The following is a 144,179-nucleotide window of genomic DNA, read 5'->3' as shown; positions in this document are numbered from 1 at the left end:
CGAGAAATTGAAAAATCGGGAAATCGAGAAATCGGGAAATAGAGAAATAGAGAAAGCAAAAACGCAAAATGGAGAATTCATTTTATCTTTCGTGTTTTGGCGTTTTTGCTTTTTTGATTTCTCGATTTCCCGATCTTATCTATTTCCCAATTTCTCGATTTCCCGTTTTCCTGATTTCTCAATTTCTCGATTTTGCTAACTTGATTTCTCGAATTCCCAATTTTGCGTTTGCCAAATGAAAGGAGGAGTCACGAAATCGCTAAAAGGAGAAATAAATGGCCGCATCCGGCCACCATGGTCCGTGTTTATCTGCGTCCATTCGTTTTTCGTTTTGAAATATCAAAAACAAAAAACGAAAAACGAAAGTGTTATTTATTAAAAACCAAAATGAAAAACAAAAGTCACCATACATATATTTATAAATTTATTTATTTGGTTGATATATATTCTTAAACTATATAGTCAAAACAGTATAAAACCGCCAATCCAATGTGTTACGTAATGATAATCACGGTGGTTTATGTCTTTGAGACGACCCATCCATTTTACCTGTAAACTGTAGGTGTCATAAGTCGGTGTCGATAGATATTGAAAAGGTCTTATATAAGTAAACTGAGATTTGATAACGGTATGAAAATTAGTTATGTTGGGCTACTAGTATATTGTTTTTGCAAAGGACATTTTCACAGAGATTAACAAACATATCGAAACTTTTATACGAAACTTGTTTTTGAAATACTTAGGCTTTTCAAACATCAGAATAGATTACCTAATCTGTAATTTGCAAAACTTTAAGGATTTTTTTGGTCCTGTATGCTTTTCAACTTTGTTATCCGAGCGTCACTGATGATTTTTTTTGTAGACGTAACGCGCGTCTTGCCAAAATAGAATTTTTCAATCCTGGTATCTATGCTGAGTATATCTATAACCTCTGGGTCGATTCCACTGCTGGTGAATTTTTATTCCCCGAGGGTATCCTCAACCCAGTAGTCAGCTCTTATTTGTTAACATGAATAAACCATGATAATATCATATTTATAAGGTAACTGTTTACCAAACTTTGAATGTTTGAAATATACTGAGCCAAAAAAGTTTAGCATCACTTATTTTTAAATTTTTTGTTGTTGTTTCTGCAAAAATAAATATTTAAACATCATTAATATAATCTTAAGGTCTACTTGTAATTTTAAACAGTCGAACTCTTTTTTGGTCGATTAATTTCGCGCCATTTAAGCGTTGCACGTGTAATTGGTGATTTACCTTCTGTGCTTGTACTTTGAAAACAAAATTTGAAATTTATTTTTCATTAACGTTCAGAGACACACCATTGGTAAGAAAACCACATAGAGGATGGCAAAAAATGCATTGGGCGTCATTCATGCCTCCCCGAAAATGCCCGTCACAAAGCTCTTTCGATCTCATGGAATGGTTGATGCCGGCATAAGTGTTGCTTACGTTGCAGCACGATCAAATGTGCATAAGTCAACTGTTTAGAGACTAACAAACAGATATCGACAACTTACAACTGCACAGGATAGGTCGAGTTCTCGTATACCCCCAAAAAAGACTTACGCCAAGAGAGTAGCGCATCCTTCGCTTTACGTCAACACACGACAGATTTATTCCGACCTTTTTCTGCATTTTGACCCTACTGCGCTCCATACAATGAAATTCCTTGTGAATTGGAGTAAAAAACATGCATGTTTCTTCTGACATATCATAATTCAGTTTTGTTTTTATTAAAATTATATGTTGTCAGGATTTTGTAACAAACCTACTTTTTATATTTTTGTTGCTAAACTTTCTTAGCTCAGTATACTAAGGCTTTTCTATCTTATGAATAGATGTTCTTACCTGCATTTATCTAAACTTTTGGGATTTTTTTTATAATCAATGCTCTTCAACTTCGTCTTTTATTTGGCTTTTTTTTACATTTTATTTTTTATTCGTGCTTCACTGCTGAGCCTTTTGAAGACGAAACGCGCTTAAGGCCCAAAATGCAAAATTTCAATCCGGGTATCTATATTGAGTTTATTTCGATGCGAATTTCATGGGGTGTATACTTTCAATTACCAGATTAAACTGACTTTTATTGTATTCAACACATTCGTTTAACAAGCCGATTCGTATTTTGTAATGATTAGACAAAAAACAAACACCATCAGTTGTGTATTCCATAAACACTATGTATGAATAATTAGATACGTTTGGAATTAGTGTTTTTTAAATAGTCAATATCTGCATACATACAGAAAATAATTCTTCCCCTCTTCTTGTGGACTTGTTATTTTGTTCAAAAGGAAGAATTTAAAAAGCACTTATCCACGGCCGACACTCGGCTAACTGAGAGATTGGTCGGTTAATCTAGCCTGTATGAAACAATCTGTGTGGAATGTACACGGAATATAGTAGGAATATTGGTCTGAATTACTACCAGAAAAGAGTGATATTCTAGTCAGACAGTAGTAGGAATCCACACGGAAAATAGCCGAAAAATTTAAATTAGCAGGAATTTCTAAGTAGGAACATTGTATATTCCTACCAAGAATATGCAAATAAGCAGGAATAATTTGGTAGGAAAATAAAATTCCTACTGGAAAACCTGGTAGGAATTTTTCAAAATTCCACCCAGAAAAAAAAAATTCTGGTAGGAATCTAAAAATATACAAAATGTAAGTGTATATTCAAAAATACACAACTGGGTCAATGATAAGTTTGAATCTCAATAACAAAGAACAAAGGAAATTCATGGAACCAATTCCTTTTTACAAAAATGGACTTTTGAAATTTTTAAGGAAACTGCATGCAATATATGCAAGCCATAGAAAGTGCTATACATAAACATGTAGATCTAAACTAGTTTAAAGAACAAATAACGAGTAAGATTGTGCACTTTTATTGAATTATTGATTGATTACTAAATTTTTTTGGCAGGCAGATAAAAAAAAATCATCTTGAATGTATAAGAAATACCTTTAGTCTTGATAAGCCATATGTTCTTACATTTCTATATTGTTACGTTGTGTGACCCTATAGCTTGCGGCATTGTATTCCAACACAACTTTTCAATCTTTCCCCTCCAACTTTTGAATTTGTGAACTGGAACTTGCTTGCATTTAACATTGCAAAATGAGTGTCATTAGCAAACAGGAATCCAGTTCAAGATAACTTTCCAGGTTGAATGATTTTCTGGTAGGAATTTATAAATTAATTCTGGTAGGAATCTTATACATGTAGTAGGAAAATATTCAAAATAATCAAATCAGATTTTCAAAACAAAGAAAATCTATACAGACTTTAACAATTCCACCTAAGTAGTAGGATTTTTGAAGAAGGAATATTGAAAAATCCAGTCAGACTTTTGTTCATTTTCCATGTCCGTCTACTTTCTATATGGAATCTTTGAATCTAGGTGGATTCCTACTTCATTCCTACTAGTGTCTAGGTGGAATCCTACTACTTATTTCGTACGGGATACTGAGCCAAAAAAGTTAAGCAACAAAAATATGAAATTTTATTTTATTAAAAAATTGTAACAACATATGATTTTAATATTCAAAAAATGAAATTATGACATGTCAGAAGCAGCATGAATGTTTATCACTCACATTCATAAGAATTCTCTTTGTATGGAGCGCGGGAGGGTCAAAATGCGAAAATGAGTATAGTGTTATTCAAAATCAATTTCTCGGCCATGCCCTAAGTGCATCAATGAAGGATTTGCAGGCACACCAGCAGCTGCCCTTAGTCAATTCACTACTCTTGTGGCCGGAAATAACTTGTCACGTGTTGATGTAAAGCGAAAGTAGCGCTCCTCCCTTGACGATAGTTTTTCTTGGTCTACGACATATCGACCTATCCCGTGCAGTTGCAATTTGTCGATATATGTTTGTTAGTCTCTAAACTGTTGACTTCTGCACATTTAATCAAGCATCGACATCAGAAACACTCATTCTGGCATCAACCATTCCAATAGCCTTCTGACGGTCTTTTTTGGGGAGGCCAGGTTGACGCCACATGCAAATTTTTCTAACTTTTTTTGTGTTTTTCTTACCAATGGTGTGTTTTTGAACGCTAGTGAAAAAACAATTAAATTTTGTTTTAAAAGTACAGAAACAGAAGGTAAATCATCAATTACACGTGGAAAGCTAAAATGGTGTGGAATCAATCATACAGAAAAAAAATTAAAACTGTTAAAAATTACAGGTAAAACTAAGGATTATATCAACAACAAAAAATTGAAAAAAAAAGGGTTGCTATACTTTTTTGGCTCAGTATATATTGAGTATGCGGCTATATCGGCGGTTAGTCTGTTAATCGGGTTGGCTAAAGTCTGTTTATCAGGTGTTATCGAGAAAATCATTGAAAGTTCAGCATGTTTCATTGTATATCTTTTTAAATATATTTTTATCATAAAAATTATTCATGTCTCACAAAACATTTCAATTTACTGAATCAAGTGGTGTAATTATTATTTTTCTCGCTTCGATGTATAGACTTACTCATCAATAAATTTATACACACACAAAATGTACACAAAATGACACGTTGGTCGAATTTACTTGTATGCAATATTTTGAACATCGAAAAAAGACAGGCATTTTGTTTGTTTACCATATTGATATCATTGTGTAAAAAGCAACACAAAAAACTGTATTTTGGTGACGTACATCAACCTTTATTTTAAACCTGGTCTGTTTATGGGTCGGATGATTAAAACCCGCTCTGTTAATTGGCCTGTTAAGAGTTATGAATAGCAATAAAAGTATAATTTTATTGCTATATGGGGTGTTGTCGGATCAAATGGGTAGGCTCAAGGCGAGCGGCCAAAATATACGGAAACAACACATGAGCAATGATACGTAAAATATACGGAAACACCACATGAAAAATGAACAATTTAGACAATTGAAATTAACAACAACTAATAGTAGATATAGGAAGATGTGGTGTGAGTGTCAATGAGACAACTCTCCATCCAAATAACAATTTATAAAAGTAAACCTTTATAGGTCAATGTACGTCCTTCAACACGGAACCTTGGCTCACACCGAACAACAAGCTATAAACGGCCCCACAATTACGTGTGTAAAACCATTCAAACGGGAAAACCAACGGTCTAATCCAAAAATAAAACCGAGAAACGAGAAATACGTATAAATTACATAAACAAACGACAACTACAGTACATTAGATTCCTGACTTAGGATAGGTGCAAACATTTATAGCTGGATTAAACGTTTTAATGGTACCCAACCTTCCCCTATTCACAAAATAGATAAACACACGATAAAATATCAATTGGAAGGTTTAACTCAATAACATAAAAATGATTTTAAAAAGTTTTTAGAATACAGACATGAAACACCCCGGGGTGTTGAAACAGTAACGGATTGCGATGTACTCGTATTGGTGACAAATGCTAGAATTTTACATGCAGACAACGGCAGGTATCCTCTACGATTATGTAGAAAGGAACTAAACGGAATAAAAAGAACAAAAACTATAAACGATAACCAAATGTAGCTGCATTCCATTTAGTTCTTTAGAATGATTTGTAAACAACATATGATTAAGTAATAGAAGAAAAGAGTCAATTGAATGATGGTGACGAATTAGGGTTTAACGTCTAATGACAAATATCATAAGCGTATGAGAACGACAACACGTTATATGTACCCTGTGTTGTATTAGACACTTTCAGTTGGATTTGAGAACGTGATACTTCGAACAGACACAAAAATTAAGGCTGATTGAAAACGTTAATAATGAATTCATGCATATTCCAGCGGACAATCCATATCACGCTATATTGAAGTGAATTCCAGCGGACAATTCATATCACGCTATATTGAAGTGACACACCCTTCAATAAAATGCAAAGAAAGTCAAAATAAAAATGCTGTTACTAGAAGGATACTGTTGCACCGTATTGTCATTTTTTTTATTCAAGACCATCTCATTCTTATTTTTTTCAATGGGAAAATATAAAGGTAGCAAAATTATTGTCGTGGCTAAAGGTGTCATACCACCAATTAAAAGTCCCTATCTGTTTAACCAAATTTAACAATTTTCACAGCTTTCTAAATATTTTACCATAAGTTTACTTCTTAGAAACCAGGTATATCCTGAATTGTACATGTATCAGCTTTTTACATGCATATTTTGAAAAGGTGTTTAAAATCATATAAAAAAAGAAACGGTATTCCAAATAGAGGTACCACTAAAAATAACCCCTGATTTTCTTGAAATTTTGAATTAGTATACTATGGAGTGCATTAATCCTTAACTGTGAATGCAAACTCATAAACAAGTAAATTTTAGCTCAAAATGGTCTTAATATATTTCTCTTTCACCAAAAGTTTCATTTCCGCCAATTTGTTGGTTAGTTTAAGTAAACATTGACATCAAATGCACTATTTTTTGTCCGAGGAGGCCTACTTTCACGTTCTTAATTTGAGGGAGTACTTAGTGGTATGACACCTAAATATCTCTTAACTGACGCAATTTTAATTGTCCATCCCACTAACAGACTTTATTTCCATAATTTTCATTAAAACGTGGTTTTAATCACGTTATATTACAATTATGAAATATTTACTAGTGTCAGTTTATTTTTTAGAACCAAAGTACTATTGTGTGTCCATTAAATGATATCTAAAATTGCTCGTTTCGCCTTTTATATTAAAAAATGTCTATGCGTATCAGCATAAATACTACATACTTGCGCGACGCCTTTTAGATTTACTGAATACTGCGCAGACTATGAAATGATATGTTTTTACATGTGGAAAATGTTGTATGATAGATATCATTTTATCAGACACTTTTCTTTTTTTGGTTTTGGTTCTCATAATATGCCAAAAATCTGTATATTTAATAGAGTTTAACATTAAATTGTGCGTTTTACTTTTAACAGACGTATAACCAACCCGATTAACAGACCAATCGCCCATATAGCCGCATATTCAATATAGATTAACCGACCAATCTCTCGGTTAGCCGAGTGTCAGCCGTGAACTTGCTGTTAGCGGAGTTGCTGCAGTCATGTTCCTTTTCAAGCCACAGGATGTCAAATGACTAATGGTTATTATGAAAGTATGATATTATGATGCATGAATATTTATTTCCATTTTGTACTGAATTTTCAAACATTTTTCCAAAAAACAGGAGTTGACTTTTTTTAACAAGATAAATGTACTTACTAGTTGATGGATGCCTACAAACTGCGTGTGTTTTTCCTAAAGAATGAAACAAAATTAACAACATTAAAGTTCAAAAAAAATTATAAATCTGCAATGAGTGGAATGAAGATATATAAACTAAATGAACAATATGCGTGCGATAAATAAGTGATATGCAATGCATATGCTAAATATATGTTATATTGAAGGTGTTTCATTTTTTATTTTACGCAGTATAGAAAAATTTTAAAAAAATATATTTTTGATAATTGGTGGTTTAATTAACATCGTTAGAGTTGTCTGAGCCAATATCTTCAGAATTATGATACTGGTTTAATACAAACTTGACCAATTATCTCTGAACTGTAATGTGACCCACGGGAGGTTCAATAAATGTAATATTGTTTTTGAACTTCTCTTCATCTGTTGAAATAGAATCATGAAAATCGCTTTCTAAATTAGAAAAGGAATCATAATTAGCTTAAATTGTATGTTGAAATTTAACACATGAAGTTAGAATGTTGATATTAACTGCTTAAAGATAATCTCTGAGGCTCGAAAAACACGAAAATGTATCCATTTTCCTCTCCCACACTATCACAGATTAATTGTATAATCAAAATTATAAACGTTGTCTTAACTTAAGGTTTATAATTTTTTCCTGATGATCAAAGAAAAGACAAAATAGTATGTCGAGTAATCATTATAAAATGAGCTAATCTGAGGTAACTAGGGTAACATATGAGTTCTCAATATTATAGACATTTGCATAGTAATTTATATAATTAACGAGAATTGCTAATGATTATTTAGAAAAAAAACATCTTCCTCTTTTGGAAGAATTATATCCCTAAAGACTTAAGCTGGTATATGCAACGTAAACCAACTCATTTTTTAAGTGGGTACAGAACACCTAAAAAGTCAAACAAAAACATACTGAACTCGTAAGAAAAACTCAAAACTGAAAGTCCTTAATCAAATGACAAAATTAAAACCTCAAATACATAAAACGAACGGAAAACAACTGTCACATTACTGACTTGGTATAGACATTTTCTTATGTAAAACAAAGGGTGGATTCAACCTCTCACTTGTATAACAGTCGCATCAAATCCAATTATATGTACAGCGATGTGTGAACAAAACAAACATTGTTTGCCAAATATTGCAATTCAAACATGCACGCGTGCATTTATGATCATAAAACAAAATTGGAGATTTGTAAATGGAATTTTAAGACCTTTCGATTTGAACTTAAATGCAAGTTTAAACAAATGCGATAAATAATAACATTGTTCTGAAAAAAGAATAAAAATAAAATTTTCTGCATTTACAGGAGCCATTACGTACATAATATCAATAATAGCATTATTGTACATTGACCATACAAAGGTGTATTATATAAAATCCATATAATATGATTTTATAGGTTGGAGGAATGTTAAAGGGTACTTTCGGCAGCAACATAATAACTCTTATAAGACAATTGTTCAAGAATAAGTTTGTATACCTAACGTAAATAATCATGTCTTATTGTGCTGAAATGGTTTTAACCTGAAGTATCAGTTAAGTATCTTTATAGACAGAATAAAAGATTCTTTAATTTACAAGTATTGTTAGTTGTAAATAAAAAATGTGATAATGACTTCCAGCTGATTTATCTAAAACAATTAGACCCGTCAATTATTTATTTATACTCACCTAAGAGATGTAGCAATACACCTTTAATGAGAAAAGAATAGATCACAACATATGAATTGCTTTTTTTCTCACTTTGAAAGTGAATCCCCTTTTCAAGAAAGTAGGTAAAAAGATTGTTTTGAATAAGTTACCACAAAAAGGCTAATCCCCGCGAAAACCAAATCGATGTCACCGCTGTAGAAGATATTATATTGACACGTAAGAAAAATCAAGAAATGTGGGTTTTTTTTTTCTTTTTTATATCAGATACTCAATTTATGATTGGCTATAATCATTAACTTTGTCTAATTGCCTATCCGATACAAAATATGTATCATATTTTAAGATCCGGTTGTGACAGGAATTCAATGATTTAAAAATGTCAATTTCATTGCGCACGACACATGATACTTAATTAAACATCGGGTAGTAAAATTAAAACATTTACTTGTGAAAGATAAAAGATTTTTTTTTTTTTTTTTTTTTTTATTAAAAAGTCCAGTAATGATCTTCATAAAACTATTATTAACATTTTATATTTAATTGTATTTTTGAAAGCGATTTTGAAAAAATAATTTATTAGATATTTAACTCTAGAAATATTTTACAAATTAACATGCAGTTTATTGTAAATATGTACATGTATGTTTCTCATAGATCAACTGTTTGGCTGGGCATTGATTAAATTTTAAAGATATTACTTAAATTTATTTGTATATATGTACTGTATCAATCAATGTGTGAAAACTCAAATAAAATATGTATTTATTTTATCTAGTTAGTTTTAACACGATTACAAAGTTTGTAAATTGGAATGACAACATCTATCATTTAGTAATTTCAGTGCTGAAGTATTTACGCAAAATGATTTCATATTTCGTTTTTTTTATATATATTTTTTTTAATATTGACAAAGATAAAGAAACAAAAAAAAAGATTATACATGAGTTGAGAGATGTAGAATCCATTCTCCAAATAATGCCATAATATTGCTACATAGTGATGGAAAATTCACCCCAACTTGTTTAAATCCACTAAGGGAGTCTCTAATATTACGCCCGTATACTGCATCGAGAAATGACATTGCATAGAAATAGATGTAAACTAGCCTTTTGTCCTTTAAAATCAATAGGGTTCATGGCTGGGTTACAAAACCAAGCCGAACATAGTCTGTGGGATGTTGTCTGGACTGTTTATGTGTGTGTTACATTTTAGTGTTGTGTCGTTGTTCTCCTCTTATATTTAATGCGTTTCCCTCGGTTTTAGTTTGTTACCCCGATTTTGTTTTTGTCCATGGATTTATGAGTTTGAACAGCGGTATACTACTGTTGCCTTTATTTTCAGAAATTTATGTTTGAAGCTTCAAAAATTGATACAATTGACAAGCAACCCTGATATTGGTTATTCCATGATCATGAAATCCCTACCATATGTTTGGTTTAATTTTCGACTTTACTGTCAAAAGTCTTAAACAAATTCTTCACAACTCAACAATGTTATCACGATCTGAAAAATTGGTACAATATTAATTTTTTGACTTGCGATGGACACATTTTCCTTGTCGATTATCTATCACTGTATATATACTATTTTTATCCATCTGATTTTGTTTTTCGTTTAAATGTTGATCAAATTGCTCCTGGACATGGGTTTAGACTTGCATGGCTTGAACACTAGGACATGCCAACTTTTCCGACGCAATTGATCTAATGGCTTAGAGTTCATGTAATGTATAATGTTGCGTTTATATTCTTTTTTTATTAGATTTCGTCTGTTAGATAAAAGGAACTTTTTTTATACTTTACTCAAATGTATTTTTTAGCTGAAATGTGTTAAATAAATATTAGTTCACACAAACCTGAAATCAACGAGATCGTAATTATCCAGTTCATCTTAGATAACTTTTGTCAGACCTTGACAATTAAGTTAGTTCGATAAGCAGATCTGTATAACGCACACAATGTCTTTGTTTAATCATTGAGAAAGAAAATTGGGGAATGTGTCAAAGAAACAACAACCCGACTATCGAGCAGAAAATAGCCGAAGGCCACCAATGTGTCTTCAACACAGTGAACAAATCCCGAACCCGGAGACGCGCAATTTTACACCAACAATGAAAACCTTCTATCCTTTACGGGTAGACTTTATATAGATAAATTAAGTGATATAAGAAAAGCAAAATGAGTATGTTAAATTTGATGTATGCCTTTTTGTGCTTCTTCGTTACATTTGTTGTTTATATAGTGATGCATGTATGTATACCCTCTTACTTTGAACGACAAAATCATTTTTATGTCTACCTGTGCAAATTTCAAACGCGCAATTTTACACCAGCAATGAAAACCTTCTATCCTTTACGGGTAGATTTTATATAGATAAATTAAGTGGTCTAAGAAAAGCAAAATGAGTATGTTAAATTTGTTGTATGCCTTTTTGTGCTTCTTCGTTACATTTGTTGTTTTTATAGTGATATTAAGATGATAACACAATATTGACTGCTGTACCCCTATTTTTGACATTTGTACTCTTTGAGTATGTTTGTTTTGTTCATACATCGTTGACAATGTAATGGAATTTGATACGACTGTCATACAAGTGAGAGGTTTAGCTAGCTATAATACCAGGTTCAATCCACCATTTTCTACATTAGAAAATGCCTGTACCAAGTCAGGAATATGACAGTTGTTATCCATTCGTTTGATGTGTTTGGACTTTTGATTTTGCCTTTTGATTTTTGATTTTCCTTTTTGAATTTTCCTCGGAGTTCAGTATTTTTGTGTTTTTACCTTTCACCTGGTCACTTAAACAAAAATGTGTACTAGTTCAATGAAAATGAACGTAACACTAAAAAGAACTATCCTCAAAATCCAATTTAATGTTTGAAATTTCAAAACTTAAATATGCTATACCAAATGAATGGCTCAAGGTACTTAAATCAGAAAAATCAATAAAATCAAAAGTAAAAAATTAACTTAACCTTTGCATTAATACAAAAGAAAAAAATAAGATAATAATTTTACAAGTAATGGAAACAAAACAGATATACACACACATTAATAGTGGAAATGAAGACACGCCTCCAGGTTTCTTTAAATGGAAACGTGTCCTAAATTTAGATTCTTTAATCCCAATTAAATCAATGCTAAACTTTATATTTACTTATTTAAAAGATAACAGATTAAAAATATTTAAATGGAAATTGCTGCATCATATCCTTCCTTGCAAACAACTCCTTTTTCAATGGAAGATAGAAGAAGACAGTAAATGCGACTTATGTAATGTAACAGAAGATTATAAACATTTTTTCCTAGAATGTCGTTACTTTAAAACTTTTTGAGAAAAGATCAAAATACTATTAAATAAAGTTAAAATAGGTCACCATATCCTAAACTTCAGAAATCTTATTATAGGTTATAAAATATGTGATATCAATTATTATGATATAAATCTGTTGGTGACACTCAGTACATTTTCTATTCACAAGTGCACTCACAGTTCAAATTATAAAACTACAAATTTTGATGTGTATGCCCTGTTCAAAAAAGATTTTTTGAACTACTTTAATATTTCGACACTTTCAGGTGGTAAACATGGTAAAATTTTGAAAGAAATAAGCTTGTACATATAATTATTATTCTCGCATATATGCTGTATGCTAATTTATTCAGCAATTTCAATTCGTAACCAAGTATTTTCACCTGCATAATTAATATATTACAATTCAAACTGCTTCGATTGTTAATTTGCCTCCATCGTGTAATCCTTGATCAATAGGTCATGACCAGGTCAACTAACATATATACAGAGTCAAAGCGGTTCACGAATGTATTTTTTTTCCGGAAAATAATTTCTGTAGTAATCTGTATAATCTGTATACACAATATTGTAACATGTAAATCTAACCATTTATCACAGTGTACAAGCGGACAGTGACACAAAACGGAAGTTGCTGATCTGTCCGACGGCGATCGGCTCGTTGTTTTTCAAAAAAATATAGAATATCAACACAAAGTGTCCCATAATGGATTGTTCAGCAGCTCAGGGTAAGTGAATAACTACAATGATGTATTTTTGACCATTTAAAGCTTATTTTATGCTTTTAGCATCAACCGTCTTTTTAAAATAACTCCTGATCATGAAGAGGGGTCAAAATTTTGCGATTTTTCGAGTCATAAATCTTAACAAAACTCCGAAAATTCAAACATTTTCAAGATTTTTAATCGATACATAGTTGAATAATCATATTCCGCATACACACACAAAAGTTTGGTTCATTTTTTTTTATTATATTGTCACAATTGAATCTTTTCTATTCAAAGTGTACTGTCCGCCTCGTTGCCACCGTATGTTTTCATACTGTCCGATTCGTTGGTCATATTCATGATCGATATCTTAAGCAAAAGTAAGATTGAAACATGCAATTTATCCACATTCATGACCGATTTCCTAGGAAATATCAACATTTATAAAATGTTACTGATTATTACATATAAAAAGCATTGTTAATGCATGCACATGAAAATTTAATATACGTTTCTCTAGTTTGTTTTAGGAAAATGGGGCACGTAGGTGATTTTTATGGTATATTTATTCATACATTCATGTGGAACATTGTTATTTTTATCACTTAAAAACATAAATAGGGGTAATAACTTTTCATGAAAAATACAACCATGCAACAAAAGTTATTTCTAGGCCTTTTATAGCTGACTATGCGGTATGGGCTTTGCTCATTGTTGAAGGCCGTACGGTGACCTATAGTTGTTCATTTCTGTGTCATTTAATTTGTTCTCTTGTTTAGAGTTGTCTCATTGGCAATTACACCAAATCTTCTTTTTTATATTTATAAACGTTTGACACAGAAAATCAAAACAATAGTTTTTTACACCCAGTTTGCGTCTTATTTCACCAATAATCAAACAAATCTCATGGCTTGGAATTCAAGTCAAAAAGAATCAATTGAAAAGTTACGGTGTACTTGAATGGTCCATGAGTTTGTTTTCCTATTGCCTTAGTAGAGGTAAGAATACTTATATACACACATTTAACATGAAGTATGCGGTGAAGCCTTTCTTGTTAAATTTTTTATCATAACTTGCATTTATTCTGTATGAGTTATTATTCAATTCTTATATGTACAAATCATCGATTAAATAAATTAATATGAATACATTCACGTTACTTAATACATGTATTTGTAATCGCTTAGGCAGTTGCGGATCCAGGCGGTCGGGGGTCCGGGGTTGGGAACCCTAGTTACTTTTTTTTAAATCTTTCATCTGGGTATGAATTCTCTCTCAACAATTTCTGGATCCGCTCCTGAATTATATTTTTGTAAGTTTAAAAAACACGAATATCAGTGAAATTAACAAATATGGAAAATATGGGGCAAAAAATACCCGTCCCCATGTACCTACGATTACATCTATGTTATAGTATACATTATGATCGAAATGTTAAAGTCTGATCACGGATGCAAAGTAAGAGCGGATTTTCCTTTTGAAATGTCTCTGAAGAAAAGGACACGATAATTTTAAATTATTACATGGCATTTTCCATATCGACCCTGGTATCAGCCCTAGACTTCCATATCAAGCCAGAGGGCCGTAAAATTGGATCAAAACTCTAATTTTGCATTAAATTAGAAAGATCATGTCATAGGGAACATGTGTACAGAATTCACCATGCATTTATTAGAATATTATATCGGTAGAGAATCTAACAACAAGGTCCGCAAACGATGAATACGAGCAGCAGACATGAGTAAATGTTCTGGAAGAGTGACCAATGTCCCCCTTTAATTGACACGAGATCCAAGCTGAATATATAATCTATAAATATTTTCCATATATAATCATAGACAGTATCTGTGTTGAATAAAGTTTAAATGTGGATAAATTGCATGTTTCAATCTTACTTTTGCTTAAGATATCGATCATGAATATGACCAACGAATCGGACAGTATGAAAACATACGGTGGCAACGAGGCGGACAGTACACTTTGAATAGAAAAGATTCAATTGTGACAATATAATAAAAAAAAATGAACCAAACTTTTGTGTGTGTATGCGGAATATGATTATTCAACTATGTATCGATTAAAAATCTTGAAAATGTTTGAATTTTCGGAGTTTTGTTAAGATTTATGACTCGAAAAATCGCAAAATTTTGACCCCTCTTCATGATCAGGAGTTATTTTAAAAAGACGGTTGATGCTAAAAGCATAAAATAAGCTTTAAATGGTCAAAAATACATCATTGTAGTTATTCACTTACCTTGAGCTGCTGAACAATCCATTATGGGACACTTTGTGTTGATATTCTATATTTTTTTGAAAAACAACGAGCCGATCGCCGTCGGACAGATCAGCAACTTCCGTTTTGTGTCACTGTCCGCTTGTACACTGTGTTTATTAGTATTGATTTACTGAACAATCATCCTGTTTGTTCAGTAAAACTAACGCTTCAGTGATGCCCTGTCAAATGCTGTAGACATGGTATTAGTTATAACAGCAATAGTGCAATAAATCAGATTTTAGATAAAAAAACAACAACACTAAATTCTATAAACTATATAACTGAACGAAAACAAACACAAGGCATAAGAATAACAACAGCCAAAGGATCAAGACTTGAGCAAAAATGGGGCGAGGTAAAACTTGTTTTGTGAGATCTCAACCACCACCCTACACACATATCCATAAGCACAGTAAATCTCAGATAAAAAAAAAAGTCATAATTAACAGTGTATATTTCAAACCAAAACAATCTAAAATCTGTCTCGATTGTTAATAAGAACCTCGCTGGAAAATGAGGGTAAGAGTAGGAGAAAAATAAGCGATTATGTATAAAAGAAAATTAGTATCTGTCGACTTTCTGATATGTTCAGAGATGCTTCTTTGGTTTCGTAATTTTCAGATTTGTTTATATCCAATAATCGGGCAAAAACATATTTTTGTTATATTCAATCAAGTATTTTTGCATTTACAAAACCTCTATGTTGTTCCACAAACCAACAAAACAGGAAAATTCAACTTCTGTCCTGAAACTCAATGCGCATGGATATATTACGTATTAGGGGACATGGCGTAATTATTCATCATGTCTTTTCATCGTTTTGAGACAAAGCCGTACTAAACCTTACTTTTGAATACAGTTTCTTTTAATTTATTCAGAAGTATTGTTAAGGAGAAGCAACGATAAGGTAACTTGTTTATCTATTTTGAGTATTAAAAATGTTGCAGTACGTATCAAATTACATTTAAATAATTATATATTTCATGTGGTTTTGATCATACGGGATGTTTCTTTACTATAATCTTATCAAATGGCGATAAAAGCTATCGACAAAATATGTATCGTTGTTTTCCTATGTAACGTCAATGACGTTGTTTTATGACGTGGTGTTCTCGCTCTACCAGACTGAGGAAATCAAGTCTCAGTGAAGTATGTTAATATATAAAGTTGGCTCACCAATAATTTAAAGCGATAAATTTATATTTTTGAATTATGCCCAACGAAAAAGGAGGAACGAATAGATCCATTGTTTGCCCCTGCATTTGCGACATCCATTGTTTGCCCCTGCATTTGCGACATTTGAATACTTTAAAGCGTTTTAAAATATGTTAATTTAATTGATAAATGAATAGATATATATAAACTAGGCATTTCAGTTAAAATGCACTAGTGATGTCGCGATAATGTTATGAACATGCTGAAATTTACATATTTGAACTAGAGAGGTCAATTTCGCGCATGGTCAAGACATATGAACAGCGGCTTTAAATCATTTCAAAAACATTCTAAAGAAATATATCATCGTGTTTCGCAATATATTTGCGGGTTAGGTTGTTAGGGTGAAGAAGTTTGACTCCCTTTTACCAATGTGTGAAGCAGCGTTCCAAAATACCAATACATATGTCTTACTGTGTTATTTGATTGATTTGATTTGAAGATACATTTTTATTTTAAATTCCTAGTGGCCAAAAAGTCTCATTTCTATTACTTTAAGGTCTTCTTCGAAAAAAATTCTGCAAAAATGTTAAAATTATCTCGTTTTAAGAATTTGAGTCAAGACGAATCTAACAAATTCATTTTATAATCCTGCTACTTTTGATAACTATTGATATAAAAAAAGCACAATATGACATACATATACATGTCAATATTATAATGATTTTCCAACATTCCGTGGCAAGTTTCATGAGTGACGATAATGTGTTGTCATATTTACAAAACGTCATACAAAAATCACACTTGCACTTTGGCATGACATTAATCCAGGTTAAACCGACCATTTTTGTCTTAAAATGCCATGTAACAAGTCAGGAATGTGACAGTTGGTATAAAAAAAAGCTCGTTTCTATGGGTGTTGCCGTTTTTTGTTGTTGTTGTACTTCGGTTTTTCTGTTGTTCTTTTGTTTTCATGCTGTAGTTGAAATGTTTTCCTCGATTTAAGTTCGTAACCCGGAATAGTTTTCTCACAATCGATTTGTGACTTTTAGCTATTCAACAGTTTCGGTACTTATACATCTTCAGATGTTTTCAATTTTTTGAACACCAGTATACTACTGTTGCCTTCATTGACAACCCGTTTCTTAACGTAGCACCAGTTAAATCACTTACAAGAAATGAAGTTTCATGCAAGTTATATAAAAATGTCCAAGTCACTAAATAGAAAGGATATTCTATTGTTTTTGGTCTTTACGATGAAAAAGAGACAGATTTACCAAACTGACATCAAAGTCATAAATCGAAAGAGAGAAACATAACGAAAACAAAACAATCGATGAGAATCAACAGTGCAAAACACTATTTATTTACTCAAAAACTAAAATCGAAAAATTACTGAACTCCTACGAAAATTTCAAAAGGGAAAGTGAGTTAATGACGATTTCCAATATTTTCTAATATTGGATTATATATTTCATGTACCAAAATTGCTATGCACTGTTTTGTTTTCTCTTTATTTATAATGGTTAATGATATATATATAATTCCATTGATAAAAGTAATCTTAGTTCAATTCCGAGAAATTGCTCTCAGTTTGAAGCTACCAGGAGAATATGTAACGCCCAACTGTCCTTTCACTGGCGGAGGACTTTCTCCTTCTGGTGGTAGAATTTCGAACCTTTGAACTAAAGCTGTTAGGTATAGAAACACTTCCATTCTGGCAAGTGATTCTCCCAAACAGACCCTTCTTCCTACAATATAAATCAAGTATGTTACTATTTCTTCAGTATACTGTTAAAATAGCTAACTACAAATGCCAACTGCAACTACATAATAATATATTTAAAACAAACACAATTCATTACAATTTACATATGTTTCAATTTGTAAATTTGTCTATTTATGACTTTGAACACCAGTATACTACTGTTGTCTTTATTTATTATCAATATAAAATAAAATTGTGCTACAGTCATACAAATAATGAGAGGTTAAGATAGGTAAAATATCAGGTTCAATCCACCATCTTCTACATAAGGATAAACCTGTACTAAGTCAGAAATATGACAGTTGTTTTCCATTCGTATGATGCTTTTGAGCTTTTGATTTTGCCATTTGTTAAGGGACTTTCTGTTTTAAATTTTCCTTGTAGTTCAGTATTTTTGTTACTTTACTTTTTGTACAGTTTTGTCTTGTTCCATGTTAGTGCCTCGTGCTGTTTGTTTACGACCTTCAAACACTTTTGTATTTGATAATTATCATGAAGCTTCTAAACAAGTATAAGCAACCTTTTAATCATGATCTGAAAATAAAAACATACCTAAGGAAAACGACAGTATCTTGTCCTGCCCATATATTTTCCCATTTCCGTCAAGAAACCTATCAGGCTTAAAAGAGTGGCTGTCTGGAAATAGGTTTTCATCATGAGCAACAGAATCAAGACATGGCATAATAACTGCGTTTTTCGGTATTATATATCCTTTAAAATATATATCTTCAGAAACGTTATGTGGCAGAGAAAATGGCACTACATTTCCAAGTCTGAAAGTCTCAATAACGACAGCTTCGCAGTAAGGTAGATTATGTTTGTCCGACATAGTGGGGAGACGTCCAGTGCCAACTATGTCGTCGATTTCCTGTCTCATTTTGATCTGAACGTCCATATCATTCATCAGGTAAACAAACGCCCATTCTATAGTTGTCGCCGAAGTTTCTGTTCCGGCACCAAAAAGATCCGCTATTACAGACAGCAATTGCTCATCTGTAAAATACTGAAAATATTAGGTATTCTTCGAACAGTAGTATAATGTATACTGGTACCGAGATAATAATAAAGATATAACTAGTGAGATTTTTTATTTCAACTGATGTTATGCTTTTAAAAAAAAGAAAATGGTCCAGTAAAAAAGGAATGCACTAACAATTTAAGTTTGATTTTTATGCTGCGTTTTCAATTTTTCAGCATCTGTCAATGAAGCCTTATTTGAAATGCTGTTGTCATGTTGCGTGCATGTCCTTTTTGGCAATAAACAATAAATGTGAACACAAGCTGCCTTAATATCCAGTATAATTCATAAGCGGGAGGTTTGGCTAGCTTTAAAATCTGGTTAAAAGCCATGTGCACCATGTCTACTTAAAATGTCATGTGCCAAGTCACGAATATGACATGCGCAGTTGTTATGCAATAGTCACTTTCTATGTATGTTGGACTTTGTTTTTGTAGTAGTTCAGTGTTTCTGTTGTTCCATATATTGTTTTCCTCTAATGGTTGATGCGTTTTCCTCACAAATTTGTTGTCTCTTAATCGATTTATGACTATTGAACAGCGGTATACTACTGGTGCCTTTGTTTATTAGTTCGGTGTCATGAGTTGAAAGCATGGTGTTAGCTTTATTACGATGTTCACAGAATAGAGAACAATGGCAAATAATAAGTCAAGAGATCAAAATTGACACAATAAGGAAATAGACAATAATTAGGTGCTTAAATATACATAATAGAAAACCAAGATTACAAAATTATGAAAGAGAAAATATGGCATACTTAATTAAAGAATAAAGGAATAAATAGCCCTATTCCTGATCCGTTTTGTATTTGCTCATCTGTATTTACATCAGGTTATTCATTGTAAAATAACATTGATTCATTACTTCAAAAGCTACAGAAAAGAGAGTTAATAATAATAAGACTTTTTAAGTTTGGGATGTAACTACTAAGACATCAACACTTTGGCTAACAAAACATACTGAATATGATAATATGATGCTGAGGTTGCCAATGAAACATCTTTCCGATAAAAACAACAACTGATAAGGAAATACACAAATAGTGTATGTCATACTGTGTCTTCCACACGAAACCTTACTCTTCTTAATAAAAATACTTCTGCAAATACCAAAGTCAACAATATTCGATTTTTACCTGTATAATATTCATTGCTTGGTTCTGCTGTCTTCATTTGAACCAAGTACGCATCAATGAAATCTCGAATATTGTTCTCGTCCAAAGTCTCTCTGTGCTCTTTTAGTTCTTCGCCGAAAAAATTATCGAAAAACTCGTTAGCAACTTCTAAAATGCGTTTGGCTCCAAACGGATCTCCAGGTAGTTTTTCAAGGATTGGAATGAAATTAAGTGCACCAGAGAGGGCTGCTGTATTATTAACTTCGTCAAGAAGATTCACAAAATATCTAAATTTAGGATCATCATATTCAAACCTTCGTCCAACAGTAATGGACATGACATTGTTGGACAAACTGGTCCGAATTATACCCGGTAGATCAAAGGACTTTCCTCTGAAAGATTCAAATAAATTAAGAAAGTTTTCAATTTCTTCCAATATACTAGATTCAAAGCTCCTCTTCCCAAAACCAAAGTCTCGTAACTTTGAAAGAGCAAAAGTTCTTTGATGCTTCCAGTTAGCACCACTGCTAGCTATAACCCCTACAAAACACAATAATATACAACATGTAGTACGTTTGTGTAGTTTTATGATTGGTAAATCAACAATATGTTTACAAAGATTGAAAGCAATTTATCAAATTGCATAAACTTTATTCACAGAGAAGTACAGTTATGAACCACATGTGCGGATGTCCGTGAATTCTCTCTTCTTTTTGTTTGTATTTACAGGCGCTAGATTTCATAGACACAAATACGGGAAACCTCTCGGAATTCATGAGTACATTCTGCATTTTGTGTCAGTACTCGCGTGCGTTTGATACATACTTCCGTTATAAGTAATGAACTAGACCAAAGTATTCCTACCAAGTGGAAATTTTAAATTTCTGGACAGTTAAGAGATTGTTAATAAAAATCACAAACAAAGACAATAAGATGCGTCTATCATGAGTTGCCATATGACCAGTATGACAAAAAGCAGTGGGTATAAATTGGAAACTGGATATATAAAGACATATCAGGCAACGGTAATAAATAGAAAAAGAAAGAAAAACTGATTACTTGTAGGCCAAATTGAATAAAAGATACTGTATAAGACAAAACGAATAATACATGATCACGTCAATTTATCTCACTGGCAGTTTGAAGTAGAGAGAAAGTCAATCATAACAAGTTCTCTGTTTGCTCGGGCATGGTTTACCTTAGCTGTATTTGGCAAAACTTTTAGGAACTTTGGTCCTCAATGCTCCTCAACTTCGTACTTTATTTGGCCTTTTTGGATTCGGGCGTCACTAATGAGTCTTTTGTAGACGAAACACGCGTCTGGCGTATATACAAAATTTAATCCTGGTATCTATGATGAGTTTATTTGACGATGCAGATTCAAAATTCAAAAAGGTGCCGAATATTTTTTTTAAATCATATGTGAGGCTTACGAACATGATGATATGAACGATGAAATCAATAGCCGGGGAAAAAAGATGATAAGTGGTAGACGTGTTTGTCTAAATACGTTACAGCTAACTAGGGAATCGGGTTTTTTTTCAATTTAATATCAGCAGCACAAATAAGTTTTGATTGGAATATACATGTTGGGGCGTTTTAGATATCAAATATGAAACGAATCAACAAGATTGAGTACATACAATTGTGGTGATAATTGTAAAAGCTACACATGGAGAAAACAATTTAGGAGTTCTGAGTATTAGCCGTCATAGGCGGACATTTTAAGAAGTTAGCGATAAAATTTGTAAGAGATGTATGATAAAAGATATTTTTGACATAACACTCAACAGATAAAACATTTCAAGGACAAATAAGGTCAGAAAGACTAAAAGAAAAAGAAAAAAAATCAAATTTATAAATGGCAAACAGATAACAGATTAAATAGATAAATAAGCGATAAAATAAGGGCATATTAACAGGTGGACAATTTGTGATACACGTTATAATCAATCATATTTAATGATTAGAAACAGATCTACCATTTTAAAATAGATTTGCGTTTAGAAGACAGGTGTGACTATCACATGAAAAGACGATCGGCTATTTTTCTGGAATTAAAATTCCATCATTTATGAAACATACAAGTTCTTAGAGACATGATTGCGTCATAAATTTGTATGCAGAAAAATGTACAGTAACTCTAGTAACAATCGATTTTGATCCTTATATTTAGAAGAAAGGATTTGTTACAGAAATTTATCACAGGCACTTGTTTCTAAAAAAACAACTTTACACATATCATGTATTATATACTTTTAATATATATTTTTAAACTGTTTCGTGTTCTCGCATAAAGGGTTTACAAAATTTACAGATACCATAACATAATTAGATGTAATTGTATAGCAAGTGTAACCAGGGGCGGATTTAGGCGGGGGCGTGGCGGGCGTGCGCCCCCCCTAAAATTTGCAAAGTATGGGTTGACTTCAACATTTTTCAAGTATCAGAAGAGACCATTCAATCTTATTTTAACTAAGTATAAATAAAACAGTCAGTTTCACAGAATCAACGTGATTACTAATCAACTGACCTACGCTTTATCAAAGTTCTATCAATAATTTGAAAGGAATGTGTCAAACGCGGAGCTGCGTTTGATGACAGATATAATAGGTTTTTAGCTGTTAAAGTAAAAACAGCTATAACATTGTGTTTTCGGTTTTTATAATCAATTTGTTTGATTAATCGAAGTTCCAAAACATCCCTAAATCACTTTCACAATTTCATCATGACACGGTCCAGAAAACAGTCGGCAGGTGAAATTCTTTTATGATATCCGTAATGAAAGATAGAAATACTGTTTTAAGCGAAAGGTTAGTTTATTAATTTGTATCTCTGTGTTTATATTCATTTCTCCCTTGCAACCTAATTAGTTAGCCGAATTCTGTACCGTATTACCGTATGCTTGGGATCCCAATTAAAATATCTGCGTAAATGCATCTCATTCTGATTTTAGTTGTTTGTGGCGAACACAGTGAAGTCTGGCACGACCTCCGAAAATCAAAAAAGTAGAAAACAGATAGTATGAAAGGACAATTAAAAATTGCTGGTAAAAGTAGAACTTTTCGTTTGAAAAATATATTGGTTAGATCTGTCTCGTCTCACTCTGTCCGCCCGTCTATCTGTAGATTGTTGTCAGGTGTGGATTAAGGCTGTTTCAGCTTTAAACTTGAATTCCTCGCTTATTTTAACACACAATAGTTCGAGCTATCTACATTTCACCCCTTAAGAAAAATATTTCAATAATTTTACCTAAAAAAACCTCCAAAAATTTTTCGCCTCGCTCCGCGATTATTAAATTTTGCGCCCTCCCTAACTGAAAATCCTAGATCCGCCCCTGGTAACTTAGTATTACTTACCTTTATTTTTAACAAGTTTGAAAATAAATAACGGTGGTCTGTCTGAAGTTTCGTTAGCATTTTTTACAAATAACTCTCTCAAATTTTCACTGCCGTTCACAAATACTACCCAGTATGATCCCAACGATAGACTTATTATATCACCATACTTGTGTCGTAGATCCCTTATTGCTTGCATGAAGTCCTTCTTGGCTACATTATGCAGATTTCCTATGATAGGTAATGGTGTCGGTCCTGGAGGGTAATTTGCTGGTCTCCTTGATCGAAGCCATAACACAGAAGACAGCACAAAGATTAGAAATAATAATATGTCAAACAAAGACATATCAATCCAGAACACAATCATTGTCAGGAATTCTAACGTTCAAACATCTTTCATAAAAGGTTATATCCTATGGGTAAAAACAAGCTATTAACAAACGTGTATAATTCTCTTAGTAATATAATTATATCATGGAGGAAATTGGTGTTAAGTTCAATATTTAGCACAACGCTCCAATATACTGAACACAGGTATTTTACATGTTTTAGTTAAAAATAAACAACAAAAGTTCTGGTTTTACTTAATATTACTCTCTCAAATTTCATAATTGAATATTAAAATGCTTGTTTTTGCAATGTTTTGGTCAAATGAACATTAAAACATGCCTTAATCGTCAACAATCAAAAATTGCTATAAATACTTATATTGATCGGATTATTATCATAATGGATTTTCTATAAAAATCTTGATTTATTTGCCACAAAGTCCTCTTTTTCTATTAAATGAATTGGGGCAGTAAAACATAATGTTTTGCATCAAGTTTCCCCTTGGAATATGTACAAAATGGCCTATCTCTATTAATCATTATATCTGTAGTTTTGAGACAATTGAAGTTTGAAAAGTTCGTAAAAAAATGGCTACAGAAGGGTACTGTTTCAGTGGACCTTTGACCATTGGAACGGCAGCAATTCCCTTCCAAGAAAATCATTGTCAGAAAATGCAAGGGGTTAGCCGTTTGAAATATAGTATTAACTTGAAGATATCATAAATTATATTTATGCTACATAATATTCAGATGCTTATAAAAAAAATATTCCAATAAAAATTCCGGGAAGATAACAGTATTGGAATGGCCAGGGGAGAGTTGAATCATCTCTTTTATCACTGCGTTTGATGTGTCGATCATGTCGGTTTCCAAACTTAAGTCAAACACATGATTAGTACAGTAATAAGTGATCATTTCTAAGTCCATAATATTAGTCTAGTAAACACAGGCATTTGTTTCTGTCAATTTTTCGTACGGGTATGGATAGAAAACCCCATATTGACAGAAAAAAGTACCTGTGCTAGTAATGGACTCCAGGTATAATATAATGTATATTATCACGGGGGTTAACTCGTATATTTTTTGGTAGGGATGTGCCATTTTTGCCTAAAAAAACGGACCCATTTTAATATAACATTCACTGAAATTCAGTACCTATAGTTATATATATTTCAGAAAAGAGGGACGAAAGACACCAAAGGGACAGTCAAACTCGTAAATCTAAAACAAATTGACAACGCCATGGCTAAAAATGAAAAAGACAAACAGAAAAACAATAGTACACATGACACAACATAGAAAACTAAAGAATAAACAACACGAACCCCACCAAAAACTAGGGGTGATCTCAGGTGCTCCGGAAGGGTAAGCAGATCCTGCTCCACATGCGGCAGGATGAGAATGACCTATACTTATATACAATGCTTAAAATATGACCCATGCTTATATAAGGACTAACTCATCATCACTCATAATTCATAAATATACCAGCTACCCTTAAGTTTTTATATATGAATTGACATCGCTTGGTGCATATTTATATATGATATGTATAGATCATATACCCCAAATCAATATACAGTTATCAAACGTAAATGCATTTTAAAATAGGATGTCATTAAAAAGGAGGTCATTTTATATAAAATCTCGCAAAATTATGACCCATACTTTTGGCACATCCCCGTATACCCAATAATAGGAAGTTAACCCCCCCCCCCCCCCCCCGTGGTATATTATATGGTAGTACCGTAACGTGTCTCTGATAGTATATATATCTACTACATATGTGTTATATATATCATAGGGGAGCGTGAATGTTACATGGATTCATGATGAAAGGACTAAATTAGAAGAAATAGATTATTAATAATTGTGACGGTACGGTTGCCGATGTATAATTATTGAAAAAAATGATACAATTATCTCCCTTAGATTTAACTGTTAGAGTAAATCAATCTTTATTAGTACAATGCTTAATCATTTAACTTATTATTATTATCTATCTCATAAATTGAAGTTATATGATTGGTTAATTAAATAATTTTATTTATTGCAAATTGTAAAAATTTAGCAATGTTACCTTTTTTATTGTACCATTTTAAGAAAAAGTAAAAGTAAGAGTCTGTCCAAAATATCCTCCTCCATCACGTTGAAACTTCGTAACATAAGGACTTTATGGATACCGAGCTACATGACTTGTCAGACTGCTGGTATAAAATCATGCGTAGTAAATAATTCAACGATAGTGTTCCAATAAGTATAAAATGTGTGTGTTATGTACCCACAAAATTACCGTTAACATTCTCGTTATTCTCAATTTTATCGCAATATTTAATATATATGAGACAATATCTGAAAAAGTCGATTTTCCATGTCCCTAACTTCACCAGCAATTATTTTTTTATTCAACCATCTTTTTTGAAAATTTCAAGTTTCAGTATAAACTAAATTATATAATGCACCAACCCCTGACAATTAAACACTCATTCTTATATTTCTTCCAATAAAATATTGTAATTTAAATGTTCAACCCCCCCCCCCCACCCTAAAATAATGTTGTCCCCTGTGTTTTTTGGAAAACTAAATCATTCAAATAATATCCAAATTAATTAAACAGGCGTCCGATTCTCACATATATGATAAATTATATAATAAACTTGCCCTTTATTTGTCTTTTTATATTATAACTATAGCATGTAATAAAATTAAGCAAATTTAAAGACAAAAAAAAATGTGTCCCCAGAGGTGATTTCCCTCCTGTTACCACTGAGTTTTTTTCACCTGTGGAAACGTTTACAAGACCAAGAGTTATTTTCCCATTATGTATTGTGAAGAGCATCATTTCCTGAATGCATTAGTACAAAGAAATAGATGGAAAGGCGTCCAGGTTTGAAAATTCAAGCCCTTCCAAGGTACGAATTTATAGAAAAATACTTTATGGTGTTCTATATATCCTGTTATAGCCTTTTCTTACACTTTCTGAGAATAATTTTATGTATGCACCACAACATTAGGTGTGTTTTTATATCATCTTTTTAAATGTTATATGTCACTGGAAATACACTTACATTTAATGTGATAAAAAGGACAAAAACTATCGCGTAATTCCTTTCTGTTACAGCATAACCATCATCAGTAATAGGAAGAATGCTAAAGACAATTTCACTAAAGAATCGAAAGGTTTATCTACTATATGCCAACCATTTCATTTAATTTATGTTATCACCACCTTATCCAATAAATTTCAAAATAATACACAGTATATTGAATAAAAAAATAGAGTTTTTCCCTTTGATAACAGCAGAGAACATTGTGCAATTCTAGTATAGTAGATAGTAACAGCAAGGAATTTATTTTAGAATTTTTCATTACCTAGGCAGATTTTTCATCTTGCAAATAGTTTTAAAGGATAAATGACATTGTTTGCTGTTATCTTACAATTGTGACCAATCTAAAATGATGTATTTTTCTTAAACTTTAAAATAAAGCAGAAAAATCCTTTCTGTTACCAACTCTGTCCTGTTACCGTTGTCCTGTTACTCAAGATTCTTTCATGTTACCGACATATCTGACTATAATTAAGTATATTTCTAAACCTTTTGTATTGCAAATGCTAAAATCAATAATTGGCATTTGATAAACTATAGCAGAATATACTAGTAAACCACAAATAGTGTCTTAAACTTATTTCTTACTCCCATTAGAAACTTTTTAAAATTGGTTCACTTTGGTAACAGGAAAGAACTGGATTTTTTTTGTACAATTTTTAAAATAGCCATTGCTTCCTTATTAAACAATTGTATGTACAGACAACAGTTCCTAGATCCACAATGTGTGTTCTTCGATTCGTGCTATTAAAATACCGGGTCTAAAGATATTTTTTTTTTGTATTTTCTTATTGCCAAAAAATCGACTTTTTCAGATATTGTCTCATATATGTTCAAGCTGTTAACATTTTATTTACATATTGTTATCAAAACAACATATATTTACCCTGATGTTAGTGTTTAAACTTACCAAACATGAAACCTCAATGTACATTATTCACGGGGAGGAACCGGGAACAGACAGCCAAACATACTTCAGGCATTTTCGTACGTTTCGATCGATAAAATAACCAATATTTGTACAAGCCGTTCTCGTTAGAATTACGTTTAAACCCTTTTTTGAGAAAGAAATTGTCATACACCGAGTTACAATTAACCATCGGGTGACCGATACAACTGTGTTGGTGTCTCATCTCACCATGCTCACTAGCGGCCTAATTAGATGTTGAGATCCCAATATAGCCATAGGCAGATCCAGGAGGGGGGGGCACCCTTTTATGTGGAAAACATTGTTGATTATATAGGGAAACACTGAAGCAAGACTGGAGCGCCTTCTCCCTTTAGATCAATAAGAGGGTCCCCTAATCAAAAGTTCTTGATAGTCGTTTTAATCTGTAGTTTAGTTATTGAGTGTGTTCTATGCCTGATTGTGACATTTTAAATGAGAATGTTCGAATATATGCATGGCGATAGTGCCTTCTAAGCACGAAAGACTTGCATTGTCGACGCACCCGGCTTGTTCTTTATGAGAGTACGTAGGATTCCCTCAGTTTCTGTATGTTACCTTGTTTGGTTTTTACTGTTTATAAAAAGTTAAAATTTTCAAAGCACTTTTGTTTTTCTACCCAATAGTCTTAGTCGTATAATGCACAATTTTCCTGATTTTTTTTCCAATGCTCTCCTACTCAAGTCCGGATTGGATTTTGCCTTAAATTCTAATTATGGTAACTAGTCGTGATTCTCCAAGAAGTCTTTTTTTTTAGAAGACATGCCACTCATACCAATTTACAAGTCTTATATCTGAAGATATTTGATATAAAGAGTGCATTTTTAATTTTTGGATTGACCTGCTTCTTATGTAACCTATATCCGTTTCACATATGGTAGCGGATATGTGTTCCTTATGTCGTAATAATACAATCCCGTTGCCATTTAACGAATGTGACCTACAGAATGATTAGACTTATACCGGGTTTGCACTAAAATACGCAACACAACGGGCGCCACTGTGTACTCAGTAATGTTTGACTATTTGTTTATTCCTTTTTTAGTCACGATGACGTTGTCAGTTTATGAGTTTGAATATCTATCTGGTATATTTTGTCCCTCTTTTACCAGCGTATAGGTTCTAAATAAAAGCCAGGTTAGAAACTTGAAATTCATAACAAAATGGGGAAAAAAATCGAGTATTTAAACCCAATCTCCCTGCCAGATATATCTATTTTATTATATCAAACATAAACCAACAATCATCACACTCTGTGGCAACTTTATAAATTCAGGCAAGCATTTTTATAGACAGTTAAAGTTTTCAAAGGTACCAGGATTATAAATTAGGCACTGGCTACAGTTACATGAAAATGTAACAATAATAAAAAATATTATTGTTACATTGGAGACTAAATGCCGGAATGCATGGTTGGGTAAGGACCTGATTAATAACGAATGTAACAATATACAATTATAGCCCGTTGAAAAGGTGAATATCCAAAATTGTCAACACGAGAAGGTTATTTCAATGAAGGCGCAGCCCGAAGTGAAATAACTTTTGAGGGTTGACAATTGTAGATATTCATCAATTTTACGGGGCCACTTTGTTTTATTATACCGAACTAACAGTGGAAAGGCCTTTCGAACACTTTCTATATTCTTTACATAACAATAACAAAGAGAAGCTGACGTTTGAACATGCATTTGTGTTCTAGAATTTCTAGAATGTACAACAAAGGTAGTTTTCGGTTTGTCGCTAAAAAAAAAGTGTGTACAGAAAGAAAAAAACATAGCCCCCCCCCCCCCCACCCCCAACCCCCCCCCCCCAAACCCCCGCCCCCGGAATCAAATGGTTGCTGCCTTACATGAAAAATAGCAATGTACGATGGGACAAGCACTATTTTGGTTGGAACATGTTGTGCAGTTTCCTGTCGTCTTTGAATCTGATCGCATTACCGTCCATTTCGGATTTTAGGTTTAACTCAGATTTTAGTATCCAACTTAGCTGTTATAGATTAGAAAACTTTGCTTTTGCTGTTTCATTTTTTAAAGCTGCGTTTGTATGATCTTGTATCTATAGAAACCTTCAAGGGGGCATTCAAATACATTCTAATGTTGTTTTTTTACTTCTTCATACTTTCACAAACCTAAAGTCATTGAAAATTAACTGTTTTGTTTAAAATTGTGGACAAAAAAGCCTCCAAGGGGGAAATCCCCCGCAAATAGTGACAGTTGGTAAGTATGTATCATTATTACAAGTATTGTTTATTACATATGAAAGAGGGGGGCAAGGGGGGTCCCCATAACAGCAAAATAGTGAATTGATTTGATGAAAAACAGATAACAAGGAATTGAAAAGGGACAATAACAGATAACAGTAACTGAAATATGAAATAAATCTGTCGGGCAGGACCAAACCAGTAGATTACTCATAGATCTTAGTATAGACATTAGACATTAGACATTATTTTATTATACCAATCATGGGCCCTTGTCAGGCAAGATACAAAAACATCATAATACAATGATTATATAAACATTAGTGAATTGTAATTTGTGTAAACAAGACGTTTCGGACATTGAGGCAGTACTGCCTTAGTTGGTTGATTTTTCCGTAACTTGTACAATAAGTTATAGTATAGACTAGGAATTTTCTGAATGAAATTCCTAGTTTCTGTTTTTGATATACGGATATTTTTAATCTAGGATATTTGAGGGATCAGTTTTTAATGATTTAGGTTGGTTTTTTTTTAATTTTGAAAGTAGTGCAGCCAGTGACACTTTATTATCAATGTGCTTTTTAGATTTTTCATTTCTGAAAAGCAATATATATACTTTACAAGTAATAAAAAAACATTGATGCACAATATATATTTTTTTGTATTTAATGACCCTATGATAAAACTTACTTATAAAATCCAAAAATATACCAAGATCAGTGGAGACAGGACATGTTACTGACACACACATGTCAGTTATGGTTATTTTGATAAAAGAAATTGACTCGAGTGACAATTCTGGTAGTTTAATCATTGTTAATAGAAATTGGAACTAGTGAAAATTTGGATGACACCAAGTGAAACACCAATCATGCATCTTATGTGCAATTATAGAATATGGAAAAATTGGATACATCATTGGAGAAGCTGTAGGATTTTTAAAAGGGTATTTGTCGAAAAATTAAACTAAAGACACATTATTTGCATCAATGGTTTCTGAGCTTCAATTGTCACCATATGAAGGAGTTAAAAAAACTTTTAAAAAATATGGTGGTCAGGGTTCGCTTCCATGTAATTGAAAAGAGAGGGAATAGCACTTATAATATAAATGCTAAAAGAAAAAGTTGTTGTATAATTCCTAAAGCCATAATTCAAACCCACACCACGTAATAATGTAAAACAATTCAAAGGAGAAAACTAACTGTCAAATTTATCTACAAAATAAAGAACGAGAAACTTAGTATCACAGTAACAAACTATAATAACTGAATCCAGGCTCCTGACTAGGAAATAGGCACATACAGAATGTGACTGCGTCAACTTTAGCATGCTAGTTGGTGTCCAATCCTCCCCTAATCAGGGACCGTGGTGTAATAGTACAACATAAAGATTATTATGTGGTCATTGAATAAAACAAATCTATAGGGTGTACCAATGCTTTTTTATAACAAAATCCATACAATAAGTTATTGTACAAGTAATAAGTAAATTATAATTTGTAAAAAATGCTACATGTTTACAGACAACGGAATTTATTATTTGGTCCAGGGTCCGATTGATTTTATGTGATGTACATTTGTATGTTACTGAAATTCTTCTGCAAATACAGGACCACCTGATATTACCAGTAGAAAGACCCCAATAGATATATATACATTGTAAGAAGATGTGGTAAGCTTGCCAATGAGACTATTATCCATTCAAATCACAATTTTCAATTATCTTCAATTTCTACGGAAGATTGGCTGTCAAAATGCTAACATTCCAATTTTCAATAACAGTTAACAGCAAATAGATTCTCACAATAACAGATAACAAAATAGATAAAAGTCCTATAACAGCTAACAAAGAATAGGACAATAACAGCTAACAGTAAATATATTTTCAGAATAACAGATAACAAAGAATTAAAATGCCCCATAACAGCATAACAGTTAAACCCCTTGCCCCCCCTCATGAAAGAATTAAGCAACACAACTATAGAAGATTTAAATTTTAATAAATATAACGTTCATTGCAGTTTTTCATGTAACAATTACACAATAATGAATATAACCGTAGCCTCAATAATTATTGTAACATTCGTAATTAATCAGTTCCTTACCCAACTTTGCATTCCGGAAATTAGTCTCCGATGTAACAATAATATTTTTATTATTGTTACATTTCCATGTAACCGTAGCCAGTGCCTATAATTTAGTAAGCCAGACACGAGTTTCGTCTACATAAGACTCATCAGTGACGCTTATATCAAAATATTCATGAAGCCAAATTTAAAGTGCTCCAAACAAGGAGGATTAAACACAAGTTTAATCAAATTCAAACTCGTCAACATTTGTTTCGTTCCCCTAGTCACATAAAGTACCATGGCACTTACGGAAAAACAAGTTCAAAAGGTGAGAAACGTTTAATACTTAAATATCTTTTTTTATCTTCTGATTAAATGTGAATCACAACATCCAACAGTATTCATAGTTTTCCTATACACAGCTTAATTCACTCTCATGAGTCATGTCGTCCAATTTTCCCAACTGACTTCTAAAGTTCTTGAACTTTTTGATCTGTTGATTTTGCTGTGTTAGATAAGCATTATTTTGCAACGTTAAGTGGTAAATTCTGCTAGTAATCATACGATTTCTAAATACAAATGTTAGTGCTAAAAAGTGTTTAACACAACGCTAATTACAAGAACATTAGCAATGATTAGGGGGCGGGTACTGTAATATCTTACCCTTGAACCAAATCCAGGGCTGCGTAGTCTCACCCATTTAGGTAAGACTCACACATGTTCTTCTTTTTTGGGATATTTTCCTGTGATCAATTGTTTTTTCTCTTTGATCTTTTCAATTTTGGCCAAATCTGACAAATTTGCTTCATGAAAAGTTAGTTTTTAACTTTAAAAGATCAGTCAATGACATGCTTCATGGCAAGAATCTTTGACCCTTCATAATCATACATTGTGTACATCCCTTTGTGGTCCAGTAACTCTCAAAAATTTCTTTGAGTATATTCCCCCACAATCTTTCATCCCACCACTGCATGTGTGCCTCGGGTTTGTTAGCTGTCTATGTAGCAGTTTCCATTTATGATTTATTTAACATGATGCGTACCTAAGTTGATTTTTTTTAACTTTTTTGTATGTATGACAGGGATTTATATCCACTTATTAAGGCCAAAACCAAATTTAATGTATTAGTCCAAGTCCAAATAATTATGACTTGTCCCAGAAAATTTAAAATAGCCATGCCATAGTACATGTTCATGTTGTAGGAAGGCGTCCCAGAAATAAAGTTAAAATAGCCGTGCCAGATGTCCTAATTATTTGGACTATATTAGCCCTAGCTGTACAATGCTGTTCTGACCCCAACTTCTTTTGGTCTTATATAAATAATTTTTTTTAACTTTTTTTCAAAATATTTTATATTTAGGTAAAATTACTTTATATTTAATAAGCACTTTACTAGATGTACTTTAGTCAGTTGATCTCTGGTTATGTTAAAGATGGAATAAAGTTATTAAAATCAAAAATAAATAATGCTTCATGTTGTATTATCCTTTCAACTTTTCTTCCTAGAACAGTTGTTTTAGGTTGGATTTTTTTTTAATGTAGTCTAAGACGACAAAAAATATAAGTTGCTGGTGAAAATTTGATGCCTGTTTCAAAGTAATTACATGTAGTATTCTCCTCCAAAACTCAACAAAAATATGGTTTAGTATTTTTCCATTTTTATCATTTTAGTTTATGGAAGATGGCTATCTCCTTATTGAGAATTTCATCACAGATACAGAGGCAGATATTATTCGGAAGGAATGTGGTAAAGTTGTAGATGACATGAATCCAGATGAACACAACACAGTATTTACAACACTTGAAATGAAAAGGGTAAGAATTTAATCTAGTCTGCAAATTTCACTGGCCACACTTAAATGCAACTAAATGCATACCTTATAAGAGGTTAACAGATACACTTGATATGAAAATATTATTTGTAATACAGGTGTACTGATATGAAGTTTGGTACATATCACTTTCTGAAATTAAGATGGCTTCTAAGTTCTTGATGGCACTGGCAAAGGGTAAGCAGTAATGCTAATGCATAATCAGTCAGAGGAATGATTTTCTTGATGTCTTTATAGCTGGATATTGTTTATAAGATTCAACATTTAAATGCTGAAAAGATATCTAAAAAAAAAGTAAGTTGTGAAAAATGAAGAGATGAAAAATTCAAAAGAAATGCAAAGCACAAAAAATGGACCAAAAAAATCTTAAACATATATTTAAAGCCAAAGTCTGAATCTTACTTTGGGGAAAGATATATGTAAAATACTGTCCTTTCCTGCACCAATGTTTCTGAACAAATTTTTATTTTAACTTCCTCCTTTCAGACATCAGATGATTACTTCCTGAATAGTGGTGACAAAATAAGATTCTTTTTTGAAGATGGAGCTAGAGATGAACAAGGTAAGATACTCACCATTAAATGTCTATTGTACCATATATTACTTTTAATAACAAGGTCCAATTTGTTAGCCATCATGGGGTGGAAACCACAATCAAATACATGAAATAATTCAACTTAATATATAGATTATTTAAGACTCAAATGTTAAGTTCCAATTTCACATTCTATTAGATACCTACATTAACTTTAAAAGAGTTATCTTAAGTGAGTGAAAGGAATATATATAAGACAATGAGCAAGTTATCTAATGACAATATTTTTGTTGATCCTTTTCAGGAAAATTAAAAGTAGAGAAACAGCTTTCACTGAATAAAATTGGTCATGGTAAATATTTTTGAAATTAACATGTTTGGAAATAATTAGATATATGAGAATATGTGGTATGATTGAAATGAGACAACTCTCTCATCAAAGTCATAATTTGTAAAAGTAAATTGTGATAGGTCAAAGTACTGTCTTTAAACACAGAACTTTGGTGCACACTAAACAGCAAGCTACAAATGTGTAAAGCATTCAAATGGGAACACAAAGGTCCAATCTATATAAAAAACGAGAAACGAGAAACACTTATGAGCCACATCAACAAACAACAACTACTTAACCTCAGATTCCTCACTTAGGACAGGTGCAAACAAATGCAGCAGGTTAAAATGTTCTATTAATAGGTACCAACCTTCGCCTTTATATGAAACAATAGTGGAACATGATCACAACATAAAAAAGACACTCTATAAAATACCAATTGAAATGGCTTAACTATAATAATACAATTGTATCAAAAAAACATTTTTTTTAGACGTTTCAGCCATTGGCCTTCTTCATATCTTTATTTTTCCTCTCAACTACATGGCTGACATTATAATAATACATGTATATTAAGTTAATATTATGAATAGAGATAGAACAAACAATTTGAATGGGAGCAATATCCCTACATTCACATAAAAAAATCCATTGCAAAGAAACAGTATAGCATGAATCTTTTACTTTAAATAGTATTCAAAAGAATTATTTATTAATAATGCTGTCAAAGTATATTTATAAAAAAAATTGTGCCATGCATGTTCACTATTTTGAGATAAATTTTGAATGTTGTTAAACTTAATTATGTTTATTGAAATGCTAATGGCATAATCAGTATTGAAAGATTAGAATGCGTAAATACTGAACTTCTCATTAATTTGGTACAATGAAAGGAAAAAAATACAGAACTTATTTAAGGTTCAAAAGCAAATCTACAGAAACTTTTATTATGAAAGCCTCATAATAAAGGTCATGAAGATAAAAGAAAGGATGAAGAAACTCTTACAGAAAAAAATCTTCAGATATTAAAAGCCCTTAAATCATATGGCTTTGTCAATGGATTTCAATGTAGTAATTTAAAATTCTAATTATAATGCAACATCATTTGTTATGATTATTTTGATTGGATAACGTTACCAATTTTCATTGCATCAATTTGAATAAGGGCTATGAAAATGTACATGTATGTGCAAGAGCATGTTTCACAGATTTGAAAAATATAATTATACCCCCGCTTTAAAAAAGGGGGGGTATACTGTTTTACCTCTGTCTGTTTTTCCGTCAGTCCGTCAGTCAGTCCGTCTGTTCCATGAATATTTTTCGTCGCATTTTTCTAAGGAACTGCAATACAAGGATTTCTGAAATTTGGTTTCAGGGTTTATCTAAGTCAGCTATACAGTGTGATGCCTTTTCAGATTGATCACTTGACAACTTCCTGTTTACCAAACACTTGTATGATTTTACACATGATAGCCAAGTTGAAAATTTTTGTCACATTTTTATCAGGAACTACAATACAAGGATTTCTGAAATTTGGTTTCAGGATTTATATAAGTCAGCTATACCGTGTGATGCGTTTTCAGATTCATCACTCGACAACTTCCTGTTTACCAAACACTTGCATATTTTTACACTATTTATATTATCCACTTGCGGCGGGGGTATTATCAGTGAGTAGTAGCTCGCAGTTTCACTTGTTTGACCTTGTTTTCTGTCATTTTTATTTGAATCAAGATAACAATATTGTACTTTAAGCTGTGATAGCATCAATTGATGATTGCAAATACCTGTTTACTGGCTCCACTAACACGCTGCAAGGAAACTTAATTTGTGACCACCAATACAGTTGATAATCATACAGTTATCTCCTAATTTTACTATTCACAGCATTACATGTACTGAATCCAGTTTTTAAGAAGTTGACATTTGATGAAAGAATAAAGGTATTTGTATATACAATGTATAAATAATAGTAAACTGTATTACATCACTTTTGATATGGATAAAAAAGATTGTTTGATATTTGGCGTAAACTGTGTTGCCATTTTCTACACTCTTAGCTATTTTATGCATGCCAGTGATCATTGTTGGTAGAAAACTGGCAATACTAGTCATTTAAGAGTGGAGTCAGCCTCAAATGCATTGCCACTGAATATTTATAAGTATATATAACCATATAGTTGTTAATTTCTGTGTTATTTGGTCTCTTGTTGAGAGTTGTTTCATTGGTAATCATACCACATCTTCTTTTTGTATACACTTATATATAGATAGATTTTACCACTGCATCGAGTGTGATAATATATTTATCCACTCTGGACAGTTATATTTTCAAATTTCAAAAACACGAAGCTTGCAAACCGTTATAAATATTTAGAATTTATCTGTCAAGAGAAATAAATAGATATCATATTTCACGAGACTTGGTGGTGGAATCAGTTTTTCTATTGTTTTTTTTTCAGTATGCAAGCAACCTTAATATACCATTCTCAGATGATCTGAAAAAAAATTTGTTCTTTTAACACGACTTCATCAGGCATGGTCTCCTTTTTAGCTCACCTGGCCTTCTTCAAGAGAACCACTGAATGGAATGAAACCAAACATGGCATAAGTGTTCCTTATGAGGTGCTGATCAATTGTTGTTACTTTGTAGCCGATCCATCATCCAAGATGGCTGCCAACAGGGGACTTAGTTTAACATAGGACCCTATGGAAAATACATACAAATTTCTTCTTTTAGAAAACCACTGAATGGAATGAAATCAAACATGTTTGTTCCTTCCCTTTTGAGGTGCTAGTCAAGTGTAGTTACTTTGTAGCCAAATTTTATCTTTTTTTATATAATTTCAAAAACCCAAGAAAAGTCAGGTGAGCGATACAGGCTCTTGAGAGTCTCTAGTTTCATGACATCACAATAGGAAATTCAGAGGAATGCAAGAAAATTCAACGACATAATTGAATTTTGACCAATGAATAACTGAGATCAAACAACCATACTTTGATTTACCAAAAAAAAAAATATTTACAAAAATAAAAATGATCAACAGGTTCGGAACACTGTCAATCAGCTAAGAACTAGAGAAACTCTGACTCATGATGGCCATGTTTAAATTTTTTCTCCAAAATGTGGTAACAAGCTTCATGTGATCATAATATATTCTGATTTACATTTTCATATCTATCTTTTTTCAACTTCATGTTGACTGAATACTTTAAGTTGGAGAATCAGTACATTGCAGTAGTGACCAATAGCTCACAGTTACAACTTTTTTCCCCACGAAATCAATTTTGGTATTAAATGTTCAATCTTAATATGTAATATGAATTGATAGTAGAAATCTCCATGTTTATTTTTACAGGCAATAGCCAAATCAATCAGTCTTGTTGATCCTGTTGTATGTCAGAGTATGTATATTTTCAAGGTAAGAATAACACATCTAGGACAGTCTTTTTTTTTAAAAGAGTAACTTTATCTATATTCACAAACCTTGTCAGTTTGTCAGATAAAAGTGGTACATAACACTACAGAGAGAATACTCTGTATTAAAATTCAGCTGAACATTTTAATCACATTCTATTGTTAAGAAAATGTTAAGCTTCTCTTTAGTGTTTGTCAAACTGCTATACATGTATATCTAATGGTATTTTCCCTTTAAGGTGTGTGGTCAAATTTTTTATATATTTTTTTTTATATTTTTGTTAAAGAGTCAAACTAAAGAGTCAAAGTGTTTGGTACCACCTTAAAAAAAATATGCAGGTAAACTTTTTGAAAAGATGTGGTAGAATCATATGATAGGTCTTTTAATCTTCACAGTTTATTACATGTGTTTGCGTTTCATGGTCTATCAAAAAATACATTTAAAATCTGAGAGGAAAATTTCATAAGTTTCACGAAATTACTCTATTTGTAGGTTGGCCTAAAAACCTTTTTTAAAAACAAACTAATATGAAACATAAGTATTCTGTAGTTTATGTTAAACATTTTAAATATTTTAGCAACCAGGAATAGGAGGAGAAGGTATGTTGAGGTAATATATATATCCTAGAGTAGTTCCTAGAGTAGTGCATGTTTATTCACCTACTTTTGCATGTTCAAACTACTTTTCTTCATAATTTTATAATACTTTCAATGTTTTTATTGAGGATAATATCCAAGTTATTATATTCTCTTTAAAGTTGGGGAAATAATTTGGTTAACAGTAGATTCTCCTATGTAGGGCTGTTGCAATATTTTTTCTTTAGATAGTTAAATTTCAAAACATTCCAGCTATGCAGCTATGGTAAGCTGAAGCAATAAAATGTTTGATTGGTTGGAGAAATAGTGTCACTCATGATCAGAGGAAAAAAACCCTTTCTTATGCAAAACCACATGAATGGATTACACAATGCAAGAAAAACTTTACTGATGTGACTTAAGGTGGTACATAACACTACAGGGAGATAACTCTGTAAAATCAGCAAAACATTTTAATCTCATTGTATTGTTAAGGAAATAAAAAGCTTCTCAATGATCAAAATTAGTGTTTGTCAAACTGCTATATATATCCAATGAAAATTTGTGTTTGGTACCACACAAATTAAGTGTTTTTGAATACCTTGTTTGATAAGTACCATATGAAAGCTTTCTCAGATAGGTGATGTATCAGGGCAGCCACGTCATATGCTCAAGTCCATCGACATAATTTCATCAATAAATGCTAGGGACTTTTATTTATACAAACAAACAGCTATCCCAATGTTTTGTCTCGTAAAAGTAGTACCTGTATTACTAAATATTACATATTACCTCATAGTCTGAAGAAATAACAGTCAAGAGTCAAGTCAACTAAAAGAAGTAAAATCAAGCTAACAATTGGTTAAGAATAATCAATATTAACATAGATATAGGAAGATGTGGTGTGAGTGCCAATGAGACAACTCTCCATCCAAATAACAATTTAAAAATTAAACCATTATAGGTTAAAGTACGGCCTTCAACACGGAGCCTTGGCTCACACCGAACAACAAGCTATAAAGGGCCCCAAAATTACTAGTGTAAAACCATTCAAACGGGAAAACCAACGGTCTAATCTATATAAACAAAACGAGAAACGAGAAACACGTATATATTACATAAACAAACGACAACTACTGTACATCAGATTCCTGACTTAGGACAGGTGCAAACATTTGCAGCGGGATTAAACGTTTTAATGGGCCCAAACCTTCTCCCTTTTTCTAAAACAATAGCATAACATCACAACATATAAAAACATACGATAAAATATCAATTAGCAGACTTAACTCAATCAAAAAACGTATGATTACACAAAGAACGAATAAATTTGATCTGCGATATCTGAATACAAATGCACAGTTAATTAAATATTAGAGACAAACAGTCATGACCAAAAGGCTATCAAACAAATTCAAACACACTGAGAAATATTTAACCAATCAATGTTCACTTTAGAAAAAAACCGGTTTTTTATAATCTTGAAGTTTATACAAATGTTGTAAGAATAAGTGAAAAATTGAAGATATTACAAATAATCAAAGCTGGTATACAGCCAAGATCCACTGTGGTCATTTGTATGCATGTCCATTGATGACTTCCATGCATTAAAAAAGTTATTTTAACTTTATGTTTTGATACACAATTCTTTCTATTGTTTCAGAGAAAATTGCATTTCGATAATTGAAGTAAGCATGCTCTATAAATAATTTGAGATTTATTTTTAACTTAATCATTTTTAATTGTATTTTTTCAGTTATCCCACATCAAGATGCCACCTTTCTTCACACTGATCCTATGAAGTTATTTGGAATCTGGATAGCATTGGAAGATGCCAAGGAAGAAAATGGATGTTTATATTTTATTCCTGGATCTCATAAAAGTATGTGCCACATGAAAATTAGGAGATGTGGTATGATTGCCAATGAGAAAACTATCCACTAAACTTTAAATGAAGTGGAGCCTTCAACAATGAGAAAAACCCATACTGTATGGTTGGCTTTAACATGCACCTACATAAAACATATGAAACAATTCAATATAGTAAAAAAAAAAAAAAGAAGCCTAATTTATGAAAAACAAGAATGTGTCCAAAGTATATGGATGCCCCACTCACACTATCCTTTTCCATGTTCCATGGATCGTGAAATTGGGTAATAATCTAATTTGGCATTAAAATAAGAAATATTTTACTATAGGGAACATATGTACTAAGTTTCAAGTTGATTGGACTTCAATTTTATCAAAAACTACCTTGACCAAAAACTTTAACCTAAAATTCCCACTTTCATTTTCTATGTTCAGTGGACCGTGAAATTGGAGTCAAAAGTCTAATTTGGCTTTAAAATTAGAAAGATCATATCATAAGCAACAAGTGTATTAAGTTTCAAGTTGAATGGACTTCAGCTTCATCAAAAACTACCTTGACCAAAAACTTTAACCTGAACGAACGGACGCACAGATGGACGCACAGACGAACAAACGGAGCCACAGACCAGAAAACATAATGCCCCCCTACTATCGTAGGTGAGGCATAAAAACAATTCACCAAACATTTCCAAGACAAATATGACAAACATGAACCAATGTCAACCACTGAAATACAGAATTCTGACTTGGGACAGGCATAATCAGATATTAATCTAACAAATAAATAACAAGATATCTGCAGAAATCACTGTATGGACTTTAAAGATTGATTAGTGTAAGTACCATTTACCCATCCACCAAAGTTTATACAAACACTAATAATCAGAGCCAGTGTGATATTGCTTTGGCTCATGTACTTGACGTTCACTATAGGGTTTTTTAATTTGATTCAGATATTGAAAGTCCCTTAAACAAAAGTACAACACTTTGAATTATTAAGTTTTATTGATTTAAGGATTTCTTTAAATAAAACTTTGATACTTTCTTTATATCTTAAAATTTATAATCACAAAATCAGTAACAAAAGGAAATTTTAGATTTGTTTCACTATATGAATATTTCAGAGTCTTTAATGTTTTCTGATAATCAATAGATTTTATGAAATATAAATTAGCATTTTATTTAGTTAGTTGGGGGATATCAAATAACAAACTTTTTATCAGAATTTGTATAATATTATGTATTTATTTAAGGTGGTATCTATGGCAACAGAAGGATGATTAGAAACCCTGATAAGAGTGAAGGTCAGCCTACGTGTACATTCAGAGGTGAAGTAGAAAAGTTTGATGACAACAAGTGGGTACCAGCACCAGTGAACAAAGGTAACGACAGAATAAAAAAAAACAAATTTAAAAATAACTGGAAAATTGTAAGGGGCCATTCAAAACTGTTAAAGTCTAAGAAAAACTGTCAACGCCATGGCAAAATACAAAAAGACAAACAAACCAGTACATAGAAAACCAAAGATTGATCAACACAAAGTCATACTCCACCAAAAACTGGAAATAAACTCAAGTGGTCAGGAAGACAAGCAGTTCCTGCTCTGCATGCAATACCTGTCATGTTGCTCATGAAAGTACAAAACAAAAATGCTAAAAAGTCATCTAATTTGTAACATTCAACATAAAAAAAGGATTTTTTATGTTATAAATTTATGTTATAAATAAGGTTTTACAGGTCTGTTGCATTGACTGCTAAAAAGGAAAATTAACAAAAGCTCGAAAAACTACTAAATAAATAAGCTTTTCAGGGTTCAGGGAAATATAACATTTGTGTTAATCACTTAGTGTACATTTTTTATCTTCTATGATCCAATAAGTTACTGCACACCTGCATGAAGTTGCATTCAAAACTAAATTATAAAATTGTTTTAAAGTGTTTCATTATAAGAAAGGATAATGAAATGAATTTTCATAATAACCTATTCAAAATATTTTAACAATTACAGTAGATACACAAATCATGTTGCAAAGATTCATTGAAACAGTCAGCTAGAGTGTTAATAATCTTTTAGAAATAAAATGCTAATGGTCATGGGCAATAACGTTCTTCCCAGAAATCTGATCTTAAAAATTGTATCATTAAAATGCACATACTTATGGAAATGCAAACAAGATATTAAACTTGTGCCTTAGTGGTAGTTATAGGTTAAATACAATGATTTGTTGATGTTATGCTTTTTCAGGTGGTCTTGTACTGATACATGGTGAGGTGGTTCATAAAAGTGAAAAGAATACATCAAATCAGTCACGCAATATCTACACCTTTCATGTGTATGACCAAAAAAATACAAAGTATTCATGGGAAAATTGGTTAGTATATAGACTAATAAGTAAAGTTTAATGATTACTCTTTTATGTTTTTTACACATGTACATAATCATTGAAAAACGGGAGATTTTTATGCTCCACTTTTATGTCCCATTTTTGGGGCATTATGTTTTTTGTTCTGATCATTTGTCCGTCTGTCCTGGTTCAGGTTAAAGCTTTTGGGCAAGGTAGTTTTTGATGAAGTTGAAGTCCAATCAAATTGAAACTTAGTACACATGTTCCCTATGATATGATCCTTCTAATTTTAATGCCAAGTTAGAGTTTTGACCCCAATTTCACGATCCACTGAACAGAGAAAATTATAGTGCGATTGGGCCATCCATGTACAATGGACACATTCTTGTTTTACCCAAAATTGCACCAAACATAAGCTTGATTTTACTCTTTGTTTGCTCTTACTTGACCAAGTACGAGTATGTCTTACCACAGAGTGGGTAACCTGTTAACAAATTATATACTCGGCAGTCAAAAGTCAGTCTCATGAAAATAGTCTATTGTAAATGTGAACAAACAACAATGAAACAAAATAAAAAAATATGAAACAAAAGAATGATCAATATTGGAACATCAAATAAAATTGTGATGGCTACTCTTATAACTTGGTTTGACTTTTGTTGTATAGTATGACAAAAAAAATAGAGAAATACATAATGAAACAATGACTGCAATTACAATATACTAAATATGTACATTTCAATATATAAACTAAATTACCCATAACTAGTTCATGTTTTTGTTTTTAGGCTACAACCATCTGAAGCAGTACCATTCACACCCCTGTATGCCACGTCTCCTGAATGATGGTTGTTACTTACAAAAGGTGATTCAAATGGACATGTGATATAGACAGATATTCAGATTAATATCTTAGATTGTCTCATCCTGACACCAAGTCAAACTAACTCTATGATGATTATGTGTTACTGAATTTGCAGATAGGATTCCAATGCTTTTATAATTATTAGTTGAAATCAGTTAAATGAAATATAATACAAAGAAATATATTCTAGATTAATTTTATATTGATGCAATCAGAACTGAAAACTGTCTGTATTTTATTGATTGTTAATATCTATTGATTCAGTTATAATTTATATGTTTAAATATAAATAAAATGCACTTCAAAAAGCTTGTAAAAAATATGTTTTTTATGTGTGTGTTTGTATATTTGTTATTGTATGATTGGGTATTATGAGTTAGCAGTATTATAAAGTATAAGATCCCAACAAGCAAAGTAAATACAAGATCTGAACAGTCAGAGTATAAAGCACAAAATCACAACAGTCAAAGTAAGAACACTATCTCAATAGACAGAGTAAGAGCAAGTTGGAAACAGCCGGGGTGAGTATAAGATCACTACTCTCCAGAGTAAAGCAGAATCACAATAGTCAGGATAAGTAGACGATAACAATAGAGTAAGAGCAAGATAACAACAGTCATATTAAGTACATGATTACATAAATCTGAGTAAGAGCAAATATCACAGTCTGAATACTACAGGATCTCGTAGTCATTTGTCAGTAAATACAGAATCCCAATAGTCAGCGTAAGTACAAGCTCACAACAGTCAAGGTAAGAAGAAGACAACAAGTCATAGTAAGAACAGGACCACAACAAGTCATAGTAAGAACAGGATCACAACAAGTCATAGTAAGAACAGGATCACAACAAGTCATAATAAGAACAGGATCACAACAGTCAAGGTAAGAACAGGATCACAACAAGTCATAGTAAGAACAGGATCACAACAAGTCATAGTAAGAACAGGATCACAACAGTCAAGGTAAGAACAGGATCACAACAAGTCATAGTAAGAACAGGATCACAACAAGTCATAGTAAGAACAGGATCACAACAAGTCATAGTAAGAACAGGATCACAACAGTCAAGGTAAGAACAGGATCACAACAAGTCAAGGTAAGAACAGGATCACAACAAGTCATAGTAAGAACAGGATCACAACAAGTCATAGTAAGAACAGGATCACAACAAGTCATAGTAAGAACAGGATCACAACAGTCAAGGTAAGAACAGGATCACAACAAGTCATAGTAAGAACAGGATCACAACAAGTCATAGTAAGAACAGGATCACAACAAGTCATAGTAAGAACAGGATCACAACAGTCGAGGTAAGACCAGGATCACAACAAGTCAAGGTAAGAACAGGATCACAACAGTCAATGTAAGAACAGGATCACAACAAGTCATAGTAAGAACAGGATCACAACAAGTCATAGTAAGAACAGGATCACAACAGTCAAGGTAAGACCAGGATCACAACAAGTCATAATAAGAACAGGATCACAACAGTCAAGGTAAGAACAGGATCACAATAAGTCATAGTAAGAACAGGATCACAACAGTCAAGGTAAGAACAGGATCACAACAAGTCATAGTAAGAACAGGATCACAACAAGTCATAGTAAGAACAGGATCACAACAGTCAAGGTAAGAACAGGATCACAACAAGTCATAGTAAGAACAGGATCACAACAGTCAAGGTAAGAACAGGATCACAACAAGTCATAGTAAGAACAGGATCACAACAAGTCATAGTAAGAACAGGATCTCAACAGTCAAGGTAAGAACAGGATCACAACAGTCAAGGTAAGAACAGGATCACAACAAGTCATAGTAAGAACAGGATCACAACAAGTCATAATAAGAACAAGATAACAACATTCAGAGTAAATACAGGATCATAACAGACAAAATAAGAACAAGATCACTACAATTGGGGAAAGCACAACATCACAACTGTTTGAGTAGGTAAAAGATCACAACAAGAGGGTACATGCTGAATTGTCTGGCCTTCTTTTCTAACTATTGATATGATGTTGATGGTCCTAAATATAAAGCTTTACTACAACTATCACATAAACTTAACATGATAAAAGAAAATGAGGTCAAGGTCATATAACCTAAATGAGAAATACATGTACACCTTACAATCATCCAATACTCTTAATATAGTTGACCTATTGCTTATTAACTAAACTTTGACCAATGAATCATGAAAATGAGGTCATGGTCAATAAAACCTGTGAGACTGACATGTACTGATGTACATCATAAAATATTTCCATACACCGATATAATTGACCTATTGCATATAGTATTAGGCAAAAAACACACTCAAAAAAGGGTACACACATACCAAATATAGTTATCCTTTTTGACAGAAGTTGCAGGGTCGACAAAATCCGTATAACAAAGGATCAAAGAATCTGAGAAAGAACAAAATCACAACAATCAGTGCAAGCATAAGATCACAACAACCTTAATATGTAACAGATCACAATAGTCTAGGTATACATTAATGTTAACGATCTCACAGTCTGAAAAAGAACAAGATCACATCATGCAGACTAAATACAAGACCAGTCGGGAACAAGATTACAACAGTCAAGGTAACAAGGTTAAACAAGATCACATTAGTCAAGATTACATAAGATCACAACTGTCAAGGTTACACAAAATCACAACATTCAAGGTTACACAATAACATATCAGTCAAGGTTACACAATTTCATATCAGTCAAGGTTACACAATAACATATCAGTCAAGGTTACACAAGATCATATCAGTCAAGAGTCAAGGTTACCCAAGATCACAACAGTGAAGGTTAAACAATAACACAACAGTCATGGTTACACAATATCTCATCAGTCAAGGTTACACAAGATCACATCAGTCAATGTTACACAAGATCATATCAGTCAAGAGTCAATGTTACCCAAGATCACAACAGTCAAGGTTACCCAAGTTCACAACAGTCAAGGTTACACAAGATCACAACAATTAAGGTTACACAAGAGTACATTAGTCAAGGTTACACAGGATCACATCAGTCAAGGTTAAACAAGATCACATCAGTCAGGATAATACAAGATCACATCAGTCAAGGTTACACAAGATCACATTATTCAAGGTTACACAAGATCACAATAGTCAAGGTTACAAAAGATCACATCAGTCAAGGTTACACAAGATCACAACAGTCAAGGTTACACAAGATCACAATAGTCAAGGTAACAGAATATCACATCAGTCAAGGTTACCCAAGATCACATCAGTCAAGCGTCAAGGTTACACAAGATCACATCAGTCAAGGGTCAAAATTACCCAAGATCACATCAGTCAAGGTTACCCAAGAACACAACAGTCAAAGTTACACAAGATCATATCAGTCAAGAGTCAATGTTACCCAAGATCACAACAGTCAATGTTACACAAGATCACAACAGTCAAGGTTACACAAGATCACATCAATCAAAGTTACATCACAACAGTCAAGGTTACACAAGATCACATCAGTGAAGGTTACACAAGATCACAACAGTCAATGTTACACAAGATCACATCAGTCAAGGTTACACAAAATCACAACAGTCAATGTTACACAAGATCACATCAGTCAAGGTTACACAAAATCACAACAGTCAAGGTTACACCACAACATCACAACAGTCAACGTTACACAAGATCACATCAGTCAAGGTTACACAAGATCACAACAATCAGGGGAATTACAAGTCCACAACATTCACAGTCATAGTTAGAATAAAGGAGCAACAAAACGAGTCAGTACAAAATCCTGACAGTCGGGGGGAAAACAATATCACAACTTAACAGACGCAATAAGAACAATACCGTAACAATCAAGGCAATTAACAGATCACAGCAGTTTTAGTAAATACAAGTTCACAGAAATCAGGATAAAAACCAGATAGCAGTAGAGCGATTGAGTACAGGATAGCATTATTCAGGGTATGTTACCATAAGATTACAACAGTCTAGGTAAGCACAAGACAGCAACAATCGGGGTTCATGAAAGATAACAAAATCAGACTTTATACAAAATCACAACAGCCAGTGTAATTACAAGTTAACAGCAGTCCAATTGAAAACAGGATAATATTATTCATTGTAAATACACAAGATCACTACGAGAAGAATAAATACAAAATCTCAAACGTTCAAGGTAAATAGTCATGGTTTGTACATGATAACAACAGTCATAGTTAGTTATAGTCTATATAACAACAAGATAACAACAGTCATAGTTAGTTATAATCTGTATAACAACAAGATAACAACAGTCATAGTTAGTTATAATCTGTGTAACAACAGTCATTGTTAGTTATAGTCTAGATTACAACAAGATAACAACAGTCATAGTTAGTTATAGTCTAGATTACAACAAGATAACAACAGTCATAGTTAGTTATAATCTGTATAACAACAGTCATTGTTAGTTATAGTCTAGATTACAACAAGATACCAACAGCATAAGTGAAAATGAGATAACAACAGTCATACTAAGAACAAGATAACAACAGCCAGAGTGAGAACAAAATTACAGCGGTCGGGTTGAGAACAACATAACAAAAGTCAGAGTAAGGACAAGATTACAACAGTCATAGTTATGTATAGTCTAGATTGAAACAAGATAACAACAACCAAAGGGAAAACAACATAACAACAGCCAGAGGGAGAACAACACAACAACAGCCAGAGTGAGATCAACAGTCAGAGTAAGGACAAGATTACAACAGTCAGAGTGAGAAGAAGATAACAACAGTCTGAGTGAGAACCAGATTACAGCAGTGGGAGTGAGAACAAGATAACAACAGCTAGAGTGAGAACCAGATTACAGCGGTCGGAGTGAGAACAAGATTACAACAGCCAGAGTGAGAACAAGATAACAATAGCCAGAGTGAGAACAAGATAACAATAGCCAGAGTGAGAACCAGATAACAATAGCCAGAGTGAGAACAAGATAACAATAGCCAGAGTGAGAACCAGATAACAATAGCCAGAGTTGGAATAGCAATGTATAGATTACGACAAGATAATAGTAGTCAGAATACAAATCACAATGCTGAGCAAATTAAAGAGTAAAACTTTAAGATTCGGTTCACCATTGAGTGTTTGCAAATATGGACGTTTTTACAGAAAAGTATAGAAAAACTTAATTGTAAAAAGGAAACAATGTAATATATATTACACTGCCTCCACCTACATATCATCCATTGACTGCAATGAATACAATATAATTTATTGTAATTGAATTATCAATCAAATGCAAGTAAATTAAGGAGATAAAGACAAACTTGCTTGTATTTGATAGTTTCTTCTGTTTCAAAAACCTGAACCTGTGAACATTATTACCTACATAACATAAATGCAATAGTAGTATAGGAAGCATACATATCAATTTTGTAAAATACAAACATTTTTTTTATTTATGAGCATTTTAAAGCTGACTATGCGGTATGGGTTTTGCTCGTTAATGAAGGCCGAAAGGTGGGTGACCCATAGTTTTAAACTATTGTGTCATTCGGTCTCATAATGAGAGTTGTCTCATTGGCAGCATACCTGCCAACTTTTCAAAATGCCCATGGGGGTTTTGCTTGCAAGATGGCTGTCGTAGTCCTAAAAAACCTTCAAGGGGGCCTTCAATTGGCTTTTTCATGCTTGTATAAGCCTAGAGTCATTGTAAGCTTAACTTTTTTGTTTAAAATTGTGGACAAAATGGGAAAAATCTCCCGCAAATAGTGACAGTTGGCAGGTATGCGGCAGTCATAACTCAATTTCTTATTTTTATATTAACAGTTGAAACCATTATTTGCATCTTAAATATTTGTATGAAATGTTATTTCCGGCTTTCATATTTGTTTGTACATTTTTATTTGGCCACATTATATTACTGTAATACTTGGCTATTTCTTTCCAGAAATAATGCTATGACAAGTATAAATAGTGGATTGCAGTTAAGTCTTTTGTGATATACCAATTCCCCCAAAAGACAGTGTAAGAGCCTGGTCTAAATTTCTAATTTAGCAATGCTATTTACTACTTCACAATGTAACAGAGTGTAATGGTATATTTAGATTCGAGCTACATAACTTGTCAGATTGCTGGATAAGTAAGCAGGTGCAAAATTAACAAACAATAGCACACAAAACACAACACAGAAAACAAGACTGAGCAACACGAACCTCACCAAAAACTGGTGGTGTTCCTTTATTGCATATGCATGTATATGCATATTGCTCTTCAATTTCGTACTTTACTTGGCCCTTTTCTCTTTTTTGATTCGAGCGTTACTGATGAGTCTTTTGTAGACAAAACGCGCGTCTGACGTAAATACAAAATTTAATCCTGGTATCTATGATGAGTTTATTTGCCTCATGAAAAATAAAGTGAGAAAATCGTGAAATTACGTTAGATTATCGTTCAAGTAGCTTAGATTTCTTTCAAAATATTTGGTCATGAGCCATTTAGTTGACCTAGTAGAATATATATATAGTATACGGATTAATATTATTCGTATATCAAAGGTTTGTTTTCAAACATATTGATATGCATATCATAACTTAAATACAAATTATAAAGCACTAGCAACAATGTCTATATAAATTTTAATACATCAGCAAGATTTGTTATGACAAACTTTTTGTCAACGTGATCTGGAACTTTGTCCACATTGTTACTCAGCAGTACACTGGGCATTCCAATATTGCGTGGCCCCGTATAATCATTATCTGTATGATCCCCAACGTGTAAGGCATCTGGTGCTGAAATACCACTTATCTCTAAAGCCTTTTCATATATTGGTGACTGAGGTTTAGCATGGCCTACAAGTCTAGAACATAATACAAAATCAAAGTAATGTAAAAGTCCTAAACTCGATAAAACAGTCTCCAATCTTTCATCAAAATTAGATATAACGCCTAACTTAATACCTTTTGATTTTACATCTTGTAAAACGTTTTGAGTATTTGGTAACACTTCCCACCCTTTATTGGTTTTAAAATGTAAGTACAGGTGTGTTGCTACCTTCGACAATGCCTCGGTATCTGTATAGCCACTAGAAATGAAAGTTTGTTTCACCAGTTCGTTCCACCACGCATGTGATGTAACCCCACTAGAAACTCCATAGTTTGGATACTTCAAATTTTGTTCTTTCCATTTAGTTCTAAAAGATACGTCTAGTTTTTCGGGGTCAGCATTAATTCCATATATAGAGGCTGCAGAGGCATACTGGTGCCCAACTCCTCCCAATACACGGATAACTGTATTTGTCACGTCAAGAGTCAACAACTTTATCATGGCTACTGAAATAAATAAAACAAAAATATAACAGTATACCTGTTAGTTATCAACATGATCAAAAAGTAAAATCTCAAAAATACTGAACTCCGAGGAAAGATCAAAACAGTAGGTCTCTAATCAAATGGCAAAATCAAAAGCTCAAACACATCAAACAAATGGTTAACAACTGCCTTTGGAATGGACATTTTCTCATGTAGAAAATTATGAATTAAACCTGGTTTTATAGCTAGCTAAACCTTATAACTTATAAGTAAATAATGACTAGTTTCTTTCGGCTTATTTTGAGGCTGTTCTTCCTCATGAATAGATTGCCGTGCAATTTAAATGTAGCTGTAGTTGGCTAAACTTTTAGGATATTTTTTATCAGTCAAGCGTCGCTGATGAGTCTTTTGAAGACAAAATGCGCGTCTAGCGCAAATACAAATGTTCAATCCTGTCAGTGGTATATGACGAGTTTATTCACTCAAGATAAATCACCACGAATCCACGTGGCAACCATGGCAACAATCAGCACTGAGCCCGCCAGGGGTCTGACGATATCCAAATTAACAGTCACACCGTTCAAATATCAATAAAACGTTTCATATTATATACATGTATGTATATGTGGAATAGAGAATGAAAAAGGAACATGTGACCATGTGTAAAGAGACAAAACCAGATCAATATAATTTTTGATTATTTGAGTTTGAACCCCGCTTTTAAGAACCATATTTAAGCTATTTCGTTGCGGTCATTTTTTATTGGTTGGGGAAGCCGGAGTGCCCGGAGAAAATCTCCGACTTTCGATAGGATTACTGACAATCCTAGTCAAATAAAATCGGAGTCGCCGAGTGCATCCGCACGAGCGGGATTCGAACTCACAACCTCAGTGTTGACTGGCTATAGTGATTACAATAGTAACTGCTTGGACCACTCGGCCATCGAGGTCCCAAAACCAAATCAAAGAGCATAAAACAGCTCAAGGTACACAATGAGTCACTAGTCTATGGGTTCTTCAACGAAGCGAGAAAATGTCGCACCTAGAGGCCCCCGGGATTTGTCTGGCCCCTAAAAAAATCCTGAGTGTTTCACTTACGCAGCGAGATGGACGCCACACTAAACTCGGAAACATATCAATGAACCATTTTTTTTTTTAAACACAGAAGACTGTTAAAGGCTAGACCTCAAAGTTCCTGGTCGTTTATTTTAGAACTACTGCCCGACTGGCAGTTACTAACAGTGAAAGTTATTATATAAAAAAATCTTTCTAAACAGTCGCTGCCTGGTAAAGCAAACGAAAATATACATGTTTAGTCATAAATTACTGCAACATGTGCAAGGATTATCCTTGATAACCGCTCGGAATCCCTATTTTACGACGTTTCTTATTTTTATTAACAAATTGATGGACATTTTTTTTTCAAAGGATTTAAATGTTTGATTAAAATGTACTATATATGACATATTTCCGACCGTGCAAGGGCTGTATAGCCAGTCAAGGTCGTTAAAAACTTCCATTTGTTGTTGTATATGACATATATAAGTTGCAAAACTTGTTTCCCAATCCACTATAAATAAATATGTTTAAACTATATATATTTCCATTTATTTCTTAACATCCTTTCCAACAAAAAAATACACTTTTCCTCCTTTTATGGCCCTGTATAACAATGAAAAATATGGCCAAAACGGCTGAATTCAGCATGGCCCAACTGGAAGTGTGGACGAAACGTCCTGCTTGAGTTTCTGTATGATGTTTATTGCTCAGTTCTTTAGTTTAAAACAAACAGCGAATTCCCACTGAAATAGTCATTTTATATTCTATATAAAAGATTAAAAGTTCCTGTAACCACTATAAATATATGTCTCTGGTTATAGTAGTCTCATATATTTCCTTAATTTTGTTAGCACATTTTAATCAATCACTAAATATATCAAGGGACATAACTCAGTATACATTAATGACAATCATTGCTATTTTTTGTAAGTTAGAAAACGTAAATTCGCAAACTTATCAACCAATATCATCAAAGTTTATCATTTTAAACTTTACAATGTTAAATAATAGTTAATGATAAAAAATAAATGAATTTATGCAAAATTGATACCGTAAGGCAGGTGCTCGCCACTTTCGTTGTCAAGTTAGAACATGCAGAAGAGGAAGTGAATAATTTAGAAAATTTGATTTGATATAATTAAATTAAGTACAAATAAATTAATTAAATAGCAATAATACAGATAAATTCTGAGTTTTTATGAAGACACTTATTAACGTTAGTGCAAAATAGTACTTAAATAATTTTAAAACAGCAGATAATTATATTAAAGAGTAATTTGGCACGCAGTAACTATCATGGCGGGTAAACAATGACAACAAATCGGCCGAAAGAACTTTACAAGCTAAGAAACTTCATTTTTAATTGAGGATATGACATAGGTGAGTTTGAACAACCATTATCTATCTATTTATACACAAACTTACAGAAACTAAAAAGACAATATGAAATATATGCTCCGATGAATGAACTTGATAACATGTATAATTTTATAGGATGCACAGGTACCTGTCATTCCTGTGGTAGGATGTCATCAGACATCAATAAATCAGTTCATACATGTACATGCAGTTGTATTAATAAGTGCACGTTGATGACCCATATCTCAAACTTAGGCCTGTTTGCATAACTTGTCTCTAACACACCTTAATTATCGCTTAGTCAGAGATTACTCTGACTTCCAACGGCTGTTTTGCCAGACAATCGTCCCACGACCCCAGCTTGTCTGGCAAAACAGCTGTTAGAAGTCAGAGTAATCTCTGCCTACTTATTGCTTTTCAAGCCATGATGGCTAACTGGAGCATCTGTCCGGCTTGAATTATTGACGTCATACAACAATCACATTTACATTTTGCCTTGTGTCATCAGATATTCGTCTTCTTTACTTCTTCTGTATTATGAGGTCAAAATTTTACTGGAACCTGTGTGATGTCCAGTAATGGGGAACAAATAGCGATAAGGTGTACATGAAGGAACATGGTCTCAAGTACTAAAAGTCCCAAATAATTATGAGGTCTGGTAAGGCTATTTAAATTTTTCATGGGACGTCTAGCCTTGCAAGCCTTCATAATTATTTAGACTAGTCTCAAGTAGCAGTCTGAGGTGCTATTTTTTGTCATAATTTCTTTCTCATTGCTTTCAATTGGTGTCAATAAGCCACATGATAAGGTCTATGTCCTATTTAGATAGCAGATGCTCTTTTCTTTTCATTTTCATTCTGTTAAAGAAAGGTAGTGTCTGGGCATCCTGCATGCAGAGACAAGAAGCCAAATTGACATTCATACATTGTACATGTCATTTACATAGGCTATGAGTGATAGCATCCAGTGGTATAATAAAATGTCAATGGATTGGGAATTTAAAGGGAAATATACAAGGAAATTATCAGTAATTTGCAGATTTTGTGAAAAGAATCGCTAGAAACTGAAAGAAGAAGAAGATTGAGATTTTTTAATAATTTTTATTTATTAGTCATGTTTGTTAAAAATACACAGTAAACATTCCAAAAGAAAATAAATTTGTTTGTAAGCACACTCCTTAACATTGAACAATGGTGAATGGTGTTACTAGTTTAAAGACACACTGCTAATCCATTCTCATCTAAGAGTACTTGCAGTCAAAAGCAAAATTAGAGTTGCCAATAAATTCAATCATTTGTCAATACAATTACATCCATAAATAAATGCTTTGACACCAATTCACCCCTAACCAATAACTGAGTGAAATAATCTATTCAAAATATGGGTTAACTTGCCTATGGATACATTAACTCAGACCATAGGCATAGCGAGATTATATCCTCATCACTCTTTGATGAATTAATGAGATGAAACATTGAACTTTAATGAAAAAATTAGAGCAAATCTGGGAAAAATCATTTAAGGCATGATTTTACATCTCAAAGTCAAAACTTGAGGATTTTTGTGGGATTGTAAGAAAAATTTACTTATACAAGTAATTTTTTTAGAAAATTAAGGGGAGATTATTCAAATATTATTTATTTACTTAGGCCACGTTTTTTTAATTTGTTGGTTTACGGATATTCCCCATAAAAAAGTCGGGTCGGTCGGTAGGGAAAAAAATAAAAAAATAAAATATTTTAAGACAGAAAAATATGCAAAATAAATATATATTTCACCTTTCTAACAATATGTTTGTTTATATGCTATTTTGTCATCATTTCTTAACTTTAAGTTCGATGAAATATTATTGCTCAGCTGTCATAAACATCGTTTGACATTGTTTAATAATTTCCCGTAAAAAAGGGGAGTTGCACGGACAAAGACGAAATTGAATCGTCATTGCACAAACAAGAAAAACAAATTCGCGTAAATCTTAATCAATTTCAGAAAACTTTGTGAATAATGAATCTTCAAGCATGAAAACTGAGAAAGAAAAAAATGTAAAAACGTTGTACGAAAATAAGTTTCAACACAAGTGTCGAAAAACGTCAAAGACTCTTCCACTGGTAAAATGAGAAAAATTGGGTTAATCTGTTGTCATGCATTCCCGTTTTTTATCCAAATGGCCGATATTTTTTTAATTTTCTATGAAACAATAAAATTCCAAATGATCTGTTAGCATTCAGTACTTTAACTGATGTGTTCCACCTGTCCACATTTGGACAAGTCTATTTCTCTGAGATGATGCATCTTACGGACTGATGACAAATAAGGGAAACGAACTTATGGTGTAATTGGTTTTAAACACCGGATTCATTTCGCAAAATAAGTTGCGCAAACGACATTTCAAGGTCAGTTATAATTGATTTGTCTATTTATAGAAACATAAACTGGAAGTTTTATTTTTTCACAACAGAAAATGTTATCACTTTTGTTAGTGATTAATGCATTTGATTTGATAAAAAAAATATTTTAATTATTTTTCAGGGATAATGCATTTGTTAGGGTCGGCGGGAATAAAAAAACATGAAAAGTCAATTTTATTTTTATTCTGAAAATCGGCAAAATCAGGTCTGCAGATCCGTAAACCAACAAATAAAAAAAACGTCTTCAAGTAAATAAAACTTGTACAAGCAGTACCCCTGACTGTAAGTGGAAATCATGATTGAAATAGCTCTGGAAAATGTCTAAAAAAGAACTATTTTGTAGACCAAGGTGTAAATGGCAAAGTGGAGAATTTGCCTATTTTCGTGAAAACTATGAAAGATACATTTTTTGGAGATATAAACTATATGCTATGGTAGATAACAAAAATGATAATAGAGTGACAAGATCTACAAACAGGTCAAATTTTGATGATATATATAGCTAATCATCTTTTTAATTAAGAATGATTGCCCTTATTAAAATATCAATTTTTAATACTCTCTTTTGAGTTCTCGATTGGTTTTACACTAGTCATTTTTGGTGTGAGCCAAAGCTCTGGGTTGAAGACAGTACTTTGACCTATAATGTTTTTTTACAAACTGTGACTTGGATGGAGAGTTATCTCATCATGCTCATTGGCACTCATACCACACAGGGGCGGATCCAGCCATTTTTGAAAGGGTGTCCCAGTGGTTCCCAACCAGGATAAAAAGGTGGTCCTACCACTGGAACCCCCTCCACTGCCACATCTTCTAATATCTACATTGTATTGACAAAAATAAAAGGAAAGAGAGAAACTCAGCTGTTAACAGAAAAAGCAATACATGATCGACAACAAAGAGATTTTTTGTCATGAATTCTTTTCTAACCCTCAATATTGGAGAGTGGCCATTGTTAATGATGTAAATAGACCTATGTTAGCTAACATATATGGACACAAGCTCTAGTTTATACACGTAGTGGTATTTAAAAAAGATAACAATGCATTTATTGAACACAAGCAGAAAATGTGAACACTAAATAAATGAATTGCAGTAATATTTTGATGGTTGATAAAATAGAATTTTTTAAGGATCATAAATAAATATCCTGCATTTAATTGAAAATTTTCTGTTGATTGATAGGTGAACCAGTTACAAATACCAGTTAAAACACATCACAATGTTTATATTTCATCAGAGTGGCTAAATGAGTACTTTGTATAACATTTAGCTAACCTAAATTGATTTGTACTTATAAAATGTCAATAAGGGACACAAACAAGGTTATAAACAGAAGTTTGTTTAAGCATACAAAATTTAATTTAAAAATTATTATGTTTGAATGTATAATATTATTACATGTATAGAAGTTGAAGGGTATTAAAGGTATATGTATGCAAATCTGTTATTTTAAAAATACATTAGATAATCCATATTTTTGCTGGTAAGAGTTTCATATGGCACCCTGACCATACTAAATATTTATGAACACAATAATGTATTTCAGTCCTAATACTTCCGTGGGGTGCCATATACAATTCTTTCAGTAGCAATGAATTGCCTTTAAAACAAGAGTTGATCCAAAACATTTTTCTGAAAAGTTGATATCTAATGATATCACATACAGATTTTTCAATTAATGTTGTTGTTTTTTTTAAACTAAAAAAAAAAAAAAATAATAAAAGAAAGCATTTTCAGATTTTCAAAATTATTTAACAGTATATCAGTTACTGAGTTTATATTCCTTCATGAAACATACATGGTGTCTCATAGACATACACTGAATTTTGAAAAGCATAGACCTTAAAATGCTTATAAATTTATGTCAATGAATGTAATAAATTTATGCAATTGAATCTTTTCTGAAAATCCAAAGTGAATCAATGCAATACATCTCTCCATGTAAAATGTAGTAAAGCAGTCACATTATTTGGACTATTCTCCATGATATTATATTACATGTACCAACTTTGTATTTGATATATTCACAACAACAATACACCTCTATAAAAAGATTGAAATGAAAGGTAATTTACAATACATATTCCTCAGTTATTGACAAAACTATAACATTTGAATGATCTACAATAAGTGCTAACAGCCAAGCATTTAGAATTTAATTCGTCAGATTTATACTTGGATGACTGCCATATCAACATTCATATAAACCACCCCTGAATTTTAACTTCAATAAGAAGGTTTGGTATTTAAATTGTACCAATCTTTTACATTTGGATAACTTCTATATTGTATGTATGTCAATTTTTTAAGTTAGTGGGATTTTGATTAGCGTTGGAATTTGTGATATACTGGCATTTACTACTATGGTATGTTACTGATAGCTCTTTTGAAATATGTTTTATTTCTTAGTACTAGTAGAAATTGTAATCACATGTGCACCTATTAGTGTAATACTTGAACAATCCAGGTTTAAACATGAATCAATTCCAATGTTTATATTTGCTGACAAGAGATCCCTGTTTATTTACCAATCTTGAGAAGTTCCTTTAAATTTAGTCAGCATTAAATCTTGCAAACATCTACATTAACATGTTTGTGAAGAGCTTACCCTATATTGTTGTTAATTGTATACAGTGGATTCTTTTATTTTTATTGTTTACCAATTTTGGTTGTTTGAGGATAACTTGCATATTCGTGGATATCTAATTTCATGGTTTTGGCAAAGCCTTTATACACCCCTTAAGAAAATTTGTGATTTGTCGAACATTTAAATTCGCGGTTCTTCTAGAATTGCATCCTGAAAATGCACAGAAATTGGTATCAAACAAATATAAATGAATCCACAGTCATGAAAGTAACTTTCAGATAATATTTTTATCTACATCTTTGTTTGGATTAATTCAAATGTGAAATGAGGCAGTTTAATTTAGTTTTGAAACTTTTAATCAGAAACAGTTATCATTTACTCACCTAACTCATGTAACTGTTGTTTAAATTACATCTATCATGTCTATATTCTTTTAATTATGAATAAAATCAATTAATATTTGATATACTCAAATACAAAAAGGATGCATAGATTTAAATAACATTTATATACATGTAATATAATCCCTTCTTAATTCCAAAACATTTTCACATTACAAACAAATCAATGGAAATATTTATGTTTATAAATATGTATGGGCTCATATTCATCATATTGGAAACGTCTATATTTTTGATTTTTCAATATGAAGCTATGACTAATACTACTACTGTATATGTAAACTTTTGGTATTTAGATATTTTTTTAGAAATCCTTAAAAGATATACAGTTACTGCATAAGGTGTCATAAATTTTTCTTGAAATTAAATAGTGGTAATTCAAAACTAACCTTGCACATTTTCATCCAATAGACGCAAAGCTGCCGCCTACTACAATGAAGAAGACTCCATCCAGGGGAGGGCAGTCAAATCTTCCAGTCCCTAAGACATCAAGAGGCTCCCCTGGAAGTTCTAAATCTGTTTTGAATGGAAGAGGAAGCCATTCACGATCTTCAGAAGACATACCACGACATGTGCAACTAAGTTATGGAATTGGAGGGACAAAATCACCACAGAGGAGAGCCATTTCACCTGGAAATGAAGCCAGGTTCACTGTGGCAGATCAAGGTAGGCAAAGAAGTTTGATTTATGCAAAAAGACCTGTTTATCTTATTTCTTACTGATTTACACACAATAAGAGTTAATGTGGTTGAACAGAACATAAGATTGAGATCAGGATTTATTCTTTTGGTCATACCTGAATTGTACTTGACATTTTCTTCAGCTTACAGAAGGTTTTAGGATGGAGATCATCACCTTGTGCATACCCGTAGCCAGGGGGGTTTAGGGATGGGTTTTTTGAGACGGCCCCCGCTCTTGAAAACAAATAAGCATGGTTAAAGTCAATGTTCTGTTCGAATTGTGACTGTTAAAGTCAAGTTCATGATTCTAAATAACAACCCCCATTGGAAATTCCTGGCTACGGGCCTGTGGTGTATATTTTTTCGAGATTTGTGGCATGACATAACAACCTTTTCAGGCATAATATATTATTGAGTTTTATTGTCTGTTACTCAGTTAGCAAATATATATAAATGTCACAAAGATATGTGAAAATACATATTCATTAGTACATGTATATATATATATATATAAGAAAATTATTAAAAGATAATAACGGTTTCAATGCATCACTTTTTTACTAGTACTTTCACTGCTTCCGCAGATCTTCAGGTAATGTGACTTGTATATAAATAAAACAATTGATTGACGTTAACAATAGTATGACGTTAACAAATACAAGGGAGACTACTTATGTCATAATGTCATTTTAAGATTTTAAAATGTTATGTTAAAATTAGAATATCATTTATCTTTTAATCCCGGGTTGAGAATGTTTATGAATAATTCTTCCTTCTTCCTCCGGAGGAAGAAGGAAGAATTATTACCGGAGGAAGAAGGAAGAATTATTCATAAACATTCTCAACCCGGGATTAAATGATAAATGATATTCTAATTTTAACATAACATTTTAAAATCTTAAAATGACATTATGACATAAGTAGTCTCCCTTGTATTTGTTAACGTCATACTATTGTTAACGTCAATCAATTGTTTTATTTATATACAAGTCACATTACCTGAAGATCTGCGGAAGCAGTGAAAGTACTAGTAAAAAAGTGATGCATTGAAACCGTTATTATCTTTTAATAATTTTCTTATATGTTACCAGCATACGGACTTTACGTAACTTTTTCTTATATATATATATATATTTAAAGGATGTAGCAAGTCTTGTATTATTTATTATAAATTATAATTTTCAGTTTCCAGCTGAATTTAATTGAATTAATAGTGATTTAAAAAATAATCATCCCTCTTTCATGTAACCTCCATGTTGGTTGCTGTTTCTGTTCTACATTTATCATTTCAGTGGAATTTGAATTCTAAAGATGTAATGTACCTTAATACCTTTGAAAATTAGTTCTTTGAATGAAAACATTCACAATTTTTGGTTTACGTTTTAAAGAAAATACATGCTTTGAACAAAAAGTGACCAATATTTAAATTCTATGATTTTGATGAAAAAAAGAACACACCTATATATACAATGTAGCTAATTAAGTGACCTTACCTTAATTTAAAAGGGCCCATCCTGTAGAAATCTTGAAAATACTTATTTGCAACCACATGTATAGTTACAAAAAGAATGACAGTAAAATTTGTGTTTTGATATTGAAACATCTTGTTGTGACTGGATGATTTATTCAGAAGTTTCACGATGACTTTTCTTTAATCCAGCTTAAAAATGACAAAAGAAGAGACTACAGCAATTTTTAATCATGACTTTTATCCTTCTAATTAGATTGTCCTCTCCGTTAACAATCATTTTAAGTTCAGACTTGTTTCAAAATTACTTTGAAATTGAATAAGATGAGTTGAAAAGATGATTCTGGTTTCTAATTAGAGGAACATTAAGGGCTTGATTTAATATAGGGTAAACAGATATGAATTGAGTTTTGCTTTTAAAAATATTTTCAACTCATTTGAACAATAAAAAGCAATAGATCTAATAAAGCAATGTTTAAAATATAATAAAACAGAACCAGTTAATGTTTAATACCAATTGATAGTAATGTGTGTAATACAAATTTGATTTGTATGAGTGTCCTTCTTGGGCCTGTGTAATCTATGGGATTAAAAGATTACTCAAAATTAGAATGACCAGTACAATTATTAAAACTTTGATTTTTAATGATAAAAGGTATTTAATAGAAAAAAATAGAATAAGGATGACTCAGTTTATGATAGGTCATAGTTATTGTGATTGAGCATGATTTGAGGAGAAAAAAATGTTTCATGAAACTAAAATTTTGATTTGTGAAAGGAAAGATGGATAGTGTTCTAAAGAGGGAGATGTGCAAACGAGGACATTTAAAAAACTTTTGATTGGATAAGAAATAACAAGATTTGAAAACATTTTAATGAATAAAACTCCAAAAAGGAAGAAAGTGTAAAAATTGATTCATTATAAAAAAAAAGTTGGATTGCCGTTCAGATAAGTTATATATAGTGCTAAATAAGTGCCCTTTATTTTGGAATACTGTCTTTATATTTTTATGTTGAAATAATTCAATCACAACAATGTTTCCTTCATTAAGAAGACCAACAAAGTATAGACCAATATATATTGATGGTTATCATGTAAAATCTAAAAATGGTAGGTATTAAAGTTATAGTCTGTTAAATAACTCTCTATAAACTTTTGTGGAGGTGTCTGTCTCAAGATGCATTTATCACTTTTTGTGATAAATATAACAGTTTACCTATTTTTTGTCGTTAATCACGAATTCAATTATTCAATGAAATAGATTTTTTTTTATTATTTTCATATGATGATATGAGCAAACTAAGAAATCAAGCATCCTCAAAGTAGCAAAAAACAGAAATAGATTTCTCTTATTTTTGTGCTATTAATATTTTCACATTTCATATCACTAGTGAAATATCTGTTCTGAGAAAAAAATGACCATGCCTGATGACAAAACATTTGAAGAACGCAACTTTCTTCAAATGTTTGAAAAGGAAAAATAAAAAAAACATTAGAGAAACAGATTCCACCTCTATAACTCATATGTCATGATCATTAGAAAAACAGATTCCACCACTGTAACTCATATGTCATGATCATTAGAGAAACAAGTTCAACCACTGTAACTCATATGTCATGATCATTAGAGAAACAGGTTCCACCACTGTAACTCATATGTCATGATCATTAGAGAAACAGATTCCATCACTGTAACTCATATGTCATGATCATTAGAGAAACAGATTCCATCACTGTAACTCATATGTCATGATCATTAGAGAAACAGATTCCACCACTGTAACTTATATGTCATGATCATTAGAGAAACAGATTCCACCACTGTAACTCATATGTCATGATCATTAGAGAAACAGATTCCACCACTGTAACTCATATGTCATGATCATTAGAGAAACAGATTCCACCACTGTAACTCATATGTCATGATCATTAGAAAACAGATTCCACCACTGTAACTCATATGTCATGATCATTAGAGAAACAGATTCCACCTCTATAACTCATATGTCATGATCATTAGAGAAACAGATTCCACCACTGTAACTCATATGTCATGATCATTAGAGAAACAGATTCCACCACTGTAACTCATATGTCATGATCATTAGAAATACAGATTCCACCACTGTAACTCATATGTCATGATCATTAGAGAAACAAGTTCAACCACTGTAACTCATATGTCATGATCATTAGAGAAACAGATTCCACCACTGTAACTCATATGTCATGATCATTAGAGAAACATATTCCACCACTGAAACTCATATGTCATGATCATTAGAGAAACAGATTCCACCACTGTAACTCATATGTCATGATCATTAGAGAAACAGATTCCACCTCTGTAACTCATATGTCATGATCATTATAGAAACAGATTCCACCACTGTAACTCATATGTCATGATCATTAGAGAAACAGATTCCACCACTGTAACTCATATGTCATGATCATTAGAGAAACAGATTCCATCACTGTAACTCATATGTCATGATCATTAGAGAAACAGATTCCACCACTGTAACTCATATGTCAAAATCATTTGATGAAACAGATTCCACCACTGTAACTCATATGTCATGATCATTAGAGAAACAGATTCCACCACTGTAAATCATATGTCATGATCATTAGAGAAACAGATTCCATCACTGTAACTCATATGTCATGATCATTAGAGAAACAGATTCCACCACTGTAACTCATATGTCATGATCATTAGAAAACAGATTCCACCACTGTAACTCATATGTCATGATCATTAGAGAAACAGATTCCACCACTGTAACTCATATGTCATGATCATTAGAGAAACAGATTCCACCACTGTAACTCATATGTCATGATCATTAGAGAAACAGATTCCACCACTGTAACTCATATGTCATGATCATTAGAGAAACAGATTCCACCACTGTAACTCATATGTCATGATCATTAGAGAAACAGATTCCATCACTGTAACTCATATGTCATGATCATTAGAAAAACAGATTCCACCACTGTAACTCATATGTCATGATCATTAAAGCAACTGATTCCTACACTGTAACTCATATGTCATGATCATTAGAGAAACAGATTCCACCACCATAACTCATATGTCATGATCATTAGAGAAACAGATTCCATCACTGTAACTCATATGTCATGATCATTAGAGAAACAGATTCCACCTCTGTAACTCATATGTCATGATCATTAGAGAAACAGATTCCACCACTGTAACTTATATGTCATGATCATTAGAGAAACAGATTCCACCTCTGTAACTCATATGTCATGATCATTAGAGAAACAGATTCCACCACTGTAACTCATATGTCATGATCATTAGAGAAACAGATTCCACCACTGTAACTCATATGTCATGATCATTAGAGAAACAGGTTCCACCTCTGTAAGTCATATGTCATGATCATTAGAGAAACAGATTCCACCACTGTAACTCATATGTCATGATCATTAGAGAAACAGATTCCACCACTGTAACTCATATGTCATGATCATTAGAGAAACAGATTCCACCACTGTAACTCATATGTCATGATCATTAGAGAAACAGATTCCACCACTGTAACTCATATGTCATGATCATTAGAGAAACAGATTCCACCACTGTAACTCATATGTCATGATCATTAGAGAAACAGATTCCACCACTGTAACTCATATGTCATGATCATTAGAGAAACAGATTCCACCACTGTAACTCATATGTCATGATCATTAAAGCAACTGATTCCTACACTGTAACTCATATGTCATGATCATTAGAAAAACAGATTCCACCACTGTAACTCATATGTCATGATCATTAGAGAAACAGATTCCACCACTGTAACTCATATGTCATGATCATTAGAGAAACAGATTCCACCACTGTAACTCATATGTCATGATCATTAGAGAAACAGATTCCACCTCTGTAACTCATATGTCATGATCATTAGAAAAACAGATTCCACCACTGTAACTCATATGTCATGATCATTAGAAAAACAGATTCCACCACTGTAACTCATATGTCATGATCATTAGAGAAACAGATTCCACCACTGAAACTCATATGTCATGATCATTAGAAAACAGATTCCACCACTGTAACTCATATGTCATGACCATTAGAGAAACAGATTCAACCACTGGAACTCATATGTCATGATATTTGTCCACTCTCAAATCATTTAAAAAAACAAACCAGCAACCCTTTGGCTTTAATTATGAAAATTTAACTGACTTGAGTGGAGAAATATCGTTACACACTTGTTTCAGTTATGAAATATCTATATCTTAAAAATAAAGAAATTCTCAGTATATGGTAGATTCAGATGTGTCTGCTTTAAAAGTATATAAACATTTTTTTTTTCTTCAGGTCAGCAAAGTGGTGTACGCTATATTACAGAGGACCTTATCAGAAAGATTGCCAAAGAGGACCAGATCGAGATGATAACCAATCTGAACCTTACCCTAGCCAAAGAGGGAGGAAAGAAAATAAAGGTAGGTTTCCATCAGAGTTACCCATATGCCTAACAATCAAGATATGTAAAATAACCCAGAATCATTAAGATAAAATGTACATCACTACATGCCAGTTTGATAGATTTGAAATTTGCTTTTAAATTTAATAATGGTATTAACATGTGGACATTTTAAAAAGGGTATCATGAAGATTTAAAATTGAGAATCGGAATGGGGAATTTGTTTAGATGTTCTATATTCTTTGGTGTGATTGCAAATTAGTTCACTACCAGTTTTCATCATTATGTTTGGGTTTTTTTTTTTGTTTTTTTTTAAATATGTTGAAAGAAGGTGCTGACATTTCTGCTTTACTGCATCATCAGCCATTGAAGGAGTATTGTTAAGTATGAAATATCTGGTTAGGTCACTTCAAAAAAGTTTCTCAATTCCCCTGTAAGAGCAAAAAGGGGGCTTACATAATATGTCCCATTCAACAAGTCATTATAAAAGTGCTGACTTTAAGTGCTTCTCCAATTTGAAATTAGTTTTATATTGATATCTGACAAAACTGATAACTGCACATGTAAAGTCTGTGTATTATGCAATGAAGATTAGGGTCAAATACCTTTTATGAAAATCAGATGATAAATTTTGTGACATTTTAAATCAATATTTTTTGAAGGACCTAAAACTATTATCACTGTGGCTTAGCTGCATTTTTTAAAGAAAAACAGGTGACAAAAGTTATGTTTTTGTATACTGAAGTACATGTTTTCATGTTGAGATCTTTATACTTGAATGATCCCTTTTTGAGCTACATAAACCAAGGACTATTAATATCATGAAATACATTACTGTCCTAGATCTTTATAGGAATTGATTTGGTGTATTGAGGAAAGAATAAACGAAATTTTTACTTATCTCTTTAATGTATACCAAGTTAAATGATTTCGATTTATATATTGACGTAATTGAATGAATTAAACTGATTTAAAACGTACTGTAAAAGGTGACTTTTTAAATGGTCATTATTATTGATAATTGATCCATTTAGAAAAATTGGAAGTTGAACTGTCTGTTTATTTTAAGTACAACTGTTTTTGATAATAGTTATATATTTGTATACTGGGTATATCAAATTCAGCCTATACTTAGAAATTCCATGAAAAAAACCACCTGAAGAACACTCACTATGATTAGGTGATATATCCTTGAGTTTGCATGTTTGTAAATTAGTATTTTTAAAACCATCCATCATATTTTGATACATAATTTCTTTCTCACAATTTGAATGTTAAATGACTGGCATATGATACTAAACTCCCATTCATACATTATGTACAATACTATTGAACTGTATTCAACTATTCACAGCTAAATATATGTTAATGGTTAAATTAAAGATTTAGGGAGCTCATTATAGTAATAACCCTGTCGGTCTGCCTCATACACCACTTTTGAACAGGTTGTCAGAAATGGTTTTGCTGAAACTTTGCACAACTGTTAAACACTACTTGATGATATGTTGAGCAGAGGGTATCCTTGCCTGAGTTCACTCACAGTTCTAGTTTCAAAACTATAAATATAAAAAACAACTCATTAAAGTTTGAGGGATATATTTATTATCAGTGCAAAAAAATGTTTTATTACATAAGCTTGCCAATGCAGATAATTTTTCATGAGCAAGTATTGTGGGCATGTATAAATTTTCATTTGATCATATTCTATATCTAATATTTTTTTATTTTCAAACATACCTATACCGTAATTTATAAAAATAATTTAAGTTTTACTTCTGACACCTTGTTTTTACTTGTCAAGAAATTTGACATTCTACTCAACAAATAATTATAAATGGATTTCATTGAAAGAAAGTGTTCTCTTTTATCTCTGATTCAAAACACACAGTTTGAAATATATCTGAAATGGTATCTATTCAAGCAAATAAATAATTCATTTATGTATGGATTTGTAAACATGCACACAAATCATTTAAATACCTTTTATTGCTGTTGATATAAAAGATGGATATCACAGCTATTCATTACCTTAGAAAAAAGATTAATTGTTTAAAAAGAAAATTGAATGTTTAAATGTCCTAAGTTTGTAAAGTATGGTATATGAGCAAGCGCATGCATACCTTTATATTGTGTTATATATCTATAGTATGCTCTGATTTTTTTTCAAACTCTCACTGCTATTCATGTATCAACTATAATGAACAATAAAAATAATCAACTATTTTTGGAACACTAGTTTTTCTGGAAATTGTTGCAAACATACTTTAACTTATATACAGTGCTCAGTAGTATAAATAATTCACATATTATATACTGTGGATTCATATATTTTCGTGGGTACCAATTTTTTGTGGATTGAGCAAAATTTGCTTGTTCGTGGATATTTGATTTCGTGGTTTTGCCGATTTCTGCATACATTTCTAAGGAAAATTTGTTATTCGTTGGACATTCCAATTCGTGGTTCACCTGTATCCACAAAATCCACGAAAATTGGTATCCAACGAATAATAATGAATTTACAGTATTGAAAAATGAAAGAAAGATTGCCTAATCATTCTTCAGCATGTTCAGCGCAAAGGGAACCACTCACCCTTCCCACTTTACATGTTAAATTATTGTTATTTTAATTTCTACAGTTACATACTGGTGAGACATATCTTAGAATTAGAGTTTTTTTTCCTTGGAGGAGCCTGAAGGAAAATGGCAAAATCGTTGACAACATAAGCTAAGCATGTCAAGTGCTGTCTTATAAAGGCATTAGCCTGCTCTTTTTCAAAATCTACAAGGGTGTCTATTACGTGCAAAAGATGTTGCTCCCTCTTAACACAGGTGAGCCATTTAGCGTCCCCTCCCAACAGACTATCATCATTTCTCATCCCATACTCACAAATGGTGTCAAAGGACTCGGAGAGCAAAAAAATTCAGCATATTGGGTTGGTTCAATACTAAATGAAGATTTTGTGGTGTCCAATTTGCTGAACTAATATACATGATAAGTTTGGGACCAACTGGAGCCTGCCTCAGAGTGCAGGATTTCCCCCTGCATTGTAGAACCATTGGTGGCCTTTGCCTGTTTTATGCTCTATGGTTGGGTATTTGCTTTTTTGAAACTTTCCCATTTTCTATTCTCAATTCTATTTATTTTATTTTTTAGTACATAGAGAACCTGGATAAGCTGAAGAGACTCACAGTGCTTAATCTCAGCTGTAATATGATTGAAAAAATAGAAAAGATGGATAAATTGTTTAAATTGAAAGAACTGAACTTGTCTTACAACAACCTTACAAAGATAGAGGGTTTAGAGAGTATGACATCTCTTCAGGTCCTTAATCTAACCGGGAACCAGATACAACATATACCTATCTGGATGGGACGGAAGTTTAGAGCACTCAGAACACTTCATATAGGCAAAAATAATATGGAGTCGGTAAGTAATAGAAGATACAAATTTTCTTGTATCTTTTGAGTTGAGTCTAGAGCCTGCAAAGAAATGAATATGATTTAAAATATGGATCAAAGAAGTGAACTAGTAGCACATCAAAACAACAGCACAAAAAACAATTAAGATATTGTTTAAACGCAGTATTGATTTTGATTTTCTACTTATGAAATCAGTTTGGTACTTATGACAGTATGTCACAATTTATGATATTGCTGCATGTAAATATGGAGCTCAATTTCCTTGTTTTGTTGTGTACATGTATTTTTTCAGTCCTTGAAAATGGTGCTCTTGTTTTTTCGAAACATTGGCAATCATACCACAACTTCGCTTTTATATGGCAAGAAATAAAATTTTGCAAATTATATCAAATTTTTTAAAAATAATTTGTAGTTAGCTTAACTGTATGATAAATAATAAACTATGTCTCCATAAAATCTTCCTGCATTTTTTCCATTGTATACACTCTCTGTCTGTTAATTAAGATTCTAATTAAGTTTTATAAGGGAGATGATAACGAGAATATTTTGTCTTCTTTTTAGCTGAGTGAGTTAGCCAAACTTAAACCAATACCAGATTTGACACAGTTAACAGTTGCAGAGAACCCACTCTCACAGCTACCCCATAGTAGAATGTATATTATATTTCATATCAGATGTCTAGAGACCCTAGATAGTCAAAATGTCACTGAACAAGAGAGACAATATGCTAAAGATAGGTTTGAACAAGGTATGTAACAATTGTTAACATGATAAAAAGAAAATATTTGATATGACTAAAGTGCCAGTCTTTGTAAGAAGCAGGCTATTTAAAAGAATTACAAAACAGGGCTTGAAAAAATCTGAAGACAGCACCATTATTTTTTTTAAGGTACCCTCATTATGTGTTAAAATTGGTAGTTCTTTTGTTCCTGAGTGTGTGGCAATATCTAGATAACTTTTGGTTAGAATAATTGCAAATTACAGAATCATCTCCCTGTAATTTCTAGTGCGAAACAGGAAAAGGGAACATATGTTATATGAGTGCATCAATTACATTCTGAAGTCAAACTAATGTGAATTTGAGAGGTTTTTGTTTGTCATGTTTTCACCAAGGCCTGATTCTTTTAAAAGCAGTAAAAGAATACTGTCACTCATATCTACATAGGCTCCAAAAATATATAAATCATAAATGTGTTGTTTCTTATGTCAAAAGCAACCAGAATTAAATCTCCCCTGATATCAATACATTTGACTGTCTGTTTTTATAGATGAGGTAGAAAGACTTGAGAAACAACTTGAACAAGAGGAAACTAAAATCAAAAAGCTGACAGCAGACAAAAACAAATCTGTTCAAGAATCCTCCTTCCTCAAGGGAACAGAGGAGGAAATGAAGAAAAGAGAAAGAATGTATATGGAAAGAATGCAGGAAATGGAAAAAGAATTAGAAACAAAAAATGGCTTGGTTTGTGTATTTTTTTTGCCCCCGTCTTAGGCAACAAAGACATTCAGTATAATCCTTGAACGTCCTTCTGTCCATCTGTTCATTTCCAAACTCGAAGTTAAGTTTTTTTAGAGAATGTTATTGGTTGCGATAATAGTGGAAACCATATTTTTTTCCAGTCAAAAAGAGGAAACCAAAATATTTTGTTAAGAATGTTTATTTTTTGTTCACCGTCATTTAAATGATTTATTTGTTAAGGGAACTATGTGATTGTAATAAGTAATTTATAATACAAAATTTAAATTTAAAGAACAAAAACTGATAACATAAATTGAGAAATTAAAGTTAGGAAAGATCATGATTGCCATTATAGAAAAAGCTAATGTATGTTTTAAAACAGAAACTATTAAATTTGTGTTTAAAAAACTCAACAACAAAAAAATAATTAGAAATGACAGTTAGAAATATTGCCCATTTAAAACAATTAGAAATAAAAAAAGATAAATGATATAGTAAATCACAAATAATGAATTTCTGCTTATTATGCATGTCTTACCTGCATATAATGCATGAATTTAATCCAAAGATTATGTTATTAATCCAGATTAACCTTTAATTGTCTGAACTGTAAGGTAGAAAGTGATAAGCTACTAGAGCTAGGTGACATGTTTATACAAGGTATCGTACATTGTGGAGCCAAAATTTATCTTCAAAACGTTGACTTGTAAATATTGCCGACTATGTAGATAAAATTGAATTGATATCAATAGAGTTCCTGATATACTGTACCATGGATATATTTCTGTGTATATATGTTGGATTAACAAATAGAAACAGGTTTGTTTTATTATTTTTAAAGTAAAACTACTTATGAGCTTTGACCTTATTAAAATGTTCATATACATGTTCATGTGTAAGATTTTGATTGAATTTTTAACATTTAAATATGACATAAAAGATGTATTCTGGTATGTTATTAATATTCTAATCTTATAACAACTCATTTTTCAAACAGTAAAAAAAAAATCCCTAGAGATTTTTCAACCCGAAATAGGGAAACAGATGCACTGTTATTAGTTTGCATAATGTCAATTCCAATTTTATGCATCTCATATTTCTTTTATGACGCTTTAAAATAACAAATGACAAATTGAAATTATGATATTTGGTGAAATCTTAAAAAACGTTGAAGTTTTGTCATGCAAGTCACCTGAAATGCCATTTTATCATGAATTTGCACCTAATTCAGCATATTGATGGACTGTTAAGATTTCCTTGTACTGTGGATTCATTATTATTCGTTGGATACTAATTTTCATTGGTTTCATGGGTACAGGTGAACCATGAATTCACATGTTTAAGGAATTGCACATTTTCGATAGTTTTTATGTAACGAGATTGGTGAAAACCACAAAATCACATATCCAAGAAAATGCATCTTTTCAGCAATCCACGAAAATTGATACACATGAAAATAAATTTATCCACAGTACCTCATAGTTTTAGTGGATTCCTGTTCTCGTAGGATGCAAATGTGTAACAAGTTGTTCAATAGAAATTTAAATCTTTACATTTGAAGTTTGTAATTTTATTAAAACCTTTTGGAGATACATGCTGTTACGTATTGGCCGAGGGGGAGATGTAAAGCATCAAGCAACCATTGTTTACATTTAGGAACTACTTTAATCAAGTATGTGTGTAATTGACAATAACATATTCATACACGTGGCGTAACTAAATAAGAAGTCAATGACGGATATAACATTTCTCTTCCCTAGATTTTTTCAAGTGAATACTTTAAAATTGACTAGATATATAAATGAAATAGAAATTAAAACAGTTCTTCTTTATCTTTAAAAGTCTGATATTATGATTATAACTTTAATAGTTCTGAGTATTAATTAATGTTCATATAGCACCTTATGAAAAATAAAATGAATACTGTCTTATGTGAATACTGTTCGGTTTTGTCTATTTTAAGTCACTAATTCACTAACTACGTTTACTACGAGATATAATTAACACTACACTAAAAATACGGAAACCCTAAAGGTTTCAACTGATGCACGTTGGATTATTATGCCCACAACACTGTGCGTCAATTATATATAAAATCTTTCAACTTGTTGGATTTCCTTTCCCTTGTTGGATAACGCTTTACTGGTGTTGTTGGTTGATTTGATTTGTGTTCTTCAGATTTTTGTGGACGGTGTTCATTTTCTGTTGGGTTGACATGTTCACTACTAACATGATTGTCCAATGTAGTTTGTTCTGAAATTGATTGTTCAGTGTTAGTAATGTTTGAATCGATAATTTGATCGGCATGTCTTCTCCATATTGTTGTAGGATCGATTTGTACTTGATACGACACAGGTCCAGTTTTCGTTGATATCGTCCCTGGTGTCCATTTATTTTTGTTCCGGTAATCACGGACTACCACTGATTGTCCATCATTAAATTCACGTTGGTAAGTTTTTCTACGGTCACACATTTCCTCCTGTTTAGTTTGAACTTGGTTTTCAATGTTCGGTCTTAAAAGATTCATCCTTGTTTTCAAATCTCTTCCAATCATAAGTTTTGCTGGAGTTTCATTCGTTGTACTGTGTTTAGTGTTGCGGTATGCTAACAAAAACTGTGCTAGTTTTTTCGAAACGGTTCCTGAATCATTTGAACTAGATTTCATAGCTTGCTTAAAAGTTTGCACAAAACGTTCTGCTAAACCATTTGTCGATGGGTGATATGGCGCACTTCTGATGTGTTTAATACCATTTAATTGCATGAAATTTTCAAATTCCTGTGATGTAAATTGTGGTCCATTGTCACTCACAATACGTGATGGTATTCCGTTCCTTGAGAAGATTGTTCGCAAAACATTGATTGTACTTTCTGATGTAATGTTTTTCATTTTTATTACTTCTGGCCACTTTGAATGTGCGTCAACCATGATAAGAAACATAGACCCTAAAAATGGTCCTGCAAAATCAATATGAACTCTGTCCCATGGCTTGCTTGGCCATTCCCACGCATTAAGCGGTGCTCCTTTCGGGGAGTTTTGATTTAGTTGACATCCATTACAGGCTTTTGCCAACTTTTCAATATCCTGGTCGATTCCTGGCCACCAAACAAAACTTCGGGCCAATGCTTTCATTTTAACGACACCAAGATGTCCTTCATGGATCTGTCCTAATACCTGACTACGAAGTTTATTAGGAACTATCACTCTTACGCCCCACATAAGGCATCCTTGATGTACTGTCAGTTCATTTCGCCTAGAATAGTATGGCGCATATTCACCATCTTTGTGAATAGTGTTCCAGCCATCCTGTGTGAAGGTAGTTATAAGTCCCAAAACACGGTCATTTCTTGTTTCCTGCTGAACTTGTTTGTTCGAAACGGGAATTGCTTCCATTTGAGCAATATGGAAAGATTCCACCATTTTCAACGAAGTGTCTACTTCAGTACTTTTTAGTGGAAGTCTAGATAACGAGTCTGCGTTTGCATGTTTAGCAGTTCCTCGGAATTCGATCTCATATTCATATCCTGACAAGAAAAGTGAATATCTTTGCAAACGAGCTGACGCTGTAACTGATACTCCTTTCTGAGGGTTGAATATATATATTAATGGCTGATGGTCTGTGATCAATTTGAATTTTCGCCCGTATAGGTAGGAATGGAATTTCTTAATTCCCCAAATTATTCCTAACGCTTCCTTGTCTATTTGCAAATAATTTTTCTCTGCTGGTGCTAGTGATCTAGAGGCGAAAGCTATCGGTCTGTCTGATCCATTTGGATAACGATGAGATATAACGGCACCCAAACCATAAGGTGATGCGTCACATGCTAGAGTGACAGGTAACTCTGGATTAAAATGTGTCAATATCATATCTGAGGTGACTAAGTCTTTCACCTTGTCGAATGCCTCTTGGCATTCCTTTGTCCACCTCCATGTTATATCTTTACGCAGAAGATTATGTAGAGGACTTAAAGTCGTTGATAGGTCTGGTAAAAACTTGGCATAGTAAATTATCAATCCTAAAATAGACTTAAGCTGAGACACATTTTCCGGTGCTGGAGCGTTCCTTATTGCTTCAATTTTGTCTGGTGTTTTGTGGAGTCCATTTTTGTCGATTACATGTCCACAAAATGTTACACTGTCCTTAAAAAATTCACATTTGTCTATATTAGCCTTTAGTCCATACTGACTTAGTCTTTTCAGTACAGACTCTAAATTGTTCAAATGTTCTTCGTCTGTCGATCCTGTAATTATCATGTCATCCAATAAACATTGAGTTCCAGGAATTCCATTTAATATTTGTTCAATAGTTCTCTGCCATATTGCAGGAGCTGATGCAATTCCAAACGCCATACGGTTATAGCGGTATAGTCCACGGTGAGTGTTTATAGTTAGCAAGTCTTTACAGTCTTCATCTACTTCAAGTTGTAAATAGGCTTGCTTTAAGTCCATCTTTGTATATTGTATTCCTCCATTCAAATTTGCAAAAATGTCATCAATTTTTGGAAGCGGGTATTGATCAACATTTAACATGGGATTTAACGTAACCTTGAAATCTCCACATATTCTTACATTTCCATTTTTCTTTAATACTGGAACTATAGGTGTAGCCCATTCACTGTGTTGAACTTTATTCAATGTTCCTTCTTTTTCTAATCTGTCCAATTCAGCTTCTACTTTTGCACGCAAAGAAAACGGCACAGTTCTAGCTTTAATATACTTTGGACTGCTGTTGTCTTTTAGAGACAATTTGGCTTTTATTCCCTTTATTGTTCCTAGTTCATCTTTAAATACATCTTTGTATTTATTTTGTAAATCTTTGATTACTTCCCCTGTTTTCTTTTGATTTATACCATGAACCTCCCTAATTTCATTCCAGTCAAGTTTAATATGCTTTAGCCATTCCCTTCCGAACAAAGGCGGTCCTCCTTTAGGTACTACATATAGTGGCAACACATTTGTTTCCCCTTTATAATGGACTTTAACATTTGCACACCCTAAAGGTTTTATACTTTCTCCTGAGTAAGTTTGTAATGTAATTGTAGCTTCGACTAGTTTAACATGACCTAGCCTCTTTGAAAAATCTGCCTGTGATATGACCGATACTGCTGATCCAGTGTCGAGCTCCATTTTAAGCATTACTCCTTCAACCGTAGGTTTTAACCACATGACATCTTTTGACGATTTACCGTTATTAATTTCAAATGTTTCTAGACTAGCGATACAGTTATCACTATCAGAATCTTCCTCTAAAGCATGTACGGATTTCTTGTTTTCAAATTTTCTTGATTGAGGTTTCTTATTGGATTTTGACATGCAGGCTTTCTTTATGTGGCCTGTTTTGTTACAGTTGTGACAGATTGCGTTCTTGAATTTGCAATCGAAAGGTGAGTGTCCTGTGTTGTTACACCTGTAACAGCGAGAGTTCCCTTTGTTATGCTGTGGTTGAAATTTAGATTTTCTTGCACTCATTTTGTTTACCCCCTCAGTTCTATGTTTTGCTTGTAATTCGGTTGCATCTTTGGATGCGGTCTCCATAGCCACACCAATATCTACTGCTTTATCATATGTCAAGTCTTTTTCTAACAATAACCTTTTCTGAATGTTCGGGTTTTTAAGGCCACAAACTATCCTGTCTCTTAACTTTTCTTTGAGGTCTGCATTAAAACCACAATGCAGTGAGAGTTTTCGTAATTGTGCAACATAATCTTGTATTGATTCCCCCTCTTTTTGGTCCCTTTTATCAAATCTGAATCGTTCTGATGCTTGTAGCGGTTTTGGAGCTAAATGATCCTTTAATAGCTTAACTTATACGTCGAATGTTTTCTCTGATGGTTTGTCCGGAAATGTTAAGTCCCTCAACAACGAGTATAGTTTCCCCCCTATCAGGCAAAGTAGGGCAGGAACCTTTTTGTTTCCGTCGATTTCATTTGCGACAAAATATTGGTCTAATCGTTCAACATACGAGTCCCAGGGTTCAATTGTTTCATCAAATGGGTCAATTTTCCCTATCAAACCAAATGCTGCCATGATGTATGTGATGTACCGCAGATTCCTTTGTTTGGAACACACGTGGAGTCGAACAAAGAATCGGGCTTATCAATTCGGTATTTAGCTATTTTCATGCAAATGTTCAGTGTTTGCTTCGATTTTACCAATGTCTATACGTTTGTTTCATATTGTGTAATGTTCATTGTTGCTGTGGTTCGTTCTCGTCGCCAGTTGTTACGTATTGGCCGAGGGGGAGATGTAAAGCATCAAGCAACCATTGTTTACATTTAGGAACTACTTTAATCAAGTATGTGTGTAATTAACAATAACATATTCATACGCGTGGCGTAACTAAATAAGAAGTCAATGACGGATATAACACATGCAATAAAACACGTCAAGAGTTTTAACATAGAATTCAGTTGTAATCTGAGATTTTTTCAGTGTGTGTAAGCTTGTTTTGTTGTCGGATTGCTGCTTCCTTATTATTTACTGTAAATCTTCTTTAATTCATTTAGAATTTTAATATTTATTGCATTGAAAAATTAAGCATTTATTTATTACATAATGCAGTTCATAAATGCATTAGGATTATGTAATTTTTATCACCCATATAAAATCTTTTATCTTCATTGAAATTGAATAAAGAAACCAGTTGATTGCATACAATCCAGTTAGGGATTATAATATATTCCATTTAAACATAATTTCTATCCAAGGAAAGAAGGCTTTTTTTTTTAACTGAACTACCAATAAAATTGATAATCTATTTTAAATAGTCCTCAGTTATACAGGTGCATTTGGAAGGCACGTAGACAAAGAAATGAAATTTGTATGCCTTCCTGGGAGAGTAGTTTCTTTAGATAAATAAGAGTAACTTTATTTTGCTCATATATTTGAGGTTTGTTTCTTTATACTGCGTTTGGTAAAAACACAACTTTCTGGTAATTCAAATCTGGTTTTTTTTTGTATTGAAAATAGCAGTTGACATTTGATATCATAATACATGTACATAAACATTAGAGCTCAAATTTTGTTGTAAAACCTTTGCTAATCTTTTCATTGAGTTCTCAAACTTACAGTCTGTTATTACTCAAATGGTTCATGAAATCTAGTAGCTTAACAATTATAATCAAAATTCCTGGCTATGGGCCTGACTATAATTTCATGAGTTGTAAATGTTTGCAAATGTTGTTGATTTTTCTTTTACAATAAACAGTTAAATCCATTGAAATTTTTATCTGTTTACAAATATCTTTCAAATTACTGTCAAATGTAATTTGATAAAAAAAAAAGATTTGTGCAGTTGTGTAATTATATCATATTTTCTGTATTTTGTAGCTTTCTAAGAAGACAAAAGAGTTAAACAAAGCTTGTGAGAAGCATTATCAGCTGGAACAAGAACTAGCCTTCCATAAGATTGATTCAAAGTTTGATAGTCTTGGGAAGAGTCCTCAAAGATATCATGATGTAAGTACTCTTCTGTGGAAATAGTTCCTCGTTGGTAAGTTAGGAAATTATGAAAAAACTAAGGTACTAACTCCCCCAAGCAAAGTTGGGCCTACCCTCATGGGAATTTTCTTTTTATATTTCTTATGGTCATATATGGTTTAAGTTTCTATGCAATTAAACATCACTTATTTTCAATGACTAGGTTTGAGCATTTTTGTGAGGGTAATGGGAAAAAAATCAATACAGGGACACAAAATTTATCAAGTGTAATTTTCATTGCATTAATTAATAGGATTTGATATTTCATGAAATAAGTTAGATTAGAACTTTTAAGAAAAGTGCACCTACAGTGGGTTCAAAATTTAAATTTCTTATCATTTGTAATACATTTGAGACACAAGAAACATGTTAATTATATACAGTACAAAGAAATTGAGTGTAAATTTTTGTCTCACTGTTGACAAAATTTTAATGAGACCTCCTGTGGATTCATTATTATTCATTGGATACCAATTTTTGTGGATTTCGTTGGTCCAGGGAAACCATGAATTTAAATAAACAATGAATTTCAAATTCTCTAAAGGAATGTATGCAGACTTTGACAAAACACGAAATTAAATAGCCACGAATATGCAAGTTTTCCTCAAACCACGAAAATTGGTACCCACAAAAATTAATGAATCCACAGTATTTTGAAGTTGAAAGAAAAATTAAAATGTGTCATGCAAGAATTAAGATTTGAATAATATTTACCCTTCTTCTCCAGGTTTTCCTCAGCATAAAAAAAACCTAACATTTAGCAGACTTTTTCTTTTATTCAAACTAACAAATGCCCCTTTTTATTGTAGGATGACGACAGTGGACAGCTGGATGAGAGTCCATATTTAGGACGAGCTAGATTTAAAGCTAATCAGTTTTCTAGGGACGGGAGTATTGGTGGATCTCCGGGACAGAAAGTCACTGTACATAGTTTTGGAGAATCTGCTTCACCACAGAGAGCTCAAGTCATAGAACAAATGGCTACACATTTAGACCAAGAACTGTCTGAAAAACAGGATAGAGTTAGCAAAAGTATGTATTAGGGTCTCTCATAACTAATATCAACTCTTTCATGTTATTAGCTCTCCTGAATTTCTAGACAGCAAAATATTGTTACGTCATTATGAGAAATTTATTTTGTGTCTAATGTATTCACTATTTCAAGGTATACAATTTTCCGCCAAAGTTACTGGATGCAAACATTTTTGCTGGTCATTTAGTGTACCGTACAATGAATAAAAATAATGAGAAAGTTCTTTAAAAATACAGAATAACTTGGTAACTTTACAATGATGAACTACACATTACAAATTAATTGTAAACAAATAATGATAAAAAAGATCACTAAAAATTATGACATCATAGTTTTTATTGGAATGTGTCAATTCATTGTTTGGAAGTGAGAGTGTGAAGATTTTTGTTTGTTTGTTTGTTTGTCATTATATGTTTAATAATCATTTATAAGCTGTTGTTTAACTATTAAAAAAAAACTGTATCATATTTCATGGTTTTATGTCAACACCAGGGAAACTTCAGTTTCATTTTAGATATATTGTTTGCACAGAATACTATGTCATCATTTCCTTTATCATCTGTTTATTTTATAAATGTTGTATAGTCATAACTAAAGAAGTGTACTGATGTTGCGCTTTACCTTAAATAGTGGTGAACAATGAATTTCCATGCACTAGTTGACATGCTTTCAAGTAGGATTTCTGCTTCTATGGTGCAGGATTATCTTTACTTAATTTCCAAAGAATTTGCTGCATGACTAGATTCTTTCTTGAAATTTACAGTATTATGCGCAGCCATATCTTTTTTAAAAATGAATTCAAAGAATGAAATTAACAATTTTAATGGAAAATGCTTTAATTGATCACGAAGAAACAAAAATATTATGTTATAAATTATTTTCACTTTTCATAGCATATACAGATGTAACTATATAACTATATATATATTCTAGTAGAATTGTTTTTGTCAGCAAAATATTTTCAATAACCTCTTTAAATTACACTCATGTTACAAGGAATGCAATAATTGATAAAGATTAAATTTATTAGCACCTTACGATGTATTAAAAAAAAATTAACATATACTTTAAGATATTAAGTCAAGCTTGATTTAAGTTTATATTTATATTTTATGAGATGTCTAATTGATTTGTTTTCAGACCCAACTGTTGCAGCCAGTAGGTTCATTCTCTCAGATCTTACTTTCTCATTTGCATACAAAGGGAAATAATCACTTAAAATTCAAACCAACCAATCAGACAAAGCTTATTGTTTGAAAAATAGATTCAATCATTTTCAACCAAATCATATATTGTAAACATAAAAATATGGAGATTTTCATATTATATGTTTAAATTATTTTCCTTTGTATGTTGCATTTTAATATGTTGAAATAGAAGTAATGACTTATCATTTCAGTTGAGCACAAACTTTTCATCACATTTTTTATATGTTTTTGCAATAACAAAACCCTCTGTGTTATATTTATTTACTTTTCTGATATTTTTCAGAAGAACACTAAAACATTTCTCAAAAATTAAATATTCTTACATTTATCTTAAAGCCTAGTTATTTAGTTGAACATGTAGATCAGTTTGTGCCTGACAAGCTCGAGCTCGTACAATATTCATTTCGGGATAAATCTAAACAAAAGTTTGGTAGGGAAAAAACAAATTAGGTCCTTTGGTTAGGTTCACAATTTCCATTCTCAATTTTATTTTATTGAATTATCTACTTTGACATTATCAATGTCAGAAAAAAAAAATCCATCAAGCTTAATTAAAGTTTGAATGAGATAATCATGTTAAATTATAAAACAAGTTATAAATTTGAACTATATCTATTACATATTCCTTTCATCTATTCAGGAAAAAATATATTTCTTTTCATTTGGGAAAATAATATATACATTTTTTTCTCCTAAGAAAAAATCCCTTGCTGAAAATCCTATGCATTAAATATATATCAATCCCTTAAATAACAGATTTGATTAGCGTAGAAAAAATGCTCTTCTCTAAAGAACTAATTTATGATATGTAAATGTTGCTATTTGTTTGTAGAATTTTATCGTCTTGCAGTTGCCAATAGATTGAATTACTTGCTTTTTTATTTTTGTTTTTATCACTTTAGGCATTAGATAGTGAATTTGATACATATTAATTTAATGAGAACTGGCATACAAAATTGCTAATTTTTAGCAAGATTATTGTTTTAACTAGCAAACAGTATACATTATATTTCCTTCTTTTACCTTTATGCTGCAACCAACCTCTCATCTATACTGATGAACTGAAAATAATTTCATTTATCATTTTGAGTATTAGGAAAATATGTTTTACCTCATAAATTCATTGAAAATCATTATTATAACTCCTTAAACCCTTCCACTATTTTATACAGTAACAATCTTGGTAAAATCCTCTTATTCATAAATAAAATATGTGATTGCATGCAATACAAATTTATTAAGTAGCATAGTTTATAAATTCCATGCTTTATAAAAAAGAGTGGTTGAAAGTACATGTTTTGACTAAGGTTTGGTTTACTAATGATCATGGAAATTGTGTTCTATAATCCCAACCTTTTCTGTATTATCTAATCCTTGCTGTTTTGATTTGTAGCTGAGGAAAGACTTAAACGCTTACAAGATGACATGCAGAAAACAGAGACAAAGCTTTTACAAGCTACCAAAGATCTGAAACGCATGGGGGACATTGGAGATAAAGATGATGTCAAAGTTCAAGTCAGACAGAGGCTGGCTAAAAAAATGCAGTTGGTAAGTAGTATCAAATTACATGACAGTTATATTGGATATAATTCTAATTATTCAAACTATTGATAATTGACACTTGCATACGACTGTCATACAAGTGAGAGGTTTAGCTGGCTATGAAACCAGGTTAGTTCCACCATTTTCTACATTAGAAAATGCCCGTTCTAAGTCAGGAATATGACAGTTGTTATCCATTCATTTGATGTGTTTGAGCTTTTGATTTTCCAATTTGATAAGTGTTTTAAATATTCCTCAAAGTTCAGTACTTTTGTGATTTTACTTTTTGCACCAAATATTGATTCTATAAACATAATAAACAAAAAAATCATCACTTTTATCAAATATTTTCTGATTGGATATATGAATTACAAGTTGAATTTAATAGACAATATAGCCGCCTTTTTAAATTATGTTTAATTGACTATGACAATGTACGTTAAGCAAGCAAAAATCAATCCATCTATTCAATCATTTGTGGCTGTTTTTGTCTGATATGACTTTTTTTTAATTTTCAGGTAAATGAATTGAAAGATAGTGCTACTCAAATAGAAGATGAAATACAGAAAACGCAAAATACTGTGCACAAAAATAAAGTAGATGTTGCAAGATTGAAAGGACAGCTTGATGCTCTTGATACTAAAGATCCTAAATATGTGAGTAAAAAAGATCAAGAATGGAATATCAGATCCCCAATGCTAATTGTCTATGATATAAGGATAAAAACAAATTTTGGAATGAGACACATAATCTCTCCTTCCATTACCACTTACAATTCTGAAAAAAATATGGCTATAGTTTTTACGGAAAGCAGCATCAAACATTATTCAGCTAAACTGCATTTCTAGCAGAGTTGCTGTTTAAAGATTACTCTGTAATATTTTCAAACATGTACACCAAAACATTGTGATTGGCTCTCAATGTCTTAAACTGTTGAAATTCAGCCAATTACATGTCATTATTTTTGTGTTTAAAGTACAAACAGTTTTCATTATTTACTATATTGTTTGATAAAAACTCTGAGATGTCAACCAAAAAAAAAAAGAAATCAATATTGTCTTTTCCTTAATTTATTAAAAATAAGAGACCACATAAAAAATTAAAATTTTACCACATTATTTTACAGCGCAAAATGTATGCAGAAATGGTTGACAAGGAACAGCAGATCAGTGAAAGTAATCAAATGTATGGCCAGTTACAAACTCAGCTAGAGGTTATGTTAGATACCATCGCCAAAGAAACAGATGATATCAAAAAGCTGGAAACACAATTAAATGATGGTCAGTTGTCATAGCAACAAATTGTTATTTCACATGCCATAGTACCATGAAACAAGAATTACTGTACTTAACAATTGAAATTTTTGTTTGATTCTATTAAAAATGATTTTTATATGTTTGAAATTCAGAAGTGATTGCATGAATTTTATGCAATTGTAGAACAATAGTGAAATATTTGAGATTAATGCATTGCTTCATGCAAAGAAATGAAATCATGATTAAATATATCAGTTATAATATACTAGCCTGTTTATATTTTATTCATTCATAAACTTAAGGGGTTCCAATTTTTGTGGTTTTGGGAAAAATGCATTTTAAGAAAATAAGTACCCAATGATTAATAATGACTCCCTGTAACAATAATCACTTACCATAATGTTACAAATTCAAGAAATCAAATGCCAAATTTTGTGGATTGAAAAAAATTATATTTTTAGTGGATATCTGATTTTGTGGTTTTGTCAAAGTCTATGTACAACCGAAATAGAAAAAGTATAATTTGTAGAACATGCTAATTCCTAGCTCATTACGATGAAATCCATAAAATTTGGTATCCCTCGAATAATAATAAATCCACAAGGTCGAGATAATAATTTTTTATGTGTGAAAATTACTGATGCAAAATCTGATTTTGAAGGACAGAAAATGATGACAAGTTTGTCACTTTTGAAATTTTATAGATCGAATTGATGCCAATGACAACCTAAGACAAGAATTAGATGAAATAGTCGGTGGATTACAGGGTTATTTGGCCAATGTGAAAAATCAGGGAATGAAACGACAAAGAGACTATGAATCGGTGTTAGGTGAAAAAGCTGTTCTTCAACAGAAAGTTGGGAAACTAGAACAAGAGTTGGCAATATTGGACACTGAGGCCAAACGGTTCAAAGAAATGGAAAAGGTGGGAATGCTTTCAAAGTGTTTGGATTTTACATTTGAATTCAACATATAAGAGGCGAATTTGATGATTTTTTATGAAATTTGAATATTATATAATCGTCCCTTTTTAAAAGAGAGATTCTTATTAGATTCTTCCTACACCTGATCATGAGGATATGGAGTTTATATTCAGGTTATCTCTGATTGTTCAATGAGGAGGATTTGAATCAAACAAATTTGGACTGGTATTTGAAAATAAGATATTAACACTCAATGAAAATTTATAAATAAAGTACATATTTTTTTTAAATTAAACATATTGTAAAAATGATCCTAAGAAGTGAAACCCTGAAACCCAAATTACTGAGTGATATTGTAAGGGTAAGAATATTCCACAATGTGTGACATGTAAATTATCAAAATTTTAGAATATATCAAATGCTATGGAGCAAGTGAAAGAATAATATTTTATAATGTTTCAGCGATTGGGAGAAATGGAATTAACCCTTCAGAATCAAGAAGATATGAATCGATCATTAGAAGACCAGTTACACAAAACACGACATTTAGACGCTGAACATCAAGATAGGATGGAAAATACACATAAGGAATTAAGTGATCTGAAACGACAATTGAAAGAATCAGAAAAACGTGCTCAGGTTTGTGATGTCAAAGTATTTAGGCATAATTCACTAGATGTGTAATTGTTAACAGCTAGATGTGTTCTTGTATTCAGTTTGTTGTGATGGATTTTTTTTTGTATTTTTTTCTTTTAAGTAAAAAAACTAGAGGCTCTCAAGAGCCTGTGTCGCTCACCTTGGTGTATGTGAATTAAACAAAGGAAGCATACAGTTTATGACAAATTGTGTTTAGGTGATTGTGATGTGTTTCTACATCTTACTTTACTGAACATTCTTGCTGCTTACAATTATCTCTATCTATAATGAACTTGTCCGTGTAGTTTCAGTGGAAAATGTTAGTAAAGATTTACAAATTTTATGAAAATTGTTAAAAATTGATTATAAAAATTGTTAAAAATTGATTATAAAGGACAATAACTTCTTAGGGGGTCAATTGACCATTTTGGTCATTTTGACTTATTTTTGAGTCTTAAATTGCTGTACATTATTGCTGTTTACAGTTTATCTCTATCTATAATAATATTCAAGATAATAACCCAAAACAGCAAAATTTCCTTAAAATTACCAATTTAGGGGCAACACCCTAACAACGAATTGTCCCATTCATCTTAAAATTTCAGGGCAGATAGATCTTGACCAGATAAACAATTTTACCCCTTTTCAGATTTGCTCTAAATGCTTTGGTTTTTGAGTAATAACCAAAAACTGCATGTTCTATTTTTAGCTGTGGTGGCCATCTTGGTTGGTTGGCCGGGTCAAAAAACACAATTTTTAAACTAGATACATCAATGATGATTGTGGCCATGTTTGGATTAATTTGGCCCGGTAGTTTCAGAGGAGAAGATTTTGTAAAAGATCTTAAATATTTACGAAAAATGGTTAAAAATTGACTATAAAGGGCAATAACTCCTAAAGGGGTCAACTGACCATTTTGGTCATGTTGACTTATTTGTAAATCTTACTTTGCTGACATTATTGCTACTTACAGTTTATCTCCATCTATAATAATATTCAAGATAATAACCAAAAACAGTAAAATTTCCTTAAAATTACCAATTTAGGAGCAGCAACCCAACAATGGGTTGTCTGATTCATCTGAAAATTTCAGGGCAGATAGATCTTGACCTGATAAACAGTTTTACCCCGTGTCAGATTTGCTCTAAATGCTTTGGTTTTTGAGTTATAAGCCTAAAACTGCATTTTACCCCTATGTTCTATTTTTAGCCATGGCGGCCATCTTGGATGGTTGACCGGGTAAAAAAACACAAACTTTAAACTAGATACATCAATGATGATTGTGGCCAAGTTTGGATTAATTTGGCCCGGTAGTTTTGGAGGAGAAGATTTTTGTAAAAGATCATGGATATTTACAAAAAATTGTTAAAAAATTGACTATAAAGGGCAATAACTCCTAAAGGGGTCAACTGACCATTTTGGTCATGTTGACTTATTTGTAAATCTTACTTTGCTGAACATTATTGCTACTTACAGTTTATGTCCATCTATAATAATATTCAAGATAATAACCAAAAACAGTAAAATTTCCTTAAAATTACCAATTAAGGGGCAGCAACCCAACAATGGGTTGTCTGATTCATCTGAAAATTTCAGGGCAGATAGATCTTGACCTGATAAACAGTTTTACCCCGTGTCAGATTTGCTCTAAATGCTTTGGTTTTTTAGTTATAAGCCTAAAACTGCATTTTACCCCTATGTTCTATTTTTAGCCATAGGGGCCATCTTGGATGGTTGACCGGGTGAAAAAACACAAACTTTAAACTAGATACATCAATGATGATTGTGGCCAAGTTTGGATTAATTTGGCCCAGTAGTTTCAGAGGAGAAGATTTTTGTAAAAGTTAACACCGGACGACAGACGACAACGGACGCCAAGTGATGGGAAAAGCTCACTTGGCCCTTTGGGCCCGGTGAGCTAAAAAAGGTGTTCTAAGCCTTGGTGATTTTCATATTACCAGTTAAGTTTTACTGATTTTCATCTGGGTTTATGACACTGAAATTTGATTTAATTTATAGTGAAATTATACAAGTGTATTCCAAATAAAAAAGAATCTAGTGCAAATACAATGTACCAGTAGATAGATTTACAGTAAAAAAAAAAAATTTTTTAAAGGAATGCAGGATGCCAGATAATAGAAATCGATTTCCAATAAAAAAAAATATTTACCAATTCTTTTGAATTCAAATGTTTTTTGTCCCCTGTGCAACACAGTGATCAGGATTTTTTCCAGAGAAACCATTTAATGATGGTGTTTAGTGACAAGCAGATTTATTACCTTATTTTTATTTAGCCTGGAGAAGTGGCAAGTATTAGGACACAATATATTATAATCATACAGGAATCTTCATAGAATCAGAAATATTTACAGTAGATTGTATACCCTCATTGCTTTCATTTCATCATTTTTTACCTCAAGGAACCCTTCTCCATTAGCAACCCTTCTTCAAACTGTATTCTCATAGTTCTGAAATGTTTACTCTGGTACTTCTATTTAACAGAACTTGGACCTTTGTTAAAATTGATAACAATTTATATATATATGAAGTGAAAAAAAACTCTGAAGTTACTATTATATACATATAACACCATTTCTTTCATTAAATAATAACTTTATTTATATATGGTACTATTCCATTGAATATTATCTATTATCTACATATTGGTTTATTTAACTTTATATTGAATATTTTGTGCATAATAGGTAATTTTCATAAAATCCTATCTATTTTACACATATTTATTCCATTTTTAATAAATGATAAATCTGTTGGACTGACATATTTTGCTGACCTTAAATTACTTTTGTCATTTGGAATAGCCATTTAGATGGTTTAAACATCCAATAGAAAATTTATAGAATTCTTATATTGACCTTTCAGCGGCACGCTAATTTTATCTATGTCAAATTATTTTTTTATTTTTTCTGCATTCAAATGATATTTTGCTTAAAACTTTACCTTTGGCACCTATTAAGCATGATAAAAATCTTTTGCTTTTCAGGAATGCTTTATATATTACTTCATGTAGTGCATATCCAATTATGGATTACTTCTTACTTATTTAATTTAAAAGAAATACATTCCTATCAACACGACAGAAGCAGATCCAGGGAGAGCCTTTATTTTTGGACAATCAATGCATTTGAATGGGGACATATAGTTGCCCCCTCCCCCTTTATCAAGGGTTGGGAACCCCCTTTCAAAAGAGCTGGATTATCAGAAAGATAGAAATATACTATTTCCTTGTCTTTGCATCACTGTTGGGTTACTTTAGAAATGCCTAAAAATACTCTTCAACATAATTTCCTTAAATGTACATATTTACCAGCAACTACTATGTTGAAGATTCTTTATAGATGCTATTCCAATTTATCAATTAGAAATACCAACAACATTGATATCATTCAATAGATTTTATTGAAAAATTGAAAAAAATATTAACAAGTATGGATTTCAAAATTCTATCATTAACAATAAGGTAATTTACCTGTAAAAAAAAATTCGTTAAAATTTATCAGATAAAATTGCCTATTATCAATACCTTATCCATGTTGTATTTGTTTTCATGATATTTAAAAATTAAAAAAAACACCCCAGAATCCTCACTTTTATCTACCCCTAAAAGAGATGTCACAAGAGTGCAAATGTATATGCTTATGGTATATGAATAATTTATTTTTTTAGAATGAGAGAATGGTAATGGAATCACAGATGGTTGCAGAGAAAGCCAAGACTCAGGAAACTTCTAGACAGACTCATACATTGCAGGCCAGAGAAGAAGAAAACAGAAGACTTGCACAGCTGCTGGAGCAATCCAAAGTAAGTCGGCAGGCAACAATTTGTGACACATGTAAGAAATGGATTCTTAGGAAATGTTTTTTGTAGTATGTGCATCTGTATGCTATCTGTCCATCTAATATTATGTTTTGGTTAAGATAGTAAACTGTGAATTTAGTCACATCAACTGGAAGCTTAGTACTTCTATTCATTGAGTTGTATTCTTTATAGCATAATATTTTATGGACAGAAACTCAAGTTATATAATAAATTAATGAAACTTTTCTTTTATATAGAAAAGTAAATTTCAAGGACTATTTCATGTAATCATATTGTGTTACTCCTGTTCTGCATAGTTGGATAAATTTACTTAGTCCCTCTCTAGGCCACATAATGCCACTGAAAACATGACCTTATAACATAAAAAACTTGAAGAAGCATGAATTGGTTAACATTATGAACTTAAATATGATGTACCAAGTGGATTTATGCACAATTCCATATTTTTCATCAAGTTTTCATATAGAAGGTCTGTTTTTCCCTGGGCACTAAAGCTTCCTCCACCAATAAAAACTGGCAACCACAACATAGCCCTAAATTGGCATTTAAAATCAATCAATCAACTATTTTATAAGCATTATTTATATATGAATGTATATCTGTTTTAGTCCACAAACGCTGCACTGAAAGATCAGTTGTCTGAGGAAAGACATAAACAGAATGACAGTGTTCCCCTAGGACACTTACGGAAGAGGTTAAAGGATTTATCACAGACAGTCAAATCAGGCAAAGTAAGTCAAACAACAAAGACTTCGGTAAAATAAGCCAAATAACATAGACTACATTTCTTTATTTGCAGGTGGCTGTGTGGTGTAAGTAGTTTTAAAGCCAGTAACACTGAGGTTGTGAATTTGAAACTCCACTCATGCAGGCACACTCAACTCCAATATTATTTGACAAGGGTCAGTTAAAAACTGGCCACCATGAAATTGCTTAAAAGTGGTGTTAATAATCAAATCAAATTTTTTTGGCGGCAATTTGTCCCAAAGTGGGTCATCAGGTGCAAAAAGCTTCAATTTTGCCAATTTTCACCCCTTCTCTTGACCCAGAAGACCCAGGGTTGCTGGTTAAGGTATCCAACATGTAGCCTGCGTGTAGAGTGGACCCTAGTGAACAAATTGATCACAACAGTTGTTAGGTCGGAGTGAATCTGATCTTGATTCAGCAGTCTACAAAAGGTCATTTGGACCCAAAATGACCGAATTTCACGATTTTTGCCGATTTTTGACTTCGAATGGACCAAAAACGGGAAGTAGTTGTTTCCTATGCGTATTTCAATAATAATAATGATCAGTAGTTATATGGCCGTGGGTTTGCACTATCTTTGCCAGTTTTATGCCTCTGAACTTCTTGTGTAAGATACGGATGTGAAGCCTACCCCTCCAGAAAACCAAGTTTTAGCCAATTTCAATTTTCCAAGTCCGTATTTGTGCTCAAACTGCTACTTATACATGAGAAACGTGAATATGGATAGCCTCAGGTTGACGGAACATGCATAACTTTTAAAATAAGTATCATAAAGTGGACTTCTAAAAGTATGGAACGCCATTGGAGCCAAATAATGGTTATTAGGGTCCGCCCGTCAAATGACGGTCACCGCATGGTAAGGGTTAACATTCTGTTAAATCAAACTTATGATGCCTAAAGGATGTTTATATATTTGTGTTAATGGGTTGCTTTCTCTTTGAATTACCCCTGCATACTCTATTTATCATCTCTAAAGCAAAGAACTTAAGTTTTATTTTGTTTTTTACGGTTTTAAAACAGTTTTATAACTTCTTATTTCACTTGCATTTTTTGAACTGATGGATGAAGTTTTATTTTTCAGTATAAAACAAACTTCCATAGGCAGATATATTTGGCTCATTAAATAAAACCCAGGGGGAAGAAAGAATTAGTTTACTTATTTAAAAGAAGTTAAATGAGCAAACAGACATCATTCCTAGTGTAGGGGGTCCATAGTTTCAGGATTGTATTCATTTGTTCTATGTAAAAGAATGTTGGGTATATAATTAATGTCTTTTAAAACCCTACAGGTAATTATGCTCTCCATAAGTTTGTGATTAAATCTGCATTGGTATATGGCGTAAATCTTACATGTATTTAACTTATTTGTGAATTTTCTATTAAATTACATGAATCAAAAAGTTTCTTTTATTGTACCTCAACATTGAAATGTTCAGTTAACACATCAACTGTCAACAATCTGGTACCCCAAAAACAGGTTCAGCTTGCAATGCTTGTTAATAACTAAATCAAACTGGTTCTTTTATGTCTTGCATTGCAATTAGAAAAATAGTTGAGGGGAAAATATATAGGAGACAACCATTGATGATAAATATGGAAGTAACAAGGCAGGGAAAATAATTTATGATACATTTTTGAAATTGAAATAGTGATATGCGTCCCATGTATGCAACTGAAATTTAATTGCAAAATTAAATTGACCTTTTGAAAAATAATTGTTTAAGTTATGAATGGTTCATTCTGTAATTTGGTAATGTATTTTCAACAGAGTCCCATATCTCCACTTGATGATCGAGATGTACTAGGAAAGACCTTCAAAGATTTACAACTACATCTACAAGACAAATTAAACAGGAGCTTCAGGGATAATGAGGACAAGAGAAGAAATGCTGAAAAGGTAAATAAATCTTAAACTATCAGTGGAAATATTTAATGAATGGAATAAATGGAGATGGTTTTTTTAATTGAAAATTATTTTTAAATATAAAAAGGATATGATGTATATGGCCATGACTTATTATTTATGTTTGGACAAAGTTACATTACATCTATTGTTCTTATTTTGCCAAAAATTATTGAAAAGTTCTTGATTTCTTCTGATATGTGGAAACATTACTACTAATAATTATATTTGAATTGTAGACTGAACTGGAGATTCAAGCTCTGAAAGATAACTTGAAGAAAGCTGAAAATAAGTTAGCCAGGAAAAATGAAAAGGACAAAGATAAAGATTCTAAGGTAAATATTTGAACATTAATATAGGACAGAGTTATTAGCACAGTCATGTAAATTGTGTCCACAAGGAAGATTTTCAATATTTTGAATAAAGTGTTGTTAGCCAGTCGCTAAATTTAATATAATTCTAAAGGTTTTTTTCAAATTTTTTAACCCTTTTACACAGTTGTTAAAACTGTGTTAAACCTAATCACTTCATATCCCTCGATTAAATCCCTAACACAGTGTTAAAGATGGCCTCCTTGGCCCTCTTTCTCATTATTTATCATTTGAGCAATGCTATTCAAACTATGATATATACAATTTTCATTTATAATAGTTGCTTGCTGATAGTAAAAATAATGCAGAGGAAGTTAAAAGGCTGACAGGTGAACTAAATAAACTAAAGGCAAAACTAAAAGATACACAGGAAAGAGCATTACAGGTAAACTTAAAACATTTTTGTAGTTTTTCACCGTGTTGTTTTGACCTAATGAAACTAAAAAAATGAGTACACTATTTAAGTCACCAAAACGGAGTTTTTGGCGACTTATTGTTTTTGTATCGTTTCTTATTATTATGTCACCCGATCGACAATGTCGGGTGACATATTGCTTTTCCTCTGTTTCTTTTTCTGTATTATTATTATTCTTCCACCTATTTTGTCCGGCAGTTTTCTTGGAGCCAATGGAACCAATCCTTATGATAGTCAACTATAATGAGGAACACAAAATTCCGGGTTGCAGTAGGTCTCAAGACCATTAAAAATGGCTGCTGTTACCATGGAAACGGAACAAGTGTGAAAAATTCCAGTTTTTTGTTTTGGTGAATTATTTGGAGATGCTTAAACTTAGAATCATTATATTTTGATACAATGTAGGTGCCCACTATATACAGGTGTTGGATGATTTTTGGCATTCATTGGAACTACTATGTTGCCATGGATACTACACCAAAAATTTCAAAAATATGAAAATGCTCCAATTCTTTTGAAACTTTAGCATAACGATGAGCAACTTGAGTAGATGTTGAATTTGGCGTTGGAATTTCCAAAATGTCTGCCGTTTCCATGGAAACAAGGCAAAAATGGTCAAAACGTTTTTAAAACCTTAAAAAGTGGCATTTACTATCTTAAAATGGTAGGTCAAATCCATTGAAACTCTGATGGTATGTTCCCTCCCATGTACCAATGTGGTATCTGCCATTAAAATTTTGGAAAGGTCTCTGTTACCATAGTAACCAACCAAAATGACAAAAATTTCCAAAATTTCAAAATGCTCCAAAATTAATGAAACCTAATATGATTGTTGACTGTCAGGTCTTCATTAGATTTTTGAAGTTGGAATTTCCAAAATGGCTACCGTTGCCATGGAAACTGCAGAAATGTCAAAAATTTTCAGAATGCTCCAAACTTAATGAAACTTAATATTATTGTTAACTAACATGTACAGATGAGACTTTCGACTTTGGAATTTTCAAAATGGCTGCCGTTGCCATGGAAACAGTAGAATTATGAAACTTTTAACAATGCTCTAAATGTACTGAAAACTTACAGAAAGATATATTGCAATTCATAGATCTGCTTAATTTACTGTTAAATTGTTTTGAGATGGCTGCCGCTTAGGGGCAATAAGGGAAGGGTGACATCCGCTATTGCTTGCAATGGCAATTCTAGTTATTTTTCTTATTCTTCTCTTTCTGACCCCTTAAACTGTCGTACCATTTTTTGGGAAGCAGTACAGGATGGAAAATTTATATTTATTCTGGGTATAGGTCTGCATCATGGGGGTTGCAGAACCCAATGTCCATGATACCAGGGTGTCATCTTGGCATAATTAGGGGGGCTCAAAGATGGGTGGGGTCAATTTTTTTTTGCATTTCATCAATTTTCTGCTGTAGATAGAGTAGATGGTATTATATTTTCTTTTATGAATATTTAGAGACACATGTCAGCTTCAACTTGGAACTAATTTTATTTCAGTAGGGGGTCTCCTTGGCATAATTTTAGGGGGGTGAATTTTTATGGAACATTCCAGAACATCAATGTCAAATTAGTTCTAGAGACATTAAATGGTACATGATTGTATTTAATTATGGAGGGAACACATAACAGTGGGGGTTGGACTTTGGAATATTCAAAATGGCCCCCGTTACCATGGAAACAGCAAAAATATGAAAAACTTCAAAATGCTTCAAAATTATTGAAACTTATAGCAAATGTTCCCTAATGTATGTGGACTAAACTTTTCAGTTTGGAATTTTCAAAATGGCCGCCGTTGCCATGGAAACAGCAAAAATGTCCAAAAATTTGAAAATGCTTCAAAATTGATGAAACTTAAAACAAATGTTGCCTACCATATGTGGACATTACTTTTGACCTCAAAATTTCCAAAATGGCCGCCGTAACCATGGAAACGGCAAACATGTTAAAATATCAAAATCCATTCGATTTAATGAAACTTTACACATAGGTAATTTGGCATCATTGATACCGCAGAACAAACGATTTGGGGTCCGTTTTGGTGACTTTTGTGTTAGCATCCTAACACAGGATTACTTGTTTTACTTGTGTTTAACTTATATCTTAAATATTTGAAATACTCTGTGTTTGAGCTGTAGTTGCATAAACAACATTTCTTCAACAATCATAAATTTATATTAAAATTTATTTAATTATATTAAAGGAAAAAGCATTACAGGTAAATATTTTTTTTTGTAGTTTTCAGTGTTATTTTGACCTAATGAAACTAAAAAATTAGTAGACTATTTTAACTTGTGTTTAACTCTTTTTTTTATCTTTTTTTTTATCTTTTTTTAAAAGTATTTGAAAAACTTTTTGTTGAGCTGTGGTACTAGTTGTATAAACAACATTTAATTAACAATTATCAATTTATATTTTGCTTACAGGGACAGGATCCTTTAAAAATTTTCAAATACTTTCATGATTTCTTTACTTTTTTTTTAATTGGGTGCTCTCATATTTTTATTAGAATCTTTAATACAGGTGTAGATATTTGCTTGTATTTACTTTCTCTTGTGAGTTATTTCCCTTGAAAATATATTAAATACAAAATTGTCCCTATAAAACACTTCTACTTGGAATCTGCCATTTAAAATATTGTCAAAAATTTAGGGAAAACCAGTTACACGTGTAGTGTATAGACCTGAATCAGAAGATGATAGGAGTTCACTAAACTCAGAAGAGAAACATTTGTATGATGAACTTCAGCGAGAACTGATGGACCTACGAAGGGGGATGAGGACAAAAGAAAAAGAAAATACTAAAAGGGTACAGTACTGTTATAGTATTTTTCATTGATCTGAGACATTAGACATTAGACATGTTGAATATTAGGGGAGTTGCACTTTACGACTTAGATAAAGATTTGATTTTGAATGTTCACATTCTGATATTGTTTTTGCACATGTGTGTGTGTCTAATGTTTAATATTTGCACTTTTAATTAGTCAAATGAATCTTTAAGTAATAATATTTATACACTAATTTTATCTAAATTGTAATTGTTTTATTCATCAAATTTACATGATGAAAATAGAGTCCCTTAATGAGATGAGTTATAAAAATTTGAAAAGTTGCCAACAGTGTGTATGTGTGTAGGATGTGAAGATTTTTAGTTTAACCCAATGAAAGTAATGGTAACAAGTATTCAAAAATTAAAGACTATATTTTGGTAATGCTAGAAGTTTGTAAAACAAAATGTTTGATTTTAGCTCACATCAGCAGAAAATGAAGTTGCTGAGTTAAACAAAGCTTTAGAAGATCAAGAACAACAGTTTGAAGATGAATTATCCAGAGTGAAAGAGGAAGCAGAATTACAAAGGGTAGGAGGAGTCTTAATGGATGTTAAACAATTCATTTTCCATTGTTTCCCTACTCATAACTGTATTCACCAAATATTTAGATAACTCTTTTCAGTTGTTTAATTTTGCAAACATTATTATTCTGGTTTCATAATTTTTAGTTATCATTTTCAGTTATGTAATAAACTCTCATTCGAAAACTGGGAAAATATTTGTTGCCATCCTACATGAACTCATTATAAATAGCAGGCTTGAGAATTTGTACGACAGACAATGTTTCATCTACAAAAGACTAATCAGTGATGCTGGAATAAAAAATTGAAAAAAAAACAAATACAGTACATATTATTAGTGCAGCATCTTCTTCTGGGCTGTAAAAAAATATTAGTTTTTGGAAAAGTTATTATGAAGCTTCTTTTTTTTTATCCTTGAATATGAAATCATGAAGTTTAACATGATTTTAGGAGTCAAATTATGGCTCTTATGATACATTCCCCTTTACTGAAGTAACTTTAATATTTCACCAGGAGGCAGCTGAAGCCAGACTTCATGTGATTGCTCAAGATTTAGACCAGGCTCAGAATACTGCTGATCATTTAGGACAAATCCTAGATGACAGAGACCAACATTTACAGCATGAGTTGAAAAATTCAGATATGAACAACCAGATGATAAGTAAGTTATCTCCCTTGTAGGGATAAGTAAGTTATCTCCCTTGTAGGGATAAGTAAGTTATCTCCCTTGTAAGGAGTCATTTTATTTCTTATATTGGATATAAAATAACTCCAGTCAAAATGGTTGAACTTAAGATTTTCAACCTCAGCCCCATGTTTTAGGGTTGTTCCAGATTTAAATGCATAGAAGGCATTTGTCTTTAACTCCAACCACATATTATGTAAAATTCAGTTTTTTGTAATTTTAACAAACTTTTACAGAAAAAAACCAACTACATCATTTATATGAGTTTTTAAAATAATAACATATTATTAAATACAGTGTAATATAATAAAAGTAAAATATATTCAAATTTCCTATTGCTTTGAAACTTTGGTAATGAAATACTCTTATCAAATTACACAGGCGGTTATGCTTCAAAGGATGGTAAGTGAAACTTGATTGTTCCAGTTTATTAACTGATGAAGGTCTTTTACAATTTGTAGTTTTCAGTGGGATACATTTATTACATTTTATAATGAGACAGATGCCCTGGTTAGTTGTCAGGAACACATTGCAGTGACTTGTTGATCTGTAGTAGTGTTTGAATTAAATATAGACTGAAGTACAAGTACCAGTTGCATGATCATTCAGGGACTCAACTTGGGAATTTCAAGCTAGGAGCCCAGACCAGATATTTCATAATTAGTTTCTATATGTTCAACTGAAATTTAACTGAAAGTTAAGGGGCCCAGCTCAAAATCTAGGAGCCATGGGCGACTGGGCCCCCTTTAAGGTTTGTCCCTGTGACATTTGATGACTCATGACGAAATGGTTTAACTTTGCGACATTATACAATGGTTACCTGTTTAAAATTACAAAATAAAGATATTTGTAAATCTGTGTATCAACTGGAACAATCTTTGCTGTTAAACATTGTTGTGTATCCTGATCCTGTCAGACCCATAACAATCATCACTTGACAATGTATAATCCTGCAACACACTAAATGGATTTGTTTTTAATATGACAGTAAAGTATGGTTGCCCTCTCACAATTTTAAATGTGAGGGAAATATGTTAAATCTGAATGAACAGGAATAAAAGTACCATTATTATACAAAATAATCACAATCACAAGTCTTTGTTACTTAATTTTTCAAAGTTGATAATAATTAAAAAAAACTCTGACACTTCAGTTTCATTCACCAACAAACTAACCAACCATGATTCATGATGATTTCTTATAGTACATAATGAAATAGTCATTAAAACATAGATATATGAAGCTAAAAACTAACCAATGGGCAATGGGAGATTTACAGGGAAACTACCATAGACTATAATAGAAATATTTATTGGTATTGGGGTTTATCATGTCCCTGGAGGAACATGCAGGATTGGACTTTGATTTCTTAAATTTTGCATTTTTTTTTATATCTTGATTGTTTATCGCCATACATTTGTAAGATATTTTGCCTAGTAACAAGTAGTTTATTTGATTATAAAGGTCCTGGAAGAACTTCTTTCTTATGTAAGTTAAGTGAATGGTGTTGTGGGTTACACAATACAATGGGGTGTTTTAGTCATTCAGTGGCACATTTCACATAAAATCTTATAAAAGATTGGTTTGTAATATCAATTACTATTCACTAAGGCTTATGTTCAATTTTACATGTAAGGTCTTTTGTGAATATTGATAAAAAAAGATGTACAGGAACTGTTTTATGACCTTGCACTGGATAAGATTTCACTAATAGGTCATTGTTATTTGCACACTTTTGATCATTGATGGGTTTTTTAATTGCTCACATAATATGTTTAAAAGTTTTACCAGACTATCAGACAATCAACACTATATAAGGAGAAAATTAATGAACAAGTTTATTTTGCTATGTATTTTTATAAATATTTTTGGCAAATACATAGCACAGTGAAACAGAAATGAGTGAAAAGATATATTAAACAGATTTTTTTTTTGAAGAATTGAAGAAGAAAAATAGTACTTTTAGTCAGAACCAATAATATGGTACCTATTCAAGTCAATAGAAAATGTGGTGTGATTACCACTCAGACAATTCTCCAAGATGACATAGAAGCAAGCATCTATAGGTCATCTGTCAGTGTATGCCCTTCATCATTTTAAAGTTGTTGAAACTAACAAATTTTGATCTACATTTTCAGTGGCCCAGGAAATGGAGTTATCAAAGTTATATGAGATTTTAGAAGCTCAAAGAGATGAAATAGAACACCTCAACAGTTTATTGGATCAGCTTTCTATGCAAAACAATGGGCAAGGTTAGTAAATAATAAATAATAATGGAAAAAATACAAAGATATAATTGCTTCATTCCATGTGTATTTACAATATGTTTAAAAAGGGAATGTCATGGGGTTATCGCAGAAAAATCTTTTTGGATTGAAACGCTTTCCTTTGAAAATGAGTAGATCAGTTTTGATATGTATGATGTCAATGTGTTAAATGAAAAGTGAATTTATTCATCATGATTTTCTTAACACTTGAACATGGTATACATATATCCTTGCATATATAAGAAAATGTGGTATGAATGCCAATGAGACAACTCTTTCATCAAAGTCACAATTTGTAAAAGTAAACCATTATAGGTCAAAGTACGGTCTACAACACAGAGCGTTGGCTCACACCAAACAACAAGCTATAAAGCCCCCCCCCCCCCTAAAAAAAGTTAATATCTTGTTTATTTATTTTTAGGAGGACCTCTGGTGGATGATGAGATGTGGAAACTGAGACAAGATGTCAACAAACTGAAGGAGACATTAGCTATGCAGTCAGCATACATACAGACAATGCCACAGTTGGCTAGCTCTACAGGCACTCAGGCTCACTTTGATATGGCATCTGGTCCTGGCTCCAAACCGGTATGTTGACCAGTTTTGACTAGATGTCTTGCTATTTAATGTAATGAAAATCAGCTGATTAGATTTTGATTTATATTTGAAAGTTTGCAGTGCTGATTGTTTGAGCTAAATGCTGTAAATCAATGATGATAATAATTGTTTAAAAAAAAATACAAATGTATTGGTGTGAAAAGTAGTTCATAACCATTTATTATTGGGTTGCTCATAAATTTGTAGTATTAGCAAATGATATTAACCAATATGCTGTTAAATTTAAAAGCTTAATACTTTTAACAACTTCATTGGAAATGTAAAATTGAGTCACTTATATGTTAATCGAAACTGTGGATCATTTGTTTTTGTGGATTGACAAAATAATCTTTGTTTGTGGATATTTGATTTCATGGTTTTGCCATGTGTGCATACCAGCTTTTAGAAAAGTTGTATTTGATAAAAATTTATTCTTGGTTAACACAATATAAATAATAAATCCACAGTAAGACAAAAAGATGTGCTGAAAAAAATACTTTTATCATGAGCAAGCTTTTGTGCAACCCAGCTAGTTGAGCTTTTAACACATTTTGGTTTTGTTAAACTAACAGGGGGTAACTCAATACCATGGACAAGCTTCAGGACCACTAGGAAGGCCTGGACTCTCTCGACATTTCGGACCTCCAATGTCAGTACCACCTAACATGCCAGGAAGATCAGCAATGGTCAGTATTGAGGACAAGCCTTTTGAAATAATCTATGTACAGGAAGAATATGCTAGAATTTTCCATGAATATTCTCCCTGGGTATTCAGTGGTACTGTAACAAGGATACTTGATGGAATACTGTATACCAAGTTTAATTATTAAACTGCAATATGTGCAAAAAAAAAATCAATTAGAGTGTTAAAAAATAAGAATATGCTAGAATGTGTAATATTTCAGCAGCTGTTAAATTACAATACAAACACATTCTAATACAAACAAACATACAAAGGATTCAATCTGTTTGAAATACAAGTCCTGTGTTCAAGCTTTGATTGTAAGGAGCTGAAAATGCTCATTTCCTTCTGTTTATAAAACCTTTCGGGATCCTCTGGTATGTTGGACTATTAAACACCTTCAAAAATTTGAAGGAAGAAATTTCATTGGCTGAAATTAGAATTGAACGCTATAATTTTTTTTTGAAATTCAGGATTTCTTATTCTTTTTTATGATAAATTGATACAACTGAACCACTGGATTCAAAATTTTAAAAAATAGTTTGATAAGGGGTGTTTTCAACGGCTTTGACTACACATGAAGGTCTTGGTAAATTAGTTTGAAATGATTATTATATTATTTTAGGGAACATCATATGCTCCACCAGGAGGCTCTGTTATACCTGGTGCATATGGCCCACCAGGTGGCTCTGTTGTTCCAGGAGCATATGGCCCCACAGGTGGTGCTGCTGTTTCTGGAGGTTATGGAGCTGGGGCTGAAAATAGAGGTGCAAGAACACCCCCTGGTGTTTATCCATCAGATGGAAGGTCAAGGTCAGGAGAAAGATACCCAACATATGGCAATCCTGTGAAAAGAACTTCAGGTAATATGTCTTCGTGTATATTCCCCTTTTTACTGTAATAGAATGTAGTTATATATGTTGTATTGGTCAACTGGTAAGAAACACTTATATTCTGAGTACATACCTCAGCAAAAAGATTATATTCTAACATGTCGAAGCAAAAATGCTTATGTTCTTAGAACGTGTCCCAGCAAAAAAAATTACATTCAAAGGACATGTTTCAGCAATAAAACTTTCAACCCTCCCAAAAAAACTGTCATGCTGATTTCAGACCGTCAATTGTGAAAGGGATGCTCTGTAATTTATAGCATTATCCAATGAAAATGAACAGTACAAACAATGTTTAATTTTTATTTTGCCAAAAAAAATTAAAGACAATATATTTTTACAGGTGAAGCAGCTGAACCTGACAACCAAAGTGCTAGAAGTGGTCGTAGTGGTCGCAGTGGACGTGGCCATAGTGGCAGAGATAAACATAGGCGAAGTAATTCAGCTCCAAAAACTGCATTTGAACCAGTACATAGACCTGTAGCTTATAACCCAGTGACTGGATCAACTCAGACTAGGGCCCCACCTGCACCAGGTATCAATTCTTTTGGAAGTCCAACCAGAGGCATTGTAGGAGCAAGTGCTCCCATGGGCTTTTCACACTCTGGTGTTGGACCTTCAGCAGGACATCACCCTGGTGGCTATGGCCCAGGAGTAGGATATGGATCCACACAAACTCCTGGTTATGCAGGAACACAGACTGCTGGACCAACTGTTGGTATGATGATGCCACCTGGTGTACCCAATTACAGACCTATGACAGGTGCTCCAGCACATACCTTAGGATACAAATCTGGGCGAGCATTCTTACCAGCTTACTCCACATCACCTGAGCGTCCAGCAGGCAGAGTGTACTACCAATCAAGTGGTGGCATACCAATGCCCCCTCCACCACCACCGCCACCACCAATGCCACAGTATGGATCACCTGGTCCCCGTGTATCGTACCTTCCTGTTAGTCCTATAGCATCAGGGACACCATTATCTAGAAGAAGTGCTATGAATGAAGGATCACTAACATATCCACCAAGTCCTATAGGTGAGTACATGATTTTGTTCAAACTTCTTCAGAGTGTTGAGGTTTTAAGGAGTTACAAAAATCTTTTTTTTTTGTAAACAAGGGTTTAGGGTCTAGAAGGCATCCAATAAGGCTTTAGTGTCTTCTAATTGGGAACTTTGGAGTCAAATTTGTAGGCTGCAATTATTTAAGCAAATTTTGTAAAGTGTTCAATTTTTTTTACAAATGAAAATTTACGAAAGGACAAAGTGTGATAATGGTATTTAGTTCATCCCTTGGATAACTTGATAGAGCAAGTTAACTGATTGGTCAATTATTAGAAAAAATAAATGCATGATACATTTCTGGAATAACTCTCTTCATGTATGCTTGAGTCCAAAAGTTTTGACAGCTGAACACATAACTTTTTGGGGAACAGACAAAACCATTTTTGGATCTAAAGCAAATTAAACAGAGATAAGCAAAAACATTTATATGCCTTTTATAGCTTGATATACAGTTTTGATCAGTGACTTTTGGTTGTTAACATTCTCATTCTTTATCTCTGATGGATAGTTGCGATTCCTGACTTCAGACTAAAATAAAAAGGGGTGAACTTAGCTGTCAATTTTTAATGTACTTTCAACCATAATAAAAAGCAGATTGATTTATATGTATTGCATGGCGTTGTGTTTATTACAAATAAGAACAGTTTAGTATTAACTTACTAAATACTGAATCCTTAATGGTTTAGTTATCCCATTATGCAAATTACTAGGATTATAGTAAATTGTAGTAATCCATTACTTATTTACTTAATATTGTATATCAGATATATAGGATTATTGTTAAATTTTTGTGTAATGAATGCAGGAATAAGTCTATAGCTACTTTAAATCAAGAAATTAGTGGCTGCATTTATCATTGCGAATTTGTCTTTTTAGACTAAAATGCTATTTTTAATTTTTGCAAAATTGAGAAAAAAAACGTTCAATTCCTAAAATAAAAAAAATAAAAGTTTAAATTATTGCGATTATAACCCTGTCACATTTTTCTCAATAATAAAAGCATCACAATAATTTCTGAATTAACAGAAGTTGATTTTAACTTACTACATATATGCTTTCTTGTGTATTTTCCTTCTAAAAATGACATTTTTAACAGACATACCCTTATTTTTGGATTTAAAGATGTTTTCTTCTCTAATACAACTTTTCTGAGATACACATTAATAATAATGGTCACAAAATCTCTATGTGGACTTTAGGAGAAAAAATAGAAAGCAAAAATTGATGTTTTTATAAAACTATTTAAAGTCATATGAAACGAGTGAGTGGTGAAAAATAATGTTTATCCAATTATTGAACCAATGCATATATCATAAACTTAGTCCTCAATCATTTTTTACGCAAATATATGGTATAATCGTCAATTTTTTTCTCTCTGTCTGTTATGATTTAAAATATGGCTGCTCATTAAATGCTGTGTTTTAAAGTTGAAGTTTACCGATTGTCACCTTGTAGTAAATAAATAACAAAAAGCATGGGTATTGAGCAAGTGTTTAACATGTACAATCAAATAACTATTTATTTTAATGGCAGATTCATGCGTATTGCGATCACCAGATTTTTATGAGGAGGGTTACGCTTAGGTCACTATGCATAAAAGGAAAATATTTCGATGAATTGCTTCCTGAAAGCAAGCAATTAAAAATAAGTAAACTTCATCTAAATGCTAAATGTGGACAAATTAAAGAATTTTCATCAGAAAAAAGTATATGTACATAAGTTGTATACCTGGTAATGAAAAAAATGTTTGAAAAAAATAAATCAGGCTGACTTGATATAGCCATTTTTTTTTTATTTGAAAGAGTTTTAAGTCTTGTTTTGAATTTAAGTCTTTACTATAAAAATTTAGATTGGAATTTTATTTTGGATATATCCCCAAAAAAATCTATTAAAATTTACAATATTAAATTTATAATTAATGTTTTTGTATCATATTGCTTATAAAATACACAATTGGATCATTATAATCCATGTATACCCTAATAAAAGTTATTTATAACTGATACATTATTTCACCGATAGATCCCACTAGTACCAGGTTGTTTTCAATAATGTAACTGTCTATAACTGTAGTTTAAATACCCTAATGATGGCCCCAATTACTTGAATTGAAGATCAGTTTAAACATGTTGTTTACCTGTGAATAGTAATATGAAAGAGTTACCTGGTTAATTAAATAGGTGGCGGGTCAATGTGATTATTTCAAAGATGACCAAATATCAGGGGATTTAGTGTTTTTATCAATAGATGGTTTGACACTTGAACATTGTTGTGGGATTACAATATTGAATGCAGGGGGCTGTTCATAGATAAGTTATGTTTTTGTGATTGTTTCAGTGGCAGGATCGGTAGATATGTCAACTGGACAGCCCCGAGGGATCTTAAAGAGTCCAGCCACAGGATCGGATGATAGTTATTTATTCTGTAATGTTCCAGAGCATCATGATTTAGTAAGTATTCAATTTTACGTGTGATAGTTACAAGGTATTTTAAATATTTGGGGGTACTTATATTAGGCCTTAGAGTTATTTTTTTCATTCAACTGTCACTGAAAATAGAAATATATATTGGTACATAAGTTAAGGCTTCAAATACATGTACATGTACTCTTTATTTCTTTTTAAAAATCAATTAATTCTTAAATTTGAGTATATTTTAAAATGTAACTTTATATTGATCATATCTTGTTACTTCAGTTCATTTTCAGACACATGTATTATTTATTAATGTATAGCAATAAAAATAAAACTGCTTCCTGATTATTTAATGAACTATTATTTTGAATTTATGTTATCTGTCATTAGATATTATTAATTTTTTTAATCACATTTTTAAGTTATGTTTGCATAGGTGTGTGCACGTTGTAATGAAATACTGTGAAAGTACTTTAAATCGTGGGTATCAATTTTCGTGGTTTGATCAATATTAACATGTTCGTGGGTTTTTAAATTCGTGGATTTTAGTTTTCCTAAAAAAAATTATTGAACTATTAAAGCCTTTAGAAATGAAGGTTACAAATAGTCTTGATTGAAGGAAATTGCAAAGTAAACATTGACCGGTGTCATTCGTAGTGATGACACTAATTAACCCATGATAAAGTGATCAACAGATTAAAGACCATCAAAGGTGTAAATTTGGCCATAAACATGTCTCCTTAAGAAAACGGTTACATAAACAAATGCTTTAAACGTATCTTGAATTGTCAAATAATTCTTATCAAAATCAAGTCCAGCATGCAACTATTATTTCCCATATGTACGAGAACTATGAGGATATAAAATGAACACTTTATCATACTGGCATATCAATACCGGAAATCTGACTTTCTACGATCAAAAATATTTTTTATGAGAATAAAAAGATCAAAAGTTGTACAGTTTAGATTATTAAAGATTAAATTGGAATAATCCTGCATGCGGCTGTAGTTCTGTGACTGCTATTAAAGTATTCTCAAATTTGGCGTCAATATTTCTCTAGATCAAATCAATAGTCAAACCTACCGATGGGGATCTTTCCATGACTTGATTTGGACAATGGTTGTTTTATTTCGTTGGACACTTAAATTCGTGGAAAAAGTCATCCACGAAAACCACGAAAATTGGTACCCCACGAATAAAAGTACTTTCACAGTAGTTTTTTTATCAATTATTCTTAAAAATGTCTATAAACCAAATCATGGTTGAATTTTGAATGTTGTTTTATATATCCTTAACTTATTGATCTATGAAAATTAACAAATTTTAAACCTTCCTATAAAAACCTTAAAATGAAAATGCCTCTATTGTAGGTTTCACTAAAAGTATATAATTTTTCAGTCCGATGTTTGAAACCATCAAAGATTTGATTCATTCCTCAAATGAGAGTAAACTCACAGCAAACATTTGTTATTAATAAACATTAATTATGGTCATGTTATAATTTCAAAATTAAAGACTGTATATTATTAAGTTATTTAAGTACCCTTCAATATCGATTTAAAAACCGGTCATTTAACGCTTCATTTGATTGAATATTATTTGTAGGAACAAGTTGTCAAACTAGATTTTATCATATCCCTTTCATTGTTACATTTGTTTATTGATTAATTGTGTAAACAATAAGCTGATTATATTGAAAGGCTCTTTATGAGTTTTTGTGTATTCATGTATTCATATATTATCTCTTTAATCTGTTAAATGTGTATTACACAAGTCATTTCATGTAAAAATGAAGCGAAATGCATTTTGAATTTTATTTAAACTCCATTTAACCTGTTAAATTCCAATGTCAAAAGTTAATGATATTTTTCATACCATCTACGTCCCTAAATAAACAGTGTTTCATCTTTATACTGTGATTATTGAAAATCATTTACCATAACTATCAGCTATGGAATATTCAGGCCTTAACTTGTGTGTAACAATATCTGTTTTTAATGGCGAACTGAATTGCTAAAGATCTATATAGAATGATAATGATTTTAACATTATTTCAAACTTGGCTCAGATAAAGCATATTTAGCATATTAAATTGTCTACTATTTCAGAAATTGGCACTGTCCAAACTCCTTGTGAATGGTCCATGGAAACTATTATTAAGGCATAGTCAGAGTATTACTAAGGTTCCTAATGCTAAATTAAAAGCTGTCAGGCTACAAATACAGATTTGTCAGTAACCGTTATTCTTTATTTCAAATTAAAAAAAAAATGGTTTTAGAAGATACGATAGAGATATGCTGAAAGAAATGTCAAAATTATTTTTTAATGTTTATGTCCTCTTGTAGAAATACTTGTGGTGAAAAAAAACATAATGAATAAAAAAAAGTCATGTCTGCTAGATAAAATTCAATGGGCTTTAATTCACAACAGTATCTGGGATTCACACACAACAATAATAATTATTAAAATATGTTAATTCAATCACCATTCTTCTGCCCCACCATAAATAAAAAGGATAAAGGGAAGAAATTGGTGTTTCATTCTATCTAAATACCTTAACAGAAAGTTAAAATAATTTATTTCTCATTTGTAATTATAGATTATTACATGGCATTTTCCATATGGCCCTGGTATCAGCCCTAGACTCCCATATCAAGCCAGAGGGCTTTAGCCCAAGGGCTTGATATGGGTCGTGGGCTAATACCATGGACCATATGGAAAATGACATGTAATAATCTGTTTATCACATATTTTCAAGCAGGAGAAAACAAATAGCTTACACCAAATTATATTTGATATTTCATTAAAAATCAAAAAGATATTTAACGAAAAAAATAAATAAATATCACTGTGAGTAAAAAAAAGTTTGTACATGTATCACAGTAGGTTAACAACGTTTTGTGAAAAGTTTCAGAAATAATTAACAATAAATATATTAATTCTAAGAATTTAAAATATAAAACGACTTCAAAGTGTTACATTACAAATGTTAAAAAATGCTTAGGAAGAATCCTATATCGCTACTCATTCCAATATGGCGACATATATTTTCTAAATTCTTCATGACGTCAAAATTTTACAGGAACTTTTGTGATTTTCACTTGATTTCTACTTTTTTCTTCTACAAAACATTTGTAACTTTCTTAATTTCTTTTCATTGTGTTCAACTTGTTTACAAATAGCCTTTGATTGACAGGTTACCGGAAGTTATAGAACTCGGGGGGTTGATATGGATTTCGAGGGCTGATATCGATATCGGCCCGAGGGCTGATAACCAACATTGACTTCCGGCTATTATTGGCCATGCAAAGACGTACATATCAGTACAAAATATGTGATAAATATATTTAATTTATGATGAAAAAAATACCAATAAGGTTAGGTAAATAATAAACTCATTTATTTCAAAATACTAATCTATTATAAACCTAAATAAACCAGCATCAGGTTGTGATTAGTTGTTCGATTGATGTTGCAAAGACAGCCTTTAATCGTGCATTGTGCAAAAGATGCAAGTGTATACATTTATACAACAATTATCTTTTATCATTGTAGGAAGATTATATTGCAGAGTTACAAGACAAAGTAAAAAGATTAAAGGCCAAATATTTGAAGAATCAGGTCAGCAATTTACAATGCTTGAAACATATTTGATGCCAAAACCTCTATACTTTTAATATAGATAAGTCATACTATCTCCATTTGTAAATCTTTTTAGCACTCAAAATCTTTCAAATCTTAGAATCAACATTTAGAAATGTAATTTATGAAATAAGGTGGTTTATATATTTATACATTATACAAATCATATAAGCACTTTGAAGGTAAGTCTGACTGGAAATTAAAATATTATTTAAACCATTTAGGAATAAGTAGACTCCCTTAAACTTAAAAAATGTGATTCATGATGTATCAAATAAACATATTTTGAACATTTTATATGATAAAACTATATTTATATACTCCTTCTTTGTATATGATAAAACTATATTTATATACTCCTTTTTTTTTTTTTAAAGTTGGGTTTACTGTTTTACCTTTGTGTGTTTATCCATCCATCAGTCCATCAATCTGTCCCATGAATATTTTTTGTCACATCTTTCATAGGAACTGCATTATAAGGATTTCTGAAATTTGGTTTCAGGGTTTATATGAGTCAGCTATACTGTGTGATACATTTCAGTGGGGGAGGGGTATTATTAGTGATCAGTAGCTCACAGATTCACTTGTTTTAAACATATTTTTGGTGTTCATTATTAGGCTGCACAGGAGGAAGAAGAGGTTGATGATGAACACAGGTTGATTAGAAGATTGAGGGGAGAACTTGAGGTTAGTGCAGAATTATGTATAAAATAAACAATACATGTAAGGGAGATTACTCTATAAAATTGAACAGAGCATTGAAAAAACTTCACAACATTTCGATTTTGTCTCATCAACTTGAGCTAAAATTTACATATTATTCGACATTATCATGTATTGGATATATAATTAAGGATTAAATACTCCCAGTTTTGAAATTTTTGCATTTGAAAAGTAATTATAAAAATGTAGATGTGGAATGATTGGCAATGAGACATCTTTCCATAAGAGACCAAATGACACAGAAATAACAAATATAGGTCACTGTACGGCCTTCAACAATGAGCAAAGCCCATACAGCATTGTCAGCTATAAAAGGCACCAAAATGACAAATGTAAAACAATTCAAACAAGAAAACTAATGGCCTAATATATGTACAAAAAATTAACTAAAAAAACAAATAAGTAACACATCAACAAAGGACAACCACTGAATTACAGTCTATTTTAAAATTTAGATTGAATATTAAGAGTGACAAACTGTAAATCAGATTTTCACAAAGTGTGCTTTATTTACACAACTTTTGCAAGAAGAAAAATAAGATGCATATGTTTAACTTAGATTTTTCCCTATTTGAATACCTCTAGTTAATTTTGAAATTCAGAAATTTTATCACCACAAAGTTAAATGTATAAATCTTCCTTTTGCTGCCATAAAACAATCATTATTGAGAAGTCTTAAAGTGATCTTATTTATAGGAGAGACGTGATGAACTGGAAGGTTTAGATCTAGCAATAGAGAGACAGAAAAAGAATTTAAAAGATTTACGGAAAGAAGAGAAAAATCTGAATCATGAGAGACAGTCAGCAAGGGAAGAACTGGAATTCATGAGTAAAGAAAAAAGAAAAAGGTATGGTTTATTATAAAAAAAAATCTTAACTTCACATGAAGCTCTAGTACTATATTATGATCTTAAAGTTTGTGCATAGACATCTTTGAAAGAATTAAGATTGAAATCTTATTGATTTTAAGTTTATCTATGGTTCTAAAAATGAAAAAGAGGTTGATGAGATTTGAGCTGTGAAATGTCTCCAGTTTAAAAGATCATTGATTTGTTTATCACTGTTTTCAACATCAATGTTAGCTTATGATGTCATTGCATTACCATCCTACTCAACTGAAAACACCAATCTCAGTTATGAGTACTTTTTTATTTACACAAGTAAAACTTACATATCTTTCTTTCTGAATAACAAAAAATCTTTTGTCATGCAATGTAAACAAAAAGAGATAAGGGTAAACATGAATGGCAAGGCAACCGAACAATGCAAATAACCTAAAGACATCTGGAGTTCATCATAGTCTTTAGCAATTTGTCACAGAGAAAAACAGTTGTGAGTTAAATTTGTTTATACAGTCGATTCCACTTAATTGCATACCGCTTAATAGCATAATTCGGTTAATTGCATACTTTTCTCCTGCACAAAACCATTTCCCATTCACCTAACGTTAAATTGTCCGGTTATATGCATAGCCTTACAAGTGGCATTTCGGTTTATTGCATAGAAAATAATCGCCAGCTAGATATGCTCAGTTAAAACTGACGAGATTTTTGACCGGAAACGGCAATTTGGTAAGTATATTTTTCTTGAATGCATCATAATTTTCATTATTATTTCACATTTACTTGTGTGTTATTCAAATAAAGTTTTAAAACAGTATCTTTCGTGTTTATATGATTATAGAAAAGGCCTCGATGTGTACACAGGTAAAGTTTCCCATATTCTATTTTAAGCCTCGAGGTCATAAAAATGTCAATCAGCTGATTGTTGTAAAAACACAACCATTCTATGATCTTCTATCTCAAAAGGTGTTAATTATTGATTGGATTTCAAACATTGTTCATAGATTATATTTTGGGTGAATTTTTAAAACATTAACGCCTGCTAATTATCGATCATTATCCAATGTGTAATTTCGTAATTCAGCTTGGGTGATCTACATTTATGTTAAATATTACAGGGCATTTATATATGGTTGAAGAATTTTATACATCAATCTTTCCTTTTTAATATTTTTCTAAAAGAAAATTAACTTCTGATTATTATATTTTCTCACTTTCAACACTCGTGTCCAGCAAATAACCCGTGCATGGCCCCATCACCTGTAACTGCTTTGCATAAACGAAACTAGCGGTGTTAAAGTAACAGTGTCACATCACTGTGTAATTGGTAAATACTGAATATCAAAGGCAGTTCATTACACAATTATTGTTTACAATGATTATAAACTGTGTAGTATTGTTAAACAGTTTGTTTTAAACAAAGCGTAACAATTTAATTTGTACATCCGGGTCATAGAAACAAATCTATTTTTAGAACAATTTTATTATCGTATCTCAGGTAAAGGAAAAGTCGGTACATAAATAAACAAAAACAAAATGTGTTTATAAACTTTATTGAAAGAATACACAATGAAATAAAATGTATGACAGTAGACAAATAACTTTAATTAGAATAAATAAGCATTCATTATGTTGTAAGTGGACTATGGACGTACATCTTTCTTCTTTGCTGATCTGCACTATCGATGTCATTTGACTCCGTAATTTGTCATTTCGGATATAAGCATACTCCGCTTTATTGCATAATTTCGTCTGACAAATAGGCTATGCAAATAACCGGAATGTACTGTACTTCCAATTGAATGTTAATTAGGCAGCTCATAAATTTGATAAAACTTTTCTTAGTGTGAAATAACACCATTAATTATAAAATATTATCTGACAAAAAAATAATTTCTCTCTTTGGTCATTATAACAATGTTTATTTTTATGGCTTTACATAATTTATTAAATTACAAAATATGTTATTGAAATAACTCCAAAGGAGTAGGTCCGGTAAGGACCGATTTTGGCCTCAAATTTCAGTTTCATCTGACGAAAGATTTTGACCCCTTTTTAAACACTTAAGTGTCTATTTCATTTGATTCAATTATTTTTTGTGAAAGATTTTAACTCAATTAGTCATAAAAAAACGATCCGATTCAAGCTAAAATATGAAAATCTACCAAATATGCCAAAAAATGTCACTTTTCAGATGGTTTTTGTCAATAATGAAAGAGTCCGCATCCGTGTTCATCCTCAATCTTTATATATGTTATGTATTATCATCAAATACAACTTCCATTTTAATATTTTGGATGAACACGAATGCGGCCACTTTCGTTTTACACGGAAACCGTCTAAAATTTAACTAAAATGCTTGAATTTGATGATTTCAGTAATTTAGCATGACTTAACGGTGCTAGTACTCAATATATGTGCATTGTGTTGTCAAAAACAGCCAATATTTATGTAGCAGAACCATTCTACTATCCAATAAATAACTATAAGTTTACATTTTACCAATTTTGTAAAACTGCTATATTTTGGGGCCAAAAAGGGCTCTTACCGGACCTACTCCTTTAGATTCTGCTAAAACCATAAAATATGTAGTCACTTATTTCTTCTTCTTTTTTTAGACGACCTAAAATTATAGTGGATGATGACTCCTCAGATGATTCCTTAAGTGAAGGTCTGAAAGCCAGCCGTAGAAATTACCTGAAAGATGAGATCAATGCTCTGGAGAGGACATTGGGTAAAAGGCGAGGTCAGTTAAAGAATGCTGACCGACTCCTTAAAACATGTAACACCGATCTAATTGATGCAAGGGAACAGGTACTATATTTATATATCAATTAATGTTAAACAATTGGTTAAGATTGAAATTTCTTTGTCCAACTGCAGTGTTTACAACCTTAAAAAATAATAATATTTTAAGGATTGTGATTAGTTTAAAAATTGAAAAAATATACTCATTTAAAAAATAAACAATTAAAACTGCTCATTCAATCTTACTTTTGCCCTGGGTTTGAAAATGTATAGCTCTCCCTTATTTTGCATGCTCAGTAACTTGAAATAAATTGGATTATATTTCTGAGTAATCTCCCCTTATGAGGAGATTTATAAATACAACCAGTTTTATGAATAACTAGTTTTGAGCATATTTTTTTCATCCTTGTATTTAAAGGCTTTGACTTAGTTTCATGCAATAATAAGCTTAGCAGATATTATAAAAATTCAATATATATTCCTTGAATTATTTGTTATTCATCTTCGCTAGCCAAGGGTACGATCCACTCCCGCTCTCTTCACCCTTGGGGGATTGAGATAAAATTTCGGAGACACAAGGGAAGGATTTTTATTGGTTGCAGTCAAAACTTGCTCCTATAACATGATCACGTGTAAATGTAGAAAGTGTTTGTAAACAATTACCACATGTTTATTGTGCAACAAGTCTTTGCATCCCTAAACATATGACTGTATTTAGTGACAACTTGAATGCTTTTAATCAACCAAAATAAGTTCCTGTCTATGTCCTGACGTATATTTTCATTTCCGGCTTTACCAAGCGTGTAGAATCTAGACGCTACTGGATTTTTACCTCCAAATTGAAGAGTTCAAGTGCAACCATTTGTCAAGAATTATGTATTCGGAATGGGCGTAATTTTTATCTTCCGATAGATAGCGCAACATTGTTATCACAAATGTTGGCTCAATCCGCCAAGGGTGAAGAGAGCGGGAGTTGATGTTTGTTATTATGAATTCAATATTTATTTCTTGAAATATTTGTAATTATAATAAAACGATTAATTCAACAATTTATTCTTGTAGGCAAAAGATACAGTGAGTAAGTTTGATAATGCTGCTTCTGGTCTTGAAACAACAGTAAAAGAAAAAGATGAGTTAGAAAGGCGAGCCAATCTAGCAGCTCTCGACTTAATAAAGGCTCAGGAACAACTTGGTGGAATTAGATCAGAACTCCGGGATATTGAAAGAAAACGTAACAAACAGGATAGATTGTTACGGGATGTTAATCAGGTATGGTTTGTTGATTCATTTTTTTGTGCTGTGCTTTCCATTCTTTATTTGAAAATGAGCATTCTATAAAGTTTAGAAAAATAGCATTTGTATTGAAATTTATGGCAGTCTCCAGTCTTAATCTGATCTATTGCTACTATCTTGTATATACAAAAGTCTGAAAATTCCCCTATTTCAGCATAGGGTAGATAACTCAAAATTATAGATGTTCAGTAGGAGAACTTTACAACTATATTCAGAATGAGAGTAAGTTAATATGATATGGATTTTAGCCCTTCTTTGTAAAAGACAATATGCTTAGTTTAAATTTCAATAAATCAGCTCACAGAGTATTAATACTAACTTTTTATACAAATTTGGAGATGTGGTATGATTACCAATGAGACAACTATGCACTTATTTAAGTTCAAATGAAGTCGATGTAAACATTTACAGGCAAATATACGGCCTTCAACAGTGAGAAAAACTCATACCATGTAGTTAGATTTAAATTTATGTAGATGGTTGACGATAGTTTGGTGAATGCTTTCTTTAAAAGTCTTATTTTTTTTAGTCAGAAAGTTTTATTAGCCTTATTACTATGATTTGCTTTGTATTTCAGGTTATAAATAAAAGAGATGGGGAATACAAGGATGTTGACGGTAGAGTTCGTGCAGCTACAGAAAAGTAAGTAACATATTCTTATTAAAAAAGTATTCAATTGTCTGATAAAATCTACTAAAAACATGCTTAATTTGAAGTGTCCTAAGCTTGATTTTTGTTATGGTATCAACAAAGTTGTCTTTTTTCATGAGTCAAGTTCTGTTTAGTATCTTTGTAACTAAAACTACTTTTATTGATAATTTGCTGCATGAATTTGAATTTTATTTCTTTTTTTCCAGTTTAAGAAGATTACATGATGAAATAAATTCAGCAACTCAGAGAGAGAAAGATACACTTTCAGCCCTCCGTGATGCAGAAGATGTTCTCGGCAAACGGCGGTCAGACATACAACGTATGCGAGACCAGGTACGTCGTGCCTTGTCCAATAAATAATGACAATTCTATAACAATACAATCTATCAAGCATGGTAATACAATAACATGGATGCTTTCTTTGTCGTAATTATACAATCTTATCTCATTAACATAATGTTAATTCCATAAAACATAAGAAGAAGTCTTTTCTTCTTTGATTTATAGCAGTAGCTAGCTGCATCTTCAATACAGTATTTAATGATCGCTTTATATAAATCATGTTTGCTTTCATTTTCTAGCTTAGAATCTTTCATCTTGGAAATTTTATCCTGTAGAATATCTTCTGTATCTGTCATAGTGCTATTCTAAACATTATTATATATATAGAAGCGGAAATGCATTTTTAAAATTGAATTTTATGCAATATAAGCATTTATTCTTTGCATCAATTGAAAAAGACTTTATCCTTCCTCTCACATTTATTTTACAGTTGGCTGTATATGATGATGATGATTTTTGACTTGGGTGGTGATAAGAACCACCAAACTTTGGTTTGTCCGTGACATTTTGGTTTTGTTATCTATATCTGGTGTGCTGGTGTGTGACCACCATAGAATAACCTTTGACCCAAGGTCACATTTGCTCTTTGACCACATTTATACTTCATGTAACCAATAAAATGCACTATTAATTATGGTTTTTCATTCCATTACATAATCATCCCAGATTTGATAAATTAGATTTTATTACTGTACTCTTCATTTGATTATCAGAATGGTGGTAGATTTTTTTGTATAAATTTTTTGCTATCATTTTCATTGTATTTCACTTTTCTCAATTTCTTTTTAAAAAATTTAAACTTTAACAAAACAACACAACTTCTGCTCAAACTTGTGATTTGATACATATTTTTTTTTAAATTTGAGTTTTGTTATAGTTTAAAAAATCACAGAAAACATTTTTTCTGTCAAAATCATGTAAAAAACAGTTTTGGTTCAAAGATTTTGTTTAATGATTAAAATCAGTGAATGGAACAATCATGGACGCACATTCTTCAGCACAATAATATTGGATTGTGGTTGCAATTTTCATAGCATTTGTTTTCCTTATTTTTGTTGTTGTAACATAGTGTACCAGCATTTTGTTGGATTTTAGTGGTCAAAGAGCAAATATTAACACCAAGCACACAGATAAAAAATTAAAAAATTGTAAAAAATTGTAGCATTTTAAATTAATGATGTTTTATGGTGCCATAACATAAATGCTTTTTTTTTTATACATCTTTTAAAAATATCATTTCACTATTGAATAATGTCTGCAAAATTTAAATGTTTTTTTTTCATCAATATTGTACATTTGTCAGGAATAAACTTTCATATATATATACAATTTTTTTTTACTTGAATGAGTTATTAGGGAATTCGGTTTTAAAGTGCAAATTACTTAATATGATATGAAACAAATTGCATGAGACAGCAGCAATCATTTCAAAAAGTATAAAATAAAGTCCTCTTTTTATCTTTCATACGGATATTTGAGAATTTTTCAGTTTTCAACCAATCACAGGTTTCCATAGCGGGTATTTTTTTCATTGTTTTTTCTTGGGTTTGGGATTTCTCACTATAAAGAAATGTAATCATGTGACCATGGACAGTGTATATGGTGCATCAGGTTAATTATGGATTTCGAAATTAATTGTAAAAATATGAATTTTATTTTGGTGAATAAAGATGAGATAACCTCTTTTGAATTAGGATTTGGCCACAGCAGAATTCTAAGTATGTACTAATAAAATCCCAAAAACATTTAAGTTTATAGAACTGTCTCATGCACTTTTTAAAATTAAGATCTCAACGGGATTATACTCTTTCTTTCTAGAAACACATTGTAAATGAGTGCTTTAATCATTGTTTATAAACAGTATTGTTTTGAATCAGTATTATCATGATTATGATAGCTTGTAGTCAAGTAGTTTGAATGTGTGCACATGTGATATATTCGTCTGTGATAATAAATAATAGATTTACAAGAAAGTTTTGTTTTTATTAATAAATTCAGAAGGCCACACCAATGAAAATATTTGCGTGTCAGAATCTCTTTGTTTTTTTGTCAAAAATTTAATTCAATTAAATTTAGATATTATGCCAGCCTTTCAGAATTAAAAAATATATATATATAGCTGTTCAAATCAAATATATTTTGATTTCTGGACATATCAAAACTATTGTTAGATTTACTTTTAAAAAAATATCAATTCAGATGTCTAGCAAAAACTGTTTTAATTTGTGCAGTTATTGATATAATCTGCACCATTTTATCCTTTTGTAAGAAAATATTTATTTCTGAAAGAACTTTTCACTCTAACTTGAAAAACTTTCTTGGCATTTCTTTTGCACTTTTAAAAATGAAAAGATAAACAAGGGAATTTCAGGTTGAAACAGAAAGCAGTGTTCTCCCTTTTTATGAAAATTAAAGAGAAAAGTATCCATGTGCATGCTTCACTTTCATAAAAAGAATCAAGACATCAAACATTCTATTTGTGTGGCCTTATGTATTTGGTGCATGGATACATTATTTACAGTAGTAAAGTTTACATTAAATATCAACTACATGTAACCTACAGTAATACTTTGACAACCATTCAAGACTCTCATTGGTAGTCAATGATGTTTAAAAACAAACTTGTCATCTTTATACTTGAGGATCCTATTTCCTAGAAGATTAATTTTGAATATTTAGTTTTAACCATTATTTCTGTGGACTACATTCACAGTAGAAATTTAAATTTGACTTTGGTTGATAACACAGTAAGATTTACATAGCAAAACACACTTGTATATATGAAAAGTATTTTTATCAACACATACAGGGATCTCTTGAGTACCAAATTTGTACTGGAAACACCAAAACCAGTGTTTTGATTGGTTGTTTTCAGATTCTTAAATAAGATTATTCTACTCAAAAGTTTTGTGTCTGTATACCTATCCATTGCTCGATAAAACACACAACTTAAACATAGCTTCTGCTACTGTTCCTGTCAGCATTTGGGAGTAAGAGAAAAATATGGTCAACTTGAAATCTAGATGGTTTTTTTGCTGACTTTTTTTGGTGTGAAATAGTACATTGAAATCTTACTCTGCATTGTAATCTATTACAAATATAAAAATAAGAAGATGTGGTATGATTGCCAATAAGACAAAAAGATATACAAAACAATGAATGAAAAACAAATATGATACACAGCAACAACCGCTGAATAACAGGCTTCTGACTTTGGACAGACGCAAGTATGGTCTTATTTATGCCCCAAAAACTTGTTCTAAATCTGGCATTAAACAAACATTGTCTACCACACTAGGGAAGCAAGGCTTGATTTGCTTTAACCTTGATAACCGACATATCTTTTGGTACTGTTGATTCATATGTGTTGTGGGATAACAGTTTTTTGTGGATTCCATAGGGTACTGGTGATACATGAATTCAAATGTTCAATGGTTAACAAATTTTAACAGTTTTACTTACAAAATATGGCAAATATACAAAATACAAAATCCATGGAAATGCAAGTTTTACTGAATCCACTAAAATTGTGATCTACGACAGGAAATTAATCAGCAATATGATTTCTCTACCAATAAGAGTTACCTACATAAAATGTTAGATTTTATAAACTGTTTTAAAATTGCTATTATTACCAACTCACATTCATGCTATACAAAAGAGTGGTACATGAAATTAACCTAAATTAAAAATATATTTTACAACATGTAAGTGTTTAAACAATACCAAAATGAAACTGATTTAGTGTATCCTTAATCAGAAAGAGGATTTATCTAAAATGTATGAAAACCTATATATCTAGTTTAGAAACAATATATAACACCAAGTATATACAATTATCCCCGGCTTAGTATATATCTAGGATTTTGATTGGTTAACGCACGTCGTTACAAAACCCATAGCCCCTGGGTGTTGCTAACCCATATCCCCGGACGTTGCTAACCATTATCCCGGGGAACTTCACGCAAGTTTTCCTTAGTTCCATGATCGCTGTGAAATATTGAATTCTGTAAATTATCCATGATGTTTGTAATTAAATAAATAATTCATTAGCGATTTTGTCCCATTATGCCGATCATTTACACTCATTTCATTAAATGCATCACTTGACTGCCACATTTTCAAGGAATGGGACTACTGACCTAGCTATGCAAATTACCCATGTTGACGTCACACCATCTATGGCGTAAAGCTCACAACATTGGGCGCCAAATTTGACTCAATCCAGTTTCTCTGTCTCCGTATTAAAAACGTCTTATATTTGACTATCTGTAGGGTTCTACCAAAGGTAGTACCCTACACCCCGTAAAAAATAAGTAGATATGGATATTTTAACACCCTTCAGTACCCTGTACACCCTTCTGCTACGCCTCATGGTGTACTGGGGTGCTTCAGGGTGTTAAAATATCCATACCTACGGATATCTACGTTCATATCCGTAGATATGGATATTTTAACACCCTTCAGTACCCTGTACACCCTTCGGCTATGCTCATGGTGTACTGGGGTGCTTCAGGGTGTTAAAATATCCATATCTACGGATATGAACGTAGATAACTTAAAACAACCATTCCGTATCAACAGCAACACATATCATTTGCTAATCATTTAAAAAAACACTTAAAACCATGAAACAGTTTTCACACATTAACTTAGAAGATAGAAATATGAAAATTATGGGCAAGAAGACAGGTAAGATCACAAAAAAAGTAACTGAAAACTTTTTTTTATTAGTCAGATATAGGTCTAGAACATTTCACTTTTAGTCTTTTGGAAAATGTTTTTAATGCTGTATTTAGACTTCTATACCAAGAAATTCATATGCATGCACACACATAAAAATTGCAGTTTTTATCCAACACAATCATAGGTTTAAACCTTGTTTTCAATTCAGACTTGTATAAATCAGTTTTACACAGATATTCATATATGATTCTACAAGAAATCATAACAAAAATAAAAAAGAGGTGGAGTAAACCAGGGTGCTCATAGAGAACCAAGATGTTCAACAGAAAAACTATTAATCATAGGAGAAGAATGCACCTGCAAAATTCAAGGTTCAAACGCTGAATCTCAGTGTTCAAAGACAAGTGATGCAATTGATGAATTACTTCCTACATTCAACCATAGAGGACCCAGGACTAACTTCATTGAAGATGGAGTTGGCTGCATATTTTATGTAAATGGTACTATGCGGAATGGGATAAAATTATTTTTTCATTAAGGTCAGCTCCTTATTCTATTGTGGAATAACTTTGCTTGGAGAAACACAAAATTAAACTACAAAGGAGATCTATGAAGATGTGAAAGATTCAAAAATCCTTATTCGAGTTAATTGAAATGCAGTATTCGTATATCAACTGCATTTACGTTTGGTAAGATTTCCCATGACTTGTCACATGTAGAAGACATGTACTTTTAACATTTGTTTTATTTCAGATTGAATCACAAAAGAGAGAATTAGAAAAGGTTGACCAGCTGATGGGTAAAAAGAGAACTGAGTTACACTTACTACAAGACACAGCTGAGAGGAAACAGTCAGAGTTAGCTTCAGTGTTAAGAGAGGCTGATGCAGAAGCAACTGCAAAACAGAGAGAATTAAGGGTCAGTAGATCAAGAATCCTGTATTATTTCATAGTGGTTCATAACATCTTTGGTTATTTTATCATTAAAGTTAAACTGTCATGAAAAGAGGTGTTTTAAGACAGAAAAAGAAGATTGTCTTTATGGTTACTGCACGAAGGACTAGTTTTATCGTAAAGCTAGAAGATTGATTGATTAATTGTTGGTGTTTCAACACCACTTTAAAGCCCCACATTTGGGCAACTTTGTGGCAACTAGTTTTTATTGGTAGAGGAACTGAAGAAAGCCACTTACTTTTGATTGGAAAACTCTTGTCAATTAAGAAAAGCTAGAGGATGGTTGGAATAAAGCCTCTAATGCTGTTGCAAGTCGTATCAAACATCTTTTTCAAATGTATTTTAATTGTGCTTGATGCACATTGGGCAAAAGGACGATAAATGTGAGAAAATGCTTCATATGAATAATGCTGTTAAATTCAAATAGTGAGTTTTTTCGCAAACCTAAACTTTTTTTCTTTCTGAATTTGCAGTATTTTATTTATAGCTGTAAGAAAAAACATAAGAAGATGCGGTATGCTTGCCAATGAGACCACTTTGTATGTATTTTTCCATTAACAGCTTGATTAATATGTTGATATGAAAAAAATAAAATTGAGAATGGAAATGGGAAATGTGTCAAAGAGACAACAACCCGACCATAGAAAAGACAACAGCAGAAGGTCACCAACAGGTCTTCAATGTAGCGAGAAATTCCTGCACCAGGAGGCGTCCTTCAGCTGGCCTTTATTGTATAAAACTTTATGTTCTTTTTTATAGGAATTGAAAGAGTATTTGCGAGACCTGGAATCTCAGAAAAATGATCTTATATCTCACATGAAAACAAAACGCAATGAACTCAATAAATTAAAGGAAGCTGTAGAAACAGAGGATGAAGTGTTACAAAAACTTGTTAGTTCTGTGAATAAACATAAAACTGAATTAAAGCATACATATGAAATGCAACGACTGGAAAATGGTGAATTAGATAGTTTAAAAACCCAGCATGCACAGAAGTTAGCAGAATTAGAAAGAACGCAAAGGGAATTGACAGAGGTAATTTATTTTACATTTTTCTAAAGCAGTAGTTTCATGAATTTTAGGTTAGTTCTAATAAAATTGCCAAACAGCTTTATTAGAGTAACTTAGATTTGGAACTGTAACATTGTCAATTATGAAAAAAAAAAATGTTGAAATTAAAATTTTGTTGAATTGTGCCTCTGTCATATAGTAACATAGAAATGGAAAAATGGTAAGGTAAAAGCATGTATTGATTCTGCCCCTTCCCCATAAAAGATAAAAATGTTCAAGAAACAACATCATTTAAGAGGATTAGGACTTCTCATATCCCTCATTAACAAATGACTTATAATGAGCTTTAGAGATTGACACTGGTACCTCACAGTTACAAGTCACACTATGTCACCACAATAACTAAAGCATAGATATGTATGTCATCATTGAATAATGTGACAATGGTACTCACAGAGCAAAAAATCACCTATAAACTGTCTCAAAATGTCATACACAATATCAAAATTGGCATAAATGAGTTTGAAACTGGTACCTCACAGTGAAAATCATCCAGAATGTGTAGCCACACATACACAAATGAACACTTGTCTTAAGCTTTTAGTGCCAGTTTTGAGCAAAAGTGCTGATTTGATTAATAATTTGTAGGAAAAGTCAGAGTTAGAACAATTGAATGCAGAAACAAGTAGAAAGTCAGCAGAGGTTGAGAGATTACGACAGGCACTAGACCGTGACAGACAGGAAGTGGAAAGATTAACACTAGAGAAACAGTCATTAGAAGACAGGGTAGCAGCTATGAATAGGGAGAGAGATTTATTAGATGATTCATGTAAAGATATGGATAATAAAATGATAATGATGAAAAGGTAGTTTCTATATTTGTTATTTAATTTTCCAATAGTTTTTGAGCACCTTTTTAAACATTTTTTTGTTGTTTAAAAAGTATATCTTTCAAAAAGAAAAAGAGCTTCAAAACAATATAACATTGGCTATGAGGCTGAATTTTTTCCCTTAATTTTCTTTTGAATCACAATAATACTGCTGTTGTGTTTTCTTAACCAATAAAGATAAGAAGATATGGTATTGAGTGCCCATAAGACAAGTCTCCTTTCAATGCCTATTTTATATAGTAATAGTGATTGCTTTTCAGGAAAACTGCAAATATATAAAATGATTTCAAACACTATTTTAAATGTAAAATAAAACCTAAAAAATAGTTTTATAAGACTTTGTCAGTAAAATGTTAATATAAACAAAAAAATCTATTTATATTAATTTTTCAGTTCTAAGGTTTAAAAGAACTATTTATAAAGTTTAATAAATAAATCATATAATTACATTAAAATCTGGTTTGTAGAAATCATCAGGCATTGGAAGAAAAGATAGAAGTAACCAGCAGACGGTCAGAAAAACTAGAAATAGAACTGAGACAGAGAGAAAAAGAAATGGATGAAGCTAATCATCAGAGAACAGCATTACAGAAAGAGGTTCAACAATTAAAACTGGCTTGTAAAGGTGAGGATTTATGTTCAAAATAGTCTGATGATTTGCTATTTAGGATAAGGTTAATTTTTTCAGTGAGCATGTTTTGTCTTGCAAAAGATAGATTTTTTGAATACATACTGTACAAGGATTTGCTTGAAATTTGATTGGAATATACTTAAAGAAATGTTGGACTTATTATCAATTATTTGTGTTATGGAAAGATTTGATTTTTTTTGCACATTTTTTTTTTCTTCAAACAGTCATTGTATCAGTGGATGTTCTATCAACATAAGCATAGTTTGAACATGGCTTTCATGCCTTAGTTTGTTATTTTTGTTATTTAATTTTTACTTGTGTTGTTTTTAGAATGCAGAAGTGAAGTAAAGTCATTGAAAGAGAACATTCGAGATTCAGATGACAGATATGAAAGTTTACAAACGGTGTGTACAGTATGACATTTGTTTTCTGCTTTAGCTACAATAATTAAAATTTATGTTTGAGTTCACACAATATAAAATCTCCAAATTTATGTGGGTTTTTTTAGGACTCATTGAATGGAAATTGCACATTTCTACACAAAAAAGTAAAACTGTGAATCTTGATTTAATATAGATAAAAGATATATTAATACATTTCAAATTCGCATTATTTATCTTACATACGGATTTATATCATTTCATGGATATTAATTTCCTGAATTGATTTGTTGAACATCTTTATTCATTCATGATTCCACTATACCTGTGAAATCAATAAAAAAATAGGAATCCAAAGAATAATGAAGTAAAGTTGCTTTTGGTGGATTTGAAAAAAATGATGATGAAATAGTTGTATATAGTCCACTTCAATATCCAAAACAGATGATCATTTAGAAATATCATTATGCATGTGTATTGCCACTATGAATTATTGTTCATTTTTTTTAAAAACTTTCATTTCAGGATTTGAAAGATACTTATATGAAAAGAGATGAAGCTAAATTGGAATATGAAAGATTAAATGAAGGAATACGCCAAAGTCGCCTGGCTCATGATGACTATTTACGACAAGAAAAATCAAAACAACTAGAGTTACAGGACTTGTTAAAGAATGTCAACAACAAACAACTGGAGTATCAAGAAACAAAAATGGTTCGTTTAATTAAGTTAATATATAAATACAAATAGATGTGGGGTAGAGGTTAATGACTCAACAGCCCTTAAGCACCCTGAAACAAGAAACGGCATCATGGTTTTAAACAATAGACTGTCTAGAATATTTAAATTGATCTGTAAAAAGTGAAAATTACTACCTTCTAATGCAAAATTGTATTGTTCATTTTGATTCAATTCCACGAATGATGGAATGAAGTTGTGTACAAAAGCACAGATGTTGTTTGGCCATTTTCTGAATGTATCTAGCAGTATTTTCTATTAGTGGCAATACAGTGGAGATATCAGTATTGTATTTTAAGTTTTGCAACCATCTAATTCTCAATTGATGTCTGCAAATATTCAAATATAAAAATTTATCTCCAAAATAGCAAGTTTGTATTAGACCTATACCAAAAAAGTTCCAAATGTAAGGGGAAGGTTATTACTATGAAAAAAATCCATTATGTTTTTTGAATTAAGCTCTATGGAAAAAAAAAAAAATTTTTCATAATCACATGTTCACTTTTTCTTAAACCTTTATTTCAAGTACTGTATAATTTTATTTCATAACAGGCACTGATTAAGTAAGAAAAGATGTTGTATTTAAACTTTTTTTCAACTTTAATTATATATCATTATCATAACAGGCATTGAATAAAGTAAGAAAAGATGTTGAACGTGAAGAAAAGAAGCTTAACCATGTAAGTATGACTTCTTGCTTTATTTTAAGCTTTACTTTTATTTCTTTATGAAAAATTATAATGGTGTGTTCTGAATCTATGCTTATTAGAAATAATTTAATGGGACAATTAAAATTAATAAAACTATGACTATTTTCAATTTTATTTCTTTAAAAGTATGGTAAAGGTGTTTTCTAAGTATATTAGAAAAAAATAGAAATTACATATTTATAGTGAGATTAAAAAAATGTTATTAATGTAGAAATTTGGTTTAAAGGAATCGAAAATAATTTTAGAATTTAAAAAGGAGATTTTCATGTGAAGACAGTATAACTTATTTATGCATAATAGATTTCTTGGTGTTCGATAAAAGCATTGATAAATTCAAAATGACATAATTAAAGTCAGTCGCAAAATACTACTGAATATGCATGAAAATTTCCAAATATATATAAATCTCTTTCTAGCATGTTAACATATTAAACTGTGCATATAATATTTTTTTCTAAAATGATGCATCATTAAAGTAAAATACTAGAGAAATTCATATTTATCTGGATATTTTAGAAAATGTCCTTTCTCTACCATTTTGATTACTATTTATACCAACAACAAAAATTTGGATAAAAATTAATGACATACTGTGGATTAATTTTTTATTGTAAGTACCAATTTTTGTGGATTAAGGAAAAAAATACTTTTGTGATTATTTGAATTTCGTAAACAAATGTTAGATTTCATCAAAATTGCTAGACTGATTCAATCCAAGTTCTTTTCTTGAACAAATAATGCATCATTTCCATATCTGTTTTCTATGGTATCTCTTCACTGCTTTTCCCTTACAGTTGGTCAGTAATGCTAACATCGAATTGGATCACATTCGATCAGATTTACATACCAAACAAATTGAGTTGGATGATGCCACATCTACAATGAATAATCTGAAGGTAAATTATCTCCCTTGAAACAGATGAAAGGAGTTATCTCCCATGGTGCTTAGAACAGAAACACTTGTAATAATTAAATGAATTGCACATGAATGAAGTAAGATCATAAAATTCCATATTTACAAAGGAGGAAAATGTCAGATTTACTGTTAATTTACAAATTTTGGTAAAATTTTGCATACAACTTTTGCTTGTCCAAAAATAGCTGAAAATCTAAAATAATGCATTTATCTCTTTTTTTTCTGAAATATTACTGATTAAACTCTGTGTTCAGAAAGTTAATGGTGAAAGCTGAATTTTTTTCTGAGACTTGCAGTAAGATTTAAGGAAAATCAATGGCCCATGCATCCTAACCTCATTTCCCTTCCTAGCTAAGTGTGTTTTTACCTTGTTTGATCATGTAAGTATCATTGTATAAGCTTGACTACTCTGCTTATGATATGCATGAGTTTTATTTAAATTCATCAGTTGATTTTAAATATTTGTAGAAAGAGTCCAAGGCTTTACAAATGAATGAAGAGAAATTCATTGAAATGGAAAAGATTATGAAAGACCTCGGTAAGATATCTTTTTCTATCTATCATATAATTTAATGTGTAGATTCACGCTGCTGAGAGTAACAATATTCCTCAATTCAAAACAGTTCATTTAATTTTCAACATGCTATTTTATTAAAAAGAAGGTAAAAATTATCAACATAACAAGATGTATGTATCTACCTAATAATTTCTGATAAATCAAACTACCTGTTACGGAGTTGTATCCTCTGAAATATTAATATTTCCAATGTTTCACAGTTTATTGGCTATTTTTTCTTTATTCTATATGAGCATGGTTTAAAGTGAAAATGGCAAAAATAAAAAAAAATAGCATGACAAGGTCTATAAAATCTAAAAGTTTCAGAAAATTGACAAATATCTGTTTTGTAGTTGTCCCATGTCACTTTTTACTTTTTTGGGTAGCATTTTTGGCACTTATCTCAAAAACTATAGGAACTAAGTTTAAAATAATCAGCAACTCAAATAATAAGTGTGCATATAAAGGGTCTCTTTAGCAGACTTGCACTTTTTAACAGTTAAGAGCTATCAGGGTATATCGGCACGGTTGTGCCACAAATATTTTTTATTCATATATCACAAAATTTTAATAATGTCATTGCCTGTAAAAAGAGATACTTCTAAATACTTTGATTATTTAACTTTTTAAAAAACTATTATTTCAATTTTTTTTCAACAGAAAGAGAAATACTGAGCAGGAACGAAGAAAAGAACGAATTATCCAAAGCTTTGTCAAGGTCATATGAAGAACTTCAGAAACATAGAACCAATTCTACCCAGGTAAATAAAGCAAAGTTCAGTTTTAAAAGTTAAAAATCAGCTGCATGGTATAGATACAACTTTAAATTATGAAATTATTGGCAGCATGAAAATACAACAAGCATAACCAATCACATGTCCACCAAAACGTCTCTTTTTTTATTAAAGGACTAACATTTTAAGTTGTTTATATGACATATGGATTGTCATGATCCTTATTGATATAGTAGTAGAATTAACATGTAAGAAATGATTACTGGAAAGAATTTTATATAGCTGTTATTATCAAGAGCCATTTATAAGTTTGTGAATAGTTTTATTGGACTTTTTAGTACATCATTGCTATCAGTTTGTCCTTAACTTTTCACTCCTGGTCTACAGACAGACTTATCTGGACTAGATGTTATATTGTTATTTTGGGAATAAGTCCTGCTCGATTTATTCTTTTAAATTCAGATTATGCTTTTTAATATATATGAATCAGGTGTGTGATACATTTTTCTTCAAACTGCTATTTCATTTTTGTGTCAATTTTCTCTTGAACCACTATTTCATTTTGCTTTCAGTTTTCCCATGAACCACTATTTAATTTTGCTTTCAGTTTTCCCATGAACTACTATTTCATTTTGGGTTCAATTTTCCTTTGAAACATTATTTCATTTTGGTTTCATACCTAATGTATATGGGAGATTATTATTTTTGTTAAATCTTTTGTTATTCTGCATGATGTTAAAGCATAGTAGCTTAATTGGAATGCGGCATTTTTCAAATTTTGTTTGCAAACATGATTTCTTGTAGATTTAATTTGCTTTTGCTAGAACTTACAATTTCAGTTACTTTTTTACAGCATCTATCATTTCTTTATTAACAAATATCTCTTTCTCAAATACCAATAGGAGAATGAAAAAAATACCCGTGAACGTCTGAATTTAGAGAACAAAATTCATGATCTGAAAAATCAGCTGGAAGCAGCCAATCAGGTAACTGCAGTAATTTGGTGCAGCACTTTATTATCTAAATTATGTGACCAGAGGAGCTAATCAGATTTAAAGAATTATTTGCTGCAGCACTGTTTTTTAGATGTTGTGCACTGCTTGCATGCTATTTAACCAATGCTTGTTGTTTATTCAGATTTATACATATTAATAGTTTTTGTACTCCGAAGTATTGACAATAGTTTATTCATATGCATAGAAATAATGAGAAAGAAACAATGTTAGCTTTAGAATTTATATACATTATAGAGATATTATCTTTTACAATACACTGTTAACTTTCCTAAATTTACAGTTAGATTACTCTTAACTACTGATTAGAAAACATTTTAATCCTTCTTTTTGAAACTTTGTTGGGGGCTGTCTGTATCGGTGTAAAGAATTCAAATATGTGGTCGACTTTTTAAAGAAGACAACCATTAATTGTCAAAGAAATTGATGTCTGTTTTGAAAACTAAAAGTTCCTATGATTTTAATTTCTTTCTGCAACACTATGTGGTTTATAGTTGAATAATTAATAAAATAAGAAATATTTATATTTTTCTAGCTCCTAGTTGGTAATTGCATGTTGAAAAGTTTTGAAAAATGCATAAAATCAAAGGTAGTACTACTGATTGGTTTAATAATCAACTGATAACCCTACTGAAATTTAACATGTTTTAAAAAAATGGATGAACCAATATTACTTTGTTAAAGAAAATCTTACTATTAATCTCTTGTTATATATGTGAGTTATCCTGTTCAAAGTAATACTTTTTCTTGCAGAGCTGTAGTTTAATTTCTAGTCACTAATGATTAATTTTACATCCAATATTTATAGTTGCTGTCTGCCCATCCAATATGATTTGTGGATGTTTTGCCCATATAGATTAATCTTTAGTCGTGTTTGTGGATTATTTTCTTATATTGATTTATAATCATTAGTTGTATTCGTGGATGTGTTGCCCATATCAATATTTGTGGATTGTTGCCTCTATTTGTCATTTGCATGTTCATTTAATCATATTTTTCATGTGGAATTTGATCCTACAAAACACATGTCATTTTAAATCTGTAATCATTTAATAATCAACAATTTCCTTCCCATTATCATGTTTTTCCTTGTTAATCATTTTGTCTATCCATTTACTCATATTATCATCCTTTGAAATCATATTAATCATGATGAGTTTATTTTGCCTGAATTGAGCCTCTTTACCTAACTATTAGATTGGTAGATTTGTGTTTCTAATGTCTGTTTTAATGAATAGTAATCATATTTTTGAGTGTTTTTTGTTGATACTTATAAGTGATTTCTGACCTGTATATTGTTGTTAATGATATTTCATCAGAAAAATATATGCCAATGTCACACGCATTTCCAGCATGTCTTGTTCATGTAACTTACCAGTTGTAAATCCTGTACAAACTATATAAACTACACAATCTAGGCCCTCCATCATAAATCATACAGCTTTTCAGAAATATTACTCTTAGTCTTAAAGCTATTGCCAAAATACATATTTTCAAGACTCAGCATTCATATTTCTATTGTTGATGATAATTTGGGGGTTGTTGTGGCTGCAATGAAAGATAGATTTAAAGTATATCATATTTCTAGTTTCTTGTTTTGTTTAAATCATTGTAAGTTAAGTATTTCAGTACATTAAAAAAATCTACGTTTTCATTTTTATACCCCACGCAACGAGTTGCGGAGGGTATAATGTTTTTGACCCGTCTGTCCGTCCGTCCGTCATTCCGTCCGTCCGTCAGTCCTGTTTCTTGTCATCACAACTCCTCTCAAACCACACAACAGAATTTCACAAAACCTTTTCAGATAATAAGAACATACTATGTAGTTGTGCATATCGACGGGAAATTGCGATTCATTTTTTTTTCTAGGAGTTACGCCCCTTTGAACTTATTTACTTTAATGTACTACTGCAACAGTTTGTCATCGCAACTCCTCTCAAACCACACAACAGATTTTCACGAAAACCTTTTCAGATAATAAGGACATACTATGCAGTTGTGCATATCGACGGGAAATTGCAATTCAATTTTTTTTCTAGGAGTTACGCCCCTTTGAACTAATTTACTTTAATGTACTACTGCAACAGTTTGTCATTGCAACTCCTCTCAAACCACACAACAGAATTTCACGAAACCTTTTCAGATAATAAGGACATACTATGTAGTTGTGCATATCGACGGGAAATTGTGATTCAATTTTTTTTCTAGGAGTTACGCCCCTTTGAACTTATTTACTTTAATGTAATACTGCAACAGTTTGTCATCGCAACTCCTCTCAAACCACACAACAGAATTTCACGAAAACCTTTTCAGATAATAAGGACATACTATGTAGTTGTGCATATGGACGGGAAATTGCAATTCAATTTTTTTTCTAGGAGTTACGCCCCTTTGAACTAATTTACTTTAATGTACTACTGCAACAGTTTGTCATCGCAACTCCTCTCAAACCACATACAGAATTTCTAGAAACCTTTTCAGATAATAAGGACATACTATGTAGTTGTGCATATCGACGGGAAATTGCGATTCAATTTTTTTTCTAGGAGTTACGCCCCTTTGAACTTATTTACTTTAATGTACTACTGCAACAGTTTGTCATCGCAACTCCTCTCAAACCACACAACAGAATTTCACGAAACCTTTTCAGATAATAAGGACATACTATGTAGTTGTGCATATCGACGGGAAATTGCAATTCAATTTTTTTCTAGGAGTTACGCCCCTTTGAACTTATTAACTTTAATGTACTACTGCAACAGTTTGTCATCGCAACTCCTCTCAAACCACACAACAGAATTTCACGAAACCTTTTCATATAATAAGGACATACTATGTAGATGTGCATATTGACAGGAAATTTATGATGCAATTTTTTTTTCTAGGAGTTGTGTCCCTTTGAACTTCATGAACTTATTTGCTTTAATGTACTACTGCAACAGTTTGTCATCTCAACTCCTCTGAAACCACACAACATAATGTTATGAAACTTTGTAGATAATAAGGACATACTATGCAGAAGTGCATATTGAAAGGAAATTATGATGCAATTTTTTTTCTTACACATATTTTATTTCCCCAATGACAATGTGTGGACGTGGGGTATGTGAGCGTGCTCACTAAGGTTGTTTAATTTTGGAAATAATGTAAATGCTGCATCAGGAAAAAAATACTACATTGAATTCTATATTTCACTGCCATTTAAAAAAAAAACTACATGTGAAGGCAGACAAGACAAAATGTGTGCCCCTAAAAACATTAATTTTAGGATACATTCTACATTTCCTTCAACCAGAAATACTTAAATAGAGGCATACAACACATGAGGCTTGATACTGACTAAATTATGCTGAGTATCAAGCGAGTAGTACTAGCTTATTTGGCCTTCTTATTATCTGTGTAAAAAATGTATGCATTTGTTTATTACAGCTGTGAGACATGCACCTTTCTTCTGTTCAATACTGTTGCTCATATATATATTTTATATTTAGAAATTCCTCAATATTTATTTATCATTACAGTATAAATGTATGATACAGATTAATAACCTAGGGTAGTAAACAGAACATCAAAATTTTGTGAAGGCCAACTTTTCCTAAGTAAAATTTAACCTTTATTTTGATACTATTTACCTAACCTTTTGACAGAAAATTAAGTAATTGAAAATAATCATTCAAAATATTAAGAGATTAGTTCTAATCAATTGATCAGGTTGACAGTTATGTTTGACCTTATTTAAAGTCTTAACCAATGTATTTTACAGATCAGATTCTAGTTGTAGAAAGACTTTTGATGGAACAATATCCAGATGAAATATCATCTATTTATTCATACAGTAAATGAAATTCTAACAAAAGGAAAATAAAGCACCTTGCTAATGTTGACTAATTTATTATTATTTTTTTCTTTCAATTTCAATAGGAAAGGAAAACTATGTCAAAGAGAGCAAATTCACAAGTAACAGAACTGCAGTCCTTAGCTGAAGAACATTTTAACAGAGCTAATCGTCTAGATGGAGAATTGAGTCGAATAAGAAAAGACAGGAAAGATATAAAAAGACAGGTAGTATTTCCACATGTTTAAAACATGGCGTGTGTAACAGTCACTTCCTGTAACATTAGTTCTAACGTTTCTAAAAATTTTAGTATATTTAAAATTGAGTGAAGCATGTTCTTTTACAACTTTTTCTTTTACTTCTATGTTTTTGTTACTCTGACTGCCGGTACACAAGCTTAAGGCAAGCAAATATACCTTGTTATATATTTTTTATGGAAGCATCTGTCCAAATGAATATTTTATTTTATTGTGCCACCTGCTACTTTGCTTATAGGCACAATAAGTTTCTTTTTCTATTAGGCATACATTTCTTTCATTCCTTATTGATTGATGCATGTGAACTACCCAGACTTCAATATCTTGACATTTCTTGCTATAGCTTAATTTGGGAGTCCTTTAAATTTGAAATGTAGCAAATTGATAATCAACTTGAATATCAAATTTTATCCCAAGGAGTCAGACCATTCCATTAAAAGAGTTATTATAATGATAGAATATTGTAGTTTTTGTCATGTGCTCACTATTTTACTAAAATTTACTCACTATTATATATCTCTTAACCACTTAAAACAAAATTTAAGTTTAATACACAAATAATCTAATTGTCATTTCTGAAATAATATCTATTGGTTTAATGGAATCTTCTAACATAAGTTTTTTAAGCATCCTTAGTAATATGTAGACAAAGCTTATCACACATTATTCATTGCAGCTGTTATGACATTTTATTTTGAATTTCTTTATGATATAGAAGCTTTTATTTCATTTTTAATTTATTTAGTATTTTTCTTTTCTTATATTTTCATTAATATGTCTGATTAGTTTAATAGTACATTAATTGATTTTTCAGTAGAACACAGTGCAATTTTATTTGGTAGTATTTAGTTTGATTTTACATCAGATTTGATGCATTTTTGTTATTAAAAAATTAAACTTACAATTTTTTAAATATTCTGGCATAAGTAGTGAAAAATGTTTTGTTTCAAAATTTGCCAATTTTTCAAACCAAAGCAATTCATAACAAAAAATGAATCATGTGTGAAAGTTATGAAATACATAATTATGAAGGATGCTAATCTACCCTGTGTTACAGTTACTAACCCAGAATGAAATAAGACAAAAAGAACAAGAGCTTGAAGATAAACTCAGGCATCTACAGAAATTACAAACTGTAAGTAAACAAATGATGGGGCTGTTAATGGCATAGTGAGGGCAGGGTGGTTATGGTAGAGTGATGTCAGGTGAATTAGTGAACAAAAATAGTTTCTTTCACTGGTGGCAGTGTGTGATTTTGTATGCAACATTGGTGTAATGTTTGAGTCTACAGTGAGATGATGGCAGTGTTTTTTGTGGCTGCAAGTTGGCTGTATGAATTTCATATACTGTGGTTTTTACCACAGGTGTTGGGCAAGAAATGTGTTACTGCTTTTATTCATTAAAAAAAATCTTACTTTAAAGCATTTTGACTAAATTTATAGAACGTTCATACTAATTTAAGATAATTCTGCCATTAGTGGACAATTTTAAATGCTATCTTATACATATATTTTGATTAAAAGTACAGATGTAGAGTTTTTGTCAAGCCTAACCCCTTTCAGATATATGTTACTAATCATTAAAGACCAAAACAATTTATTTTCCTCATTACCAGATTATTTTTTTTAATTTCTTGATGACCATTCCTGCTACTAAAATTTGAATGTTTTGAAAAAGCCTAACATTCCTTGTAGTGCAGTGTGAGTTGATTTACATTCATTCTTAAACTTTAATCATACAAGTCATACCTTTAAGATTCAATTGGGCTATACGCAAATGAATAGGATAAACAAATATATTTTCAAAGTGTGAGGTAAACTAAATGAAAATAGCTCTATAAATTTTGATCGTCAGATACTGTGATTTTTCCTGATTAATATGCAAATTAACATTTATTCTTATAGATTTGTAAAACTTTTGTCTCTATGTAGTTATTTTCTCATTAACCTTTAAGCTCATAACATCAATTTAATGAAATAGCTGACTGCAATTTTTCATTTTGTTTTGCTAGAATAGATCATTTGATTGTTTGTATTTGCTGCACATGTCTTACTTTGATTTTAGTATGTTTTGCTTGTAGTGAATTTAAGCAATGCATGATCTAAAATGCATGCTTCTCTTAGCTAAAGCTTTATAGTTTTGCATTTATCCAGGCTCTTCACTCTCCACGGTCAAATGGCTTTGCAGACACCACAGATGATAGTAACAAACACACAGATGACAAAGATGACCTTGATATTCATCTTGAGAATCTGAAACAGAATTTCCCACAGGTGGCAGCCATTATATTACATATCAATATCATTTACAATTCTAGAATCACTTTCAATTAAACTAATTAACATCAAATATTTGAATAAAAAAATTCTAAAGAGAAAATGTGTATTATGGTATTCAAAATGAATTTCATATTGTTTTATATTTTTAATATAAAACTGTATAAACCTTAGATCTGATTTTAAGAATAACAAAAAAAGATTCCTGAAAATTAGTTTTCCAGTCCCAAAAATGTAATATTTAAGAAAATTGGAGATTGTTGTTTTTTCCCTACAGGATAGATATCTTTGTTCTTGCAAAATTTTGATCTAACACACATTGTGACAAACACAATTGCGAAGACAACTTGGGTGACCTGTTAAAAATAATTTTATCACTTTTGTGAAACAGTGGTGCCTTTCTTGTGTTGCTTAGTATAGAAAATTAATAAAAAGAACTAGAAGTGAAATTCTTAAGCTTGGTTAAAAAGATCCTGTACATTTTGTTATTTAGTTCAACACCTTAAATTAATAGTGATTACTAGTAGACATTTAACTCAACATTATACAGATCAATATTATAACTCTCTTTATACTGTATACTCATCAACATTAGCTTTATTCAGCATATGTTTATAAAAAAAGTATTGAAAATTAAGTTATTACTATTCATTTTCATCTGTTTGCATTGTATACCGTAGACAAGAAAAATTATATTAGTATTTGATTTCGGCTTTTTTGAAATGTTTCGATTCAGCACTACTGAAAACTATGTAGATGAAAAACACAATTGACCAATTTATAAGCCATGTATTTCAAATGAGTATTGGCATTTTTTAAATAAGAGAGTTTAATGTTTTAGGTCATATCTGAAAACAAGGAGAATATTCAAACAGATCTAAGAGGAAAGCTAACCGAAGAACAAGATTATTTAAGGGTATGTATTAAAAATTTGAAATATCTGTCAATCCTGTTATCGATTCCAAGGCGTCTGTATTAGATTTTAAGTATTTTTTTGCAATGTTGACAATTTCATCTAAAGAATTTTATTCTTTAAAATATAATTGTTTTTTGTAGTATCAGCTTCAGCAGCAAATGAAACGACATGCCGATGCCATGGAAACAGCTAGGTTACAGTCAGAAGGAACGATAGAAAGTCTGAGAGATAAACTTAATACTTTACAAGAGGTTTTAGTGAATACGGGTGACTCTTCAGATGACCAACGAAGATCTACTAGAACAAGGACAAGGTCATCATCACCAGGCAAATCTGTACTAGATACAGCAATGATACTTGTAAGTAGCAACAAATTTTGTGAATTCTTGAAGTGTTAAACACGAAGACGAATACTGTTATATATAATGCAGGGCAAGCTCATGTTGATTTTTCATAAAATGTATTGATTTTCGAGTAATCAATTTCATGTATCTAAGTGAACGAATATCGAAGGTACATTACAGAAATTGGACAAATATGCCATTAAAACATATGTATTTGGCAAATCAACATGAGCTTGCCCTGCATTACATGTAACAGTATTCGTCCATACCAATTTTAAGCAAATTAAGTTGTCTCGCAGGCCTATAGAAATTTTTTGAAAATTTGGTGTTCACCACAAGAACTGGTTTGGCCACAACATAACAATTTCAAGTTTTCTTTACAATTTACATAGTGTGTATATGTTAAGTATGTTTAAATGAACATATGTTCTCATTGTTTTTGACTTTATTCATTATACGTTGACAAATACAGGCAAAGTTTAGATGTTTATGAAGTGTCCTATATTTTGACTTCAGTGGAACCTTGAGTTAATGATTTTCATTAGATTAGTTAATTGTTTTTTTTAATGTCATGAATATGCAAATTTACTGTGAGTTGTGATGGTCCATCTTGTATTTGTCAACTGACATCTTTGATTCATATGTTTCCCCCTATAAATTTGAAATCCACACTTACATTAGCCCAAATAAAATCATATTTATAAATCTTATTTGTATCTTCAATGTACTCCTTGGTAATTATAGGATAGAAATAGATCGCCAAGTCCTGGCCAGTCACAACGTAGTTATTCAGCACAGAGACATCGATCAAGGTCAACAGATCGTGCACCTAGTCCACTATTTCCTGACAGAGAATGTAAGTTGTGTAATTTGTCTTCTTTTAAAATTCAGTAATAGTAAAGTTTAAATGTTTTCCATTTGCTTTTTATACTTTTTCCTTTTTCTTTATCAAAGAAATGTTCTACTTTATAGCAAGTTTTTGATTTGATATTTACACATCTCTCACTTCTTTTATATCTTAATAACTTCAAAATATAATTTTTCTTTTTCAGTATTAACAGCATGAAGTTTATGTGGGAACAAAAACAAACATTTGCGTGTTGATAGCTGACAGCAATGACTTTATGGTCAGTGGTACTGATAGGCAGCAGACGTTCTGAAGTTATGATGGAAGTGCATTTTTATTTCGTTCCTCTCAGCATTTATCCCTAGCAATGGTTGCAAGACATTATAAAATGCTGGTTTTGCAACATTTTCGTGAAAAGTTTCTGTGATATTTATTTATTCTTTTATATTTGTATTTATATTTCTAGAAAATTTACATGTTTTCTTTTAGAAAGTCTTTGTCATTTTATATAAACTTTTAACACTGAAAATATTCCGTCCAGAATTTTTTATGTTTAATTATACCACATTTTTTAAGGTAAAAACTTTTTTTAGTTATCATAGAAGATTTATGCAATGTAAATAAAATTTAAACATCAATACAAAAATCATAACACAGTATTATTCTCATTGCATAGTGATTTATAAGTTCTAGGAATTTATTTATTTATATAGACAGATTTCCATACATAGCATGGATGTTTGAATATTTAATGCATTTTAATTATTGAATATTTAATGCATTTTAAGTAATTTTTGAATAAAGATTTGATTTATGAATCTTTAATAATGCACATTCAGTTTTCAATTTTTTACCTAAATTTTCTTCAACCTATATGGATAATTTAGAAAAGAATATATATTTTAGAAAAAACAAAAAATCTACAGAGATTGCTATTTTAAATGATATGGATATCATTTTAGATTTAATGAAATAAACCTTTTCAAAACAGTTTGTATTTAAAAATGTAATAAATGTAATGTGCTTACGTATTCCATAGTGAATTAATTTATGATTTATCTATTTGTTTAGTGTTAGTGCCAAACGTACACAAGATTCGAGCATTCTAAATAAATATTTATTATATGTAATGTATGTTGCTATTATTGTTTTTTAAACAATTTACTAAATAGCCCACCAACAATTATATAATTTCATAAGATAAATGGAATCAACTTAACTGTAAAAAGTAAAATCACAAAAATACTGAACTAAGGGGAAAATTTAAAAAGGAAAGTCCCCTAAACAAATGGCAAAATAAAAAGCTCAAACACATCGATCGAATGGATAACAACTCATATTCCTGACTTGGTGTAGGCATTTTCTTATTTAGAAAATGGTGCATTGAACCTGTTTTTTTTAGCCAGCTCAACCTCTCACTTGTATGACAGTCAAATTCCATTATATTGACAACGATGCAAGAATGATACAAACAAACATGATAGGTAACAATGTCAAAAATAGGGGTACAGCAGTCAACATTGTGGTATAACCTTAATCAATATAAAAACAAACAAACAATCATGATAGGTAACAATGTCAAAAATAGGGGTACAGCAGTCAACATTGTGGTATAAACTTAATCAATATAAAAACAAACAATAAAACAAACAAACATGATAGGTAACATTGTCAAAAATAGGGGTACATCAGTCAACATTGTGTTACAACCTTAATCAATATAAAAACAAACAAACAAACAAGCAAACATGATAGGTAACAATGTCAAAAATAGGGGTACAGCAGTCAACATTGTGGTATAACCTTAATCAATATAAAAACAAACAAACAATCATGACAGGTAACAATGTCAAAAATAGGGGTACAGCAGTCAACATTGTGGTATAAACTTAATCAATATAAAAACAAACAAACAATCATGACAGGTAACAATGTCAAAAATAGGGGTACAGCAGTCAACATTGTGGTATAACCTTAATCAATATAAAAACAAACAAACAATCATGATAGGTAACAATGTCAAAAATAGGGGTACAGCAGTCAACATTGTGGTATAACCTTAATCAATATAAAAACAAACAAACAATCATGATAGGTAACAATGTCAAAAATAGGGGTACAGCAGTCAACATTGTGGTATAACCTTAATCAATATAAAAACAAACAAACAATCATGATAGGTAACAATGTCAAAAATAGGGGTACAGCAGTCAACATTGTGGTATAACCTTAATCAATATAAAAACAAACAAACAATCATGATAGGTAACAATGTCAAAAATAGGGGTACAGCAGTCAACATTGTGGTATAACCTTAATCAATATAAAAACAAACAAACAATCATGATAGGTAACAATGTCAAAAATAGGGGTACAAAAGTCAACATTGTGGTATAACCTTAATCAATATAAAAACAAACAAACAAACAAACAAACAAACATGATAGGTAACAATGTCAAAAATAGGGGTACAGCAGTCAGCATTGTGGTATAAACTTAATCAATATAAAAACAAACAAACAAACAAACAATCATGATAGGTAACAATGTCAAAAATAGGGGTACAGCAGTCAACATTGTGGTATAAACTTAATCAATATAAAAACAAACAAACAAACAAACATGATAGGTAACAATGTCAAAAATAGGGGTACAGCAGTCAACATTGTGTTATAACCTTAATAAATATAAAAACAAACAAACAAACAAACATGATATGTAACAATGTCAAAAATAGAGGTACAGCAGTCAACATTGTGGTATAACCTTAATCAATATAAAAACAAACAAACACACAAACATGATAGGTAACAATGTCAAAAATAGAGGTACAGCAGTCAACATTGTGTTATAACCTTAATCAATATAAACAAACAAACAAACAAACAAACATGATAGGTAACAGTGTCAAAAATAGGGGAACAGCAGTTAACATTGTGTTATAACCTTAATCAATATAAAAACAAACAAATGTAACAAAGAAGCAAGGAATGCACATTTCAACAATTCATGTCTCATTGAAAATCCCTGATACACATGTTGGTGACCTGATCAAACGAAAATGGACCTAAACTTCAAGTGGTGACTTATTGTCATCCGATGTTATTTACCTACTGGTTTTTTTCAAAGAAGGCAGGCTTTCTTTGGTTTTGAGATCGTTTGACGATTTGTTGTTCATCAATTAAGATCATGTCTAATAAAATTGAAGTTTGGTTCATTTGATTTTATAAATTGTTCACACTTTGTTCTGGTTCCCTCAGGAAAAAACTCATATGGAATGTTGGTGATGTCTGGTGTCATTATATACATTACCATAATTTAGGGAATGCATAAAGAGGAGGATAGGACCTTTATCGGGACTCCGGGATCAGGTGTTTTTAAGCTCGGGAATTCTTTTTTCGAATTTCGGGACCTCGGGAATTCGTTTTTTAAGCCCGGGATTTCGGGATCAGGACCCCTCCTACCCTCCCTCCATAAACAATGTGTTTTTTTTAACAATTTTCTCACTCATGAGTAGAACAATTATGTTTGGTAAATAGAAACATTGCAATGTATGCAGACTTTTACATGTGATATTCATAGATTGTTCAAGGATCAGTGATCAACCTTAAACGTTTTCATTGTAATCCAGTAAGGTCATATTTGTTGGGAGTGTAAAAACTAGGTCAATTCTATTGGGTGAATAGTTTACCGACCGTGCAAGGGCTATATAGCCAGTCAAGGTCGTTAAAAACTTCCATTTGTTGGGTGAATAGATGACCTTGTTTTATTGTCTCGACTGTGGTGCCAGACATACAGAATACAATCCGGTAGGGTGGACAGCGTAAAAAGATGCAATAGATACCAAAGGAATATTAAAACATGGAAAGATAAGCAAATCCTGCTCCATATGTTGCAGCTGTGGTTCTGCTCATGTAAGTATAACTCAATGATGGGTCTTATTTTGTAGGTCACAAACATGGAAAAGTGGACAGGATTGTTGGTTCAACAACTGGAAGGTATCCATCTTCAACTGTGAAACATATTTATAGAGGAAAGGTTGTGATCTCACTATTGACACTAAACATGTTTAACCCTGCCACATATTTGCGTCTGTCCAAAGTTGGTTGGTGCTCCATTTTCTTGCCCATCGGTGGCCTTCGTCTTTTTTCTACTCTTTTGTTGGGTTGTTGTCTCTTTGACACATTCCGCATTCCATCCATTCTCAATTTCATGTCGTAAAGTTTTGTACTCAACTGAACTTCATTGATAATTTTTAGACGAAGTCAAGATCAGAGGCTGTTGTATCCTTTAGTTTAAGTTTGATGGGGGACGAGTAAAATAACAAAAATACCAAACTTGAAGTGAAATTCAAAACGGAAAGTCGTTCATAAAATCACAAAATCAAAAGATCAAACACGTCTTGCTTATGGAGAAAAACTGTCACATTTCTGACTTGGTACAGCCATTTCCTTAAGTATAAAATGGTGGATATAACCTGTTTCTAAAGCTAGCTAATCCTCCCACTTGTTTGACAGTTGCATAAATTCCTTTATGATGACAAAATGTGTGAGGATATAGCAAATTTGAAGTTAAAGGACAATGCTAGCTTCTGTTTATTCTTCATAAAGTATGTAGTCAGTCTCATCAAAAGAGGAATATGTCGGCAAGAAGAGGGATACATTTGGTTGCCATGGAAAGCCAATCGACTGTTATTTGAAAAACACTCCCTCCAAACAAACATGTTGTCGATGTAGAAATCATACATCTAAATCATGCCAGTTTCAAAACAATAAGGTTTGAATCTGAGTAAATTTGTACACAGTACGATTCATCCTTTTCAACGTTGACCATTCTTTTTTATGAACCAACACTGTGATAATTCTTTCAATTTGTCTTTTGTTTGGATTAGGAAAAGTTTTCTGGATTTACCTTCATCAGGAACGCTTAAATGCAAACCTGGTAACAGAATATCTAACATATAAGTTCCTGTCCAAACATTTGAAATCCGAAGATGTATAAGTACCGAACCCGTTGAAGAGCTATATGACAAAAAATACCTAAAATAAAAAGCCCATTTCATCTAAAGTCAACTTTGCTCGAGGAAGTTGAAACCTTAGTTTCTTAATAATTTCCCAAAATTATACAAGGAATCCGAGATAATTTTTGAAAAGTTTGTTAAATCATGTCAGTGCCGAAGTAATGACTACTGAGCTGAAGATACCCTCGTGAACTGATAATCCACCAGCAGTAAAGGATAAAAAGTAAAATGTTTTAATACCACCGCAAAAGGAAAGATACTTACATTGTATTTACTCCTAACCGATTTGGGAAATGTTAATCATACACAAGACACAGTAGTAGTTACCGATGTATAAAACTCATAAATCCATGACGCAGATATAAATTAAGGTAAACCGAAACACCAGTTGCATTGCCAGAGTTAACATATCCTGCTATGCATGTACCACCCGTCCCCACATCCAAATCCATATCCAGTCAAAATGTCACGAATGGTGAAGAATACACAACGGTAATCGAGTTGGTTTCTTTACTCACGGTATTGTTCCTGAAAATCAATATTTCATCTGCTATAATTTAATGATAATTTGGTGAAAACATTGAGTTTTTTACAAATAGCATCGGTAGACCGTTGGTTTTCCCATTTGAATGGTTTTACACTAGTATTTTTGGGGCCCTTTATAGTTTGTTGTTCGGTGTTAGCCAACGCTCCGTGTTGAAGGCCGTACATTGACCTATAATGGTTTACCCTTATAAATTGTTATTTGGATGGAGAGTTGTCACATTGGCACTCATGCGTACCACACATTCCTATATCTATCAGTAGTGATGTATTTGTGATGTCATAAAAGTAGGTGAATTTCGTTAAAACATAATTTGGTAAGTTCTTGACAGTTGTGCCCCCTCCTCCACACACAAATGTGTTTGCAGAAATATTTTCAGCATGTGATATTCTTAACTTTTAAACAAAATTCAATGAACGAGCGGAGGCATAAAAAGTCATCAAAAAAGGGTGAAAAATTTCTGAAATATGAAATAAAATCATCATATCCTGTTTCAGGCCAAAAAAAAATAAATATGTAGGAGATATACAACAATTCATTGTGTCTTTTTGTGTGGGGGTGTATAAGTACACAGCCACGTCCACTCGTATTTTTTGTCTATCTGTTAAGTTAAGCCTTTTTCAACTGATTTTGTATAGTTAGTTCTTATGTTGTACAGTTATACCACTGTCCCAGGTTAGGGGGAGGGTTGGTTGGATCCCGCTATTATGTTTATACATTATTTATGTATGTGCCTGTCCCAAGTCAGGAGCCTGTAATTCAGTGGTTGTCGTTTGTTTATGTGTCACATATTTATTTTTCGTTCATTTTTTTACATAAATAAGGCCGTTAGTTTTCTCGTTTGAATTGCTTTACATTGTCTTATCGGGGCCTCTTATAGCTGACTATGCGGTATGTGTTTTGCTCATTGTTGGAGGCCATAAGGTGACCTATAGTTGTTAATGTTTGTGTCATTTTGATCTTTTGTGGATAGTTGTTTCATTGATAATCATACCACATCTTCTTTTTTTTTTTTATATATAACTATACTTTTGAAATAATATGACTTTTAAATATACACGTTTACACTGAGACAACTGTAACACATTGTATGTGTTATAGTAGTCTCAGCTTTACATGACTGTTTATTGGGTTACGGACCCCGCTACTCTTTTACAGATCAGACATTAATACTCTTTCATATTAATTATATGTACCTAAAACGACGAAAATGTCTCGACATTAAGTTTATAAGAAACAAATAAATCGGTCATTCCTTTACTAAATTTTGAACTTATTTAGTGTCTATTTAAGTCGTTCTTCATAAGTCAGTTGGCGAAGTTTTTGTGACAGAACAAATCCCTGCTAATGAAGCCTTTATAATGCGATCATGCTCTAAGGTAAAGAACTAAATGAGATGTATAAACGCCATAAGATTGACTTGAGTATATATATATACTACTAAGAAATAGGGAGTTGGCAATTGGAATGCTTGAATCATCACATTCGTCATAGATTTTAGTTTGAAGTAGATCATATGTCTGGGTACGCACTGAAACACGAAATCCCGAAATCCCGGGCTTAATAAACACGAAATCCCGAGGTACCGAAATTCGAAAAAAAATTCCCGGATCCCGAAAGGATCAATCCCGAAATCCCGGAGTCCTGATAAAGGTCCTATCCCTCCTCATTTAATGATCTTTAATGCAATACGGACCCGGATTTTGACCTATTTAATGATCTTTAATGCAATTGCAATTAACATTTATTGACGGTCAGGTGAAACAATTCAAATAAAGAAGAATAAAGTTGTATCACAGATGAAATGAATAATATACAATAAATAGATAATTCAGTTTAATCGCTGTCTATTATTTAAAATATGTATTTAAATAATTCTCCAAGGGTTTGATATTGATATTTATGCTTGAAGTTTTTGTATCAATTAGTGATTTTAAGTGTTTTAAATGACTTACGGTAGATCAAAAGTAAATGTTTTTTGAGACAGATTTTTTTTTTATAATTTACCAAAATGAAGATTTTACTATGCTTTTTTTCAAAAATATAATAAAAAGTATGGGGCACCGTGCTATTTTTCAAGCTAAAAATTGCCTAAATTTGGTTAGTTTGTTCATGAAAAAACACATTAATGTGCAAAAAAAAAATTCTATGAGACAGATTTTTGAAATAAATTGTGAAAAGATAGGTTTCATAATATGTTTTAAGAAAATAAAAAGAAAACATGGTGTCACTGAACTTGTTTTCTTGCCACAAGTGAAAGTAATAAATTTCCCTATTAGTCCAGTATAGTGTTGTAGACTATATAAAGCAATTTATGGAATTGCGAAAATAAGGTCCACATTGGTCAATTATTATATACATCTATATATAGATATATGTTATTAATATCAACTTCACTTTTTAAAAACATTTATCATGTATAGTTATGTTTCTTGTCACTTGTGTATACATTGTACTATGTTTGCATTTTAACCCGTCAGGGTTTCATGTTTTTTGCAATAAAGTATAAATTTTGTATTAAAAGAGTTGTCTCCCCTTAAATGGCTCATTTGAAAAAATGATTTTAAAAAACAAAAAGTTTGTTATTTGTTAAAATATTTTGAATAATACAATAAATTATCAAGTTTTCTTTATATTAATAAAGAGTCTAACCATTGAATTGCAAATCTGCTTCCAAATTTGCTGATTTGGGCAAATAACTAGATCAATTTTGTACTGTGATTGTACAATCCAAGACGGCGGTATGTACCATGAATCTTTCTTAACTGATTAA

The 144,179-nt window shown here is 31.6% G+C and overlaps 4 protein-coding genes across 26 annotated transcripts; 2 read left to right on the top strand and 2 right to left on the bottom strand.

Moving 5' to 3' along the window:
* Nucleotides 1-17,778: 17,778 nt before the first annotated feature.
* Nucleotides 17,779-24,055, bottom strand: LOC134707556 (cytochrome P450 2B4-like). The gene is made up of 4 exons (XM_063567431.1): nucleotides 23,576-24,055; nucleotides 20,238-20,756; nucleotides 18,637-19,077; nucleotides 17,779-18,067 (listed from the first exon to the last, which is right to left on the bottom strand). The coding sequence occupies exons 1-4, from the start codon at nucleotides 23,919-23,921 to the stop codon at nucleotides 17,886-17,888; spliced, it is 1,488 nt and encodes a 495-aa protein (XP_063423501.1). The 5' UTR covers nucleotides 23,922-24,055; the 3' UTR covers nucleotides 17,779-17,885.
* LOC134707557 (phytanoyl-CoA dioxygenase domain-containing protein 1-like) lies at nucleotides 24,034-44,269 on the top strand. 2 transcript variants are annotated; one of them, XM_063567433.1, is made up of 11 exons: nucleotides 24,034-24,088; nucleotides 33,879-34,022; nucleotides 34,526-34,601; nucleotides 34,879-34,926; nucleotides 36,793-36,848; nucleotides 38,265-38,327; nucleotides 38,902-38,923; nucleotides 40,656-40,781; nucleotides 42,022-42,150; nucleotides 43,014-43,140; nucleotides 43,902-44,269. In XM_063567433.1, the coding sequence occupies exons 2-11, from the start codon at nucleotides 33,882-33,884 to the stop codon at nucleotides 43,957-43,959; spliced, it is 846 nt and encodes a 281-aa protein (XP_063423503.1). In that variant the 5' UTR covers nucleotides 24,034-24,088; nucleotides 33,879-33,881; the 3' UTR covers nucleotides 43,960-44,269. The 2 variants fall into 2 exon arrangements, with proteins under 2 accessions (XP_063423503.1, XP_063423502.1); XM_063567432.1 differs by lacking the exon at nucleotides 24,034-24,088 and adding an exon at nucleotides 32,324-32,535 and having other exon boundaries at nucleotides 43,902-44,267.
* A 6,307-nt stretch (nucleotides 44,270-50,576) lies between these two features.
* On the bottom strand, nucleotides 50,577-61,381 carry LOC134707555 (haloacid dehalogenase-like hydrolase domain-containing protein 3). 4 transcript variants are annotated; one of them, XM_063567429.1, is made up of 2 exons: nucleotides 61,253-61,381; nucleotides 50,577-51,284 (listed from the first exon to the last, which is right to left on the bottom strand). In XM_063567429.1, the coding sequence occupies exon 2, from the start codon at nucleotides 51,277-51,279 to the stop codon at nucleotides 50,578-50,580; it is 702 nt and encodes a 233-aa protein (XP_063423499.1). In that variant the 5' UTR covers nucleotides 51,280-51,284; nucleotides 61,253-61,381; the 3' UTR covers nucleotide 50,577. The 4 variants fall into 4 exon arrangements, with proteins under 4 accessions (XP_063423499.1, XP_063423500.1, XP_063423497.1 ...); XM_063567430.1 differs by having other exon boundaries at nucleotides 50,577-51,281; nucleotides 61,253-61,343; XM_063567427.1 differs by lacking the exon at nucleotides 61,253-61,381 and adding an exon at nucleotides 53,373-53,428.
* Nucleotides 53,563-136,972, top strand: LOC134707553 (centriolin-like). 19 transcript variants are annotated; one of them, XM_063567407.1, is made up of 55 exons: nucleotides 53,563-53,701; nucleotides 59,491-59,745; nucleotides 65,610-65,734; nucleotides 68,870-69,142; nucleotides 69,697-69,883; nucleotides 70,404-70,597; nucleotides 77,922-78,050; nucleotides 78,881-79,103; nucleotides 80,245-80,262; nucleotides 81,706-81,860; nucleotides 82,373-82,510; nucleotides 82,981-83,134; nucleotides 83,815-84,035; nucleotides 84,496-84,672; nucleotides 88,357-88,491; nucleotides 89,118-89,240; nucleotides 91,025-91,153; nucleotides 91,399-91,494; nucleotides 91,811-91,915; nucleotides 94,604-94,759; nucleotides 95,202-95,312; nucleotides 95,819-95,966; nucleotides 96,372-96,392; nucleotides 98,129-98,242; nucleotides 98,679-98,845; nucleotides 99,427-99,540; nucleotides 100,162-100,399; nucleotides 100,770-101,465; nucleotides 103,829-103,941; nucleotides 107,464-107,529; nucleotides 108,169-108,237; nucleotides 108,970-109,121; nucleotides 111,734-111,929; nucleotides 112,926-113,132; nucleotides 113,734-113,798; nucleotides 114,014-114,140; nucleotides 119,589-119,753; nucleotides 120,548-120,823; nucleotides 121,448-121,665; nucleotides 122,157-122,314; nucleotides 122,651-122,724; nucleotides 123,226-123,414; nucleotides 124,065-124,118; nucleotides 124,943-125,044; nucleotides 125,533-125,602; nucleotides 126,281-126,381; nucleotides 127,257-127,340; nucleotides 127,903-127,956; nucleotides 131,289-131,429; nucleotides 132,517-132,594; nucleotides 133,613-133,732; nucleotides 134,577-134,651; nucleotides 134,792-135,010; nucleotides 135,740-135,851; nucleotides 136,048-136,972. In XM_063567407.1, exons 2-55 carry the CDS (start codon nucleotides 59,514-59,516, stop codon nucleotides 136,059-136,061), a joined length of 7,878 nt encoding a protein of 2,625 aa, XP_063423477.1. In that variant the 5' UTR covers nucleotides 53,563-53,701; nucleotides 59,491-59,513; the 3' UTR covers nucleotides 136,062-136,972. The 19 variants fall into 19 exon arrangements, with proteins under 19 accessions (XP_063423477.1, XP_063423479.1, XP_063423480.1 ...); XM_063567408.1 differs by lacking the exon at nucleotides 53,563-53,701 and adding an exon at nucleotides 58,342-58,457; XM_063567409.1 differs by lacking the exon at nucleotides 80,245-80,262.
* Nucleotides 136,973-144,179: the final 7,207 nt, after the last annotated feature.

Source organism: Mytilus trossulus, chromosome 2, assembly GCF_036588685.1.
Source record: "Mytilus trossulus isolate FHL-02 chromosome 2, PNRI_Mtr1.1.1.hap1, whole genome shotgun sequence".
In the NCBI taxonomy this organism is placed as follows: domain Eukaryota; kingdom Metazoa; phylum Mollusca; class Bivalvia; order Mytilida; family Mytilidae; genus Mytilus; species Mytilus trossulus.
Note: the sequence above shows the minus strand (reverse complement) of the source record. Positions and strands in the feature narration are given on the sequence as shown.

What these genes read in the sequence shown, in the direction of transcription:
- LOC134707556 (XM_063567431.1), bottom strand. Translation starts at nt 23,921, where the DNA reads ATGATTGTGTTCTGGATTGATATGTCTTTGTTTGACATATTATTATTT. An exon ending in AAGCAATGAATATTATACAG is followed by an intron (nt 19,078 to 20,237) that starts GTAAAAATCGAA and finishes AGTATTTTACAG; the next exon opens with ATGAGCAATTGCTGTCTGTA. An exon ending in GATACTGTCGTTTTCCTTAG is followed by an intron (nt 18,068 to 18,636) that starts GTATGTTTTTAT and finishes TTTATATTGTAG; the next exon opens with GAAGAAGGGTCTGTTTGGGA.
- LOC134707557 (XM_063567432.1), top strand. Translation starts at nt 32,506, where the DNA reads ATGGCACTTACGGAAAAACAAGTTCAAAAG. An exon ending in ACCAGGAATAGGAGGAGAAG is followed by an intron (nt 38,924 to 40,655) that starts GTATGTTGAGGT and finishes GTATTTTTTCAG; the next exon opens with TTATCCCACATCAAGATGCC. An exon ending in AAGTATTCATGGGAAAATTG is followed by an intron (nt 43,141 to 43,901) that starts GTTAGTATATAG and finishes TTTTGTTTTTAG; the next exon opens with GCTACAACCATCTGAAGCAG.
- LOC134707555 (XM_063567429.1), bottom strand. Translation starts at nt 51,279, where the DNA reads ATGATAAAGTTGTTGACTCTTGACGTGACAAATACAGTTATCCGTGTA.
- LOC134707553 (XM_063567407.1), top strand. Translation starts at nt 59,514, where the DNA reads ATGAAGAAGACTCCATCCAGGGGAGGGCAGTCAAATCTTCCAGTCCCT. An exon ending in GGTTCAAAGAAATGGAAAAG is followed by an intron (nt 84,036 to 84,495) that starts GTGGGAATGCTT and finishes ATAATGTTTCAG; the next exon opens with CGATTGGGAGAAATGGAATT. An exon ending in AGACAGTCAAATCAGGCAAA is followed by an intron (nt 89,241 to 91,024) that starts GTAAGTCAAACA and finishes TATTTTCAACAG; the next exon opens with AGTCCCATATCTCCACTTGA.